At 52.3% G+C, this 143,063-nt stretch overlaps 9 protein-coding genes across 10 annotated transcripts; 7 read left to right on the top strand and 2 right to left on the bottom strand.

Annotated features, from left to right (window-relative positions):
• Nucleotides 1-14,326: 14,326 nt before the first annotated feature.
• LOC119094101 (uncharacterized) lies at nt 14,327-15,275 on the bottom strand. Its single transcript, XM_037217176.1, has 2 exons — nt 15,238-15,275; nt 14,327-14,955 (listed from the first exon to the last, which is right to left on the bottom strand). The coding sequence occupies exons 1-2, from the start codon at nt 15,266-15,268 to the stop codon at nt 14,327-14,329; spliced, it is 660 nt and encodes a 219-aa protein (XP_037073071.1). The 5' UTR covers nt 15,269-15,275.
• A 9,023-nt stretch (nt 15,276-24,298) lies between these two features.
• Nucleotides 24,299-85,421, bottom strand: pug (pug C-1-tetrahydrofolate synthase, cytoplasmic). 2 transcript variants are annotated; one of them, XM_037216707.1, is made up of 20 exons: nt 85,350-85,421; nt 83,158-83,224; nt 82,134-82,332; nt 81,612-81,748; nt 80,736-80,831; nt 80,153-80,294; nt 79,681-79,792; nt 78,421-78,530; nt 76,917-77,032; nt 76,353-76,526; nt 75,107-75,243; nt 74,070-74,402; nt 73,253-73,470; nt 64,983-65,193; nt 64,231-64,379; nt 33,061-33,164; nt 28,767-28,925; nt 26,407-26,533; nt 25,870-26,022; nt 24,299-25,549 (listed from the first exon to the last, which is right to left on the bottom strand). In XM_037216707.1, the coding sequence occupies exons 2-20, from the start codon at nt 83,214-83,216 to the stop codon at nt 25,460-25,462; spliced, it is 2,826 nt and encodes a 941-aa protein (XP_037072602.1). In that variant the 5' UTR covers nt 83,217-83,224; nt 85,350-85,421; the 3' UTR covers nt 24,299-25,459. The 2 variants fall into 2 exon arrangements, with proteins under 2 accessions (XP_037072602.1, XP_037072600.1); XM_037216705.1 differs by lacking the exon at nt 85,350-85,421 and having other exon boundaries at nt 83,158-83,361.
• An 8,778-nt stretch (nt 85,422-94,199) lies between these two features.
• LOC119093704 (uncharacterized) lies at nt 94,200-95,368 on the top strand. Its single transcript, XM_037216704.1, has 2 exons — nt 94,200-94,283; nt 94,570-95,368. The coding sequence occupies exon 2, from the start codon at nt 94,572-94,574 to the stop codon at nt 95,196-95,198; it is 627 nt and encodes a 208-aa protein (XP_037072599.1). The 5' UTR covers nt 94,200-94,283; nt 94,570-94,571; the 3' UTR covers nt 95,199-95,368.
• A 3,674-nt stretch (nt 95,369-99,042) lies between these two features.
• Nucleotides 99,043-100,650, top strand: LOC119093677 (uncharacterized). Its single transcript, XM_037216677.1, has 2 exons — nt 99,043-99,101; nt 99,384-100,650. Exon 2 carries the CDS (start codon nt 99,386-99,388, stop codon nt 100,010-100,012), a length of 627 nt encoding a protein of 208 aa, XP_037072572.1. The 5' UTR covers nt 99,043-99,101; nt 99,384-99,385; the 3' UTR covers nt 100,013-100,650.
• A 4,777-nt stretch (nt 100,651-105,427) lies between these two features.
• LOC119093745 (uncharacterized) lies at nt 105,428-106,443 on the top strand. The gene is made up of 2 exons (XM_037216751.1): nt 105,428-105,504; nt 105,793-106,443. The coding sequence occupies exon 2, from the start codon at nt 105,795-105,797 to the stop codon at nt 106,419-106,421; it is 627 nt and encodes a 208-aa protein (XP_037072646.1). The 5' UTR covers nt 105,428-105,504; nt 105,793-105,794; the 3' UTR covers nt 106,422-106,443.
• A 3,821-nt stretch (nt 106,444-110,264) lies between these two features.
• Nucleotides 110,265-111,445, top strand: LOC119093766 (uncharacterized). Its single transcript, XM_037216774.1, has 2 exons — nt 110,265-110,341; nt 110,624-111,445. The coding sequence occupies exon 2, from the start codon at nt 110,626-110,628 to the stop codon at nt 111,250-111,252; it is 627 nt and encodes a 208-aa protein (XP_037072669.1). The 5' UTR covers nt 110,265-110,341; nt 110,624-110,625; the 3' UTR covers nt 111,253-111,445.
• Nucleotides 111,446-116,691: 5,246 nt separating this feature from the next.
• LOC119093066 (uncharacterized) lies at nt 116,692-117,853 on the top strand. The gene is made up of 2 exons (XM_037215955.1): nt 116,692-116,768; nt 117,057-117,853. Exon 2 carries the CDS (start codon nt 117,059-117,061, stop codon nt 117,683-117,685), a length of 627 nt encoding a protein of 208 aa, XP_037071850.1. The 5' UTR covers nt 116,692-116,768; nt 117,057-117,058; the 3' UTR covers nt 117,686-117,853.
• Nucleotides 117,854-126,086: 8,233 nt separating this feature from the next.
• On the top strand, nt 126,087-127,681 carry LOC119093989 (putative PE-PGRS family protein PE_PGRS3). Its single transcript, XM_037217035.1, has 2 exons — nt 126,087-126,168; nt 126,770-127,681. Exon 2 carries the CDS (start codon nt 126,772-126,774, stop codon nt 127,381-127,383), a length of 612 nt encoding a protein of 203 aa, XP_037072930.1. The 5' UTR covers nt 126,087-126,168; nt 126,770-126,771; the 3' UTR covers nt 127,384-127,681.
• Nucleotides 127,682-136,109: 8,428 nt separating this feature from the next.
• LOC119093934 (uncharacterized) lies at nt 136,110-138,092 on the top strand. The gene is made up of 2 exons (XM_037216954.1): nt 136,110-136,191; nt 136,808-138,092. Exon 2 carries the CDS (start codon nt 136,810-136,812, stop codon nt 137,419-137,421), a length of 612 nt encoding a protein of 203 aa, XP_037072849.1. The 5' UTR covers nt 136,110-136,191; nt 136,808-136,809; the 3' UTR covers nt 137,422-138,092.
• Nucleotides 138,093-143,063: the final 4,971 nt, after the last annotated feature.

The following is a 143,063-nucleotide window of genomic DNA, read 5'->3' as shown; positions in this document are numbered from 1 at the left end:
GTGTTTTCTTCTTTAAGCCTCATCGTGTGCACGTGATATCAAGACCCAACGATGCAGCTGTTTGTTAACATTTTGCCGCGATTTGTATGTATATATATATATATATATATGCACTAAATAAAAGTACTAGTCAAACATCAACCCTGTCACAAAAATGTACCGCAAACATGTTGCAGAGGAGTGCAATCAACACATTTTGTTCGGCGTAATCTTGAGTAAAAAAATTAAGGGATGGTGTTTGTTGTATCGTAGCCTCGACATTATAGTTGTAGTTCATAGGCGCACCGCGAGTGGCGCCACTGTCGGGCGTGGCCAGGCAGTCGGCCCGTAGCCGCCGTGCGGTGTGGTTGTCCGTCCATACTTTGTAAATGGAACTCACGTTAACATCAATAAACAGTTGGGAGACACAACAACTTGGCGACGAGCAAAGGGATTTTAAAGTAGGGACAGGCGCAAGTGACGCGCGGACCGGCAGGACGTGTGGGACTGCGAGGACTGGCAGGGCACGTGGAGCTGAGGACCGGCAGGACACGTGGAGCTGAGGACCGGCAGGACACGTGGAGCTGAGGACCGGCAGGACACGTGGAGCTGAGGACCGGCAGGACACGTGGAGCTGAGGACCGGCAGGACACGTGGAGCTGAGAACCGGCAGGACACGTGGAGCTGAGGACCGGCAGGACACGTGGAGCTGAGGACCGGCAGGACACGTGGAGCTGAGGACCGGCAGGACACGTGGAGCTGAGGACCGGCAGGACACGTGGAGCTGAGGACCGGCAGGACACGTGGAGCTGAGGACCGGCAGGACACGTGGAGCTGAGGACCGGCAGGACACGTGGAGCTGAGAACCGGCAGGACACGTGGAGCTGAGGACCGGCAGGACACGTGGAGCTGAGGACCGGCAGGACACGTGGAGCTGAGGACCGGCAGGACCACGTGGAGCTGAGGACCGGCAGGACACGTGGAGCTGAGGACCGGCAGGACACGTGGAGCTGAGGACCGGCGGGACACGTGGAGCTGAGGACCGGCAGGACACGTGGAGCTGAGGACCGGCAGGACACGTGGAGCTGAGAACCGGCAGGACACGTGGAGCTGAGGACCGGCAGGACACGTGGAGCTGAGGACCGGCAGGACACGTGGAGCTGAGGACCGGCAGGACACGTGGAGCTGAGGACCGGCAGGACGTGTGAGACTGCGAGGACTGGCAGGGCACGTGGAGCTGAGGACCGGCAGGACGTGTGGGACTGTGAGGACTGGCAGGGCACGTGGAGCTGAGGACCGGCAGGACGTGTGGGACTGCGAGGACTGGCAGGGCACGTGGAGCCGATGGCAGCAGTATTTGAAAACGCAGATGATCAGTCGACGGGCTTCGGGAGTTTTCTGACTCGGTCGACGGGACAGGGCAGTGTCGTGTCATCCATTTATTGTCACAGTGTGTCAGGGCAGGACAGTGACGGGGTCGGTAGCCCTGGGACAGGCTCAGGGGCATCAGTTGCCACAAAGGCCCCAGGACTGGCACGTGGTTTTGCCGTCGCGGCGTGCCGCGATTTTGGGCGTTAGTTCAGCGGGGGCCCGGCAGAGGCGCTGCGTCGTCGGGTCAACGACTTCCGGAAGCGCAGTTCGGCAGTTCGTCGACAGAGGCGCCGTGATAGCCAGCGGTGGCGTGACTCGCGAGTCAGCACGGCATCAGCTGATTGGCCAGAGAGGAGTCGGCTGGGCGGCTGGGCGCGAGCCAGCTGATCAGAGCGTGGGAAACGACGGAGCGCCGTGCGCGAGACAGAACAGCTGATCGGACCGTGGGAAAACAGCTGAGATCAGTGCGCCGGATGGAACAGCTGATGGGGACGTGGTAAAGCTGAGGGGATGACGTTGCCGGGAGTGCATCTGCCCGGTGGCACCTTACCATACATGGGAGGATTTTGAAAGGTGGGTGAGAAGCATAGAGCGGTACTTGGTGGCCGTGAACATAACTGACACCAATCGGAGGCGTGCAGTGCTTCTCCATCTGGTTGGGCCGGACGTCGCAGATCTCAGCGAGACGCTGCCGGACGAAGACGCGACGGGAGATAACTTACGGCGTACCTGTCGCCGGCCAAAAGCGCTTGACTGAGCGGGCTGCATACCATCAAATGAAGATGTAAGCGGGTGAGGAATTCGAACAGTTCCTCGGGCGACTCCGGATTCAAGCACAGAAATGCGGCTATACGGCGGCTGAGATGGACAGGGAACTCCGGGACCGGTGTGTCGTCGGAAGCAGCCCCGGGCTGAAAGAAAAGCTACTGCAGGAGGCGGCGACCAAAGGAGACGGGCTGACGCTCGCGAACGTCCGGCAGACAGCGCGGGCGTGCCGAGACATGCGTCAGCTGAGCGCCCATCTGAGCGAGAGTCAGCCGGCAGTCACAGGAGTCGACTGTGAGGGGACGGCCGTGAGCGCAGTGCAGCCGGACCGGCCACAACGGCCACAGCGAGGCCAGTGTTTCCGATGCGGATCCAGGCAGCATTGGAAGAGAGACTGCCCGGTCAGGGTGCAGGAGCGTGGCGCTGCCGACCGGCCATCGTCCGGGGATAATGGACGGCGTGAGGAGCGGCGGCAGCAGGGACAGACCCGCCGTCCCCCGCCCGTCCGACGCTATTTCCGGTGTGGGTCGGACGCCCACCTACAGCGCAGCTGGCCACAGCGCCGCACAGTGGACCATGTGACTGAGACTGAAGGAGGTGTGCCACAGCGCCTCGAGGACATTCGCCTGCAAATCGACATCCCGAGCGAGAGGGATGGCCTGCCACTCATCACAGTGAGGATCAACGGTCAGGTCATCACGATGATGATCGACACCGGCTCGCCGGTAACAATCGTCGGCAGAGATGCCAAGATCCCGGGACTGCGCATGCGGGCATCGGAGCTACGTCTGCAGTCCTACACCGGTCAGACGGTGCCCCTCTGCGGAGAGGCAACGGTGGAGGTGGAACACGCAGGCCAGGCCCGGTCACTGCGACTGGTGATATGTGACCGACAGGGGAGCGCGCCGCTGCTGGGACGAGACTGGCTGCGCCAATTCCGACTGAACTGGCGAGCGGTTAGCATGGTCGGCCAGTCGGGGGACGCTGACGGGAGAGCCACGCCGGAGTCGGGCGCAAAGACGACGCTGGAGTCTGTCGTCAAGGCGCACGGGACAGTGTTCACTGACGGACTGGGGAAGATGTCGATGAAGGCCCATCTCACGCTGAAGCCTGACGCGCGTCCGGTGTACAGGAAGGCCAAGCCTGTGCCGTACGCCCTCACGCCTCTAATTGACAGGGAATTAGAGCGATGGATGACGGAGGGAGTCGCAGAGAAATTGACCCAGAACAGAGACCGTCAGGCTGGGGGACCCCGCTGGTCCCAGTGCTGAAGCCCAACGGTCAGGTCAGGTTGTGCGCAAACTACAGCCTGACAGTGAATCCACAGCTCGGGGTGGATCCGTACCCACTGCCTGCGCCAGAGGACCTATTCGCGAACATACGAGGTCGAGTGTTCGCAAAGCTGGACATCCGGCGGGCATACGAGCACATGGAGCTGGACGAGACGTCACGGGACCTCACCACGGTGACGACGCACCGTGGCTCGTTCCGGATGATCCGTGTACCATACGGCATCGCCAGCTGCGGCTTCCTGTTCCAGCAGGCAATGGACAAGGTGCTGGAGGGACTGCCGGGCTGCGCGTGCTACATTGATGACGTTTTCATCGCAGCGGAAGACGAGGCAGAGCTGTTGACGCGGCTGGACCGGGTCCTGACTCGGCTGGAGCGTCACGGCCTCCGGCTAGAACGCTCAAAATGCACTCTAGGGGCGAGCGAGGTGTCTTACCTGGGATGGCGGATCACCGCATGCCGGACGGCACAGAACGACCGATCATGTTCGCGTCGAGGACGCTGACACCGACAGAAAAACTTTACGCACAGGTCGAGCGGGAACCCACCGCTGTGCAGTTTGGGCTCCGGGGATTCAGCAGGTTCCTGTTCGGCCGGAGGTTCACTCTCACCGTTGACAATCGGGCTCTGTCCCGGATCCTGAGCCCCGAGCGCGACCTCCCCGGTCTGACCGCGGCACGTCTGCGGCGGATCGCCACGGAACTGGCAGCATACCAGTACAGCGTAGAGCTACGCAGAACGGCAGACATGGCGCTCGCGGACAGTCTATCGCGGATGGCGCTGCCGTGCAGCGGAAACGAGCGGGCGGAGGCCGACACAGAGGTGGCGGGAGTCCACTTATTGTTCATGGACGGCGCGGGAGCGCCGCTGACAGCCCGCGAGATCGAAAACGCCACCCGGCGCGACCCGCTGCTGGCGAAGGTGCTTATGTATATAAGACACGGATGGCCGACAGAAACGGAACCGGAGTTGGCGCCGTTCCGACACCGGGAGGCGGAGCTGTCCACAGACCACGGCGTGGTACTGTGGGGAAGCGGAGCGGTAATACCCCAGAGGCTGCGGTCGCGAGTACGGCAGGAGCTGCACACCGGACACCTCGGCAGCGCCAAGATGAAAGGAGTGGCGCGCCGGTACGTGTGGTGGCCGGGAATGGACACAGAACTGGAGGCATTGGCGCGGGATCGTACTGCATGTGTAGAAAAGCGAGGAGCCCCGCCACGGAGCGCGCTGCACACCTGGGAACCGGCTGGCGGCCCGTGGGAGCGAATCCATGGGGATTTTGCCGGGCCGTTTCAGGGCTCCAGCTTCCTCGTGGTACATGACAGTTTCAGCAAATAGCTGGAGGTGTGTCCGATGAGAGACACGGGCACGGAGAGCACGGTTCGGGAGCTGCGAGCCATGTTCGCTCGTTTCGGTATACCACGGCAGCTTGTCTCCGACAACGGACCTCAGTTCACAGCGTCGCAGTTGGCGGAATTCTTGAGTGGGAACGGTGTACGACACGTCAGAGTAGCACCATACCACCCGAGCAGCAATGGGGCTGCCGAACGAGCGGTCCAAACCGTTAAGAATGGCCTCAAGGCGGCGCTGAGGGACGGGGGCTCCCTGTCTCGCCGGCTGTGCACATTTCTGATGGCACACCGCGCGGCGCCACACTCGACGACAGGTCGGACGCCGGCGGAAGTGATGTTCGGGCGCCCGATGCGCACCAGGCTCGGCCTCGTGCACCCAAGCATCACAAGAGACGTACAAGAGAAACAGCAAGACCAGAGGGAGGTGGCGGGAGGAAGGTCGCGCCAGTTCAGGGTAGGCCAGACCGTGTGGGCGCGGACATATGGCGGCCCCCGACGGTGGCGGCGCGGCGAAGTGGTAGGCATCACGGGCCCCGTCTCGTATCAAGTAGACGTCGGCGAGGCCGTCTGGGCCCGCCATGCGGACCAGCTCCTGCCAACAGCAAGACGGGAACAGCAGCAGCCGATCTTGTCAGCTCCGCTTGAGCCGTCGCAGCAGCGTCCGGCCGACGCTGCTCCCGGCTGGCAGCAGCATCAGATCCCGGAGGCTCACAGATCTCTCGGGGAGAGAGAAGAGGAGGAGGAAGAGCGACCGGCACCGGCCAGGGAGGAGGCAGGTGGTCATGACCAGACCAACACCGAGCCGGAATCAGCTCAACAGAACCGGGCTCCGGACGGGCCGGACGCCGACGCCGAGTACCAGCAGACGGGGCAGCCGCGCGCCGTCAGCGCGCCGCCCCCGCGGACGGGGCAGGCGCACACGGCCAGCGCGCCGCGTCACGAGACGCAGCCGCGCCGATCAGCGCGCACCATCCGACCTCCGCTGCGTTTCAGGCTGTAGGGAAGCCCCAGTATGGGGGCGGAGGGTGTTGTATCGTAGCCTCGACATCGTAGTTGTAGTTCATAGGCGCACCGCGAGTGGCGCCACTGTCGGGCGTGGCCAGGCAGTCGGCCCGGAGTCGCCGTGCAGTTCGCTTGCGTGTTCATACTTTGTAACTGGAACTCACGTTAACATCAATGAACAGTTGGGATACACAACAGTGTTCATATATTTTTGCGAAGAAACCTGGCCATGACCACAGCTATCAAACGCGGAGTTTTTTGAATCTAAGCAATCCTTTCTTGACAACGTCATTTAAGCACTATCTCGTGAATACCCATTATTTTAAATATGGCAGTTCAAAGCCTTCATTGCCCATTTGAACTTTAATCACTTATCAAAGCGTTGCTCGAGTTATTTTTCAACATCAGTGACTCGTCCCGTTGCCAGCCTTTACCCACTCTATCTCCCGAGTTATTCAGATGTTTGTTGAGAAGGTGTTCAAGGTCTGTGTCACTTTCACATGGGTGCATCCCAGCAGTACATACGACACATTTTCCATGATCTGCCTGCATGCGTCAGACACTCGCCATTGTGCATTAAGACCGGTCGATTCACTAAGAGGTTTATTGTTTTGTGAAATGCGTCCCATTCTAAGCTGTTCACAAAAATGCAGCTGGATATCGATTTTCTAAAGGGATATTATTTCTCTGCAGGAAAAAATTCTGGAATCAAGCAAATGTTACAAAAATATATTTGGCAATTATACTACGCACTACACTATTCCAGTGCTGACGTCACAGATCAGCGGTGATACAGCGCTTTTCCAATGCCCCTCAGATCAGTGCTTTTCACAGATTTTTCAGCCAAGATTCACTTCTCATACAAAACAGTATAAAATACCAAATAACTGGGTTTATTACTAGTCGTAAGGACTGTGGCTGGCCGCAGCATCTTGCGACGAACGTGATCACTTTGGTACGCAGCGCTTTAAAATGCGTCATTTGAGACAGATGGGCTCGAACGCTCGCTACTCGGTGGTGCTTTGGGTTCAGTGCAAGGCTGTTGGTTGCTGTTGATTGTGTTCATGTCGTGAGAAGCTGACTGGCTAGAAGTGCGTAGCCAATCGTCAGCTGTTTTAAGGTAATAACAAATGCGTTAAATAACGTTAAAAAGCTTTGCCGATCTAGGAGGATTGTTGTTTGTGGTTACATGAGCTGTAGCTCGAGAGGTAAACGGAGGACGTTGGAACGACACATGTCAAAGATTTACCCGAGGCTTTCTGCTGCTGAAAGTAACAGTCCTCTTTGAGGTAAGAGACTGAACATCACTTTTGCAGGCCTATCACATCGCCCGTCGCACATCTGGCTTAGCGCACTGATCGGTGCACAGTCGTGAGATAAAACGCTTTTCATTTTCGTCATATTGCGTACGAAGCTGAATGAAGGTGGTAGACGCGCTCATGTACGTCGGTTGCATCTGTGGATACCAATATTGCATGGGGTTTTGCCCTAAATGATTGGGGCCACTGCATCGGCTAGGAATATTTCAAAAAGTGGGGGGGGGGGCAAGCTCAGGGCGAATTTTAGGAACCTTTCTGGAAAGCAAGCTCGATGACCGGGGGGGGGGGGGGGGGGAGATGGATGCTGCTTATCGCTCTTTATTTAAATGTTATAGCTGCTATGCTAGATATGCATCTAGAGGTGCTTCTCACTGGTGCACAATCCTGCCTAATCGACTCATCTATGTTATTCGGCAAGTAAGGCTATCCAGCTTTCCAAGATTATTCGTTCATTTCAACGTTGTCTTTCCTGCAGAGGCGAAATTCCACGAGCGGGTAGGCAGTTTTGGGTGACTGAGGAGGCGTTTGCCTCCACAGGGTAGATGTCAAAATACGGCCCAGACATGGGCTGGTGAGAATTTTGAAAGTGAATCGATGGCTCATAGTGCGACAGATTTTCCATGTGCCTTTATTTCGCTGGCTGCTTTGCAAAAGATAAGACTTGTCGCAGCATTTTAGGCAGAAACAAATTTGTGAGCTTGAAACACCAGAAACAGTGTGACAAGAGGCATAAAACTGGAGATTCTCCTTTAAAAACCAAACCACAGAATGAAGCCCCTCTGTCATATATTCCTCATCTGGGCCCTGCTCCCGTCCGCCGTCGGCGGCCACTTTCCTGGTCCGGCCGTTTTCCGCATGACTGAAAGCGAACAGATCGTATGACTGCTTGGTTGCATATTTCTGGATCAGCATTGCAACTAATTGGTGTGTAAAACATATGTTGGACACCTGCAACAGTATCTTTTTCTGAATTATCTTCCACATAGACAAGACAGTAGTATAAGCCTTACTCCTCGGAAAAAAAAGGGAATGGAGATATAGTTGGGTTGATATTTCGGCAACATGCCTTTATCGAAATAGTAGCAGAAGTGAATTCAAAATTGCCTGCCGATGATCCAACACGATTTTGCAGGGTTTTTTTTTTAAAGCAAGCCATAGTTGATACAGGACACCAACAATCAGGGGATTAAACAAAGAGCGAGTGCCAGCCATTACCACGGTACAGTGCCTATCTCAGAATTAGAATGCGCGAACATACGCGTGCATGCAAACGAATTCAAGCAAATAGGCATCATGCATCACGCTTCATTCAAACGTGCAAGCGAGTTGAAGTAAACAGGCATCACACGTCGCGCATCAATTATACATGCAAACGATTTCAATTGAACAGGCATCGCACATCATCCGTTAGGTATCACTTACACATGTAAACGATTTTAAGCGAGCACACATCACACATAAAGGCACATATCACGCTCGCACAATCCACCATGATGAGCACTGCATGTTAAGATTTGGTCGCCGACTTTTTACCAGATTAGATGCACTTATTTTCCTGTCTGGGTGGTCCTGTGCTCTGTAGATGACTTTGAGTTCTAAAAGGGGCATAGGGTTCATACCTCCCTCGCTTTCAGCCTAAGCGTGTTTTGCGAGAAAAAAAATCACCGAAAGGGGTATTCCCTATTTTGTTCTTAACGTATCGCAGGTGTTCATTACATCTAAAACGAATGGGGCGCATGTACTCCCCAACATGGACTATGTCTCTCCCGTGTTTTTCACACAGTTCCCAGAACTGCATAAATGACAGCTGATGTCACCCTGCCACTTAGGCTTCGAGATAGAAGATTCCACCAGAGACTTTTTAAGCTTATTGTCGTTTTTCGAAGCTATGCGTACGCGCAGTACTGATTTCTTAACAATATGTTTGATTTTACAAAGCAAATGGTCATCTATGTAAGGTAGCGTTAAGAGTCCGTCTTCCGATAGGACGTGCCCTCGCTTCCTACCACCCGCCCTCCACGCGCTCCAGACTTTTTTTTTACTTCCTCCAACATTCTACCTAAAAGTTGCGGAGAATATCCGTTGTCCAATAGAAAAGCCCATATTCTGGTTATACTCTTTCTCCTTTTCACTACTTGATGAGCTGTTTAGAGCCCTATGGAACATGTTGCGAATTATGTTGTGCTCAGTGGAAGTTGGATGCGCAGATTCACCGTGCAGAATGATACCAGAGTTGGTGGGCTTGATAAAGAGTCCCGTTTCTAACGTTGTGCGGTTGTTCCTTCTTTTCACCGTCACTAGCGTATCCAAATATGGGACCCCCTTTCCGCCCCCTGTATGATTCATCGTAAAAGCGAGATTTGGATGCTGGTTGTTCATGATCTGTAAAAACTCTTCGAGGGCACGCTGTTTGTGCGTCCATACCCCAGCATAATCACCGACGTATCTAGCTAAGAAAGTTGATTTTGATGGGCCGGCGGCAAGGGCCTTCGTTTTAAATTGATCTAGACATATTATCGCCAGAGGAGGAGCGCATGGGTTCGCCATTGCTATTCACAATTTTTGTCGATAGAAGTCATCTCGGAACGAGAAAATGTTTTTCTAAAGCCCTTCTGGTTGTGAGCCCAACCCGCGAAAATCCCCGGATATAGCTTGCTTGTCAACAAGGTACACGGTTGTCTCTCTTTTATTGTTATTCTTACCCTGTAACCAGAACAAAAACCGAAAGGTTCTCGTGAGATCAATTCTGTTTGTATTTTGAAGTCAATGAACTGCAGAAATCAGGCGTTAAACGACCGCATGGAATAAATCAGCGGCGCCCTTGATTTACAACAGTTTAATGGACTCTTCCTAAACCGATAGAGTTCAGAGGCTTTGCCAGGATATTTTGTTTGGGTCCTACAGGCATTAAGGACATCGCGCAGGTGGGTTGAAGATCGATATGTCTCATCGAAATTTGAAGATGAAAATTTGGTCGCATATCGAGTGGTCAACAATGTGTTCTAACATGACCAAGCCATGTTTATCCGGGAATGTTCAACATTCATTCAGAAGCGATTAGTGATACACTTTACGTAACGTGTTTTTTAACATGCGCTTTCGCAAATCTTAGTAACTAAGCCTTGACACCAGGCGTTGCAGTCTCCATAGTCCACTAAGTGGTAAGTGGTAATTAACCACCCAGTGGTTAATTTTTCGCCGTGGCCCATCGGTGGACGAAGATGATAACGGTTCTGAAAGCATTACCTTTAAACACTTAAATCTATTAGTAATAGAATATTAGTTTAATTATTTCATCAATTATCATTTTAAAAATATTGGTAATTTGGTTCCTAGGTCATGGCCTTCGGGTCAAAAAAGGTCAAACAAGGTCAAGTTCCAGGTTAGTCTCCAAAGTACCCCCAGAATCTAGATTACCGTTTTTAAGCAAAAGGTCACGTGCTCACTTACGGTCAGTGACCTGGTTTGACCCTTTGAAAGTTAAGGTGACCAAAATAATACAAGATTGCTTTGAGTTTTCCATTTGACTAAGCGACAAGGATTACACTAGGCAGTACATTCCTAAAACAAAATGTTGACTTCGGTCATTTTAGATCAATGACCTACCCTGACCCCTGAGAAGCCCATGGATGATGTGTAGTGTGGTTCCTGCCATAAATGAGTTCGAAATGAGAGCCAAAAACTATCCCGTACAGGAAGCCCTAGAGCAACAAAACAGGTTGGTTTTGACCTTGGTGTGACCTCCATACCTGATCTTACGTCAATGTAATATGCTCAATCAAACTGTTGTGTTGCCTAAGAAAGCATCTCAGAGATGTATGGTTTCGTCTAGCACTTCGTTGTTGGATCAGATTGAAGGATTCCTTAGAAATTGTCTTCGCTGAAACCATGGCCTGATTTTGACCTGTCATAGGTCAGAGATCTGGCAAGGTACACCTAAATTTGTGATGCCAAACGATCCGCTATTCAATTGTCTACAGCTATGCAAAATTTGGCGCGGCCGCGCCGCGCCGTTCGGAAACCATCCTGGAAAAATCTTCGGGGGTCGATTTGACCCCCACCCGAGCGCGTGTTAAAAGGAGGTGGTGCTTAAACGACGTTCTCAAGAAAGCATTTTTTAGCTTCAGAAAACTCGGCATTTGATAGCTGTGGTCATGGCCAGATTTCCTTGCAAAAATCTATCCACAACACCCCTTATTTATTTCACTCAAGAAGACGCCGCACAAAATGTGTAGATTCCGCGCCTATAGATCATTTTTGACGTGTATTCCTTGAGAGGCATACAGCAAAACTATGCTTCATATATACATGCAAACATGCGCATATATATATGTGTATACATATATATATATGTATACATATGTATATATATACACATACATACATATATATATATATATATATGTATGTATATGTATACATTGTTAAGAAAACATAGGCACTCCATGAAGCTTGAAGAAAAATACCACCCGCGCGTCACAAGCATCGTGCAAAGAACGTAAAAGCACATGCAGTTGCACCCGATTCCCGAGCTACAGATAGGGTAACTTGGTCACAGTTTAAGATTTTTATCAGTTACAATGGGTGTAAGAAGGTATGCTACTTGGCGCTTACACGTTCATACGCAAATTTAGGGAAATTAAGTTTCTGAAATCCAGCGCGGGAGGTGTTCTGCCTAAAGTAATATAATTGAGAGCCAAAACGCGAATATCAACTGCAAATAAATGCTCTCATATAAGGAAGAGGAACAGTCTGGATAAGGCAATGGACAATCTACCTCAACGGGAAGAGTTCCTGCTATACCTAACCCCTACCGTATACCAGAGCACTCATTTGAATGTGATACTCCAGCCTTGACTTTTAATTATTGTATCTTAAGCGGGACATAATCCGCGCTGGAGTTCGGCAGTTTGAATCTCTATACTAAGTAGTTTGAGTCTCTTTATACGTCATATATTCAGGAATAGCGTCCTGTGCTTAAAGTGGGTTCATGGGGATAAGACGTTCATATTGTCCCTGTTTAATAAAGTCAGGAGTCCATAACGTCCACAGTTCACAATATCCAATCAACAATGTTGACAGGTTTCAACGTTAACATCTTATGATGCTTACTGTAAATAATGTTCGCAGTTAACACCGGCCAGAGCTTATAATGTTCACAATAACCGGTTAATAATGCTCCTAGTTAGTCACACGTACGTCCGCGAGGAAGAGACGTGTCTTATGCGAGAGAGGCAACGGGAAGCTTCGTGATGTCACTTCATCGGATTTGGGACACAGTCCATCACCATCGTTGTAAAACAGATGGTTCGCGACCGACTGTAACTCCCGCAGCCCGACTCCGAATCAACCAGATTCGAAAGGGACCAACTCTGAATGAGAGGACTGAAACCAAATCTACTGAAATATACCTAGCTGGCATGGGGTAGACCAAAAATATCCCTACCTGAATCAGGCACGACCCTGCATGAAACCGCCAGCCGTGTCCGCGGCTGTATGTAGGCAGTCACATGACAGGCGGTACTGGGCGGAACTGGCGTGCAACAAGCAAGAGCATCGTGGTGTGGACTCGAGCCGCAATAGCTCGGCGTATATTCACTCGGACATCATGGGAAGGTCTAGGCCATGATAGCTGTGCCATGTATAAGGCGCGACTTTGGAAGGTACAGTTATGCGAACAAAATTGTTTGGCCTAGCTAATGGAGTCGGTGATTTGAACGGCGTGGCACCATGAAACATGCAAGACAAATACGCAGAAACCATTTTCACAGTGGTCGAAAGGTTCGCCAATATTAGTTTGGTCCTCTTGTGCTAATATCTACATTCAATTGGTTGTTTCTTTGCTCCATACCTCCTGCTCCGCAAGCAAGTCTTACTTATGGGGATGTTGCAGCGATGAGATGCCAGGTATATTGGCGGCAAGGTAAGTGGCCCTTCAACAATAGGCTCCCTCAGCCCTTCCTCCATGGCTTAGGGTTGTCTTGATGCTAAGAGACGCAACTCCACAAAAAGATGAAAAGCCGGTGATGGGTTCCTGTCTGCATACAACCCGGCCTTTACCTGAGACCAGCTGCAGTCCTGTTACTGCGCAGGACAAACATGTCGGTGTCTACTAGCAGCAGGACGCTCAAGTCGCTTGGTGCAAGCTCCAACAGAAACTAGCTCGATGTGCGTAATGCTGCTGGGCAACTCTCGTGAAGCGTCTATTTTCAGCGAGCAAAATGCACCAAGCTGGGTATTCCCCTGTCTGTGAAGAAATTCCTTTGGTGGCACCCACCTTAATAGAGGCGTGCCATTTCTACGGTGGATTGAAGGCTCTCACAAGTTCCATCTTGCCACGCGTGCGTGTCGGACATCGATATCAAACTGCATGATTATCATACAGCACGCATCAACAAATCATGCAAGTATCATCAGGTCGTCAGGTCATCATCAGTCCGATAAAACACACAGTACATCGTTTGTAGGTATCTTCAACTTCTCTCTTCGCGTCTGTCTAGATGTTCATCCCCACTCTCTCCGAAAGAGGCATAGTAGCGAAACCAGGATAAAAACAGTGCATCGGAATGCATTGTTTTCGCGTGGAATTGCCATCCTGGGTGCATCAGTGGACCATAAAAGAACCACAGGCGGACGGCACTGCTCGTGCGCTATTTAATACGGCGCCCTCAATAGTAGGGTCTAGGGCCAAGATATCGCTAGCTTTTGAAGATTGTGCACTCCTTCGTCCGATGAAGGTGTCTGTTACACCGAGTCGTTCGACGGACGCCACCAAAACCAGGTGCACACACAAGCGAAGTGAAAGATGTACTTTAGGCCCGTATCCTAAGGCGGCGGCCTATATCGAGACAGAAGGTGCGGGATTTACTCGTTCGTTTGGATGCTAACGTGAACGCAAAAAGGAAATAATGTGCTATATAAAGATACTTTTTTGCTGTCCTGCGCTAACGGAGTACAAAAGGCGTTAGTCACAGTTATGAAGTCAAACGACATGTTTAGCGACGCCGTCTCGAGCGACGTCTTCCTTGGAAACGCCTTGTGACGCACTGTCGAACAGCGTCTTGCAAATGCTCGTCAGTCTCATATCCTCAATTTGTATTGCACGTCGTGTCTTCATCTTTGGGGGTTATACTTCACAGTCAATAACAATACACGGCACCAACAGTAAGCGAGCCATGGAAGTCCATCCCTCTTCTCAAACCGTGACGAACATTAAGCAATGACTCGCGACCATATGATGCAGTGCGTTCAGCGTCCGGTGTTCTGCAACGAGACAGCGCCCGTGTCGGACGTCTCAGAGACGCCATCGACCGTCTCCGTGCGCTGGTTGCTGGCGTTAGCCACGCTCACGCTGCTGCCACTGCCGTGCACGCTGCCGTCGGCGTTGGACGTGACGGACGTGACGCGGGTGAAGCCGTTGACGCCTTCGGACGTGCCGGTCGTCACCGAGCCGTCGGCGGAGCCGGACGCCGCGCCGCCGAGCAGCAGCGCCGGCTTGAACAGCGACGGCCGCTGGAACAGACCGCCGACCGGCAGCAGCACGGCGCCGTTGCTGTCCTGCACCGAGACGGCGTTCGTGTCGGAGGTCCGCTGCACGCCCAGCACGCTCTCAGAGCGGCGCGTGTCGGCGTTGGCCGTGTTGGTGCTGCTGCTGCCCAGACCGTTGGCCTGGCCGCGAACGCTGGAGACGGCCGAGTCGATCTGGTCTCGTCCGAACGCCGTCTCAGAGATGCCGGAGGTGACGGAGCCGTCGGCCTGGCCGGAGGCGTCGCCGCCGACGAACACTGGACGGAACAGCTGCGGCCGCTTGAAGAGGCGCCTGCCGTCGGCCGACGACAGGACGGCGAGCGTGGCCAGCACGGCGAAATAGTTCATGGCTGAGAAAGGAGGGACGCCAGTGTTAGTGGATACTAGGCCGAGGCGTTACGCATACAAGCAATGGGGCTCCGAATTGCAACGTGCACAATTCTGAGGGCAACAAGTTGTGCAACTTGAAACATGCACCAATTAGACCACACCACGTACACGTCGTGCATGAACGAAACATCCAAAGAGGTTGATTTGACGTGATGCAGCTACAATGATCGGAGACCTCACCCTTTAGCTGCATATGTAGGTGTTTGTCTGTTAATCTGTTGGGAACGGGAAGTCCCACATACCTGATATTCTGCAAGCAGGTGCTACCGTCATTGATGCGGCTGGGTGCCGGAGGTGTGTGATGGCTTGGCAGTGCAGACTGCTGTTTTATATGCAGACGGTGGTTGTGTGTAGTTACGCCTGTGACTCAGACGACACCACTGGCTGCAGAAACGCTCGCTCAATGCCTGCCCAGGTGGAAATTCCACGCACGCTCGTTGGCTCCCAGACGTTCGCGACTACCGGAAGTTGACTATTGCCGCCAGCTGCGAACGCTGTTGGAAAACCCCAGGGAAGTCCAAAGTGTCGTCAAGTTCTAAAATCGGCTGGGGGTGGGGAAGTGGGTAGTGAGGGGCATGGATGAGAGTGCGGGGAATGGTGGTGGTGGTGGATATAGTTGGTCCTTTCAACCTCTAAACACTTTCCCCGGATTTCGGCCACGTTGTTCACCGTCAGCGATGTCAAGTATTTTCTAAACAATTAGTTGATTCCAGAATTGTTTTTCTTCAGAGGAATGATACTCCTTTAGAAATCGATATCCAGTTGCATTTTTGTGAACAGCTTAGAATGGAGCGCATTTCGCAGAATAAGAAGCATCTTAGTGAATCAACCAGTCTTGATGCACAATGACCGATGTCTAACGCGTCCAGGTAGGAGGCCATGGTACATGTTTCGTTCGCACTGCTAGGGTGCACTTGGTGAAAGTGACACTGATCTTGTACACCTTTTCAACAGGCACGTCGACGACTCGGGTGACAGAGTAGGTAGAGGCTCACAACTCGACGGGTGACCCATGGCCGTATTTAAATCTAATTCGACCAATGCTTTGACACGCAATGAAACTTGAAATTGGCAAGAAAGGCTTTGAACTCTCATGTCTGAAATAATGAGCGTTAATTACGGTAGGAGGCAGTGGTTAGATGACGTTGCCAAGCAAGGATTGTTTCGCCACAAAACTCGGCGTTTGGTAGCTGTGGCCAAGTCCAGCGTTTTGTTGCAAATATCTTTGAACACCGCCCCTATATTTGTCTCACTCAAGTGTACGCCGCACAAAATGTGTTGATTCCTCCCCCCTATATAATTGTTTGGTACATCCTTGTGACAAGTATGCCTCCAAACTAGCACTTTGTTTAGTACATATGAAAATATGTGCGTCGCGTTTCGATGCTAACAACAGCTGCATCGTTGGGCCTAAAAATCACATGCACAGTTTCCAGCCTAAAAAGAAAAACACACAACACCATCATAATGCAAATACCGCAACTGCGCATGCAATTACACCTTAACCCCAAAGCTATGTAGAAGTTCACTTAGTCACAATTTTAGATGTTTCACACTTTTCTATGAGTATGACAAAGGCATGTTACTTGGCGCTTGCACGTTCATGAGAAAAAATGCATGAAGGCTAAGTATCTCAAATCCATCACAGAACGTGTTCTGCTTAAGATAATGTACTTCACAGTCGAAACTCGAGCATCGCACACAAATGAATGCTCCCGTGTAGAGGACAGGAACAATGCGGATAAGGAAATGGGCAGTCTATCCAAACATTAAGACTTCCTGCTGAACCTAACCCCTCCCGCACACCGGGGCATTCATTTGAATGTGACATTTCAGCTTCGACTTCCAAATATAAAATATTAAACGGGGCATATGCCGCGCTGCAGTTGGGTAGTTTGGATCTCCATATCTTTATAACGTACGTCCTGTGCTAAAAATGGTTCATAGGGATAAAACGCTAATATTGTTGCGTGAGAAAGTCAGAAGCTCATAATGTCAACAGCTCACAATGTTCACAGTTTTCATGCTCACACCTAACGTTTACTGTACCTAATGTTCACGGATCCCGACGTGCACACTTCTTAATGTTCGCAACTCTCGGTTCATAGCGTTCACAGTTGGTCCCGTACACGTCCGCCAGGGAGAGAAGTTCCTGATGCGAGAGAGGCGGTGCGGAGTTCTGTGACGTCATTTCCTCGGATTTGGTAAGCAGTTCATCACCATCGTTGGAAACCAAATGATTCGCGACGGACTGTGACTCCCGCAGCCCGACCCCGAATAAACCCGACTGGAAAGATGCCGATTCTGAATAAGAGGGCTGAAAAAATCTACTGAAATATACCTAGCTGGCATGGGGTAGATCAAAACCATTCCTACATGAATCAGGCACGACCCTGCATGAAACCGCCAGCCGTGTCCGCGGCTGTACGTAGGCAGCCACGTGACAGGCGGTACTGGGCGGAACTGGCATGCAGCAAGTGTCGTGGCGCGGACACGAACCGCAATAGCTCGGCGTTAATTATTCAATCATAAGGGGGGGGGGGGGGGGGCAGGGGAGGGAGGTCTGAGTCGTGGTAGCTGTACCATTTGCACGGTTGCAACTTTGAAAGGCATAGTTATGCGAACAAAGTTTTTTCCGCCTAGCTAGTGAAGTAAGTGGTTCCAGCGGCGTGGAACCATGAAACATGCAAGACAGGTACACAGAAACTATTTTCACAGTGGTTGAAAGGCTCAGCAATATTCATTCGATCCTCTTGTCCGTATATTTGTATTCAATTGCTTTCTTTCTATGCTTCATACACCCTGTTCCATAACGAGTCTTTCTTATGCGTACGTTGTAGAGGTGAGGTACCAGCAATATTTGCGGCAAGGCAGATAGCACTGCCAGCAATAGGTTCCCTCTGCACTTTCCCCGCCCTATGGTGGGGGGTTGCTTTGGTACTAAGAGCCGCAACCCTACAAAAAGATTAAAAGCCGGAGTCGGGTCTCTGCCTGCGTATAATCTGACGTTTGCCTAGGATTAGCTGCAGTCGTGCTAATGCGCAGGACAAATATGAAGGTGAGCGTTTGCAGCATGGCGTTGAAGTCGTTCGATGGAAATTTCAACAGGAACTAGCGTAATATGCGTAATGACGTTGCTCGGGTCCTATGAAGCAACTTTTTTCGGCGGACAAGATGCGCCACGCTGGGCGTTTCCTCTTTCGGTCAACAAATCCCTTTAGCGGCAGCAAGCGTTGTCGTTGAAAGCATGTTGTGTTAAACACATGATTAAAATATGCGACATACCATGACCTAGGCTAAGATAAATGTGTAGGAGCTGTTATATGGAGCATACGTACATAAATCGTGTATCAGGATAAAAAATGGGATAGTCATGGTTGCGTATATTATTATTTCGTTCACCAGCCAGATCTGTGAGAACAGTCGCCCGACTTATCAAGTAACATAGCTGATCGACGAGCGAAGGCCTCGGGCAGCTGCAACCACGAGACACAAAAATAGCTCTTATTCTGCAAAAGGACAGCATAAAGCCTGAGCTCAGTGGTGACCTAGTTCCTCGGTGGTCGGCACGTTACCCGCTTCCGGCTTGGCGGCCGGGCGGCGTCTCCCTTGGAAACGCATTGCGACATGCTGTCGAACAGCACGTTACAAAGGCTCGTGAGTTTCATATTTTCGATTTGTATTGCACGTCGTGCCTTCATCTTTGGGGTAATACTTCACAGTCAATAACAAGACAGAGCACCAACAGTGAGCGAGTCATGGAAGTCCATCCCTCTTCTCAAACCGTGACGAACATTGAACAATGACTCGCGACCATGTGATGCAGTGCGTTTAGCGTTCGGTGTTCTGCACCGAGACGGCGCCCGTGTCGGACGTTTCAGAGACACCATGGACCGTCTCCGTTCGCTGGTTGCTGGCGTTGGCCGCGCTCACGCTACTGCCACTGCCGCGCACGCTGCCGTCAGCGTTGGACGTGACGGACGTGACGCGGGTGAAGCCGTTGACGCATTCGGACGTGCCGGTCGTCACCGAGCCGTCGGCCTGACCGGAAGTGTCGCCGCCGACGAACACTGGACGGAACAGCTGCGGCCGCTTGAAGAGGCGCCTACCATCGGCCGCCGACAGGACGGCGAGCGTGGCCAGCACGGCGAAATACTTCATGGCTGAGAGAGGAGGGACGCCAGTGTTGGTGGATACTAGGCCGAGGCGTTACATATGCAAGCAGTGGGGCTCGGAATGGCCATCTACACAATTCTAACTGCGGACAGCAACTTGTGCAACTTGAACCATGTACCCGTAACACCACACCACGTGCACGTCGTGCATGAACGAAACATCCAGAGGTTGATTGGACATGATGCAACTGCAATGCTCGGAGACCTCACCCTTAAGCTGCATATAAGGCGTTTGTCTGTAAATCTACTGGCCGTGGGAAGTCCCACATACCTGATAGTCTGCGAGCAGCTGCTAACGTCGTTGATGTGGCTGGATGCCAGAAGTGTGTGATGGCTTGGCAGTGCAGACCGCTCTCTCACACGCAGACGGTGGTTGTGTGCGGTGACGCCTTTGACTCACACAGTACTCCCGGGTGCAGAAACGCTCGCTCGACACCTGCCCAGGTGGAAATCCCACGCACGCTCGTTGGTTCCCAGACGTTCGCGACTACTGGAAGTTGACCATTGACGCTAGCTTCGAACGCTGTTGGAAAACCCCAAGGATGCGTAAAGTGGTGTCAAGTTCTAAAATTGGCTGGGGTTTGTAGCAGTGGGTGGTGAGAGGATGGGCGTGTGGTGGAGGTGGTGGGGGAGGGGATGGCAGATGATGACTCGAACTAACCCTAAAACCTTTTTGGCGGGATTTCGGCCGCTTTGCTCAGCGTCAACAAATCGTGATCCGCCGGCCACAACTAGGTAGGTCATGATCATTTACACTATTCTTTTTCAGAATCTCCCAGAATATAGGCTTCGCTTCGTTTTGACGGTTGTGAGTGATTTGTTGCCATCCCATATATTTCCTGACGCGTGGAAAGACATCATCATTATTACGCTTCCAAAACCGGGGAAAGACACCAATCACCCATCGAATTATTACCTCATTGTACTAGCTGGCTGTCTAGGAAAACTTTTTGAGCAGATGGTGGTGAAGCGAATCTCTTGAATTGTAGGACCAGACTGCCTGCCTACAAAAAGTCAATGTGATCTTTGACACGGTCGGAAACACAATAGACCACATCATCTGACTCGAAACTGACATTAGACGTTCCTTTAAACATCGACATCACACGACTGTTGTCGTCTTCCTGGACATTAGCCGAGCCTAGGACATCGTCTTTAATCTCGCACTATTTACGAGCTCCATCAGTAAGGGTTTAAAGGCCATTTAGCACATTAGCTCATCGGACTTGGCCGTCTCTGACGCTCACAAACTAGACAACGGCCTCCCACAGGGAAGCCGCATCTCACCGGTTCTCTATACTTTCATGATAAACGATTTATTTGACTTACTACTACCGGACACTTCTTCACTTTTTGCGGACGAGAGCGCAATCTGGTGCTCGGACGCTGAGTATGACCATTCGCCGCCACGGCTCCAAAGCAGCCGACCTAAACAAGGTGCAACAGTGGGCAGAGCGTTACGCGGTTCGTTTTCCCGCTCAAAAATCTTCAGGTAGGATTTTCAGCAAAATTTTCGTGATAATCCCAATTTTCGGCTCTAATGCGTTTGGACATTACATTTCTTTCGTTTGGTCTTTCAAATTTCTTGGCACTGCTCTTGACCCAAGGCTGCCGATGTGACAGCACGCGCAGCATGTTCGCTCTAAATGCCTAAAGAGACTGATCACCAGGGAATCCGCTTATTACCAGATTCCCATTAACGCTGAGGATCGTGACAAGACCACAGTCACCACTCCTTTTGGAAACCTGGGTTATAGCCGTATGGTTTGGCCTCAGTTTCGCACCTCTCACGTGCGCGAAGCCGCTCGACATTGTGCCGGGTGTTCGCACCTCTCACGTGCGCGAAGCCGCTCGACATTGTGCCGGGTGTTCGCACCTCTCACGTGCGCGAAGCCGCTCGACATTGTGCCGGGTGACCTGAGCCCGGGGTCTCCGGCGAACTATTTCAACATTATTGCGCATGGGTCGCATTTGCAAATGTGCTCGAGAAGCACGATGCTGTTCCGTCACGTCTGTATTAGGCTTGGCTGGCCCTTAATTTAGCTAAGTTCATTTTCTCCGTGACAAAGTGACCTTTCTTGGCAGCGTGGTGTCCGGTGAAGGTTTGACACCTGATTCCGGGAAGGTTGCAAAGATCCGCGCCTGGCCCGAGCCGTGGACGGCGAAGGAGCTCGCCAGCTTCTTGGGTTTGGCGTCTTTTTGCCGTATGTACGTCAAAGATTGCTTTGAAATTGCTGCCCTCCTGTTTGATCTTGCCAGTTCTGATAGCAAGTTACAGTGGTCTGACCAGACTCAGACTGCTTTTGACTGGCTGTAAACGGCTTTGTCAAGAGCCCCGGTAGTTGTCCTGCCCTGCCTCGTTTCTGTCCTGGGTCTGTTTGGTTCGCACTTGGCTGTGCCGCAAGTGGTGAGGGAATATGAGCGGTTTTACTGCAGTAGCAGGGTGGAGTAGACCGCATCACTGCATTTGGTGGTCGACGTCTTTGGAAGTCACAGAAAAAACTATTCTACCACTAAAAAAGAATTGCTGGCTTGTGTTGTGTTTAAACAACATTTTTCTCTTCTTCGCATTACTTGCAAGGGAGAAAGCTCAAGTTTAGAATAGGCCATGGCAGTGTGCAGTGGTTGGTGAATTTCAAGAATTCGTCCAGTGTGCTACCTCGCTGGTTACACGTGCATGGTGGTCTCAAGGTTGACATTGTGTATGGTCCTGCTTCAGAGAACGTGGTTGTTGACGCTCTGAACAGGAAACCGCTGGAGACTGTTGATGCTGGCTGTCAGACGCCAGTAGTACCAGGTGTTACCTGTGACCGCATCACTAGCACCCGCTGGCCCCTGAATTACATTCAACAGGAGCAGAGGGGGAAAAACAAACATTGCTGAGATAACACGCCATCTCTCCGCAGATCACCGGCTGTTGCATCATCGGGTTTCGGAGGGCGCCCGCCCGTTGCTGCGGTAGGGGCCCCGTCTTCGTCTTGTGGAGGGTGTCTTGTCCGTGTTTTCAAAAGGCGTCCGCACGACAGTGAGAGGTTGCAGGTAGTGATGTGTTGCAGTCTTGTGGGCGGTGCTCTGACGTCACTTCACGCCGGAGGCCACTTCGGTCACGATAGGCTGTTTTCCCTGGCTCAGCTGAGGTTTGGGTGGTCAGCTACGACAGCTGCTGTCTACAGCTGTTACCGGAGCTGTGAGCGTCGCAGCTCTCGTGACACACTCGTCCCGCAGCCTCGCGCATCATTGGGAGAGCCGCGATCGTACGAGCCGTGGGAGATAGTCTCCATGGACAACAGCTCGGGGTACTAAACATTTGCTGGTGTGCAGTGACCACTCCACACGCTATTGCGACGTTTTTGCTCTGCCGGACATGTCTGCAACTATGGATGCCACTGCGCCCGTTGATGGCCTGCTTTCCCGCTTTGGCTGTCCCAAGTACCTGCGTCCTGACTCTGCCGCCAACTTTCGAGGTCAGGTGATGTCCGAGGTGTGCAGTTTGATGGGCATAAGAAGACAACACCTCCAGTGGTCATCCTCAGGGTGATGGAAAATGTGATCGCATGATGAGAGCCATTTTGAATGCTCTCTTCAAATACCCAGACGAAAGCCATGACGAGTGGGATGTGCTCTCGCCACTGTTCATGATGGGACATCGTTCGCAGGTGCACAAATCGCTAGGCTACAGCCCCTTGCTCCCCATGTTCGAACGTGAGCCCCGTCTGCCGACTGACACCGAGCTCGATGCTCCTCGTGCTCTGAAGTCTGAATCCATAGCAGCGTATATTAACCGCCTGTGTGCGGGTCTGCGCAAGACGTATCACTTCGCTGCTAGTAGGTCAGACGAGAGCAATGCAACAAACAAACGGTTACACGAGTCTAAGCTGAACGAGTTCACTTACCAGTCAGGTGAAGTAGTGTTTCTGTTTTGGCACGTCGCTACGCGAGACGAGGACTATAAGTTCATTCGGCCATGGAAGCCCGCTGTTGTGGCCAAAGTACGCGAGCTCTCTTACGGGGTCCGGCTTGGGGAGTGGAAAAATGTTGTCCACAAGCTTAAGCCCCGTCCTGTCCCTCACGCCGCCGTGACGCCCAAGTGGAGTGAGCGTGAGCATGCGCTGGTCCCATATCACCTGAGCTGTATAGCCATGAGTCTATGAAGCGTTCGGAGGAATGTGCACCTGCGCATGTTTCCTTACCGCTGGGTGTGAGTGAGATGAGGACCGTGAGATCCACTGACCGCTCCTGTGACCCCGAGTCGACCTCCGAGCAGACGCCTGTCTCGCGGCATGACCAGGTCAGGAATGCCACGGGCGCGGAACCTCCCGTTCCGACGCTGCTGTGCTTACCTTTTAGACAAGGGCAGCACACCGTACAAGTGGTGTGTATACACACCGTACAAGTGGTGTGTATCGCACCTAGAACGCGTGTGCGAACGTGCTTGTCTGACGCGAATGTTGCGGCGCCACGCGGTCACCGCCACCTGTGTGGGGCGGGTCTTGACGGTCATTTGAACTTTCCTTGCAAATCTCACTAAACCTACCGTTCCCCGCTCCGTTCAGCGAGTGTAAGCCCGAATCCCGAAAACGGCACCAATGAAATCTGCTACCGTCGCTGAAGGTGTTTTTAGGGACCCGGGGTCAGCCTCAGGCACTCACGCGCGTCTGCGGTGCGGACTGGCCGGCGTCGGCCGGATACATCGACCAGCGTCGGCCGGGTACATCGACCAGCGTCGGCCGGGTACATCGACCAGCGTCGGTCGCCGCACGTCAGGGTGAGATATGAACACCGCATCGGTCACTGCAAGCCACCAGCTGTGCCTAATTCGTCCGCCCTCGCTGTCGGGTGATCGCGGCTCAGGTGCGGACCGTCAATGTTTTTCTCCCTACGAAGACATATGTAAATGAAGTCAGCGCGGACTAATATGGTCGCGTGCCTACTCATGTGTTCTCCCTAATGAATGCTGCAACACATTACGAGCAGTCATTTACAGTAAAACAACACGTTACGAACGAACAGCGCTGTCACGCCACTCAGCACCATCATCACCAACCCACCAATGTGTTCCCTGTCACCCGCCTGCTGTGTGCCTCCTGTCGTTGATCAGTCCCGGCCGCACCAGACAAAAACCAGGCGCATGTGTGTCGGCCGTATATTAAAAAATCAACTATTTTGGCACCGGCGGCTCGGCCGCTGAGCAGTACCGCCAACACAACGCTTCACAAGTCCGCTCTGAAACATAACATAGCCTCTACCGATTAGACAGACCCACTACACCCCGCGTTACTCAAACATATGTGAGGCACTTTATTTGTACCGTGTGTACGCTGCATTTTTGATCGCTGAGCCACACAGCTGTGCGCGGCGGATCAGGCGGTGAATTAGAGCGCGGGACCACGCCCCGGTACCAGTCCAGACGGGTACGCAGCGGCGGACCAGGCGGACCCAGGCGTCACGCATGGCACGCCGAACGACGAGGTGGCATCGCACCGACGCACCACTGGTCACCGGGCACTTCCGCAGGTCATTGATCTTTTGGCACACAGACGGGCGACTGAGCGGTTGTCAAGTGCTTGAAATCGTTGAGGCACTTACTCCAGTGCCTAAGACGACACAACTGGTGAGCACTGTGACGTGACGGACCGTGCCCAGGGCATGGCGATGGTACCTTCCTCACGGAGCACACTTCAGACCCAGGCTTACGACGGCTGAGGCCTCTCTCAGTGTGGTAACAGATGCAAAATAATCGGGCTCCGTCCATAACGTGCTGAGTACCCCAGAAATTAGTATCCCCTCCGCTTAGCTTATCTGCGACACAGCTTAATGCACCCCATTGTTTACAGATGTCCACGAGACGAAAGTGACGCGATCCGACAATTATCATCCAAACCTGGCACCGGCCCACAAATGCCGCTTAAACATGCTTCGGAAGGTACGTACCACGCCGAGGCACCACGGTCCGGCGTATTCACCAGCTGGCAATGCCCAGCAACCGACCTCCTACTCGCCCCACCTTCTACCAATATCAGCCCACGAGCCCACGGCTTCGCCGTTCCACCACTCCGAATCATCCCCCACCTTCTACCAATCTCAGCCCACGAGCCCACGGCTCCGTCGTTCCACCACTTCGAATCATCCAGCGCTTCGCGCCGGAAGACATCGGCATCAGCCCCGCGCCGCTCGGCGGCGAGCAGCACGAGAGGCAGCTGCCGGCGGGCGGCGGCGCCCGCAGCGACCCGGCGCGGCACCAGCGACTCCGCAGGCCCGGGCCGGCCACAGGTGGCGCCACCGGTCCGGCTTAGAACAGGCCCTGCACGTCGCCGTTGTCCAGGTCCAGGTCGACGTCGTAGATGCAAGGCCGAGTCGGCAGGCCGGGCATGGTGCTCATCTGGCGGGGTCGGAGTCAGGAGTCACAGCGGCACCGGGGCTTCGGCACACGGCGCCCCCTCTCCGGCCTCACAGACAGCACGGACAGGCGCCGTATATCCATAAGATGCCTAACAGATGCAACAGATGCCATCCATGTGAACAGATTGCCTAACGCACGTCATCACAACCCAAAACGGCACACACGCTTGATTTGAATGCGCGTAGTCTTCGTGTCGCCGCAGTCTTCAGCCATAACAATACCAGCATTGTCGAACCTCGTCACACATCCCCACCCGACGCCGTCGTCGGACGACGGCGTCGGTCCGCAGCGGGACGTACCGTGCCCACCAGCGGGTACAGGAAGCCGGCGCCGACGCTGGCGCGCACGTCCCGGATGGGCAGGGTGAAGCCGGTCGGCGCGCCCTTCCAGCTGGGGTCGTGCGACAGCGACAGGTGCGTCTTGGCCATGCAGATAGGCAGCTCGCTGAAGCCCTGGCGGCGCCGTCGGCGAGCGAGGCGGTCAGGCGGGCAAGAGACGGACACCGAGCGCAGCCGCCAGACGCTTTGCCGGGCGTACCACCCATTTACATTGTGCACATTTTGCGTCACGGTCGGCGCGGCACTGGTTAACACAACACGGTCGTGGTCGTAACGTGGTCTAGGTAACTTTGCAGCATTATTTGTATAGAATGTACGATCTGCGCACCGCACGTGGCCGGACGCCGACAATGGCACACGATCACGATGCAGGATACTGAGCAGCAAACATATTAGGCAAAACAGCGCGTCCGCTGTGAGAAAATAACAGTACAACTAGTACTACGTGAGTTACACGTGGTGGCGGACGAGACTATAGTCGAGGCGCAGCAGCCGTACCTGGCGGGTGTAGCGCTCCACCTGCGCCTGCGCCTGCTCCGACAGCTGCACGTCGTCGGCGCCGTAGATCTGGCGCGCGATGATGCGGATCTTGTCGACGATGGGCAGCGTCAGGTCGTAGAGGAACCTGGCGGCCGGAGTAGCGCGCTCAGCGACCCGCCCGCCCGACAGCCCAACTGAACTCACACAAGCGCGCGCGCACGCACGTACGTACGCACGCACGCACGCACGCACGCACGCACGCACGCGCGCGCGCGCGCGCACGTACACACACACACACACACACACACACACCCACACCACACCCACACCCACACACACACACACACACACACACACACACACCCACACCCACACCCACACCCACACCCACACCCACACCCACACCCACACCCACACCCACACCCCACACCACACACACACAGTCGGCGACCAGCACCCTACGTTTTGCGATGGTGAAGTGTTTGACACCGGTAACCATTCGCAACCGTAACGAGTGGGGAGTGCTCTATGATGGTCATGATCATGGTCATGATGAGTGCTCTATGATGGTGATGATCATGACGGTGAGCTCGGCGGAGGTCGGGCTGGAGAACTGATTGGTCGAGAGATTAAAACGACCGGCCACGCCAAGAATCGTTTCTGACAACCACGTCCAAGGGAGAAGCATACCCTCCTAATTGGTTTGATATATTTGTATTTTAAATCGCTCTGATCTTCATGATATATAATCCTTCCAAATGTTGGCATAGTATGGCTGGCAGACACGTAGTCACACTGTCATTGTGTCAGCACATTTTAGTTCGTAGCAATATGACCGAAGACAACCCGAAAAATAATGTCCTTGTATGTTTTCCATTTATCGGGTTGAAAACCTCACTTTGGAATCAGAGCGTCTGCTCGTCCGAGCCCAAATAAAATCAGACGGCATTATTGGTGGGCCCGATCTGTTCCAGGGCCGAGTGAAGCCGCCTCTCCCTGACGGACAATAACGGCCAGCCTTCCAGTTACATGGTTATGCACCAGTCAGTTATCTGACAAGTAAGACAAACGAGCGAGCAGCCGTCCTTCACAGCGGCGCGTCTCACTTCACAGCGAAACCAGGCAAAGGAACGGGAATGGCCGGCTCCATACTTGAACAGGACACTCGTAACAAGCCACACAAAAGCGGTCTGAGCTGTGCGGCTCGTGCTTCGCTGCAAGCCGCGAACGATGCGCGCTGGCACATGCCACATCGGAGCGGCAGGTAACGGTGGCGAGCGTGACTCAGGAGCCCGTGACCGGCGAGCGGCGTGATCCGGCGTGCGGCGGCCCACGTGGGACGGAAGTCGCCGGTCTGGTAACACACCTGAGCTGACACTGCCTATTGACTTTTGATTATTTGTCCCGGGTGACTTTCGCCTTATTACCCCCGACTCACCGCCTATTGACCTTCGACTGGTTTTAGGCCGCGTCGAATGCGATGGTCATTTATTATTTGTTCGGTGAGTCGTAGGCCAAGAGGTTGTAGTGGTTGTGAGGTAAGGTCAAAAGGTTGGGTGAAGCCAAATGGTGGTGAGCCAGAACAGCTGCGACGGCTTTGAACTGATTGTTCTGCTCCAATACAGATGCTGAATGAGGCACGTCACCTAAATTGAAGTCTCTGGACCATCGATGACCTCGCCTCTAGACGTCTAACGGTAACACTAATCTGATCATGACAACTGGGCTTTGACACGCACCCATTTTTTTTTTGCGAGGAGGGTAGCGTTTAACTCGGGCCACGCATCTCCAAAACCGCTGATCTAAAACTACCGTTCGAACATGCTAAGTCAGACATGGGTTTGCTGATTCACACAGGCTTGCCCACAGACCCACGAACTGACCTGAAGCTGCCCGATCGCTGGCCAGCCGGCGATGGGCAGCTGAAGCGCCGGGACTGGCATGCAGCTGCTGGGATGCTGAGCCGCGCAAGCTGAAGCTGCTACGTTGCTGGCACATTGCGACACAACAGGGCTGACCTGAAGCTGCTGGACTGCTGGTAGGCGGAAACTGACCTGAAGCTGCTGGGCTGCTGGTAAGTGGGGACTGGCCTGGAGCTGCTGTGCTGCTGGCAGGCGGGGGCCGGCATGAAGCTGCTGGGCTGCTGGCAGGCGGGGACTGACCTGAAGCTGCTGGGCTGCTGGCAGGCGGGGACTGACCTGAAGCTACTGGACTGCTGGTAGGCGGGGACTGACCTGAAGCTGCTGGGCTGCTGGCAGGCGGGGACTGACCTGAAGCTGCTGGGCGGCTGGCAGGCGGGGACTGACCTGAAGCTGCTGGGCTGCTGGCAGGCGGGGACTGACCTGAAGCTGCTGGGCTGCTGGCAGTCGGGGACTGACCTGAAGCTGCTGGGCTGCTGGCAGGCCAGCTCCACGGCCTCGGCCAGCTGGCGGGCGCCGGCGCCACCTCCGCTGAAGTGGGTGCAGATGACGGCGTCGGCGGCGCCCGCTGCGCGGCTCAAGCGCTGGATCAGCTCCAGCTCGGCGTCAGTGTCAGTGCTGAGCGATGGACATCAGGGCAGGTCAGGTCAGGTCACTTGCTTTGGCAGGGTGACACGTTCAACTGAGAGGGTCACTTGCTCCCTCCCCAGTCGACGTTGAGAACGCGCGCACACTCCCATTCCACTCGATAGTACCCTCCACCCCTCCCCTCCGAAAGTACCCAGAACCCACATACCACACTGATACCCGCAAGCCCGCGGCGTCCTCCAAACACGGTCGGTACGGCGAGAGCTGTGGTGAATTTCATATAAAACCCGAACTATATCCCAGCCCATTTACAAATCGCACTATGTAGACATGTGAACCGCACAAAAGCCAATCGTACCATAGTACCTCATCGTACATCTTACCACAGAATACCACTGTACCTCATTCTTGCCACGCACGTTTGTTACGTCGCTGACTAGCGAGATGAGTCGGTAAAAACTAGAGAAGTCTAGCCCATGCACTCACACGGCTCAAATCAGAGCAGTCTACCCAATCTGCCTCATTTTCTGATGAAACCGGCCAACGGCGGTAACGTCGTCACGTCCAGTCCCACTGCCAGCGCAGGTGGCGGGGCCACCGGATATGGCGGGGGGGGGGGGGAGGGGGAGGCGAGTCGACATGCCGTCACCGGGCGCGCCAGCCGACCCTGGTGGTGGACTCTGGCCGGGGCTGGGCGGCCACACCGCCAGACAGGCCGCACTTGAGGCGGCCAGTGGCGCGCCGCCCGGCAAGAGAGCGCGGCCACGGGCGGGGCCGGCACCAACGGCAGTCCGCCGCCCTCCTGCCGAGACCTGAACACTCTCGCCCCGGGCGACGGGCGCCGCGCTGACCGGCTGGCTGTGGGTCGGAGCCGGCGCAGTCTCCGTCGGGGGCTAGGTCGGGTTTGGGGTCGGGATCTGGGTCGAGGTAGGTCACGGTCGGGGCTGGGGTCGGGGTCGCGGTCAGTGTGGGCAGATAGGCGTTATGACCTGAACTCCCCGGGACACTCTCAGTCTAGGACGTCTCCAAGGCAGGCCAGCCACGCCGGCGGCCGTCCGGGGCTCACGTAGGAAGCGGTGATCCCTTAGTAATCGGCCATGGGGGCCGGGCGCCTGCCCCTGTCAAGAGTGCTGCTCCCACCAACGGACTCTGCTGACCAATGAAATGTCCGGAGAACGCCGCTTTTTGTGGCATAAATCGTGAATCCTTAATTATGGGACGTTCATTTGCGCCTGGACAGGATTTTTAGAGCGATAGAAACCAGACAAAAATTTCGTAACGCAAATTTATTGCGTTACACAACCGTGATGGAACATCGAGTTTACGGGCACGCACGCAGACGGGTGAAAGTGCAGAGCAGGCCGTCTAGTATGTTACACCTTATGTGTTATCCATGGGTGAACATCCAGGGTCGTATAGGGTATCTGACTAACACAGCTTACACAGGCCGCAAGTTTCTGTCAACGGCATGTTAGGGCACACAACTTTCGAATTACTACCGATACATGTCAAGTAAAGCCAAGGATGTCATATTATCGTATTCCTTGAATGTTTCAACGCTCAGATATCTACAGTCAACGCACGGTTCTGTTTAGAGGAACTGAGTACGTTTGATATTTTGCATCCGAATAAATCTGAAGCCCATTGTTTACCACCTGTCCAGAGACAAGCGGAGCTTAGGTCAGAGGCTAGAGCAGATGGTCTTCACGCAGGAGCAACAAACTGTCTTGTATATCGGCAAAATGGCCGGTACTCGCTGGAACGCAAGTTAACTTGAAGACTACGCTTGTCACAGCTCTGGACATCTTTGTTATCACGTCACCTTTCGCTGAGTTCAAAACGTAATGTAACTTGTGCTGTAGGCGTGATTCAAATACATTATCACGGCCGTAGCCCGACCATATTGCACAAAAAGTCTACACCGGGAGCGAGTACCTTGATTTCAGTCGTTGGCCTTCACTGATCTCTAGTTTTTTAGACTCCAGTCCAACATTCGCACGGAGAAGGAGCTCGCCGTGACCAATACGCCCGCTAAGAGATGCTTTCAAATGGCACATTGCCGTACCCAAAATCCTTTCCGGGACTCCCATTCTATAAATCCGTCAACTGCTTCAATCGCATCTAGTTACTAGATTACTCGTGAGTGTCAACCCCGTTCGTCACGACGGCTGAGGGTTCGATTCCATGACCTGTTTTCAGGCGGAACAAAAGTCAAAATATTGTGGAGAAGAACAGATGAATCCTCTCACCCTGGAATAGTATGAGGGTCACCACCTCGGGCAGCACTTTGCAAAGTGCCCAACACAGCCAGCCCAAAACAAACTGACTAACTCCAGCGTGCTCATTCTGGACATCGCAGTGAGCCACCAGGCACAGATCAACACCGTGACTTATGTGCCAACCAATAACTGAAGCCCTCCAAAAAAGCTCACAGCCCTTCACATCAAACCCGACTCGCTTCCGGGTCAGCCGGACGGACAATGTTCTTTTGTGTGCGTGTGTTTAGGGGGGGGGGGGGGACGGACGACCTTTCGGTTCGAATAGCCGCTGTCGTCGTTGCTGGACGCGTCACCACTTATTTGGCTTTTTTGCATACTAAACCCACCGTTGAGATCAGTAAGCTAGGTAAGCCAGATGAGACACCTTGGGACAGCCTGCAACAGTAACAAGAACGGGCACAATATGACAATGCGAACAGAGGGAACGCCAGACGTTAACACACGCGCGCACGCACGCACGCACGCACGCACGCGCGCACGCACGCACGCACGCACGTACGCACCCAAGCCGTTTCGTCGTTGGTAGCAAACTCTCGAGAGTCTTTACCACGAGCGGGCCTCATATCCGGGCCGGCACATGATCAACCCCTTAGTGACCGGGGAAAGGGAGACAAAGCTCGGGAGTTGAATTCCGTCTGAAGCGGAACCACGCTGCGATACATGTCTGCTGAAGAGTGTAATTCCACCGTACGTCGCCTTCCACCTCTGCATGAACTGAACACCAGAAAGCACAGCACCACACGCGATGACCACAGTTCCCAACGATCAGCATTTATGCTCAAAAACATCAAAATAATTTGCGGGAAGTGTCTGATTTCATGTGTCAGAACTTCCCAGGATATAACCTTATAGCCAGGCAACAAAGGCGTTCGTTCGGGCCCGCGCTTAGCAAGCATGAGGAGCCGAACGATAAGCGCGGGTAACCCGGCGCCCAGCCAGGATAGCGTATCAGTGTATTTGCCAGTGACCACCCACCGAGTGAGTGGTCACTTTGGCCCCAGAGGCGGCGTGTTGACACAGCCATCAGCGGCGGCCGGTCCCAGCTCGGGCACAGGTCGGCTGGCCGGGCCGACCGCGGTCCGTCCTCCGGAGGCGGCCGCGCGGCGGGCGCACATCCGGCCGGCGGCGCGTGAGCCTGTGACGTCACAGCGGAAGTGGTCGGCCCGTCCACACGGCCGGCCGATGACGCCATGGTCCGGACACGGCGGTCCGCGGCGCGCGCGGCCGCGCCACGCCACGCCCGGCCACAGGAAGTGCGATAAGCCCTGCGCGCCGGCTGCGAGATGTGCGATTTCGGCGAAGTGACGTGCGTTGTTTGCTGTTGGTTAACCTGAACATGATGTCAGCGTTTGGCCGCGTTTGACACGAATGATTCAACGGCAATGAATAATTCTGTGAAACTTTGACATGGGGGGGGGGGGGGGGGCCGACGGGGAATACCAGCCAATCCCCACATCAGGTTTGCACAGGCCATTAAGGTCTGTTCACACAGGCGTGACGCATCATGAAAGCGTGACGCATCATGCATACTTCAGGGTGTTCAAATTGAGTCCAAACGGCACTAGCTCGGAGACTCTATATCGTGTTAACCCTGTCACATGTGTTCAGCCTTCACACCCTGACCCTGGGTGCCGGTAGTGTAGTGTTTAACGCGTCTGCGTTCACCACTGCGCGTCTGGGAAACCAGAGGTACGGGGTTCGATTCCCCGCGGTGCCCGCCCTTCCTGCCAGGGTGAGAGGCAGGCGACGCCATATAGCCTCAGCAGCTGAGTGTGTCGTAAGGCCCCAATAACACACACAGACACACACACACCCTGACGAGCCTATCAGCAAAGCCATGAAGCACATACCCGCTGCCGTCACCAGCGCCCGCCAGCCGGGCTCACCTGAACTTGTTGATGGCGACCACCACGGGCACGCCAAACTTGAGCGTGTTCTGGATCTGTTTGTTGAGGTTGGCAAAACCCTTCTCCACGAGCGCGGTGTCCTCCTGCGGCGGAGAGCCAGGTCAGAGGTCAGAGACGCGCCGAGCGGCTTCGGTGACTCAGCCCGAGCCTCACTCAGGACACGAGACAAGCATGGTGAACAACGGACAAACGCTCACGCGCACCAGGCTCATGGGCTCGCAGTGCGCCCGCCTAGTCCGCCGCGACTGGGCAGACTTAGGCGCGGAGGTACGGACGGACTATATCCACCAATCAGCGCAGCAGATTGATGGCGAATGTCTGGCCGAATACACACACATATAGAATGAACGCTTCGCAATGTCAACCGACGTACGAAAAAACATCAGACGTTGCTACAGTTACCCGGTCGCATCCTAAAACATATATCATTATAAACCTTAGTATGCTGAGGTATATCGTAATGCTGATCGCCAGGAACTGGACGCTTGTTTTTCCAATATTTCTAACCTGGTAACGCTCTGGCCACTACGCACCACATGACGAAAACTACGCACTGTCCCCTTGCCACTGGTACCCATTCCGCGAAACAGGGATACATCCAGAGGTGTAGATTCGCAAAATGAGCTATTTTTTTATTATTTTTGGGGTTTTGGGCTGGATTTCCAGGGAGTCCACCCAGCCAAGCAGAGCTTGTTGCTGGGAGAGCTATGGGGCTGACCAGTGAAAAAGATGCAACCTGCTCACGAAAAATGCGCCATTACATATATATATATATATATATATATATATATATATATATATATATATATATACATATATATATATAGTATACGCATGACCATCCGCAGTGTACAATATCGACACCAGCGACCTAGGCTAAGTCAAAATTGTCAGATTGTTCGTCTAGCGAATTGCTATATTGAATCCTGTTTTATTCATGAATCCCGTTCATGAATCCTGTTTTATATGGAGGGGGAGGGGAGTTTTGATGAAGCGTAAACGAAGCGTGTCAAGGGAAGAGGGTCAACAGGGTAACAGAAACTTCAGGTGTGGTGCAAACCATGTCACAGCCTCTTAAACAATATATTTAAACCTTCCCGCTCAATTGTAGGCTAAGCAGGCGTTACCTAATGGGACGTGACACTTTACACAGTGTCACCAGCGGAGGAGATTTCTCCCAACATGACCAGTGCCTAGCCATGGGGAATTGCCGAACTGTGTAACGTAACTTATGGCGACAGAGATAAGGAACGATTTGAATTCACGTTACAGGCCATGGCGCGCTGAATCAGCCCCGGCAGCACTGGGATGGTGCCCGATTTTTGCAAACAATAAATTCTGGCCACGATGGCGCGTATCCCAAGCTGGTGCCGCAGCTGACGCCGCGCAGGCCTCGCCTGCAATGAGTCGGCGCCCCTGCACCCAAGCTGGCACAGGAAACGCATTTTCAGAAAATGGAACGCGGCCAGCAAAGGCTTCCCACGGCGTGAAGCTGCTGCTCGGCGAGGCTCCAGTCACTCACTGTCGCCCATGGCGGGTCATTTCGATCAATCCATGGTGTCCCTTTCAGGGTCTTACACATGTGGGGGCGTGACCTGCATCTCCCATACCTATCCCCGCCATCACCACTCATGGGCGAAACCAAAGGGGAAGGACCTGAGCGAGCCCTCCGAGCAGCCCGCGGCGTAAAAAGACGTGTCGTGCGCCTTGCGCCGGCACAATCTGTGCCGTGCGACATCGCGGGACATATCTGAGCCACGACCCCCACTGGCCGGCCTCGCGTTTGACGGCCGTTGGTCTGGGGGCGGCGTCAGCCACTCGGGACGGACAGCCTGCCCGGCAGCCCGAGCAGCCACAGCAGGAGCGCTGCATGCCAGGACATTGATCCAGCCAGCAGCCAGTAACCCAGGCGTATACCGGAGGCGGGGTCGTGTCTCGCTGATTACCGGCGCGCTGGGTTCGAATCTTCAAACGCGCACGTTTTCCGCCCTATCAGGAGTCCAGGGGTTAGCTGCGCAATGATGAACGGTCAGCCTAGCAGAGCACGCCACGCCTACATCACAGCATTGTCCAGCACGGAAACGACCTGAGACGGCGGAGTAAAATTAAAGGGAATGTTCCACATTTACGAGGGGGTTTGGACTGAAATAGACTTATTGAAGACCTAATGCACTTCACGGTCATGCCCTTTTTAAGACCCAAAGCCCTATGGTTCCTGGGTTATACGCTCGCAAGAGTGCGAGAAGTCTTATTGGGGGACTACTTCAAAGTCACCTTGGCATTGATATCGTCATAGAAACGTCATTGTAGGGTTGCCGTTATATTACAGGTTGTTTTCTGCTTATGGTCAAAACAGCATGGCCGCTAACACATTCGTAAGAGCGGTGATGCGGCACGCATGATACAATCAACGGAAGGTGATTGGCTGTTGGTAACAATTTCGCTACTGAATGCGTGTCGCAAACGTAAGCGTGAGCACTTTCGGGTTGCGCAGCACTCGTCGCCAGCGGGGCATTTTCCATATTTCTAAACCATAGGCCAATGTTATAAAAAGAGGATGCCACTGTCCGCAAGAAGTACAGCTCCCAAAAAGAACGGCACTCTCCCAAATGTTATAAAAAAAAGAAGACGCGACGGCACATCTGACTTTTTCTGCTGCTGGCGGTTTTTCTTCTTCTTCTACTGACGTATTTCTTACATACAACTCGATTGCAGCCTTGTGCACCGGAACAAAGCACCTTGCGCGGGTTTATGGGTTAGCAAGGCATTATAACTTTAGGAAAACATTGCAGTAATTATATATATATATATATATATATATATATATATATATATACATATATATATATATACATATATATATATAATATTTAGCACACATTGTGTGACAATGAGTTGTATTACCATGAGCCTACGTTGGGATTTTGTTTTGAAGGGAGCTCACAAGGAAATGCGGTGTTATAGCCGAAAACCTGTACGGATATTGCGAGAAAATCTGCATGTGTCAGTCATTGGGGCTTTACGACGCACTCAGCTGCTGAAGCTATATGGCGTCGCCTGCCTCTCAGCCTGGCAGGAAGGGCGGGCACCGCGGGGGATCGAACCCCGTACCTCTGGTTTCCCAAACTACCGGCGCCCCGAGAAAACCTGCATTTGGTAGTCCCGTGGGTTGCGCAAGTGTGGGGTCACACCTAGTTGATATTGGAGTGTGAATCAGGTGCTTGAAATGGGTGTGACCATTGGTGGTGGGTGCCAGTGGCTCGTATTGATCTTGATGTGATGGAGAGTGTGCGTGCGGGGCTTGTACTTCTGAGAGAGAACATTGTTTAGGCATTCCTTAAATCCAATAACTCGCAGTAAAATGTGACACATTGATACCTGCCTCTATGTTTCGGTTTGTTTGAACATGACAAGGTAGTGATCAGCAAACTGAAAGAAACACTAGCACCCATGCTGCAGGGGTGTTCAAAGGCAATTTTCTACTTCACTATGATCTTGCCAACAATTTGAACCCATTGAGGTATTACAGCATATAATTAAATCATTGTACGCCATTATATTAGCAATTCACTTAGGCAGTAAGGACGTGTCAGTACAGCTCATAAATGCACGTGCTTGGTATAGGTTTGCATGATACAGCTTCGCAAAACTGTCTTCCAATTAAGAATTCTGAAAATATAGTGTTGAATTATTATGGATGCGCAATACAGCTGTCTCAAAAAAATTGTATGCGGGCAAGCATTGCTTGTGAGTCACCATTGTCGTAGTCACTGCAGCTTGTGTAAGATGCTGGGTGCTGAGAAGCATGGAGAAGTATCGCTGTTGGTTGCTTGGATAGCACTTGACAACATTTTTATCATCAGCCTGTGTGCACCGGCAGATTCAACATTTCCTTGCATTCCGCCTCTTTAACCATAACTACATGCACTTGTCATGTCTCTAGCGTTGTGTAAGGTCAGCAGGTTTCCAGTGTCACTCCACTACGTGTAATATTTTCTTGTTACGCATGTGTTATTACCTGTGTGAACGATATTTGTGAGTAAAGCAACCTGATGGTTGAGCATGTTGTCTGGCTGTGGAAGCGGAGGAGGTGTTTGCATCCCTGTCACCTATGTTTTGTGGATTCCCAAAACAGTCTAAGCAAGTGATGTCACTTATTGGTTGTGTGCTTTGCTGAAAGTGATTTGTATATTGCATCATGTGTTTTTGGGCAGTCATATGTCAGATGCGTAGTTAATATAAGAATGCATGCTTTACCCATCTTTTCATGATTAAATTTACTACGAAAGCAGCCGGGATTGCAGTACAAAAAACATATAATTGTTCATTATGCCATACCACAGTACAGCACTGAGGTAGTGCCATGATGACACTGTTGGACAGTGCCATTACACAGTGTACCAAATTGGTTGACTACTCTATGTCAAACAGCTTATAATTCATGAATGACGTAACAACTGATTTAACGACGCCAAAGGACTATCATCAGCGAGAATGCTGTTGCACCACAATGGTTATATCAGGGCTAACTAGTGAGTGTATAAATAGTCCTAAGCAAGAAAAACATGATTGGTAGCTCAAATTTGCCATCTTTACCACCGACATAACAATGCTTTGGCAATCAACTCATAGCAATGTTGCAGATTTATTAATTTTCGCATGCAACTACATTTCCAGTCACCAATAATAAAGAAAGTCATTACCGTGCACATCACGAGACGTCAATGTCAGGAATGCAGCACTGAAGGGAAGCGTGAGTCAAAAATTCAGTATTAACATTCCCAACAGTCCTTGGCAGGTTTCGGTCAGATTCATGACGCTATATGACGGTCTTCACAGGATATCGTGGTTTGATATGAATAACCTGCCCTAAAAGCTGTCGATCACCTCTATTACGACCATTACCAATACAAGAAGTCCACAAACAAGCAATTCACTAATTCGCCATCCAACACGGCGCCCGCGGTGAAAATGGCCGGTTGGCGTCAGCTTTCGTGAGTTTCGAGTTATTCTTTAGGCCTGGCCGCCAGATGCTGCCAAGCATTGCCGTCGTCACAAAACCATTCCATGACGCCATCAAACAATGACGTAAAGGGGCCCATTTTTGCGAACTCTGAAATTTTGCTACTTAGGGTCGTTTTTGAGCCTAGAACGCTTACCAATAGTCACAAGTCAGCTTTTCCCATCATATCTGATGCTTATCTCAATATCTTCAAATGTGGGCCATTCCTTTCAAAACCTTTGATGTGCGTTCCGTTCAAGCCTCGCGGCCTCATAACACATACATCCCGTTTTGAGGGAATGTCCCACCCTTAAGTCAAATTTCAAAGACATATCCTGATGAAACCTAAGAGCCATTTACGTCTACTGACAACACTGGGCAGGGCCGCTGCAGCACCATCAAGAAATACATTTTAACTATTTTCAATTTCAATTATTTTTTGGTTCAAATTACGCTGGCAACGCTTTGTTACACCACTACACTTCTTCCTTTCTCGGCAACCCCGGAGCGCATCCCGAGTCCGCGACAACTACGGTTGTCGCGACCGCCGTGGTCATGACGACGGCAAAATCTGCTAAGGGCCGTTGTGAACTGTGACGGGTTAGAAGTGCCACTTTTGGGCTGTTTTAACCCGCACGTTGAGTGCAGGCATAAATGGGGCACCTCTACTCGTATGAAAGCTGTCAGTGCAAATGAACGTTTATGATTGGCATAACGGGCGGAAACAGTTACCGAGAAGCGCATTGGTTGAAGTTTAACCACTGTGCCCCTATAGACCACGTAATATTCCGTTTCTAAAATCCAAAATGCCCTTCGAAAGAGCAACTTTGCTTGACGCCACTGGGGAGAAATCAAAGTCATGCTAAAATATATAATTAAATTCGCGGCATAGAAGCCCCATGACGTTATATCCTTCTAAAAAAGTGTTTCCAGCTTTCGTGGCATTCATTAAACGACTGTTTTGAAAAATCGCGTGCTGCGATTATTACAGGACACATACATTGCAAAAAGCAAGGCAAATGAAATGAATTCCTTTCGTAGTGGTGAGCAGGGAGCCTATGTTATTTCTCCCGCAGGAGCACCCACTTCAAATAGAAATTTGAGCTGTCCAGCGGGAATTCGGAAAACTCGTATTTCCGATCACATCGGACACGTATGATTTACCGCCAGGCGAAAAGTACAAAAAGGTGGTGTGCTCCCTTCAATGGACTTGCGATGACGGGCAAAAAAACATCATAGCAGTCGTTTGCAACAAGTTTATTGGAAAAACTCAAATCCGCACTCATTCCCTTCACATCTCCAGCGCAGACAACTTTTCGATATTTTGCAGACAGAACATATACGTCATCGAAACATTTTAGCATTGAGAGTCAAATACAGTTGTCAGTTCAATTTATGGCTGCACAATTCAAAGTGCAGGAGACGACTATTGACACTTCTGCTACAAACAACGTCATCTGCTTGGTTGGTCGAGGAGGGAGAGAAGGCACATTCACCGCAACAACACTCCATCTGCAATGGGCGGCATGAACAACAACCCATAGCTTGCCACGCCACGACCAGCAAACGAAAGAACACGCCCATAGCTTGCCACGCCACGACCAGCAAACGAAAGAACACGCCCATAGCTTGTCACGCTACGGCCAGCAAACGAAAGAGCACGCCCATAGCTTGTCACGCCATTGCAATCAAACGAAAGCACTGGCAAGACCGGCTGATGGAGTTCTACGCATGACTTGTTCGACGCAGCACGCCAGACGCCCTGCCCACGGCGGACGGCAGGGCCGGCTGACGCCGCCACCAGCGGCGGCAAGGGTCGACCGACTAGGCGCCGACCAGGCCGGCCAGCAGGGCGGCCGGCAACAGCAGCAGCAGCATAGTCGGCGCAGCCAGGCCGGCTGAGTTGCAGTAGTCACCCTTGCAGAAACATTCCTCCAGCTGGTCCGTCCGCGTGCAGCCCTCGTCTCTATCGCTGATACAGCCCCGGACGGTCCTGTTCATGTAAACCACCTTGGTGCACACCTCATCAAACGGCGCGACGCACTCCTCCACCTTGAAGCGGTCGTCGCTGTCGTCGAACTGGGCGCACGGTGGCAGCGCCCTCGCACCTGTCAGCTCCTTGAGCGTCTGATGGGCGGTTTCCGAAGTCAGCAGGTCCGAGCACTGGTAGCAGCTGAGGGCGCGGCATCCCGGCGCCGCCAGCAGGGCGACCAGCAGCGGCAGCAGCGGGCGCAGCATGGCGGCGTCGACGTCGGCGTCGGCGTCGGAGGGCGGACTGACGGGCCGCCGTCACGCAGCCCGGTCCTCCTCTCGCCGTCCGATACGGCGCTGCCCTATCGCCGCTCGCCGGCGCTCTATCGGCGGCGTGTCTGGGCTGCGGCCTGGTCTGAGCGCGTCAGCCAGCGACGATGGACTGGCTCAGGCTGGCCGGCCCGCCAGGCAGCCGAGTCGAGCACACGGCCGCCCAGGCCGGACGACTCGCGACCCGTTGGCTTACGGTGCCCGCGGACCGCTCCACGCTGCCATCAGCCCCAACGGGCCGCTGGCAGAGCTCTCGTCCTAAGCCGCGGGGACTCAGGCGCTGCTGGCAGCCGGCCAGGACAGGCGCTGTCGATTGACAGGTGCGCTACGGAAACCTCGACCTGACCGTGCAGCGTCTCCGACCGCGCCAGTCACACATCAGCGGGCATGCACGGCCGGCTGGCCCACGCCGGGCTAACAGTGGTGTCGCACTGCACCCGTCGCTGCAGTTTATCAGCCACAAGATAGGCCAGGGGTCCGTTGCCAGGCGGATACATTCGCATTTGGCACGCGCTTCGGAACGTACATGCCTTAAAAAAGCATGGCCCACGCGGCACGTTTTCAGCCACATTAACGTAACGTTTCATCTTGGTTCAAATAAGTACACGATGGTATTTGTGTCGTAAATACCCACATTTCCACATGCTACACGTATGGAGGCAAAGAAAACAACCCTGTTTGCTGAGCAACTTTTTGCATCATTTGTTATCAAAACACTTCAGAATACCTCCACAGTACATTTCGCACTTCCGCTGCAAATTTCGCACTTCCGCCGCAAATTCCGGCATCGTCGACAACTCACGTAAGCGCTTAAGTACGGCGCTCCATGCGGCACATGTCCCATTGTGATGCGTACAAAACATGTCCTTTGCGTGAGTTGGATCTGTCGAAACTTGAGCACCGCACGATTATCAACGCTCCTGTCCCAGCTTACTGAATGCCTGCACGCAAACCATTTTCAACCTTATTGGTGTAGCTTTCCACAGCCTGAATGGAATGCCTCGCCAAATAGCATGTCCGGGACGTGCCCTCTTTATAGGCATGCAGTTGCGCATGCGAAGGGCATATTTATTTTACACATGCCGGCAGACCACTGCTAAGCCCCCACATTTTCTGATAGATTCCCCCGCTCAAGGACGGTTTCCTGTGTTCAGTTGTGCCGCTTCCTGCACAAATCCACCCTCACACGGAGAGCCGGCGCACTAAGTCTGGGGAAATTTGGAGACAGCTCACACCAAAGCCCCAGTCAATAACCACTTTGGGTACTGTATGTGGTGGCACGTAAGCCAGTTCAAACTCCCAATTGTTGTATCGTACGCTCCTCTACTAAGGAGAGGCCAGGATGCGTTTGAGAACCTCCAGGAGTCTTGAAATATGATTTCCTTCGCGGCACTTGACACAGGGCCTCGGATAACATGTTAACTAGGGGGGGGGGGGGGCAAATGCCCCGTGGTGACCGAAATTGTCCCCCCCCTCAGTGAATTCATTTTGCCCCGTGGAAGATAAAATAAAGATAAGCAAAAACGGTAATGCACTGTCTGGGTACAGAAATCAGCAATGGTGGAACATGCCTGAAGCTCACAATTACGAACGACGACGCTAGTATCTTTCTTTGTAGTTTTTCACCACGACTTTTTCCTAGTATGGCAGCTTCTTGGCAGCCGGTTTTTTAACTGAAGCATTTAGCAGCGCAGCATTTGTAAAATTCGTTGCTAGGTAACGGCGGCAAACCCGCGGTTGTTAGAACCCGAGGCCCTAGGGTAGAAGCAAGGCCCTATAAGCGTTAATTCAGCTGCCTGTGGCCGACCCATTTTTGATTGGTGTTCTCGTTCTGGTCGCTGTGTTCTGCAATGGACATACGACAGTTCTTTGCGAAAAAGGTAGCTTTTTGATGCTTTTTCACCCTCACTTCGATGTGCACTGTGCAGTTGTTACTTTTGGGTCCGGGGGGTCACAAGACAGGGCAAGAATGCAGGAAAGGCCTGTCGCATTCTGAAGGTCTGAATGGCCTGGCTCACTATAACTACTGGGATGCACGATCAATAAATAGAAGCAAACTGAAATTTTGCATGCAGTTTGCAAAATATATAAATAATCAGAGATCCACAGGCGTGGAAAGGTGTCAAGGAAAACGTGAGGAGTGTGCGAGGATTGGCGGGGCGGGGAGGGGTGGAGAGGCTAAGTTGTTTACTGCGAAATGTAAGTAAAGACACATGTTCCAATCATCACCTAGCCCGAATTTCATTTAGTATAACCGATAAAAATATACCATTTCCTTCAAAACGACATTCAGCCAGCTTTGGAAGGCCTGTGCCAATATATTTGATTTCACTCATTCCCTTGTCAAGGCTTACTGATCCTGTTCCTTTGTTGAACCCCTTTAGTTTTTACTGCCAGAAAGAGCTGGCACCTGACATAAGGGGAATGTTCACCGTTTAGCACGGCCACGGAGAGGCAGGGGGCTGTGAATAGAATAAATAGCCCGAAAACAACTCCCGATTCTCATTACCCCCTTCCCCCCGGTAGTGGGCATCATAGGACCAGTTGTGAGGGGCCCTGGAAGACACAAGTCCCACCAAAATCTTAGTGGGTGCTGACATTACAGAAAAAGACTGTCTTCCAAGGCTGAAGTTACATGAAACTCAGGATAACACCGTAGTATTAGCCTCATTCCTCGGAAAAACCAGGAGAATGGAGAAATAGCTAGGTTGATATTTTTGCGACATGCCTTTCTCGAAACAACAGCAGAAGTCGAAGTTTCGAGAAAGACATGTTGCCGAAATATCAACCGAACTAATCTCCATTCTCCTGGTTTTTCCGAGGAATAAGGCTAATACTACTGTCGTATCTATGTGACTAATGTTCCTCACTAAAGCATTGAACAACTTACGAAACTTAGGATTTTTCAACGCAACACCGGCGGTAGCAACCTGAATAATGTACAATGGACCATCACTGAACTTGTTTAGACTTACAATGGCACTTTGTCCTTACCAGACAAGGTACGATTTGAATGGGGGTGGGGTGGATGGAAGGAGGAAGGTCCTCCCCTTCCCTGCTTTTTTCGTGGTGGAGCATTGCAGAGTAGTTGTACACGGGAAGACTGAAGTAAAAGGAGGTACCGCCCCCACCCCACCCTACCCCACAACACACACGCCCATTTGGTCGTACATACATCTTTGCCATTGTATGGTGGCTTGCACCGGGTGTTTTGAGATCAGGTGATGATAAATACCAGTTCGGGTGAAATATGCCGATTCCGGTTAACATTACACGTGAATTTTAGGATGGCGCCGGTGTCGGGCCGGCATCACTTTTGGAACGTTTGCAGTACCTCTCAGCACGGTTTGAGTTAACTCCTGCATCTATGTTTCCAGCCTCCATCCGAGCCCATTCCCGCTCCCGATTCCCGCGCGACTGCTGCTGATGGTGACAAAGGGGACGTTGACGAAGGACAACCTGCTGCAAAAAGGATGGCTATGCTCGGTTAACTAGGACAACATATTGTTATTATTGTTTTCGTTTCTACCCATCAAAGTATTTTAGACCAAAACGGCTGGGCATTTGCTGCGAACCATCTTTTCCTGGTATGTGATCACCATCCATTGTTTGTTCCCGCATAAACGTCACGTTCCCGATCAAATCATCAAGTAAACCAGCCGCAAAGCGATACAGAAATTTGATTCCGGTGATCATTAACAAGCCCCCGCCGGGCCTCAGATGGCCCTTCGCCCGGCCGGAGAAAAGGTGGATTCCTGCCTCCTCCCCATGATTTCGGCCCCCCACGATGGCATGCAAAGAGGCCTTTCGACGATATAAGTCGAACGATATAACGATATAAGCAGAAACCACGTTGGGATTCAATGAACATGTGCCATATTCTGACCGGGAGAAACTGAGGTTTAACGGTAAATACTGAATCTCGAGACTATGAGAAGCGAAATCCAACATTTCTAACTCCTCACATGGGTCAGGTCAAGTATGTGATTATTCCAAAATGGCCCACACGGACAAGGATAACACATTTTCTTTCGTTTTGGTTGTGACCAAGCATTTACGGGTGAACTTCATTTATGACTATGTGAGGTAAAAAAGCACCGAGGTGAGCAGGTAACAAAGCACCAAGTGCCGTTTTAGGTGACGCAAGGGTCAAGCTCAAGGCCAACTGAGGCCACATTTTAAAAAGCTCAGAATCGAAGAATTCAGTGTTTTAACAGGGCATTGTTAACAGAATGTTTTTTTTCAGATAAGAGCGCGTCCAGTGGTGGCTGTGAGAGGTCAAGGAATGCATTGTACTTAACGTGCGCTTCGACCACCTCCGGTCTCCAGAGCTACTTTTGCCGCCCGCGGCATGCATAAGGAAGGTTCTATGTTCATCTAGCATATAATTTAGTATCTTACTTTGTTTTTTAAAGTCGTTTTTTACCACAACGGGCTATTTACGACAAAAAGATATTTCGCGCACCCCTGAGGCCAAAACAGGTCATTGACCTTGGATGATCTCTGGTGACCTTTAGTTGCTCTTCACTGCCACTGAATGCTATTTTGTGCACTGCCACCGTGAATTCGAATTTTGCGTCCATTTTACCTTGCAGGCTGACAAACTGCCGATTTTGGACGAACGGGCTGTGTTTTACAGCACGTACCCATATCGTTGGGTTGTGACCTTACCTAAGGTCACGGTGCTCTGACCACATGATGGCGGCAAATGTTCGGGGTCATACTGTTGATAATATATCAGCATCAGCAGGCCGCATGAATTTAACGGTGACCTGTTGAAGCTTGAGCGGCTGTATTTTTAGTTTGCTCTCACTGGTGTTAGGTGCATTGCAGAACAAGTCAATAGCTCATAAAGTTGCACTTCGTGTCGTTTTGCTGTAACCTGCCATCAAATGCAACTTTTGAATTAACGTAGTAAAAAACATCTCCCACTGATCTGAGACTAAAGATGGCGTACAGGACGCGTAATCATGTTTAGTGACTCGTGTGGTGATAACCCTGGTATAATTGGCCCGCAGCGATATGTTTATGCCCTGAAAACCCGACGCTTATGTAGAATGTATACCGGCGTTATCATGCTATTTCATCAGGATGTTCGTCTAAACATGACGCGACACACAATTGGATCTCAAACTCTCCACAAAGGACACCACTTGCTCAGCACTTGCATTACTGCCAGTACCATGATATCTCCGAAAATAATATCTGAGTCTTCATCAACAGAAGCCAAAAGTTGGTAACTTTATACATGCAGTCAGAAAATTTCTGTCTTAATATCCCTGTGCCCTTTGGTGAGAATTCTCTCCTGTTAGGTGGTCCCTTCTAATCTTAGCAGCTTCCCTGCTCCCAGATTCCACCCGGTATACTCAACCCGCCTCTTTTGGAACGCTTCTCGTCGCTTCGACGACCTACCCTACTGCTTCAGAGACGCACCCTGCCACTCCAGCGGAACGGGGCCAGAACAGTGTGACAACTGACGAGTGGTACAAGGGAGCCAAACTGCATGTTCAGAGGTTGTTGAACGCCTTCGACTGCCTTCTCCAAGAAAACCGGCAGATCAGCGGCAGGAAGCGAGCTGTGCTGGTGTGCACCATCTGCACGAGAGTGCACGAGGTGGAGGCAGCCAAGGCTTCGGTGAACGGGTGCGTTGACATGGTCAGCGGCGTCAGAGCGGACAGCAGGGAGAAACTCGCTGCTGTGGATACGAACAACCTGGAGCCGCAGTGGAATAGCGCAAACTCGAAACACCCGTGGATGTCACTCCTCAAGAGAACTGCCGCTGGTATGACCAAGACGCCTCTGGAGCTCGTCGCTGCTGTTTACAATGATAGCCAAGCTGGCCACGGCCGCTTGGTCGTGGCCAGCCCGCTCCCTCGCAGCGCTGCACGAGCAGCGAGTCTGCACAGATATAAGCGAGGGTGGATGGGAAGTGGACCTGGAGTCAACAGCCCCCTCCTGCAGCTCTTCATTACAGAGATCCGGATGTGTACCGGGAGTTGCTCAGCATCGTCGCCAAGCTAGAACGGGCCACGATCGGCGCCAAGATTGCCGCTGGAGTTGTGTACAGCCTACAGGTTGCGGAAGTATGGACCGTCAGCAGCAAGACAACGAATTCGTCACTGCCAGAGTAATCGATGCTGACGCTGAGCTGCAGACCTACATTTTAAGCGTGGTGGAACCGGAAGGAGATGGCACAAAAGGTCTACTAGAGGCTGTTGGTCAAAGGTCAAAACTGCTGTTGAAGGGCTGGATCTGCCTCTCGACGAGCTGGTTGGCTCGACCACGGACGGAGGAGAGAGCGCCAACACGGGTCGCAGCAGTGGTCTCTGGAAAAGGCTCAATGACCTGTTGGGACGTGACCTGATTACCAACTGGTGCGTGTGTCACAGGTGTGACCTAGCTCTCGAGAGTGTGGAGAAGACGGCATCGGAGATCCTGCACTGGAAGACGGACCTGTGTGCTCTAATAAAGCACTTCCGAACATCGAAGTCCAGGAACAAAAAGCTCCGTGAGAGCAGCGAGAAGGTGGTCACCTTCCCCAGCACTTCGAGGTCCGTTTCGCCGAGCACCTGCTGACGTCAATCAGCGCTGTCCTGACGGACCTAGCGGCGGTATGTAGAGAAGTAAGGCAGGAGACAGCAGCAACAGGCAGCAAACAAGAGAAGGCTGAAGCCGAGGGCTTATCAAGAAATGTGCCGCGGGTGGCCGCGCAGCGCGTGTGACGAGCGTCACGACCGACATCTGCGGAATTTTCTGCCACCTGCAGAAAAAATTCCAGCGCGGGGACCTCGTGCTACCACATGTACTGGAGGCCCGCAATGCTGCGCTGCTGCAGCTGGAGTTAATGAAAGAGGAGCCTCTGCCTGGTGGACAGGAGGAAAAGCTCGTCCCAGCTGCAGAGGAACCAGCCGCCAGATCGCACAACAGCCTCGTTTTGACGAAGAGGACATTTGAAGCTGTGCGTAATGAGATCTTTCAGGCCGAGACGAACTTCCTGGGCGACAGGCTCGATGTCGAGCAGGAGCAAGTTGTGCAGGACATGGTGGCTGTGGTTGGGTCCAGGTCAGCGAAACGGTTCATCGCTGCCGGCCCCAGCTTGGCACCCGGGCTGTTCGGCAAACAGCGTGGCCCTGTTCACAAGTGACGCCTGTGACCAGTGGCGCAAGATGAGCGACGCCAGAGACCGGCATCCTGGCATGAATGGCAAACTGGTGGCGATGACGAAAAACGCTTCAAGTGTCTGCAAGCAACTCTTGCCGTCGCTCCTACGAGTCACTCCGCACAGCATGGGCACCGAGCGTGCCGTGTCGCACTATAACACTGCGCAGCAGCCATCGCTTGGACATGCGTCTGTCAACGGTGAACGACCGACTTGTCATCAGTGTCAACTGCTTGGGCACCGCGAGGTTTGACCCGCGTCCGGCGATGGCGGGCTTCCTGACAAAGACAGGCGCAACCGTCTGTCGGACCCGGAGAAGTACAAGCAGCGTGAATTCGCCAAGAAGTTCTTCCGCTCCGGTGGATCGTCGCTGGGTCTGGGTGTACTGGGAAAGTGTACTGGGTCATGTTGGGAGCGCGCGGGTCAGCGAACTGTGGCGTCATAGAAGCTGTTTGGTTCCAGTCTGACCATGGCCGCCTGCAATGCATGTGAATGACCTACTTTTGACTTTTCCTTTTAATGTTTCTAGCTTTGAAGCCACTCTTGGCGTGATTTGCTTCATTGTCATCCAATTGTCAACAGTTCAAATGCAATTATGCACTGTCATGCGCATGACACAGGATGTACATAAAGCAAAGCCGTCCTGGGTAAAATTACCTGTTGTTTAGCCATTAGGCTCAGCTCGAGCCCATACAGGTCATAAGTCAATTGCGATGAGGTTGTAAAACAGCTTGGAAATATTGGAACTATTGTTGAAGTAAAACAAAGGTCTATCGTGGAGCTAATTGAAACTCAGCAAACATATCTCATCTGTGTTTAGCTGACGGTTGCGGGTAAAATAACCTGAGTGGAGATAGCTTCGAAGTTATTTCACATCATCATTGATATGGACGATCTTTCTAAGGGCGGAATCTGCTGTGATGCTTTTGGCGGGGAATGGGCTCCACCAACATTATTGGAGAAGCTCCACCCATTGATGTTGCACTGACTTTCCCGTCGGTGCCACTTTATAAATTTGCGAAATCGACTGAGAGGTTTGCTCGATGAGGGGTGGGGCAATGATAATTTTTGGAATGCCCCCCCCCCCCCCCCCCCCCAGTGACAATTCCTTATATGAGGCCCTGACTTGCTAAAAAGGATTTAAAGGCGTTGAGACCCGTCCCTCAGACGTACGAAAACATTTCGAAAGACGTGGGCTCGGCTTGAGGACCACACAAAAGTTCATTCGCTCAGCGCAGACTGTGCGAAAATGCACGTGTTTGTGGGCGCCGCGCAATATGGCGTGCCACACAATATAAGCTGGCACTTCTCCAGAACACCAAGAGCTAATGCACTGTTCTGAAAAAAGCATTTGCGTCCGCGTATAAATATGGGATCGCGTCATCATTCTTGCTGAATACTTGGAATCTTCATCCATCAATCTTCAGTCTCACCCTGGCTCACATTCGGAAGCTTCCGCAATCGCCAACGGTCTCGTTCGATGTCATTTTGGTCCCCTCTTTTGTGGTGTCTTCAGTATTCAGAAATAGGTAAAACAAATAGCCGGCATTCTCGTCAACGGGTGTGTGCGGAAGTGAGCTATGCGGAACGAGACTGCCCGACACCGCACCTGGCCGGGGGTAGGGGGAGGGGATGATGGAGGCTATCTGATCCACCGCGCAGCGATAGCGCCGACAACCACATCCCTCCACTCCACGTGCCACCGATAACGGCGCGGCAGGCGTCTTAGCTGGCCACCGCCCGCCGCAGCGCCGGAGCGGCGGCGGCGGCGGCGGCGGCAGTCACCAGTGCCAGCCTTCGACGCCACAGCAGGGCCAGCTGACGGTGCGCGGGGACGGGGGCGGCGCGGGGCGACGTACTGCTCTCACGCCATGCAGCCATGCAGAAACGCACGTTTGGACCGAGAGTTTATTTGACACTCGCTAAAACACCACATGCCGTCACCGCCATACATCACGCGTCAGGGAGTTCACGCACTCGCACCCGTGCCTGCTGTAATGACGCGGCACAGACATCACGAGGCCGCCTGGTGAGTGATGGAGGGACTGACTGACGGCGGTTAGTGGCCGTCAGAAAAATCAACACAGCCACCATATCAACGTCCTCACGTTCTCTGATAAAGCCGATTTATCACGCAAACACGAACTGACTAATATTCGGCGATAATCATGAGACAAAACGGCTGTAAACAACGATTTAGCAGTTACCACGCATGCAATGAATCAAACTACCGCTCCCCCGCGCGGGCGCCGGCGGCCGACTAGGCGCCGGCCAGGCCGGCCAGCAGGGCGGCCGGGAGCAGCAGCAGCAGCATGGTCGGCGCCGCCAGGCCGGCCGAGTTGCAGTAGTCGCCCGTGCAGAAGCATTGTGTCAGGGTATCCACTTCGCTGCAGCCCACGTCCATCTCGCCGAAGCACCCGCGCACGGTATTGCCGTTAATAACCACCTTTGAGCACGTCCGGTCCAGGCCGGGCATGCAGTCCTTGCTCTTGAACCTGTCGTCGTCGGCGTCGAAGTCGGAGCACAGCGGTATATCGACTGCGCCGGACACCGTCCGCAGCAGCGGATGGTCGGCGTCAGAGCCCGTCGCGTCCGAGCACAGGTAGCAGTGGAGGGCGCGGCAGCCGGGCGCCGCCAGCAGGGCGGCCAGCAGCGGCAGCGGAGGACGGAGCATGGCGACGGCGGCGGCGGCGGCGGGGGTCCGACTGACGGGATGCCGTCGCCCGGCCCCGTCCTCGTCTTGCCGTCCGATACGGCGCCGCCCTATCGCCGTTCACCGCCAGAGCTCGGCGAGCACGACGTCACACACACGGCCATCAGATGTTTGCTCAGCACGGCAGTCCGCGGCTTCTCGATGGGCGCTCTTCCGCCGGCAGGCTTTTCATAGAGGTGGCTACGTACTCTCATGCCGTATTAAGGCACTGATCTCGCATTAAGGCTTGCCGAGGCGCTTGATTTTCTGACCCTTATTAGGTGTGAAAGTGTAATACTTTGGCGAAGCGTACCTGGGTCTGTTACAAGAAATACATAAAGTCTGGGAGTTTGCAGAGTAAGTGGTGAACTTGCAAGCTCTCTAACCTACAAAAGAGCTCATGAATTCCTTTTGAACTTGCACACTTCCTAAGGAAGCCGCGAAATCCCTAGGGTTTGGGTAAAAGAATAATTCAATTTGATTCGCTACTGAAATAGCCATAACCAGTGAGACATTCAAGACAAAACATAAATTGCTACTAAAATGAAATAGATCGAAAACATGCGGCATCGCACACCAGGCACACTCCACACGATTTTTCCATGAACCTACAGATGTTACATGTCCTGCAGTTGTGCCACAAACACAACGTTCGCCACTAATTATTCATGCGACACAATTAAATCGTGCCCCGTCTTACTGTTTGTCACTGGGTGTTTGCTGCATCGCAAGTCTTTGCAGTATAGTGTCTATGGTGGACCCTTCATCATGTTGCACACAACGAAGTTTACCTTGCTCCTCAGCTATTCATCGTGCATGCCCCTCTGGAGATACTGGAAAGCATTTTGTGTTTTAATTTACCCAGTCACTCGGCATAGCTGCTATGCTGCCCCAATAATGGTTCATTTGATAAATATACAAACTTTAAACAAAACAAATAAAAAATCTAAAACTTGTCACTCGACGACATAGAGTGCACTACATCCGTTAAGAAACACATTCGCAGGTTGGCTTGTCAAGGTCAATTCGCCCACCCCAAACATTTAAAAGAAATGCTTTACCTTTTAAGATATTAAAGCAAGCATCAGATATGATAAAACAAGCTCGCCCATAACTATTGGTATACTTTTTAAGTGGAAAAGACTGCTCTAGATAGCACAATTCTCTGTTTAGTAAATATGGTCCTCAATGCGTGATGGTTTGATTACGTCATCGTACCTTGCACAACATTGATTGAGAGCCAATTGACGGCCGTTGTATCTGGAAATCGCGCTCTTGAATGCCAGGTATGAACGCCTCATTTGTTATATTTTGGCTTTAATAGTATCATGGCTCATGGAACGACATAATGCGAATGACGTTATTTGAATGACGTCATGAATGTCAAGACGGCTTTGAAATATTCTCACTGATACACCTTTCCTCATTTTCGTGGGCGTGTAGTTAAGGAACTAGAGGGGCTTACGTCTTAAGAAGGGCAGGATTGTGGACGGCACCGAACGTTCTTCAAGATGGCTATTTCAATTTAAAACCCTATGTAAATGTGGAACACCCCCTTTCACTGGAACGACGCGACTGAACCGCCCTGACCATGGGATCGTCAGGTGAGGACATGCCGCTGCCGCGCAAGCCTCCGCGAACACACCCTTTCACTGGAAGGACGCGACTGAGCCGCCCTGACTATGGGATCGCCAGGTGAGGACATGCCGCTGCCGCGCAAGCCTCCGCGAACACACCCTTTCACTGGAACGACGCGACTGAGCCGCCCTGACCATGGGATCGCCAGGTGAGGACATGCCGCTGCCGCGCAAGCCTCCGCGAACCCCACCAATGTTCGCTGACGCTCGCCGCCGGTCGACACACGGGTGAGGGAAGTCATGGAGGGAAGCAGACAGCGCTGGCACACGAGGGACGCCACGTATCGATCCCGGTTACAGCCCGACCCCGAGCTGCTCAACTGTTGAACAGCGCTGCTCAACTGCTGGGCAGAGCTGCTCAACTGCTGAACGGAAAGAACGGCTTTGGTGGCTGGCCTCAACTGAACACTGGGCGCTGATATCAGACTATCCGTGATGCATGAGGTTGATTATTTGTGGAACGTTTCCTTCCAATCCGAGACGTCATAGCACCTAGGAGATATCGGCAATGCTTATGACCGTCGTAGGTGATGACAATGAAGATGATGGTGATGATGACCATGACGGCATGTTCTGATGGCTGTTAACATGGCGCAGAGAGCGGTGGGAAGACCGCCATGACCAGGCACTGAACGGCGGAAATAACAATGGGATTCACATCAATCACGAGTTACCTTCCCATGCGCATTGCCTAAACCAGTACCGGCATCAGCGTTTGTTGGGCCCATTATTTGTCTCGAAGATGTTCCGTACACCCTATCCAGAATATTACGAACAATACTGTGCTTCTGGTTTCCTGTTCCTTAACATGCGCGCATACGAGGAGGCCAACTCCAGCACAATGCATGTGATTTACGCCGTCGCTGCCGGGAAGAAGTACGCAAGAGCCTAGGAAGGTCGCCCCCTCCCCCCCCCCCCCCCGCCGCCCCACTGTCGTCCATTAAGGATGTGGTGCATAGATCCAGGCAGGAAAGCGATTCGTAACTTAAAAAAGAGAATTCTGTCCACGGACGACTATGCGATTCCCCGGGTCTTTGATTTGTGTGCTTGGTTGGAAGTGGGCGAGCCGGGGCCCGACGAACTAACCTCCTGCAAATGCGTTTCTGATGATGATAATGATTCGGGGTCTCAATAGATATATGCCATCCACCTTACGGTGATGAACGGCCATTTCGTATGGATTAGCTTGAGTGTAAGTTAAATTTTGCTGTGTACAACACGACACGGCTCCCCCACAGACTTGGTGGCAAAGAACCAAACCATCAAGCGACGAACAGGTCACTTGATTGCGATGCGCGAATTAATTGCGCCGTTTGAATAACCAGCGACGAATGCTGTGCCTGCAGCAACAACACAGGACTACTGACCTCTGTAAGGTTACGGTGAAATGTTATGCATGGCGTATGTTGCGCCTGTTTCAGTCACCTATTTTTATGTGTTTTGCTCTGTTTTTCGATGCCGACACTTGTCTACATGGACATCATGCACGCAAACATGTTTTGTGACCGGCAGCAGGCGTCCCCTGTGCCCCTCCTTGAATGTGCTTTTGGTTATCGTTATTTCGAGGAAGTGCAGCTGGTGTCTACATTTCCACATACTCTTAGAGATTTTATGAGATCCCCAGAAAGTTTGGAACTCCGAAGTTAGTTCGCAAGCTTACTGGGTTATATATATATATATATATATATATATATATATATATATATATATATACCTTGGTGTGCCATAAGATGTCATGCATCTCTTCATCAAAATCCATGAGTCACAGTCAGTCTTGAATCGCACTGTACGTGTCAGAGATCACCGGCCGGTCAATGGTATAGTTGCAAGCCAATACAGCAAGCCGCATTTAAGGCTGTAGTGAATCGACATGTATTGAATCCGCAGACGACATAGTGCCTTAAAACAATATTTTTGAAACTAGAAACACCAGGCTACACCTATTGGCAGCATGACTCAAATGACATGTTTTAAGACATTTCGAACTATTAAGAAAAAACATTGCAAACCGTCAACATAAACAGAACCCGGCTACTATCGACAACATCGTGTCGAAAATGCATGAAGTGGACGAGTCAAGCAGCTCCACGAGGACTAGTGTGCGAAGAGGACAAATTTAGCAGGTGCAGAGAAATGCTGTTAACAAATCTGACCCTAACACGCCTTTGCGAGAGATACCACGCCCAGCAAAGATTACATGCTGGGATTAACAGCACAACAGAACTATGTGTGTGGCCAATACGCCACCCCATTTCCCCAAACGGGTATTTTGCCCCATCTTCTTTTGCCGGTAAAGTGAACGTTTTTTAAGTTTTCCCATGCCAACTGTCATTTTCAGGTCAAGTTGCGCCTAGAGATTCTAGTATCACCCCTCCAATCCCAGTTTCGGACACGAGGTTACACCCATGCAAGAAATCGCGCCACATACGATTTCGAGCTTTTAATTTGGGGGGTCGACGAGCCTCTGGAGCTTGCTCGCCCGGCGGACCGTCGGAACGCCCGTGGATTCCCGGGCGCGACCAAGCACGCACCCATAACAAAATCACCACAGCTGGGAGGTCGCCGTGTGCGTTTGTGTGCGTGTGCGTGTACTACCCAGCACAGCCACAGGTAGTGTCTGGGAACCAAACCATCGTCTTGAAACCTGATGTTAGCAAAGACCTGCCGAAAGTTGACGGAATCCCTGCTGTATTCATCAGACTTCGCCCCATGACGGCCACCTCTTGCGACTTAGTAAACCATATCGCGCAAAAACTGGCGTATAAACCTGACCGGCATATAGCTTGAAGACAACAAAAAAGGAGACCGATAGCAATTATTAAATGCCAACTTTCGGGCTCAGGCCATGTTTGGATCGAGATGGTACGAGTGGGAGCGACCGAGCAGGTCCACTAGTGGGAGCGACAGAGCAGGTCCACTAGCAGCAATGGCCCGATTCCTGTCGCGTTCAAACCCGGTGTTTGGCGGAGAGGTCCCGGCCTCGCGGACAAGTGATCAAACGCGATGATACTCGCGAGGGTTGCCTCGCTAACATCCAAACTCCCACCAGATCCTTACCTGGCATACCCCCCAGATAGCAGACTTACCCCCAGGCCTCTCACGGCCAGACCCCAAAAATATCCCACTAAACAATCTCAGTCACCTTCTTCTCTTCTCACCTCTAGGATGGTCAGGCGTCTTTATGTTTGAGTTTTCGCACGTCAAGCCTTACAGCTGACAGCTGATTCGCTACCAAAATGCGGAGACGAGATTGCTGTCAGCTTCCCCCTCCCACCCGAAAAACACGGAAAGTGGCTCCGTTCGGCGGCGGAGAATGGCCGACGGTAAGCCGGGGGTTAAGACGATCCTACACATATCCTGGGACTCGACTCTGGGGGAATTTCACGTGGTCTGGTGACTCGTCTGACCCAAGCCCTACAGGACATATCGCTGAGTTTAGCACTTCTGTCGCACAAACGTCTACCGGCCGCAGGAACCGAAACTGAACGGGGGAGTTAACACGTCCGTCTCCATACGTCGCAACAGTTTGATGTATGGTAAACCATTCCGGGCATCAGAGTGCAAAGCGGTCCACAGCGGATACCACAACGAGCAATTACAAGTAAAATTCATCGGCTCGGTCTTTAAAATAACTATCCTGCCGTGTCATCGAGCGTGTGATGCACCAGCACGCGCGTGCCGTCTGACGCGGCGGCCGGCCGCGTGACAGTCTCCCGCGTCACGGCGCCAGGTTCGCAGCACTCCGGGCAGTCTGCTCTGCCAGCCGGCCACCGAGCACCACCAGAAGCATGCTGGGCTGAGCCCACAGCCGGCGAGACCCTAAGCCACGCATGGCGAGCAGGCGGCGGCTGCCAGCATCGGGAGGCGTGCGCCGCCAAGCAGCAGCTCCGGTTCGGGACGGAGCAGGCGGCGGCTGCCAGGATCGGGAGGCGTGCGCCGCCACGGAGTAGCTCCGGTTCGGGACGGAGCAGGCGGCGGCTGCCAGGATCGGGAGGCGTGCGCCGCCACGCGGCAACTCCGGTTCGGGACGGAGCGCGAGGCGGAGTGTCCGGCCCGAGGGCGCGGGCACAGTGTTCGGGCCGAGTGCCCGGGCTGACGCCATCCGCACGGAGCGGCCACCAACAGCAGTCGCCATGGGTCCAGCGGCCGGCTCGGTAGCGCGGTGGCCATCTGCTGCAACTGCTTCAGCAGCTGCTTCCGCCACAACAATCCCCGCCGGAGTCAACCTTGGACCACGCCGCACCAGCACGCTTGACGTTTGTTCATATCGTTTACATTTTAGCCTGTCAGCGAGGCGACCCTGGAAGCGGTCAAGCCCCCTCCCCCCTCCCCCATTTACAAGGTGCATTGCACTAGCATACGTAGGATTGTTAGCTACTGCCCGATCTGTCTCTCACTCTCGAACCTGCACCCATCTGTGACGTGACCCTCTCCTTGGTTCAGACACTCGGGGCTGCTCTGCCTCATCATGGTAGCACGTGCTACACCGCGGTCTCCGGCCATGTTGTTCGCGCTGATCTCCCAGCGTTGTTCGCAAATGGCATTTTGTCCCACGCGCATTGTCTAACATGTCTCCGAACGGCCATATGTCTGACAGGCATATCACACAAATGAGACGCATGTCGGCCACTCATGCTGTTCTTTCTTTACACAACCGTTTTGCGACCTCGTCTCAATGGGGCTGGAAGAGGGGAGTCATCTCGGTGGAGCCTGAATGTGCCGTGAGCCAACACTGGCGACCCCCTTCTGGACAGAAGCTTGTTGGTCAGGCCAGGTTCAACATTACGGAATTCTCAATTCTAATTCAACAAGTAATTCATCCTTCGTGTTCCAGAGCTTGATGTGTGCGGACGTGCCTCGTTGTGACGAACGCGACGCACCTCGTCCAGATCGAACGAAACTCAGTGATCTAGGCAGGGTTTGTACTAGGGAGCTAACGTGTATCTTCAGGTAAATTCTTTCCTTTCTTTGCATGTAATCAAGTAGGTGTACTTTGCCACTTTTTCATGTGAAATAGTTAAATCTAACGTAACTTAACCAAACCAGTTCATTCCGGGGTTCAGAGGGGAGATGGAACAAATCAAGGATCTCGTAGCTGAGGCGGTGGGAAAAGAAATGGAGCTATTTAAACGTGAGATAGCTTCCCTGAGAGATGAAACTCAGAAACTGAAACGGGAAAACTCTGAGCTTCGTGAAATGGTTAAACATCTGGAGGCTGCCGTCGATGAGACGGAGCAATACTCGCGTAAGTCTTCCCTCATTCTGAGTGGAGATGGCATCCCTGAGCCAAAGGCAGATGAGACAACTGAGGAGACCAGAAGTGTTGCCCTCAAGGTCATCAAAGAAAAACTCAAGGTAGACGTAAAGGGTGAAGTGGTGGCGTGCCACCGTCTGAAAAACAAAAAAAAGGGTGCTGGTGAAATTCCAGGACATGGATGACCGGAACAATGTTTACCAGGCTAAATTCCGGCAGACTGATGGCCCAGGCATCATCATTCATGAAAACCTGACTGATAAGCGAGCTCGACAAGTCGAGGTTCTTGCCGATATGAAGCGTGAAAATGACCAGGTCATGGACTTCCACACTAAAAACGGCATCATTCTGGCAAGGAACTCGCGTGACAAAAGATATGCACGCATACAGCCATGGTTCACACGTGAGCAGATTATTAAAGCCATGACAGACTCACCAATACTATCCTCTTTGGCGAACAGAAGTGTAGCTGGCCAGAATAGGTTTATATACTCTCAGACCCTGAACCGCATTCCTGCCGGTCATGTGCTAAACAGAGCTGCTAATCTTGAAGAGTTTGTAACAGTTGAAGGCAGGTGGGCTGGGCCTGAGACCAGGCTCTCAAGTTCTAAAAAGTAGTGAGTCCATTGGTTAGTGATGTCACCTGGCTGACTACCGCTGGCACATTCCTCAATTAACTATCCATACATTTATGATTTTCTTGAAAACTTGCATATGACACCACGGCTGTGGTGTACATACAACTTACTGTATTGTAATGCCTTATTTCTAGTAAGGAGGAATTTGCCAGTGGTGCCTGGCTTGGTGGCTTACGTTGCTCATGATAATGTGCTTGTCTATTCTAAGTACTTCTCACGCTCATTGCCCATGTTCACCATGTTCATTGCCCCCACTAATGAACAGGAATTAATTCTTGTTATCGATGGACTAAACAACGTCGGAGCTGGAGTCGACAATATTAACTCAAAAATATTCAAGTCATCTTATAAGGTTATACTCAAAGCAATTCTTCATCTTTTCAACAGCTGTTTGTCCTCGGGATATTTCCAGGCATTTTCAAAAAAGCCGTGATTAAACCCGTCTTTAAAAGTGGGGACTCGCAACTTCTAAATAACTACAGACCTATCAGTATTTTGCCGTTTATGTCCAAAATTCTGGAAAAACTTATATATAATAGACTCGTCCTTCATCTAAACCAAAACCACCTAATTCACCAAAATCAATTCGGATTTCAGAAGAATAAAAGTACTTACATGCCAATTATTCTTCTGCACGAAACTATCACTAAGGCTTTTGAAAACGGGGAATATGTGTTAGGTTTGTATTTAGATTTGAAAAAAGCCTTTGACACTGTAAACATTAGCCTTCTTCTACGTAAACTTACTAAATATGGTATTCGACGAAAATCTCATGAAATCATTTCTTCATATTTGTCTGGCAGAACTCAATGTGTAAAAATCAGGAATTATCTATCAACAATCAAAAACGTGACAATGGGGGTACCCCAAGGATCCATTCTCAGCCCAATCCTCTTTTTAATGAACATAAATGACTTGCCTAAATTAAGCAGTGACATGATTTGTCTGTCTTACGCTGATGATACTGCGATTGTTTTCAAAAATAAAAGTATTGTCGAACTTCAAAACAATGTCAATACGCTTTTGCTTCTAATAACTTCTTGGTTTGCTGCTAATTTTCTCTCCCTGAACGTATCAAAAACATTCACACAGCATCACACAACCCTTTCTTCGCATTTCCGACTAAATGTGCAAATTAATAATTCACCGATTGAAGAAAAAAAAGAAATTAAATACCTTGGTGTAATCATTGACACGTCTCTTAAGTTTACAAGCCACACTAATTTTGTTGCAAGCATAGTAAGTAGAAATATTGGAATAATAAGCAGGGTTAGGTACTTTATTGATAAAATAACGTCACATCTACTCTATGACACTTTGATTCTTCCTTATCTAAATTACTGCTGCTTGGTTTGGGGCATAAATTATGCTTCTCAACTAGATCGGTTGGTAATTTTGCAAAAAAGGGCTGTGCGTCTTATAGAAAATGTGTATCCTCCACAAAGCTCAGAGCCAATCTTTAAACGACACAAAATTTTGAAACTATCGAATATTGCTAAATCTTAAATGTTAATTGTGATGCACAGATTTTTAACTTCACAGCTCCCTGCATCATTCGATTTAATTTACAATCTCTACGAATCCAATGACATGGATATGAGGCGGGCAAAACATTTAGACCAACCTTTCCCTTATCGTAATTATAGACTATTTACAGCATCTTGCCTTGGCCCTAAGCTGTGGAACGACAATATGGTTTCATATTTTCCAAGAATAGCTGATATCCCTGTATCAAAAACCATCGTTAAGAACATTATCCGCAAGCATTTCGTGAACACATATTAACGTAACCAATATATTTGAAGACATTGCCATCCTTGTGCTGTACATATCCAACACACTTCATATTTGACCGCCTTCATGTTTCATAATCAATTTCTGATATAAAGTCATGCACATATACCCAAACTCACGGCGCTGGCTCCGGGAGTTCTCCCAGCAACAAGCTCTGCTTAGCTGGGTGGACTCCCTGGACATCCAGCCCAAAGCCCAGCACAAAAATGACCAGGTAATTGCCCCCCCCCCCCCCCCCGGCTTGTGTGACTGTATAGCCCTTACTAACACGGTAAATTGAGTGGTTGTAGATCATTGGGCGGTTATAACGGGCTGTCATTAGCTGACTTTGGCTAATGACTGCTTTAAGCCTTTTCACCTATGATTTTTCCCTACCTATCACATAACACAATTCTTTCGGGTCTGCTCCACCTCTACCTTTTTTTTTACGTTTATTTCATCTTCCTAGCTGGGAGTGCCGCGACTTGATTTTATGTTTTCTGGTGTTAACGTACGGTTTACTGCGTCGCTGGGACTGAGGGAGGGGCACTCCTGGTTACCTGTTCTTGGGTAACGGCGTAAAAAGTACCCATGCGATACATCAGGACAGAAGCGCCGATACCGCCAACGATGATGTATCTGCCCACGTACATCAATGGACTTCAACTGTGGATTGTTCTTTTTCGTTTAGAGATGGTGTGCCTTTCCGGACAAAGGTGATTTTCAGTGGCCAACCAGCATCCCTTAAATCACGTACCTGTCTTTTTAACGAAACCTACGACGGGCCCCAGCCTATGCTGGCTCCCGACAACTGCCGCGCGCCTTAAGTAACTCCAAAACGTACTTTAGAATATCCCAGTACAAAAACCGATGTCATGACTTGTTGATGTGCTATAGTTTATAGCTAACAAATTATATAAATGGAAAAGTGCTTTGATCATTGCTTACGCCTACCACAATATTGTAGTGTTGCAACAGCTCCTTTGAGTCTGCGACATGTATAACCATCTGCACAAATTACTCCACAACGGTTCTCCAACCGGCCACGGTATCTCACTCCCTATCCCGGTTCAGAAACAACGCGATTCACCCGTCAGAAACCGAGTGCGTGTGACCCCGAAATCGGCACTGAGAAACCGAGTCAGAACCGGATCGGGCGCCAGCGAGCACGGGGGCCACTCGGCCGTGACCCGTCGACCCGGCAGCTGCGCAAGCGCGCTCCACCGCCGGCACGCCGACAGATCAGACGGCACCGGGCTGCCGGCGTCGCGGTCCGTCGGGGAGTTGGGCTGCCGCGCACCGGCCGCGTCAGGCCAGCCGGGCCACACCGGCCGTATCAGGCCAGCCGGGTCACACCGGCCGCGTCAGGCCAGCCGGGCCACACCGACCGTATCAGGCCAGCCGGGTCACACCGGCCGTGTCAGGCCAGCCGGGTCACACCGGCCGTGTCGGGTCACACCGGCCGTGTCAGGCCAGCCGGGCCGCACCGGCCGCCCGCACTGGCCGCGTCAGGCCGACCGGGCCACACCGGCCGCGTCAGGCCAGCCGGGTCACACCGGCCGCGTCAGGCCAGCCGGGCCACACCGACCGTATCAGGCCAGCCGGGTCACACCGGCCGTGTCAGGCCAGCCGGGTCACACCGGCCGTGTCAGGCCAGCCGGGCCGCACCGGCCGCCCGCACCGGCTGCGTCAGGCCGACCGGGCCACACCGGTCGCCCGCGCTGGCCGCGTCAGGTCGGCCGCCCGCACCGGCCGCGTCAGGTCGGCCGCCCGCACCGGCCGCGTCAGGTCGGCCGCCCGCACCGGCCGCGTCAGGTCGGCCGCCCGCACCGGCCGCGTCAGGTCGGCCGCCCGCACCGGCCGCGGCCGATCACCACACGCATCCGACCCAGGCGGCGAGCTCGGCATACCGTGTTTTACCGGAACAAGCGAGGAAAGCGCCCGCGTGTCAGACCAGTGCAGCGGGTTCAATACGCAATGTGGGCGGGGCAGGCGTGTTACGTAAACGCAACGCTTGAGGTCTAGCTGACACATTTATTTCTGAAGCCTGCCTCCTATAATCAGCTCACTGCATTCGAACATCACACACCAGGATTGGCCCCCACATGTTCGAAAACGAGTAAGCAACTGAAGGACGTGATTGTCACAAATGACGATGATTGGGGCTTAACGGCATTCAATGTCCTAACAGGACATACAATAAGCTGCTATTGAATAATGACCCATCACACAATTCTCGGATGTCAGTTGCCAAAATATTTCTGGTAACCACAATTGGTAAAATTTGATGTCAATCATTATCGGGCGTGTTCAGCACGACTCTTCAGACGCGCCTTTTATGGAGTCGAATGAGACCTTATGCACATGTACTCCAAGGGCAACAGGTCCGCCCCATCCAATTTCGCAGCGGCCACGGCTCAGCCACAGGCGTTGCACCGCAGCCTGACCACCCTAATCGCGTTCAGCTGCCTGTCCGACCGACGGCGGTCGGCGAGCCGTCTCAACGGCGGGCGTCCAGCGCGGCACGGCGCCGGCGGCCGACTAGGCGCAGACCAGGCCGGCCAGCAGGGCGGCCGGCAGTAGCAACAGCAGCATGGTCGGCGCCGCCAGGCCGGCCGAGTTGCAGTAGTCGCCCGTACAGACGCACATCGTCAGCCGGTCCGTGACGGTGCAGCCCTCCTGCCTGGACCGGTCGAAACAGCCGCGGATCTCCTTCCCATCCAGGGAAGCCTTGGCGCAGGTGCTGTCGTAGCTGCCCGTGCAGCGCTCGACCTTGAAGCGGTCGTCGTCCTTGTCGAATTCGGCGCAGGACGGGACGACGGCGCCGGCCCCGAACGACTGCTGCAGCGGCAGACCGGCGGCCGACCGGAGGCCCGCCAGGTCCGAGCATTGGAAGCAGCTGAGGGCTCGGCAGCCGGGCGCCGCCAGCAGGGCGGCCAGCAGCGGCAGCAGCGGGCGGAACATGGCGGCGGCGGCGGCGGCGGCGGCGGTGGCAGCGGCAGCGGCAGCGGCAGCAGCGGTGGCGGAGCACGGACTGACGGGCCGCCGTCGTCCGGTCCGCTCCTCACCTCGCCGCCAGCTATCGCCGCCGCCGACGATCGTGGCGATCGCGGCGCAGCGCGCGGCGGAAGTGCGCCACAAAGACGACGTGAGCGGCGATAGGGACCGGCGTCGCGCGACGGTCCGGGCTCAACCGCGTGGGCATTCGACCAGCCGCGCCTCCGGGCGCGCCACCTTGATAGTGCCGGCCGCCGCGGAAGCCGGTCGCTCGGCACCGGTGTGTGACGGTACCGCTCCTGGCAGAGCCTCGAGCGCCAGCTCAGCGGGCCAGACGGCGCGACACGGCCGCTCCCCAGCGGAGAGCCGGCGGGGCGGCGGCGACATCAAGCGACGGCGATGACGCATGCCTTGTATCGGACATCAAAGACGGCGCGCCGTCATCAACAGATGATGAAAGTCGCTGGAAGTTGCTAGTCACGCATGTCCTGCGTGTCCGGAATGGAATCCAGACCGCAGAAGATGATAAAAGTCGAGGAAGTTAGTCCCCATGCATTTTCTGCGTGTCGGGAATTGAACCCAGACTACTCAAAACGCGCGATCCAAATTCCCCAACCCCTTTTAACTTCGGTCCCTAGAACATCGCCCTTGCACTTACGCCCCTTATAAGATGTTGTCTACCGTCATTAGGCAAGTTTATGATTGCATTTGAATTGACACATCTACTCGGTGCACGTGCGACTATCGCTGTGCCCGTGATCATGTATGGTGAATTAGGTCCTGAATGGCGAGAAAATAACAAAATATAGGAGCGTGGTTCCGGGCTTAAATGCACGAACGTTCATATAAGGTAGAGGGTGCATTTCGGAAAAGTTTACGATCATACAGCCTGGAGAGCGTGCTGAAAGAAATGATGCCGCCGCACTCGACAAAGGGCATTTTCTAAGCAAAAAGCAAAATCAAGCGCGTTTGGTGCGCATTTCCATTTCTTTTGGTACGTTGTTGACATTAGTTGGCCTCAGTTTTGAACCATGAAAGTCTGAAAATTGACGGCGATTTCATCCATGTCATGCCTTTATCGTTCAGACGCGCACGTATGTCACGTGGTGGCGGGTACCTTATCTCCATATTCGATTACCCGTTACGAATCTAGCCATCTCAAAGCCAGCCGTGTTTTCCCGCAATATAACTTCAATGTCGTTCCTGCTACGCAGACTGTTCCGAGGAGCTACACCTCAGTGGTGTGACCGCAGTTTGAAGTAATCTAAAAACATCTTGTACACACTTACGGACGCCACCGCGGCGGTCCATAAGACGCGGTTTATTTTATCCTTCAGCGGGCTGGGCTTTGAAAGCCATGGCTTCAAAAGCAAGGCGAAATTTCATTATCACGACAGATTAAAAACAGCACTCAGTTCGACCTGATCGGCAATGTTGAAGCCGACATGAAGCCGACTGCTTTCTGTTCGTCACACCGTCTCCCCGTACGAAAGACTCCCTCTACACAGCCTGTGGGTCCGCTTTTGAGCTCCGATGGTCCAACGGGAGACCCATCGCTTGCAGTGCACCCGTCCCTGTCCCAATGCGGCTGCTTTGTGTGCAAACTCTGCCGGAAATCACAGCAATTACGCCACTTGTACTGAGACTGCCCTAGACTTGGCGCTTTGTGCGCAGTGTCGGCTCCCTTCAGACTGACCTGGGTGTAGGCGGGAGCGAGCGGCACGCCGGCAGTGACGGCCGGTCCGCCGCCGTGCATCTTGAGCGCGCGCACCGTGGCGACCAGCACGGCGGCGTCCGGCGCCAGGCCCGACGCCCTGCACTTGATGTTGAAGAACTTCTCCATGCCTGGAACGAACGCACGGTCGGCTCACGCAGCCGCGCCGGACGGCTGCGTGAGCCCGGCCCCCGGAGCCTGGATTTGTAGGGGGGCTTCCAGTCCTCACCTGGGGCCCGACAAGCAAGGCGACTGGCGGTTTCTTCCAAGGGTTTTACAACAAGTCTCGCGATTTCTTCGATAACAGCATAACAATTATGCGTGCGCGGAGAAAGGAAGCATACATGCATTTTACCACACGCTTCCATTTTTTTCAGGCGCAATTGAGTACCACTTATACCGTTCCTGCCCGCCTCTGCCTCCATCTCCAATCGTCGCCTGCACACACGTAATCGCACAAGCACGCACGCACGCACGCACGCACGCACACACGCACACACGCACGCACGCACACATACACGCTCACCATTTACTATTCTACTCCTCCATTCCCAGCACAACCCAACACCTTCCCGTCTTACGCATCACCAACTCAAGCCCCGGAGCCGACCTTTCGCCCCAGCCTACTGTTCTCCCATTTTCTCGGCGCTGTCGCTCGGTGTCCCACCCCACCGCCGTCGTCTCACCGTGCACGCTCCACTGCCGCCTCGCCACCGCCCCGTCGCCACCCTCACCAATGTCGGCGCCGAAGCCGGCCTCCGTCACCACGTAGCCCTTCTCGCCGACCAGCTTGAGCGCGATCTTGTCGGCCAGCACGCTGGAGTTGCCGTGCGCGATGTTGGCGAACGGGCCGGCGTGGACGAACACGGGCGTGCCCTGCAGGCTCTGCATCAGCGTCGGGCGAATGGCGTCCCGCATCAGCACCGTCATGGCGCCGCCGGCACCCTGCGGCACAGCGGCGACACTGTGACGGCACCCCACGGCACAGCGGCGACACTGTGACGGCACCCCACGGCACAGCGGCGACACTGTGACGGCGCCCTGCGGCACAGCGCCGACACTGTGACGGCACCCTGCGGCACAGCGGAGACACTGTGACGGCACCCTGCGGCACAGCGGAAACACTGTGACGGTACCCTGCGGCACAGCGGCGACACTGTGACGGCACCCTGCGGCACAGCGGCGACACTGTGACGGCACCCTACGGCACAGCGGAGACACTGTGACGGCACCCCACGGCACAGCGGCGACACTGTGACGGCACCCTACGGCACAGCGGAGACACTGTGACGGCACCCCACGGCACAGCGGCGACACTGTGACGGCACCCTACGGCACAGCGGCGACACTGTGACGGCACCCCACGACACAGCGGCGACACTGTGACGGCACCCTGCGGCACAGCGCCGACACTGTGACGGCACCCTACGGCACAGCGGCGACACTGTGACGGCACCCCACGGCACAGCGGCGACACTGTGACGGCACCCTGCGGCACAGCGGAGACACTGTGACGGCACCCTGCGGCACAGCGGCGACACTGTGACGGCACCCTACGGCACAGCGGCGACACTGTGACGGCACCCTGCGGCACAGCGGCGACACTGTGACGGCACCGTGCGGCACAGCGGAGACACTGTGACGGCACCCTACGGCACAGCGGCGACGCTGTGACGGCACCCTGCGGCACAGCGGCGACGCTGTGACGGCACCCTGCGGCACAGCGGAGACACTGTGACGGTACCCTGCGGCACAGCGGCGACACTGTGACGGCACCCTGCGGCAGTGGCGACACTGTGACGGCACCCTGCGGCACAGCAGAGACGCGGTGACTGCACCCTGCGGCACAGCGGCGGCACTGTGACGGCACCCTGCCGCATCGCCAACCGCGTCATGGCACCCAGGCGCAACATGATGTGTTCGTCGCCACCAACATGTGTCGTACTCGGAAAGGTGCTGCAACAACGCCTTGGCGTTAAACCACAGCGCTGTCCGCAAGCCGGGGGGAAGGGGGATGGGGGGGGGGGGGCACGTGGCGTCCGCGGGACGCGAGGCAGCGCGGTCCACAGAGCCCAGGCTGTTGCTGCACCAACTGCACACGGGACGAACGCTAGGCCTAGCTAGCTAGGCTAGGCTAGGTTAGGCTAGTGCCAACAGGACGTGCTCACCACCGAAGCGCTTTGGATTACCTGCAGGCCAGAAGTGGCAGCGACATTCGTTGAGTGCTGCGTCCACACAATGGGTCCATCGCGAGACCCCATACTGGGAGTCCAATGGTCCAATGGCGAGGACACGATTCCGATTGCTGGGACGTGTGCGGTGCTGACATCATGAACTCGACCCTGCGAGCACGGTTCTGATGCTGCAACCATCAGTCCAATGCCGAGAGTGCGAGCTCGATTCTGCGAGAACGAATAGATGCCGAAAGGACGAACTCGATGCCGAGGGTGCAGATCCTACGGTGAGAATCGCGTGATGGGGGGAGGGTCGCCAGTCCGACCGCAGGTCCACCGACCTGTCCACCGGTCAGTACACCCGGTGGGGGGCCGACGTCGGCGCTTCCGGCGGCGCCGGCCGGCCGTCCACCGGCCTGACGAGGCCTGGGGGGGCCGCCGCCTATCTCCGGCGCTTCCGGCGTCCGGCCGCACCGCGCGCCAGTGTGCTCGATGGGGGCTGCGCCGCCACTGCTGCCGGCGCTGGCGCTGGTGCCGGCGCTGGTGCTGGCGCTGGCGCCCGACTGCCAGCGCTGCACGTGCTCGCAGCAGGGCGACATCGACCACCTGCAGTGCCAGTTCTCCGGCGAGGAGGTCGGTGCCGTGGTGGGACGGCCGCCGGCCGACTGGCCGGCGGCCCACGCTCAGGGAGGGCAGAGGGGTCACCAGTCCCAGACACAGCTCGGCAGTGACTCGGCAGTCCCGGGCGTACCCCAGCGACATTGCTGACCGCACAGCGGTGGGGCCCCAGTTCAGGTGCCGTCTGTGTTGAGCGAGGTAGCGTATTTTGACCGGGAGTGTCCGCCGCGGTCCACTGCAGCGCGTGCCGGCCGGCGCCATGCCTGCCAAACGTCACGCCGTCGTGTGGCGGCCAGTGAGCCCCACAGCGCAATGACCGGCCAGACGCAGCCAGTGCGCATCCCGCGCGTGACTGCCGACGGCGCCGTCCGGGCGCACGTGCCGCAGGAGGTGGAGCTGAGCGGTCCTGGCGTGCTGCCCTTCACCAGCTCCACCCTCTACCTGCTGCTGGAGGGCGCCCGCGCTCTGGACGTGCGGCCCGGCTTCCTCCGCGCCTTGCGCCGCTACCGCTCGGTGGCCGTCGACCTCTGGGGCATCGGCAACATCACGTTCGCCGCCGAGTTCCTGCCCGCCAGCCGGCTGAGCTTCATGGGTGAGGGCTCGGCCGACGTCACTGCTTTCATGCATGTTTCCATGGGGAACCTGTTCACGGTCCCACACGTTTCGCGGTGATGTGAGGCGCAATCTCTAGCACGCGCGCGCGGCATTAGAGTAGTGTCAATTCCAATATGGAGCCAAGTTTTGTTACTGACGATGGCATAGACCAAAGCCTTCTTACTGCGATTCGGTCACATATCATTCGCTGTTTTCCTCTGTTCCGGAGTTTCAACGCCAAAAATAGTTGAGGTTGTTGCGACAGATCACGATGAAACGCAGCGCGCGGTGCAGCTATTGTACAGCAGATTTCTGGCAGGTACATAACTGCTGGGAAACTCGTAGAACAAGGCAGAATGATTGTGCGCTGAGCAAGCACACTCGATGGCGCATGCTCTGTCATGATCGTGAACCAGTGTACCGATAGCCGCCATGTTTGGACAGCGACAACTTCACCTTGCGATACCGTATCTACCACTTCTGAATGACAAATGCCGACGAGAAAGTCCGCGCCGCTTATCAGCGCGGGTGTCCTGATACCGACAAGGCGTGATTGCTGGCGGAGCGCGCTGTGCATTGCACTGGCGAGCAAGCGCAAATATGACACCACGCTGCCATATTCACGCCATGATGCCAGCATACCCCCACAGCATATCAGCAGAGCATACTCCCACGCTGGGCTGGCTCAGGAACCACCGCGCGCACCACGTGGACGGGTCAGCGCCGAGCGGGCTCGGCTCGAGCAACATACTTCACAGAAGCTGTATCCATAGAAAAACATCCATGGCGACCAGGCCACGCCTGCCACTCTAGCTGTCGCCCTGGAAGCATGCTGAGTTCGACTGACGCGCGTGTTCATCACAACGCCTCTCTAACCCTTGCATGTTCGCAGCGAGTGTTACACATCTGCTCAGTTCCAGGCAGCATGATATATCTATATATACATGCAGAGCAATGTGCAAAACACCGTGCAGAATAACACTAAGGAAGCATTGCCAGGATGCTTGCTTGAGTGCCTGACTAAGAAAAGGTCGGTAAGACCCATAGTCACAATTCTTCCCGGAATGTTGCAACACTGACTTGCTGCAACACATGAGAAGCATTCTGCGTTATGTAAACATGCCACACCATACAACACACTCCGGATTCAACTTTGCCTTTCTTCCGCGCCATGCCAATGACCGAGTGTCTGGCTACAGGCAATAGGCAACAGACATCTACCAGTCTGGGAACCGCCCGTCTGGGAAACCAGAGCTGCGGGTCCGATCGCCCGCGGTATCCGCCCTTCCCGCCAGGGTGAGAGGCAGGCGACACCACACTGCCCCAGCAGCTGCGTGTGTCGTGAAGCTCCAATGTTGATGACGCAGAAAGCCGCGGCGGACCGGCGTTGACAAATACTACTCTGTCCACGCAAACGCGAGGAACGCGTGCACTGAGTGCGCGGCCAGACGGCAGACACATCCCGAGAGCCTTCAATGTGCCGTGCGTAACTGAACGGTTTTGTCACAGCACACCAGTAGAGTCCAGAACGCTTGCAGAATTGCCAAAGGCGAGAACCGCATTCACTGAGGCATACTGCACTGGAAATCTGGTACCTTTGTGTTGTGGGTCTGACGTCACACGGCTGGTCCGTGTCCTGCTGGACTTCGCCTATCTTACCGCTTGCAGCCTTCGACCTTTGAAAGCATGTTATACCGTTTGCGTGAGGCTACCAGGCATACCACACGGATATTCAGCACTCAGCGTCACACAATGAACACAGCGTTACGGTGTCGCAGTGCCTCATTGCCGGGTGTTGTCATCTGTAAGGATATGTACAACACATGCATGGAATAATCTATATCAAGACCTGTAACGTTGCAATGGCGTGCGTGCCGTGCAATAACGGTTTGCAATTTTGCAACGAATCCTCCTTAGGGTGCTCTTCATCCTCCTGAAAATAATGGTAGCGATTTTACGGCTCCACTTTACTTAGTTCCGTTCGCAATCTGCTTTTGCAACATTCTGCAACCTTTTGCAAGACAACAGATCAACGCAGTTTGTCAGCATTCTTTATGCGCCCCGTTTTCCACTTGCCATCACCGTGTGAACTGGCCCCGCGCGCCCGGGTCCGCGTCGGCCGAGCGGGCCCGGCGCGACTGCCGCCAGCGCCGGCCGCCCACAGGCCTGGGGATCGTCAACAGCAGCGTGGCCGAGCTGCCGCACGGCGTGCTCTCGCACACCGCCGCTGTTGGCCTCCGACTGACCGGCTGCCGGCTCGGCACCGTCCGGCGCGGCGCCTTCGCAGACGTCGGCAAGGTGAGCGCACGGCCGGCCGCGGCCCTACCGGTGCGGCGGCACCGTGACGTCACGGGTGTCCTCACCACCTGGTATGTCCATCTCCGCGTACCGGTGAAACGATCGCCCTCCGCCTCGACACAGACGACAGACGGGGGCACCGTCGCAATGTTGAAACGATCCCTCTCCGCCCCGACAGACGACAGACGGGGGCACCGTCCTACTGGTGAAACGATCGCCCTCCGCCCCAACACAGACCACGGATGGGGGCACCGTTGCAATGGCGAAACGATCGCCCTCCGCCCCGACACAGACCGCGGACGGTGGCACCGTCGCGCACTTGCGCACGAACATCGAACTCGGTTGGCGCTCAGCCATGTGACGGCGTCCGATCAGAGTCCACCAACAGAAGCGGCCAGCGCCCACCCGGTCAGAGCGCCGCGCACCCGCAGCTCAGCCATGTGGCGGCGTCCGATCAGAGTCCACCAACGGGAGCGTGCCAGCGTCCGCCCGGTCAGAGCGCCGCGCACCCGCAGCCCGTCCCCCCTCCTCCCCCCCCCCCCCCCGGCAGGTAGCACCGGCCGTGCTGCCGCAGGTCCGCTACGTGGAGCTGACGCGCTGCGTGGTGGACACGTTCGAGGGGCCGCAGATCGGCCGCCTGCTGCTCAGTCACCGCGAGGACGTGCACCACGGCAGCCGCGGCTTCCAGCTGCAGCACTGCCACGTGGGCGCCGTGCAGGAGGGCGCGCTGCATGTCAGCATGGCCACCGACGACGAGTTCGTGAAGGTCGGTGCTCCCGGGGGTCCCGGGCGCACATGTGGCGGTCAGTGTCACACGGCATCAAGTGGGAACACCAGATGGTGTGTTTGGAGTTGTTATGCTCACATCAATCGACCTATGCGTGGAGGGTTGGTAAAACAACGTTGTCAAGCAAATATTGGTTATATCTTCAAAACTCAAACTACGATCGAAGATCTTTGACAATATATACCACGTTTGATTGATAACGTCGTTTTGCCAGCACAGCCTGATACAGTGTGGATTGATAATCATCAGCAAAAGAATTTCCAACTAATAATGCCAAAAAGCGAGGAGCTCACTGTCTTTCTTCCTTACAACACGTCAGCAGAGGATGTCTGCGCGCACGCAGCGGTTCAGCAATAGCCCGTGCTCCCTGTTCTAGTCCAGTTCACCCTGACCAGTTGACAAAGGGACACAAAACAAACGCAGCACTCTATCTAACGCTCGCGGCCGCCGCTAGATGTCACGTCTGATGCCCGCCCTGCCACCAGACGTCCCGTCTCGCGCCCGCCGCCGCGCCCGTCACTACAGCTGCCCAACGCACGCTCGCGCCGTCAAACCCGGCCCCAGACATGCCGTCCGGCGCAGTGGCGCCCACCCCCTCCCCTCCAGTCCGCCTGACGCCCGGTCGCGCCGCCAGGTGGCGTCCTCCACCGTGGACGAGATCGGCCACAGCGGGCTGACCGTCCGCGGCTCCGGCTCCTTCCTCGTCAACGACACCACGTTCGGCCGGCTCAGCACAGACGCGCTGGACGTGGACGTGCGCGGTGCCGTCGACCTGCTGCACACCACTGTGCGCGCCGCCGCCGCCTTCCCGCTGGCGGCCGTCCGCGGCGGCAACGGCACGCGGCTGGCGCACGTCACGTTCGAGCAGGCGGCGCGGCCCGGCCTGCTGGCGCTGCGCGGGCCGACTGGCGCCGAGCGGCTGACGGCGCTGCACTTCCGCTGCGCCGCCGGGACGCCCGACTGGCGACGCGCGCTGGAGGCGCCCGTCGCCGCGCCCGACGGCCAGCAGCGCTACCTGCAGCGCGCGGCAGCGGCGGCCGGCTGTGCAGCCGACGTCGCGGCGCCGACGGCGCAGGAGGCGGCGAGAGCGGAGCCGCAGCGACTGGACCTGGTGCCGCTGGTGGCGGTGGCGGCTGCGGCGACGGTGGTCGGGTTTGTGGCGGGGGCGGCGGTGGGGGTGGCGCTGCAGCGCCGGTGCACCCGCCGCCGGGGCCGGTACGACACGTTTCCCCTCATGCGCGTCGAAGGCGCGCACTGAGACCGCGAGGACTCCTGCGCGGCGTGCGTCACGCCTGCCCGCTGGGTCGCACACAGGGAGCGCGGCTTTCACCGCGGTTATGAGAAGTGTTTAGCGCAGCGTGCCGCTAACGGGATACGGAATTGTCCGGGATTGGCGGGATCAGCCGCCTGTGCCGGCAACTCTCAAGCCATGAGGGTCGCCATTTCACGACGGGTGCCGTGAGAGCGCCGGTGACACGCGCCGCGTGCGTGATTTCAGTCGGGAGCTCGCGTGTGACGAGTCCGGTGATCTGGCGAGCACCCCTCGTACGCTGGGTGTTTTAGGGCGTCGTACAGTTCACTGAGATCATTTGTCACAGAACAGTTGCCCTTGAAAATGGTGTGCGGGTGGCGAAAGCCGGGCTGCAGATGGAGAGCGAGGCGTTTATCTGCACACTCCGCCACACTGTGTAATATTGCCATGATATTCAGCGGGAATGACGAAGGTGTAATAAGGATATTAAGAAGCCGGGTCCGCTGACACGATACATGTGTCTCGTGTGTGTCTCATTCACTCTCGCAGGTTTTCTCCTGAGATCTTGAGCAAAGTGCATACAGAGCTTTCTCCCCGTGCACGTGTACCAACGTGAGCCATTTCGCGGTTTCGCTTTCGTGATCTGCCTTAATTGCGAGCTTGTCTCAATACAACAGAGAAACACCAAACAAGCACATTGTTTCTGGTCGGCATGACATGATACACGTTACACCTAGTTCATCACGCGATATCGTCAGTGCTACCTCGGGACCACAGACCGTCCCCTAACCTGACCTGACCCGGGCACTCACCAGGCCACCAGCGGTGACGGGCAGCCGTCCCCAGACCTGGCCTGGCCCGGTAACTCACCAGGCCACCAGCGGTGACGGGCAGCCGTCCCCAGACCTGAACTGGCCCGGAAACTCACCAGGCCATCAGCGGTGACGGGCAGCCGTCCCCAGACCTGGCCTGACCTGGACACTCACCAGACCACCAGCGGTGACGGGAAAACCGTCCCCAGACCTGACCTGACCCGGACACTGACCAGGCCACCAGCGGTGACGGGATGGCCATTCCCCGACCTGACCTGACCTGGACACTCACTAGATCACCAGCATTGAAGAGAAAGCCGTCACCAGACCTGACCTGGCCCGGAAACTCACCAGGTCGTCAGCGGTAACGGGACGGCCATTCCCCGACCTGACCTGACGCGGATGCTGACCAGGTCACCGGTAGTGACGAGAAAGCCGTCCCCTAACCTGGCCTGACCCGGACACTCACCAGGTCGTCGGCGGTGACGGGATGGCCGGCGCGGTCGGACGCCACCACGCAGCGGCCCAGTCGGTCACGCATGTCTCGCAGGCTGGTGGTCAGCGCCAGCACGGCCATCACCTCGCTGGCCACGGTGATGTCGAACTGGCAGACGCGAGTGCGCCCTTTCTCCGTGTCCGACTGGCCGACGGTGATGCGGCGCAGGAACCGGTCGTTGGTGTCGATCACTGCCGAGGAGGAGCGGTCGCAGTGACCAGGAAGTGATCCGGCAGTGACCCGGCAGTGACCCGGCAGTGACCCGGCAGCGACCCGGCAGTGATCCCGCAGTGATCTGGCAGTAATCCGGTAGTGACCCGGCAGTGACCCGGCAGTGACCCGGCAGTGACCCGGCAGCGACCCGGCAGTGATCCGGCAGTGACCCGGCAGTGATCTGACAGTGACCCGGCAGTGACCCGGCAGCGACCCAGCAGGGGTTAGCGGCAGGTCAGTGCGCCGGGAGACCGCGAACGGGCTGCAAGCGCCAGCCGCTTTGTGGAAACGGCGTCGGCGCTTTGGCTTTGTCGCCTGTTCACAGACGGCGAGGCGCAGCGCTGCTTCAGCATGGCAGTAAATTTTGGCCCAAGACGTTCACTGTATGGTACATGACAACGGCCGTCAAAGAACGTCATCGCGCATCACATCGTTTGACCTAATGACTCCATCGCAGCGGAGCACGCGCTGGGGGTGGCAGGTCATGGCCACGCGGGACAGACCCTCTCACCGGGGAGGCTGCGGCGGCGGCCCCGGCTGGCGGGCTCCCAGCCGAGCCAGACCGCCCGCCACCCACCTCTCTGCCAGGTGATGGTCTCCGGGTCGATGTCAAGCCGGACGAAGCGGCGCACCTCCTCCTCGGTCAGCGCGTCCGGCTCTGTCTTCTCGATGCCGAGGCGCCGCAGCCGGCCCAGCTGGATGGGCGAGAAGGCGCGCGCGCCGTTGCGCGCCGGCACAAGCCGCCCGAACAGCGCCGCGTCCGTCTGCGTCGACTCGTGGAACATGCGCGCCTCAAGCTGCGCCGCCAGCAGGTTGTTGGCCGCCGTGATGGCGTGGATGTCGCCCGTCATGTGCAGGTTGAACTCCTCCATCGGGATCACCTGCGAGTAGCCGCCGCCGGCAGCGCCGCCTGTCGGCAGCGGTCAGGACTGTCGGCCGACGCGGGGTCTGCGTGCGCGTCACAGTGACTCTTTCCCGCCATGTCTGTCAAATACGAGATCCTGTCTGTCAAATACGCCATCCCGTCCTGCATATGCAAGCAGGAGCGTATCCGCTTCTGGCTCCAAGCCGTCGAAATTGGCCGGTGCTTCTTTTTTTAAAGACGTCCAATTTTGACAAATGAAGCTGCTTGGAACGTGCCCAAGCTGCTGAGAACAGTTTGGGAGACAACCAGACGAGTGCACATAGCTGGCGAAGCCCACGTACAAACTCAGGATGCATCTCCCTCGAAGCCCCACGCGCGTGCGCACTACGCAGAGCCGCCCACATTCACAACGCACGCTGCATTCTTCTGGGCAGACACTCTGAGGAAGTCGGAGACGCCGCTAGTCCGCGTCCCTGTCCCACACAGCACCATCCCGTCCCGTCAGCGTCCCCCTCCCACACGGCACCATCCCGTCCCGTCAGCGTCCCTGTCCCACACGGCACCATCACGTCCCGTCAGTGTCCCTGTCCCACACGGCACCATCACGTCCCGTCAGCGTCCCTGTCCCACACGGCACCATCACGTCCCGTCAGCGTCCCTGTCCCACACGGCACCATCACGTCCCGTCAGTGTCCCTGTCCCACACGGCACCATCCCGTCCCGTCACCGTCGCCCCCACGCCCAGTCACCTTTGATGCCGAACGTGGGTCCCTGCGAAGGCTGACGCACGCACGCGAACACGTTGCGGCCCAGCTCGGCGCCCAGCGCCTGCGACAGCCCGATGGTGGTCGTGCTCTTCCCTTCGCCAAGCGGAGTCGGCGTGATACTGCAAGTTCAGCCGGCAGTCATTAGATGGCTCTGCTCCATCTTCCGTCACAGCTATTTCCAGCAGCAAGGCCATTTGCCCCAGATGCAGTCGGATTCCCGGGCTCTTGCAAGGCCTCTTGCTAGACACTATCATGGACGCGGATCTAGGATCGCATGAAAACGCCGAACACATACGTGCCTAAGCTAGAGGTCACACGAAAAAAACGCGATGTCCGCTCTTTCTGCCCGGATGAGAGGCAGGTAACACCGCATGGCCTTAGCTGCAGCAGAGTACGTCATAAAGCACCAATGACAACACAAAAAAACAACAGTGGAATGGATTGTACCACAAAATGTTCGACATCAAACGGAAACGGAAGACTAAGTGGAGAGGACAAGGAGGCCACTTCAACGACAGGTTGAGCCGACGGTTCACCGTCGCGGCAGCCGTACCCACGACATCTCCGCATGACGATGTATTTTTCACAAGGTCTACCTGGTGTGGTGACTTTTCACTTAGGCACATCATGTTAAACAAGATAGGCAGCATTCGATCCGCCACAGCCCTGCCCACCGTCTCAAAAAGCCCCGCCCACCGTCTCTCCAAGCCCCGCCCGATCCGCCACAACCCTGCCCAACATCTCTTCAAGCCCCGCCCGATCCGTCACAACCCTGCCCACCGTCTCTCCGAGCCCCGCCAAATCCGTCACAGCCCCGCCCAACGTCTCTCCAAGCCCTGCCCGACCCGTCACAACCCTGCCCACCGTCTCTCCAAGCCCCGCCCGCGCCGCCAGAACCCTGTCCAACGTCTCTCTAACCCCGCCCGCGCCGCCACAACCCTGCCCAACGTCTCTCCAATTCCGCCCGAGCCGCCACAACCCTGCCCACCGTATCTCCAACCCCGCCCGAGCCGCCACAACCCTGCCCACCGTCTCTCCAAGCCCCGCCCGATCCGTCACAACCCTGCCCAAGGTTTCTCCAACCCCGCCCGAGCCGCCACAACCCCGTCCAACGTCTCTCCAACCCCGCCCGAGCCGCCACAACCCTGCCCAGGGTCTCTCCAACCCCGCCCGAGCCGCCACAACCTTGTCCACCGTCTCTCCAAGCCCCGCCCGAGCCGCTACCTACCCGCCGACCACCACGTATCGTCCGTTGGCACGGTGCTGCAGCCGGTTCAGCACCGAGAGCGCCACCTTGGCCTTGGTCTGACCGAACAGGTCGAGCTCGGAGCGCAGCAGGCCGACGGCGGCGCCCAGCTCCGAAATGGGCCGCGGGGTCTGCGCCCGACTCACATCAATGTCACTGCGGGAGGGGGGACACAGGTCAGACAGGTCATACGCCGGGCCGGGGGAGGCGCGTGCCGCCTGGTGGCCGGCACACAGCTTTTAAACTGTACAGCTCCCTCTGACAAGATTAATGATAAAAAGACAAGCTGCACTTGCTTCACTTCCTCCACTGACAACACGGCCACCCAAAGATTCACGGACTTAAACAGCTTGGTTCTTCCATTGATATTGACCAACATGTCCATCGATACACTATTGATGAGCTGAACCATTGTGCAACCGAGCCATGAGTCAATTACTTTGTTGTTACATCCCTTGACTGCCTGCCTGCTCAGCCTACTGTTCACCAGTACACGCACGTGGTCTCCTCACTCGGTACCCCCTCCCCACCAGCTAGTCCGCTCACCTGGGCACGGGCGAGAGCGGTGTCAGTGTCAGCGGCTCGAGGCCCCAGGACTGCCGGTGCTCGCGCTCCACGGCCAGCGCGGCCGCGCGCACCGTGTTCTGCATCAGCATCGCCACCTGGCGGGGGGTCGTCACGGTCACCACTCGGACCCGCGCGCGCGGCCTGGCCCGCCCGGACTGTGACGGGCCCTGCAGTGACCACAACAGGTTCGTTCCGGACCCGCCACGGGGTGCCAGTGACTGGAGCCGGCTCTGACCCGCCCCATGGCGACAGTGACTGGGTTCGGCTCTGACCCGCCCCAGGGCGACAGTGACTGGGTTCGGCTCGGACCCGCCCCAGGGCGACAGTGACTGGGTTCGGCTCGGACCCGCCCCAGGGCGACAGCGACTGGGTTCGGCTCGGACCCGCCCCATGGCGACAGTGACAGGGATCGGTTCGGACCCGCCCCAGGGCGACAGTGACTGGGTTCGGCTCGGACCCGCCCCAGGGCGACAGTGACTGGGTTCGGCTCGGACCCGCCCCAGGGCGACAGCGACTGGGTTCGGCTCGGACCCGCCCCATGGCGACAGTGACAGGGATCGGTTCGGACCCGCCCCAGGGCGACAGTGACTGGGTTCGGCTCGGACCCGCCCCACGGCGACAGTGACAGGGATCGGCTCGGACCCACCCCAGGGCGACAGTGACTGGGTTCGGTTCGGACCCGCCCCACGGCGACAGTGACAGGGATCGGCTCGGACCCGCCCCAGGGCGACAGTGACTGGGTTTGGCCCGAACCCGCCCCAGGGCGACAGTGACTGGGTTTGGCCCGAACCCGCCCCAGGGCGACAGTGACTGGGATCGGCTCGGACCCGCCCCACGGCGACAGTGACAGGGATCGGTTCGGACCCGCCCCAGGGCGACAGTGACTGGGTTTGGCCCGAACCCGCCCCAGGGCGACAGTGACTGGGACCCGACCCAGGACCCAGTCTGGCCCGGACCCGCCCCAGAGTGCAAGCGACTGGGGTCGGCTATGGCCCGCCCAGGGCGAGAGTGACTGGAGCCGGCTCGAACCCGCCCGAACCGGCACAGGTTACCACATCGACCGCGGCAGCGTGCGGCGCGAGCCACCCGGCTGCAGTGGCTGACGGCCGGTCACGGCACCACTTCGCCACAGCCAGCCCACTGGGAAGACGAGCCACGTCCGGGCTCGACGCTCCATGTAAATACAGGGCAGCCCACACGGGGAGCAGCCTCCTCGCACTCCCTCGCCCCCGGGCCAGCCTCCAACGCTGCTCAGATGGCGACACAGACCGGCGAGGCGGCTCAGGCAATAGAGACGGTCTGAGTGCGATAAAGACGGCCTGAGCGCAGTAAAGACGGCCTGAGCGCAATAAAGACAGCTTGAACACGATAAAGACGGCCTGAGCGCGATAGAGACGGGCTGAGTGCGACAAAGACAGCCTGAGCGCGATAAAGACGAACTGAGAGCGACAGGATGGCCGGATGTGACGTTGGCGTGACGTACCGTCATCGGCCCGACGCCGCCCGGCACCGGTGTGATGTGTGAGGCCACCTTGGACACCTCCTCCGTGTCGACGTCGCCCAGCAGCCGGTGGCCCGACTTCTTGGTGGCGTCTGCGAACGGCGGACAGGTGACGTCATCCTCTGGCGGCGGCGACGACGGGAGGCGAGCCAGGCGGGCACGCTTGCGGCCAGGGACGGCAGTGAACGATGCGTGCAGACATCCTCGTGCATGCGACACAGGCGAACAGCACGACCAGCAGTCATGAAAGAAACCATTCACAAAAAGGTGAGCAAAAACAAAACCAAAAACAAAAATGAAAGAAAACTTATCGGGCTCTATTACACGTTGAGTTTGACGTTTTCGACTGGAGAGGCGTCTGATAAGTCCCGTGTTTCTCGTTCACTGCTGTTGTTTCATTTCTTCAAAACCGCACACCAAACATTGACGGCAATATGTTGACAGCATGACATTTCAGGCGCTGTGAGCAAAACCACTGGCAGAACGCTGCAGGACATTTCACGTTGCCCCAAAATTTCCGACCCACCCAGGAATGTGACGCCCAAAACACAAGTCGTCAGTAAAGACGCATCAAAATATCCTGATGGGTGCAATTTGGCAATTTATCGCTACTGTAACTGGAGACAGGACAGCTTAGTCACCATTCTGCGCACAACTTGCTCTGGCTCGCGCCGCGCACTGAGATCCGTGGCGCGACGTCCAGCGACGGCGCCAGAGTGCCAACGACACACACGCCACTGCGCGTCGGCCGACAATAACTTTGTCTCATTTACGCAGGCGCCAAAAAGGTCGGACGATACGTCAAGTTCGACGCCAGTAAGCATAAACACGGACCGAGCCTAGACGGCGTCTAGCGCGACGCCTCGCTCGAGCGCGATCACGCGGGTGGGGAGCAGGCGACCATGAAAGGAAGAGACATCGGCTGGCACGACATGAGTCGCGTCACTGTTGATGCCCCGCTGACGGGTTAGAAGTCACATGCTGCACGCTTCCATCAAACGCGCACAACTCAACCCACCTGACATTCACCAGCATCACTGCGACATGGACCCTGGAGCACGCCAAGGGCCAACGCCAGCGCCCGAGACGCGCCGCCGCTTCAACCACACACATACACGCGCACACGCACACACTGACCGCACTGAACCCGCGCCGGCCCCGGTCCCGGCAGTCACCCCGACCACAGCGTGCACACCCCAGTCCGCGCCTTCGCCTCATCACACAGCTGAGGCGAGCACTCGCCTGGAATAGCGTTGATGCCGCAGTCGATGACGACGGCGCCCGGCTTGACCCAGTCGCCCTTGACGAAGTGCGGCCTGCCGATGCCCACCACCAGAATGTCGGCCCGCCGCACCTGCCGCGCGGCTGGGCGTCAGGCTGAGCGCGCGCCCACCCGCTTGGCGTGTGTCAGGCCAAGTCATTCCACAATAACGCAGCGATTATGAGCGTACAGTGAGCACGCGCACAGAGCGTCGTCGCTGACAACACGTCACGCCTTGTTTTTCGGCGACCCTGATCAACGGAATGGTTGCAGACACTGGGCGAACGGAGTCTGGCAACACGGTACAACGGGTCCCGCAGCACCCCGCCGGGTACGGCCGGGCGGGGGGGGGGGGGAGGGGAGCTCGACACTGGACGTCAGCCGTGGTCGGGGAGCTCCCGCGTGCCTGCCGGCGCCTCCCCGACTCGGGAGGAGATCCCGCAGCCGCCTCACGTGTTCCTCGATGTCCTTGGTGCGCGAGTGACAGGTGGAGACGGTGGCGTGGTGCCACTTGAGCAGCTCGGCCATCGGCGAGCCGACGATCTTGCTGCGGCCCAGCACCACCGCGTCAGCGCCCTTGATCTCGACGCCGCTCCTGCCGGACGACCGGGGGGGGGGGGGGGGGGCGTCACAGCCGGGCTCTCGCACCTAGCCGGTCTAAGGCACAGCGAGTCACGGCAGCACGGCCGCGCGGGACCAACACTCGGAGTCACGGCCGGACGACGTCGACTCCACAGGACGCCAAGTCAGGGCCGGGCACTCGGAGTTCGCGGGACCGCCGCTCGGAGTCAGAGTTTGGCGGCTCCTAATCCATTCGGCCGAGAAGAGCGGCGGCAGTGTGACGACTACGCATTGGTCAGGATCGGGGAGGGGCGACCACCTGCCGGCGTGCAGAACAGCCACCAACACACCAGCACCTCAGCATGCGGTGCTGAACGCTGCCGCGCGCATGCGGAGGCGGGACTCGAGAGCGTGTTTGAGGCAGGAATCAGACCCAGACACCTGGAGCCGGCAGCGGCGCGCCCCAGCCGCCCACCTCTGGATCAGCTGAATGCAGCCCCAGGGCGTACAGGGCAGGTGGCCGTGCCGCATCTGGCCGTGCGACAGGCAGCCGGCGTTGATCGGGTGCAGCCTGTCGGCGGCCAGACGATGGCCCGCGTCAGCGCAGCCCCCACGAGTCACAGCAGGCGACGACAAGCTGAAAAACTTCACAACCGCCGCGTAGCGCGCGCAGCATTTGATTCTGTATTTTCGTACCCAGCCGACAGCTGTGCAGCACGACGCTGAACAAATGTCAATGTAACGGTCCGCTGAGTTGTGATGGTCTTTTGCCAGTTTTTTTTTTTTGTCCCAGTACATCCTACTTCAGTTGCAGTGATATGAAAGCCGATCGAGTGCAAGGCCATCAGCAGTCTCACTCCCCGCTCTGTTGTGAGCGTGGAGCCTTATGTTTCAGCGCCCTCTTTTCATCTACAATGTCGTCAGCATTCTCTGGGACATCATGTGACCTACGACATTCCTTAGCGCCCCGCAAGATGTGACATACCACAGCACCCTTACCGTGACCTGTGGCGTCCTCAGGTAATCCTTCCGTGACCCGAAATGTGATCCGTTATATCAAAGTGTTCCGTGACCTCCCGCGACCTGTGACATCCTCCCGCGCTCTCATGTGACCTGTCATACTCTCCAGCGCTGTCCCGCGACATTTCGTGGCCTGCCATATTCTCCATCACTTTCCCGTCACATGTCATATTTTTAAGCACTCTTCAGTCAACTCCTGAGACCTGCTATATTCTCCAGGCCTATAGTGTAACCTGCCATGACCTGGCATATTATCCGGCGCTGACCTGTGACCTCTCGTGACCTGTAACCCCAGCACAGTCCCGCGCCGCACCGACGCCGGCGCGCTCACCCATCGACGTCCTTGTCGGGGTCAATGGCCTCGATGACCTTGTCCTCGTCGATGGTGTGCTCAGAGTCCAGCGGCAGCTGCACGATCATGCCATGCACGGTCGGGTCCTCGTTCAGTCCCTGGATGGTCTGCAGCAGCTGACGGCGGCACGGATACCGCGGTCGGGCGACGACAGAAGACGGGCACGAGCGCAACACAACACCCATGACGACCACCGGTGGGGGGGGGGGGGGGGGCGTGACATCGGACGCCGCCAACTAGGCGCGTGAAGACTGAGGGTCGACACGAGTTCGGACATGTGGAGGATGCGTATGGTTTCCCCCCTCGAGTCTGCCACCCTGTTATCAGACATGACCTGTGGCCTGATAGCCCTGCTGTCGGACCTAAACTGACCTCACCCGCCAACAGGCCTTCTGTATGCTGCGTTATCACACCGTACCTGTTGGATGTTTGAGATTGGATATTGGATACTGGAGCGCTGGCAGCAGCTCGGTGCCGGGAGCTCGTCGGCTGGTGACATACCTGCATCTGGGTGGTGTGGCGCGGCAGCTGGACGTGCCGGGCGCCGATGCCGATGTCGCTGGCCGCCTTCACCTTGGCCCTGATGTAGACGTTGGAGTCCTCACGGCCGCCCACCTGCACGATGGCCAGGCCGGGCTGGAAGCCGGGATACTTCGTCTGCAGCTGGCGCACCTCGTCCTGCAGGCCGGTCCGCACCTCCCTGGCCGCGCGGTGGGCCACGTCAGGTCAGGTCGGGTCACGTATGTCGGTAGTTATCGCCACACAAACCCACTCCCAAACACGCCAGGTAGCCGAGCTGCGCTATGGGGTCAGTATCCAAAGGGCCGTCACGTCACCAGAGGTCAGGCTCGGTTAAACCAGTCGGCGTTCACCAGCACACAGCCATCAGAAGTCAGGCAACCGGGGGAAAGGTCGACCTCGGGCGTCGCCAGAACAGCAGCCACGCCGCGCGACACCGACGGACAGTCAGCATAAAAAACACTGCAGGCAGCCAACTTCAGGCCGGGTCAACGAGAAGTGTTGACCAGTCTCCACCGTCAATCAGAGCTGTCAGAAACCGGGCCAAGGGGGAGGGGGGGGGGGGGGGCAATAGAAATCCAACGCCACCTGGAGCCATCAGAAGTCCATCTATATATCACTGGGCAGAAAATTCCATAATCGCAACCGAAAAAGTTGTGCCGAGGATCATGTCACCACCCTTCCCGCAATGTCCGCAACTTAAAAAAACGAACAACATCGAGACTGGCTATTCCCGCCCACCTAGACACCTAGAGCACCAGCGTACAACACCTAGAGCGCCAGGGTAACAACTCGACCACAAACCACAAACCAAAACTCGGCCTGCCACACCTCGGACAGGCGCCTGCGCTACACCTCGGACAGATGCGTGCACCACATCTCGGACACGTGCGTGCACCACACCTCGGACAGGTGCCTGCACCACACCTCCAGCCAGCGGCCCGGCAGTCACGGCCGTGTCTGGGGCATCGCGCGCGGCCGGCGGCTCGCGCCGGCCGCCACTCACTTGGCCAGCTCGGTGCCGGACAGCCGGACAGCCTGGTGCTGCGCGTCGCCGGATGCCATGCTCGATCCTGCGGCGGAGACGGAGCGGTACTGGAGGAGCACGCGCCGCGGCAGCCCGCACCCCGGTCTGGACGGCCACGCGGCGCGCACCAGAGACGCGGCCAGGCGACGGCCGAGAGCCATAGACATACAAGCGACCCCAAACCCACACGTAAACAGGCGAGACACTGGGCGGCCTGGCGGCGGCCGCCGGGTGGGCGGTGGCTGGAAGGGGAGCCCGTCCAGCGCCCACTCGCCAATGTAAATAAACAGCCACAGCCAGGCCGGGGGCACTGGACACGTGGCTCCCATGACCCCTGCAGCGGTGCTGCCCCCCCCCCCCCCCACCCCGGCTCGCTTGAATTGCTGGGAAGTGGAAGATTGAAAATATGCCGCGGAGATGGAATACATACGTCGTTAATCCTTTCGTAGGGCGTCGGTGACACTGCCTGTGATGGCGACGGTCATGTTAGTGTGCAACAGCACTCCAAAATTTATTCAGTGTGGTGTGTAAGATGTAAACAGAGCCTCACGCGATCAGTCTTCGGGCTCCCTGGCCGCCTCCATGTGCATGTTTCGATGGCTGCTACTTTGCTGTCCTTTGACCCCCAACCCTGACATCTGACTGCCCCAGCAAGGCAGGGCAGCAAACAGTGAACTCTGAACCTGGGTTGTGACAGCATGAAAACTATTGACACTCTGACCACTTGAGTCATCAATATTGTGGCACTGGTACTCCAGGGCTATTGGATAACTCTAATTTAAAGCATGTTGCCCTGTGTGAGACCCAGGGCCCCTAACCAGCTAATGATTATGTTGCAAACTTTGTCATGAGGTTATCTGCAAATACATAATATAAACACTGTCAATACCATAAGGGTTGTTTGGCTCATTTCAGTCCAGCCAACAACCTTGGCTGGATGGGGTTAATGACCTTGTTTTGATGTCCAAGCGAGGTCAGTGCGTTAGTATGAACTTCAACTACTATCAACAGGTTGTATTATTAATCTGCACTAAATCTCATTCACACAAAAATTATGCATCTGCTTCACTCTTAAAATCAATTAAATTTTAGTCCTGTCATTTGCCCACAACCATAAATGTTGGCCTGGCCTAAATCATCAAAGGCTGAGTTATAGAAGTCAAATCAAATATAATGGATAGCCTGCAATATCTAGATGCCCAATATGTATTTCTGACCTTTGCTCAGCATTGCCAAATGGTAATTGAATGCATTCATCTGACAACCTACCTGGCTGGTGGAAAACTTGAAATTACATGGTCACGGCATTGCTGCGATCATACAAGCTTTAAATCCTACAGATGATTAAGGCTTTACATGGCTTAAATAACTCAAATAAATCAAATGGGTCACAAATGACATAAGAGTGTGGATCACAACTGAGGTAAAAATGTGGCTACAAATTATGAACTTGTCTTTACTCCTGTGGAAAATGACTAATTTTGTGAAATTCTACCTGGAAGGCTAACCTGGCACCAGCTCAATGTAAAAAAATCATTTCAGGGAATGTTTTGATCAATGCTAAATGTGGCTGTTCAAAATACATGTACTGGTTTGCATCAGTAGCACTATTTGCTGAATTTCCAAAATTGCATTGAATTACATGAAACAAACATTCATTCCATAACTCAAAATCATAACTATACTTGCTTGATGAGCCAATAAATGACTAAAGGTGTAATCAGGTTTAACAGTCAATACTTTCATGTTCACTCCTTTTGCATTCCTTCATAACTATATGATCATCACACATGCACACATGCACACACACAAAATTGTGCACATATACATGCATAAATATATACATACATGTATATATATATATATATATATATATATATATATATATATATATATATATATATATATATATATATATATATATTATATACGGGGTTGCACATGCACACGTCATTCTGTGCACCGAAAACTGCAAGACACATGAAGACAAAAGCTACCCGGCCCTAGCTGGTGTCATACCTAACCACGGCACTCAACAATCCTAGGCACGGCATCAGCCGAAGCCGACAGCGCTTTGAATGGAAGCAAGATTAGGCACACCATTAAGATACATGAGTACATTTAGCAAAATATATTACGTGCCGGCTCGGCGCCAGGTCACAACAAATTACCGATTGGGCACCCTCCCCACGTGTCAGCAACCTTCTCCACGCAACAACAGTGCAGACAGCTCAAGGTCAACTGGTCAGACGGTATCGAGGGGCCGTATCTGTTGTATCTCAACGGGCGACACTAGCGCCGTCTACCTCACCAGACATGAAACGCAAGCCTTACTGGCGGCAGTAGTGTCCTCTATTTTACTCCACCTATGATGCAGGCGGCGCTACCATCAATGCTTAGCTTCTCCAGCTGAGCTCAGCTGGTGTGCTTGTCTTAAGCAAGAAAATTGTTGAGCTCCTGGGCTTGGCCCTTATGATAGCTTGTGCTGAGAATAACCGCTTTTTGTTTTCCAGGTTATGACTATCAACGCTTCCAGGCAACGTGCAAGGTCACGAGTGGTTGGTATCACATGATTTGCATTCGCTTGCCCATCTCACCCTACTGATCGTTGAGTGGCACCACAAAGATTCACTGGGTCACTGTTTCACAAATCATTGTGGGCATCACGATATCTTTTCATGACCCTGCGCTTCCATGCATCTGTTTGTCACTTTCCTTGCATTGTTGGCTCGTGTAGCGACCAGCAGACACCTGGCGGTCACGAAGAAGCGCGCGCAGAAGGTCATCGGTGGTCGTGACCTGGTGCAGTGACTGAGTATCGCCAAATGGTGTCATCTGAGTGAAAGAACTTAGTCTGTGCCCGCAGTGGATAGCAGATGTTGCAGCATCTCAGTTAGCTCGAACTATGTTGCGATAATTCAAGCGACAATGAACTCAGGATACTCCCTGCTAAGGAGGCAATTTACGCCTGTCGAATGGGAAAATTGCATGACGTAAGGTCAAAGGGCAAAGTATTATGCAGAGGCATGCAATGTGCATGGTTGCACCTGCCTCGGGGAGGATACAAAGTGCTTTTATTCTGAGGCTCGTTTCCGAATAAGCTTCACCGCAGCTCAAATGGTGACGCAGCACCGCATGACGCTGACGCCACGCTGCGACAGGCAGCACCATACTGCCCGTTTCAACCAATCAAAATACTTGCGCACCTCTTGTTCATAAAGTATCATCACTGCGGACGACTCGTTGGCGATTTTTACTTGAATAACCTGAGATGTTAAGAAACAAAACCTTTTGTTACGTTTATGACATTACGCCCACGCCAACTTGAAATGTATGTGTTTGCTGGAGCATCTCTCACTGACCCATAGTTTCAACTATTGTGAATTTAATGTTTCACTTCCACACCGTCTTTTTGCGACGGATTTTTTACTCTCACCTTAGTTCAAAAGCGATCCTAGCTCACTGTAGTTTTATGATATTATACGAATATATGGCGCACGAATGAAACTTTAATTTGTGAACCGTCTAGATCGTCTTACCAGGCAGATCTCGAAGTGAGTCCCATTGCACGCAGCGGATTTCTCTGTCTCGGTCACGATTTGTACTCGAGGATGGATCAAAGGTTGCATTTGCGGTATATAAAGGTTATAATTCATAAAAGCTGTGACCGTTGCAACAGCCTATCGTGTACAGCACATATTGAGCCACAGCTTGTTAACACGCGCTCGGGTGGCTGTCAGTTGGAACTCTCTACGTTTTTTTGTTTACAGAAAGCTCCCGGCAGGTGTGTTGGCGCCACATCAAACTTTTAAAGCCGTAAGCAATTGAGGAGTGAATGTCTTTGCATAAAAGATTGCATCTCATAACGTCCGTGACCGTCAGTGACCGGCAGGCCAAAGTCAAGCCATAGCTGCCAGCGAGAGGAATTTCAAAGGGAACCTTTCAAGCTGATCGGACATGGGAGTGATAGACGAGGTCTTGCAGCTTTGAGATGTATTTTTAGACAAATGGACGAATGATATTATGATTACGACAAATGCAATCGACCTTTGGTTAAACATAAAGATTGAACCATTGTAAAAACTAACTGCATTTTACCGGAAAACTTACTATATTGGAAGTTTTTGAACTTCAGTTCGATTTCCTTGATAGTTAATCAACATTTTCTCATTACGACTTCATGGAGGTCATTGGAGGTCACTGATATCAAGGGACATCAGTAAACCACTTACTTTGAGCAACATGCTTCCTAGCGCAGCTTTTGAAGCTCACTGGCATTTAAATGTCGAAATACCCTCGAAGGGCTTTCGTCATTCCGACGCTCTTAAAGTCACACAAGGTAACAGACCTGATATGATCACGAGCGACCTTTTACTAGGACAGGTCAACACGGTTTAAGTTGGTCACATGAGAGCCTGACGACACGGCTCAAGCTCTTGAACCGCGCTGTCAGGTCACGCTTGAGGATGCTCCAAAACTCATCAAAAGCGAGAGAAAACAAATATGCAGCCACCCTAACGTGCAGACCGTTTAGGGAGCTCCATCCCTTCAACTGATATGATCTCAACGCCATCGCTGGATAACCCAAAACGGCATTAAAAATCGAGATATCAAAAAACCACTACAGAAAATAAAATTCTAATTCGTTGTGACCACGTTCTCATTTGAAGAAGCGTGACAACTTCATTCCACAACCTTGTCGTGTTAGACCGTGCGGCGGACTTCCTTTGAACAACTCAGCGTTTTGTGTCGAAGGCAAGCTTTGACGGCTGCGTCTGGGCAAATTTTCTGACGGCCTGAAACATCAGAGGGCGAAATCTTCCGATCGACGCAACCGCCACAGCTTGAAAGGCATGCAGCGCTTGGTGGAATTCGTTCCTGGTGATATGTGCTGATGATGAAGGGAACGGCAGCCTGGGATGGCCTACAACGCAGCACGGCCCACTCTGATACGATGACGCATGTTTCTGAACTCGTTACAAGTCAGAAAGGCCTGGGCGGGCGTTTATGGTGATTGGATGACCATTATGTGTTGGGCGAATAATTCCCTTGATTTGGCTGTGCGAACGGTGTTTCCGTACTGGTCAAAATGATGTTGCGCAGACGTTGTTCTTCATTCAGGTTTCCTTATGCTCACTTTTATCATGCTACGCAAACATTTGCCTTAGTTCGTCTCAAAGTTGTCGTTTAACCCTGCGTTTTAGTCATGCAATGCTTTTATCCGGGAGAACAATATCTTGGACGCGTTTGGCCGGTAGATAATTTGAGTTTTATCCTAAATGCTGGAAAATTTTCTTGAGTGATGTTCGGCACTGTCAACACGGAAAATTATCCCAGATAATTTTCCGTAGCAAGCGAAAATCCCGGAGATTTTTGGGGCATGGTCAAGTCGGATCATCTGTTTTCGCTCTGCATAGCTATGACCGTTGGCTGTGGATGGCTCGTGGGAGACTAACCGGGGGTAATTTTCAGACCGGCCGAGTGTAAATGGAGAATCTCCGCGGATGATTATCGGAGAGATAGTTATTCGGTGAATGATTTTCCCTCGACCGAACGCACTATGCCATGCCATCAGCTGTCTTCATCGACCAATTCCTATACTCTAGAGAAGGAGAACTGTAGAGAGGGGAAGGGGAAAGAGAGTTCGTTTTCATCAATGTAGTTCATTGTCCTCGTGACCCCCAATACGGGATCCCATGCGCACTTTAAAGCCGCGGCCACCTGCGCGATTCCGCATGGACACGTCATTAGCAAGCCCGTGCTTTCCACAGCCTCGCTTGCGCAACAGCAACAAGGGTCGTGACTGGCTGCTGGTGTTTAAGGCAGATTACTTGCATTTTTGTTAAGCTACGGAAATCCACGCCACGACTTGCGCACATGATTTCAAGTACTAACATCAACCACGAAGTAGTACTAATATCAACCAATACTCTTTTGAGATAGCTCTGTTTACCAGCACTAGACTTGCAAAGATGATCTGTGCATGCTGTTGACACCCGATCCAAGGCTCGTTGTGGCACCACCACGTAGCACTCCTTCAACGCCATTGAGCTCTGACGGAATCCCCTGGTGGCTTACCGGAATTCCACCTCGGCTTAAAATACGTTACCGCCGGAATCCCCCACCGGCTTATGCCGACCTCACCCATCTGGAGTTGCTGGAACGAAGAGATCAACGACGCCCTCAATAATCAAATTCACTGCCAGTTCTGAGTGTTTGTGACTCATGGCCATCATGCCAAGTCTCGGTCACAGGATTCAGTGATCGCAGGATATTCTACCAACGAAAGGATCAATCACCACGAGTCGTGCTGCGTTCGGTGAATGTAGCGCAGTTGTAAACGACAGCCCAAGAATTTTCAACATCCACCTTCTGGAAAGCGTGGAAAGCCAGCAGAGAAGGGAACCTCACGTTTTATGAGTCGGGGATCCATCAACGGTTCCCCTGCACGCGTTGTCGCCAGTCACGCTAGCGGCCTGCGACAAGCGGGAAGTGCATTCGATTTCACCATTTCTGCGAGTTGCGGAGAGATTGACCTACAGACAACCCTCTACGTTACGTAAGCAGTGGGTCATGCAAGGCATAATGTAGCAGTTGCCTACGTTCCGCGTAGAGTTTTCTGCTTTGCTACCTGCCAGGATCCCAGCGCTCATGAGACACCTGTGACGAATTTAGCACAGACAGAACCATCTGCTCGCTCCAGTGGACAAAATATCAGGCGCTCCCATCACACCACGGAGGGGTAAACCACGGGGAGACAGGGGAAGAGGGGCAGTGGCTCACTCTGCCTGCCTACAGCGGGAAGAAGTGTGCCCCCCCCCCCCCCCTCTGAGAGAAAAAAAATATGTGAGTTCTCTTTTTCCCGCAACTGAAGCGGGCAAACTTCGCGTGGTTTCAAAAAAAGCTTCGCGTAGAGCACTAACATTCAGATCAATAAGGCCCATTACTGAGCTAAAGAGTAATAAACTGAGCCCAGAAAACCCTTTGCTACGTCAAGATTCCGTTTTTTAATCTTATAGTCACCTATCTGAACAAGGTAACCAATGCTTTAGATCAGGAGGCCCAATGTTGTGTTAAGGAGACCCCTTTGCTAGCTCGGGAGGCCCCCGATGCAAACTAGGAGGCTATTGTTCTGGTTTAGGAAGCATCTTCTATATTCAGGAGGCTCCGTTTTTGTAAGAGGAGGCGATTGTCATGCGTCAGATGGCCGCGAGTACGGATTAGAGTGTGTCCTGTCTTGGGATAGGGAGGTGCCTTGGCTAGATTTGGAGGTCCCGCTCTTGGATCTTTAGCACCCTCTTTTGGATTAGGAGGCTCCTTCTAGCGTCGGAAGGCCTTTTCAGTAACAGGAGGCCTTGTTGCATGCAAAAGAGGGTGCTGAGAAGGCCCTTTCTGGATGATTAGAAGGCCCTATTCCAGAATTGTTAATTGTCAACATTTAGGGCCTTCGATCAGATGTATGTAACATTTTATAAGCGGGTACATGCCCCAGGTGCCCATCCCTACTTAATACAACTATGCACAGGAGCCCCCCCCCCCTCCCCCCTCCCCGCTGTGAGGAGACCCTATTTTGTCTAGGAAGGCCCATGGGAAATTCTGCCTCCCTTACTCAAAATACGTGACGCCACCCCTGGTGAGGCATACCAATGTGGACCCATCGGTCTGAATACGACACGTTTTGCCTTGCAGAACAAAACTGAGGCCGCATACCAGCCACCGATTTGCCTCTGCGGCACTTCACTCAGCTTGGGAGCAGTCCCTGGCGCAATCCACCGCCCACGCTACCTTTCTGCCTATTTATACCTATTTACGGCGCAGCTCCACAGGACGATCCAAAGGCGCGTCGTGACCAATTGACGCTTATCGGGCCTAACAGACGAAAGTTGTGAGACAAGCGGAATATTTAATACTGCAAGGGACACTGCATTTGCTTTCACGGTTGTGCAAAGGCTACGGGCACTATCCTCCCGGCAGGGTGTCGCTACCCTTAACTGCTTGTTTTTAAGGTGAGAAAACCCTGAGCATATTGGTACTAAAAAGGCCACAAGACCACGGGTGCAAACACGGCTCTGAGGCTAGGGTGACGAAACAAGATTAAGGAGGTCAAACTGGAATCAGGAAGGTCAACGACTGGAAATGGCGTTTTGAATGGAAAAAAACGCGAAAACGCGCAATTTCCCACGTCGTGAAATGAGAGCAAACATTTTTCGGCACTATGAGCTTTAAGTTCTTCTGATGAGTTAACGACCTTCAGGGGATTATACCGGGAGAAACTAGTTCAACAACCTTGTTGAGCTAACTAGCGATTTTACTGAGAACCATCAATATCATCGTCATTCAGCACGACAGTGTCGTTTAACTGGCATGCCTGATATTTTGAAGGTCCTTTCATCTACAGAAGAACTTTGAACTCACAAAGACAACGTGCTGACGGAATAAATGCCTGCACGCAGTGTCAAAAGGTTGTATATGATATACGGTCAACTTCGGTAGAACGCTGAAATGTGCCGACCACATTCGTGGTGCGGCGAACCTCGTGATGGTACTTTCGCCTTCCAGAATAAATGTGCGTTTATGCCTTGTCAAAGGGGTCATTTGGCCATTCGTTTGGTAGTGCCAGCAGGGCAGTCGGGAGTCGCTTTGTGGCACCGCACGGTATCGGTCCTTTCGAGCTATTAGTATAGGGGCTCGAGGTGAAGCGGGTGCGCTGAACTATTCTTACAATGCTGGAATGGTGGCTCTCAGTGCTTGCAATCAAATCTGTTTTGCATGGAATCTATAAAAGCTAATAGGGCCAATTATGCTAGGACAATTATGCTATGCTATGAAACTATGGCTATGCGTTTATCTATAAACACACACACACACACACACACACACACACACACACACACACACACACACACACACACACACACACACACACACACACACACACACACACACACACACACACACACACACACACACACACACACACACACACACACCACACACACACCACACACACACACACACACACACACACACACATATATATATATATATATATATATATATATATATATATATATATATATATATATATATATATATATCTCTCTCTCTCTCTCTCTCTCTCTCTCTCTCTCTCTCTCTCTCTCTCTCTCTCTCTCTCTCTCTCTCTCTCTCTCTCTCTCTCTCTCTCTCTCTCTCTCTCTCTCTCTCTCTCTCTCTCCATGTACATGCAGCTTATTTACTAGTCGTGATTCATATCGACGTATGTCGGTTCGCTTAAACTTCTTATATCAACTCGCGAAGCCTTTTACAACTAACAATGGCTACTTGGCTAGGGACACGATGGAGGTTTGACATAAACACACATATTACGAACACAACGAATGACATAAAAATCGCTAACTTTCTTACCATCGATCTACCCTCAGATGTATGAATACGTTTTGCTTCACCGCAAATGGGAATGAATGTAGCATAGCTATATTATTTAACGCTGATCCCTTCTTAAGATGGACAAAGATCAAAATTGTTTATAACTTGGCGAAACACGCGCTATCCATCTTAGTACAATGGGAAGCCAAAACTGGCGTATGTTATCCAAATAAATGCCTTCGTTTCATCTTTGGGGATTTGTCAGACTTAACCATAACTTTTTTCCCGCACGTATTGCTTATCCCGATTCCTTGTTCCTTGTTCCGATTCCCGATTGGCAGGTGATTGTCCCGCTTGTTTGTTTCTTTATTCGAGGCCACTCACCTCTACATATGTTTTATCGTTCAGGTCCTTTGATCTCCCAAAGCTCAAAGAGCGTTTCGTTCTACTGCATTTCGGCTCTGACTCTGACAACTTTGGACGCAAGCAGGTCTGCCTCCTACATTAGTTCACTTCAGATGCTAGGATTATTCTGGTGAATTCCGTTTCAGCAGGCTCATTTTTCGATTACGACGACAGGTTATCTCAATGCTGCCAACCGACGTGTTACATGTTGAAAACTTCGAAAATTCCGCAACCACGCTCAGCAGCATTTAGGCAAATCCATTCTGACGGCAAATGCGCTAGCTAATCCTGACCACTTGCGTATGCGAACATTCGTTTGCTTGAGATCCTCTGGTTTGGGCTTTAAATTGTCTTACCTTTGTGGTGTGCAGGCCGGACATATTTCGAGGTGGATTCCATCATTCTAGTCTTTTAGCGACCATTCAACGCTTAAAGCATGCTTTCATCATACCCATTGAAAATAATGATATATATTTTTAAGTCTGGGTGTAAGTGGTGTGTTAATGCATGTGCCATTCAGTATGTTTGTATGGTATATGGTGTAAGGTGTGCGTAATCTTCATGGCGTACATGTCTTTGTTTCCGGGATAATGTAGCTGTAGTAAGCAATGAAACGCGTCCCAAATTAAGAAAAGAAGCGTAGGCATCCAAACAGATATATCTGCATCTAATAGTATATCTGTTAATCTCTATGATAGCTCATCTAGCTGGGCTCTCTCTCTCTCTCTCTCTCTCTCTCTCTCTCTCTCTCTCTCTCTCTCGTCTCTCTCTCTCTCTCTCTCTCTCTCTCTCTCCCTCTCTCTCTCTCTCTCTCTCTCTCTCTCTCTCTCTCTCTCTCTCTCTCTCTCTCTCTCTCTCTCTCTCTCTCTCTCTCTCTCTCTCTCTCTCTCTCTCTCTCTCTCTCTCTCTCTCTCTCTCTCTCTCTCTCTCTCTCTCTCTCTCTCTCTCTCGTCGAGGGCTATACGTTCGTTGGGGGAGGAGCGTTTGTTAGCACCATAAATACAGTCCAGTCCATCGGCATACCGCCTCTGCATGTTCTACAACCTGCTCACAGTCTTCAGGCCGCGCATCGCTGGGGTTTTCCAACAGCGGTCGCAGCTGGCGTCGATGGTCAACTTCCAACGTCTGGGAACCAACGAGCGTGCGTGGGATTTCCACCTGGACAGGCATCGAGCGAGCGTTTCTGCAGCCAGTGGTGTCGTCTGAGTCACAGGCGTAACTACACACAACCACCGTCTGCATATAAAACAGCAGTCTGCGCTGCCAAGCCATCACACACCTCTGGCATCCAGCCGCATCAACGACGCTAGCAGCTGCTTGCAGAATATCAGGTATGTATGACTCCCCTTCCCAACAGATTTACGGACAAACACCTACATATGCAGCTAAAGGGTGAAGTCTCCGATCATTGCAGTTGCATCACGTCAAATCAACCTCTTTGAAGGTTTCGTTCATGAACGACGTGTACGTGGTGTGGTATTATGGGTGCATGTTTGAAGTTGCACAGCTTGCTGCCCGCAGTTAGAATTGTGTACATCGCCATTCGGAGCTCCATTGCTTGCATACGTAACGCCTCTGCCTGGCTATCCAGTAACACTGGCGTCCCTTCTCTCTCAGCCATGAAGTATTTCGCCGTGCTGGCCACGCTCGCCGTCCTGTCGGCGGCCGATGGTAGGCGCCTCTTCAAGCGGCCGCAGCTGTTCCGTCCAGTGTTCGTCGGCGGCGACGCCTCCGGCCAGGCCGACGGCTCCGTCACCTCCGGTGTCTCGGAGACGGCGTTCGGACGAGACCAGATCGACTCGGCCGTCTCCAGCGTTCGCGGCCAGGCCAACGGTCTGGGCAGCAGCAGCACCAACACGGCCAACGCCGACACGCGTCACTCCGAGAGCGCGCTGGGCGTGCAGCGGACCTCCGACACGAATGCCGTCTCGGTGCAGGACAGCAACGGCGCCGTGCTGCTGCCGGTCGGCGGTCTGTTCCAGCGGCCGTCGCTGTTCAAGCCGGCGCTGCTGCTCGGCGGCGCGGCGTCCGGCTCCGCCGACGGCTCGGTGACGACCGGCACGTCCGATGGCGTCAACGGCTTTACCCGCGTCACGTCCGTCACGTCCAATGCCGACGGCAGCGTGCACGGCAGTGGCAGCAGCGTGAGCGTGGCCAACGCCAGCAACCAGCGCACGGAGACGGTCGATGGCGTCTCTGAGACGTCCGACACGGGCGCTGTCTCGGTGCAGAACACCGGACGCTGAACGCACTGCATCATATGGTCGCGAGTCATTGCTCAATGTTCGTCGCGGTTTGAGAAGAGGGATGAACTCTCATGGCTTGTTTACTGTTGGTGCCGTGTATTGTTAATGGCTGTCAAGTATTACCCCCAAAGATGAAGACACGACGTGCAATACAAATCGATGATATGAGACTGACGAGCATTTGCAAGGCGCTGTTCGACAGTGCGTCACAAGGCGTTTCCAAGGAAGACGTCGCTCGAGATGGCGTCGCCAAACATGTGGTATGACTTCATAACACTGACTTACCTTTTGTACTCTGCCAGCGCAAGACAGTACAAAAGTATCTTCATATAGCACACTATTTCTTTTTTGCGTTCACGTTAGCATCCAAACGAACTAGTAAATCCCGCGCCTTCAGTCTGGACATAGGTCGCCGCCTCAAGGTACGGGTCTGAAGTATCTTTTTCACTTCACTTGTGTGTACACCTGTGTTTGATGGCGTGCGTCGTGCGACTCGGTGTAGCAGACACCGTCATGGGACGAAGAAGTACACAATCTTCAAAAACTAGCGATATCTGGGCCCTAGATCGACCCTACTCTTGAGGGCGCCGTATTAAATAGCGCACGGGCAGTGCCGTCCGCCTGTGGTTCTTTCATGGTCCATTAATGCACCCACAATGGTAATTCCACGCGAAAACAATGCATTCCCATGCATTGTATTCATCCTGGTTCTGTTTCTACGCCTTTTTCAGAGAGGCTGGGATGAACATCTAGACAGAAGAGAGAAGCTGAAGACACCTAGAAGTATTGTGCGTTTTACCGGATTATACTTGCATGATTTGTTGATGTGTGCTGCATGATAATCATGCAGTTCAAAATGGATGTCCGATACCCACACGTGGCCAACATAGAGCTTGTCGAGAGGTTCTTCGATCCACTGTGGAAATGGCCTGCCTTTGTTAAGGTAGGTGCCACCAAAGGAATTTCTTGACAGACAGGGGAATACCCAGCTTGGTGCATTTTGCTCGCCGAAAATTGTCGCTTCATGAGAGTTGCCCAGCGGCATTACGCACATTGAGCTAGTTTCTGTTGGAGCTTGCACCAAGCGACTTTAACGTCATGCTGCTAATAGACACCGACATATTTGTCCTGCGCAGTAACAGGACTGCAGCTGGTCTCAGGTAAAGGCCAGGATGCTATGCAGACAGGGACCCATCACCGGCTTTTCATCTTTTTGTAGAGTTGCGTCTCTTAGCATCAAGACAACTCCAAACAATGGAGCTGGGAAAGGGAAGAAGGAGCCTATTGCTGGAGGACCTTGCCGCCAATATTCCTGGCATCTCACCTCTCCAACATCCGCATAAGTAATGCAGAGCAGGGGATGTGGAGCAAAGAAACTACCAATTAAATATAGATGTAAGTACAAGAGGACCAAGTTAACATGGCTGAACCTTTCAACCACTGTGAAAATGGTTTCTGCGTAGCTGTCTTGCATGTTTCATGGTTCCACACCGTTCGAATTACCGCTTCACTAGCTAGGCCAAACAATTTTGTTCGCATAACTGCACCTTCCAAAGCCGCCGTACACATGGCACAGCTATCATGACCCAGACCTTCCCATGATGTCCTGAGTGAATACACGCCGAGCTATTACGGCTCGGGTCCACGCCACGATGCTCTTGCTTGATGCACACCAGTTCCGGCCAATACCGCCTGTCACGTGGCTGCCTACGTACAGCCGCGGACACGGCAGGCGGTTTCATGCAGGGTCGTGCCTGATTCAGGTAGGACTGGTTTTGATCTACCCCATGCCAGCTACGTATATTTCACTAGATTTTTCAGCCCTCTTATTCAGAATCGGTCTCTTTCCAGTCGGCTTTATTCGGAGCCGGGCTTCGGGAGTCACAGTCGGTCGCGAACCATTTGGTTTCCAACGATGGTGATAAACTGCTTACCAAATCCGAGGAAATGACGTCACAGAACTCCGCGCCGCCTCTCTCGCATCAGGAACTTCTCTCCCTGGCGGACGTGTACGGGACCAACTGTGAACGCTATGAACCGAGAGTTGCGAACATTAAGAACTGTACACGTCGGGATCCGTGAACATTAGGTACAGTAAACATTAGGTGTGAGCATGAAAACTGCGAACATTGTGAGCTGTTGACATTATGAGCTTCTGACTTTCTCACGCAACAACAATATTAGCATCTTATCCCCATGAACCATCTTTAGCACAGGACGTTAGTTATAAATATATGGAGATCCAGACTACCCAACGGAAACGTGGCATATACCCCGTTTAATATTTTATATTTGGAAGTCAAAGCTGGAGTGTCACATTCAAATGAATGCCCCGGTGTGCGGGAGGGGATAGGTTCAGCAGGAAATCTTCCTGTTTGGATAGACTGCCCATTTCCTTACCCGCATTGTTCATGTCCTCTATACGAGAGCGTTCTTTTGTATGTGATACTCGAGTTTTGACTGTCAATTATATCGTCTTAAGCAAAACACATTCTGTGCTGGTTTTTGGATGCTAAGTCTTCATGCATTTTTTCATGAACGCGCAAACACCAGGTAACATGCCTTTGTCACAGTCATCGAAAAGTGTGAAACATCGAAAATTGTGACTAAATGAACTTCTACATAGCTTTGGGGTTAAAGTTTAATTGCATGCGCAGTTACGGTATTTGCATGATGATGGTGTTGTGTGTTTTTCTTTTCAAGCTGAAAACTGTGCGTGTGACTTTTAGGCCCAACGATGCAGCTGTTGTCAGCATTGAAACGCGGTGTATATATTTTCACATGTACTAAACAAAGTGCTAGTTTGGCCGTATGCTTGCCACAAGGATGCACCACAAGAATTGTATAGAGGAGAGGAATCAACACATTTTGTGCGGCGTACTCTTCAGTGAGACAAATACAAGGGTGGTGTTCATAGATATTTGCAACAACAAAAAAACTCTTGACTTGGCCATAGCTCCCAAACGACAGGTGTTCTGAGTGAACAATCCTTTCTTGGCAATGTCATCTAACCATTACCCCCTACCGTACTGAATACTCACTATTTCGGACATAAGAGTCAAAGACTTTCTTGCCTATTTCAACTTTTATTGCGTGTCAAAGCACTGGTCGAATTAAATTTGAATACGGCCATCGGCCATCCGTCGAGTTGCTAGCCTCTACGTACTCTGTCTCCCAAGTTATCGACCCGTTTGTTGAGAAGGTGTGCAAGATCAGTGTCACTTTCACCAAGTGCATCCTAGCAGTGAAAACGAAACATGTACCATGGTCTCCTGCCCGTACGCGTCAGACATCTGCCATTGTGCATCAAGACTGGTTGATTTACTGAGAGGTTTCCTTTTTGGTAAAATGCGCCCCATTCTAAGCTGTTCACAAAAATGCAACTGGATATTGATTTCTAAAGGAGTATTATTTCTCTCAAAGAAAACAATTCTGGAATCAACCGATTGTTTAGAAGATAGTTGACATTGCTGGCGGTGAACAACGTGGTCGAAATCTGGGGAAAGTGTTTAGAGGTTGAACGGGCCAATTTTATCCATCACCACCGCCATCCCCCGCACCCTCATCCATACCCCTCACCACCCACTCCCCCACCCTCAGCCGATTTTAGAACTTGACGACACTTTGGGCTTCCCTGGGGTTTTCCAACAGCGTTCGCAGCTGGCGACAATGGTCAACTTCCAGTAGTCGCGAACGTCTGGGAACCAACGAGCGTGCGTGGGATTTCCACCTGGGCAGGCACTGAGCGAGCGTTTCTGCAGCCAGTGGTGTCGTCTGAGTCACAGGCGTAACTACACACAACCACCGTCTGCATATAAAACAGCAGTCTGCGCTGCCAAGCCATCACACACCTCTGGCATCCAGCCGCATCAACGACGCTAGCAGCTGCTTGCAGAATATCAGGTATGTATGACTCCCCGTTCCCAACAGATTAACAAACACCTGCATACGCAGCTGAAGGGTGAAGTCTCCGATCATTGCAGCTGCATCACGTCAAATCAACCTCTTTGAATGCTTCGTTCATACACGATGTGTACGTAGTGTGGTATAACGGGTGCATGTTTGAAATTGTGCAAGTTGCTGCCCTCAGTTACAATTGTGCACATCGCCATTCGGAGTTCCACTTTTTGTATCCGTAACGCCTCTGCCTGGTATCCAGTAACACTGGCGTCCCTTCTCTCTCAGCCATGAAGTATTTCGCCGTGCTGGCCACGCTCGCCGTCCTGTCGGCGGCCGACGGTAGGCGCCTCTTCAAGCGGCCGCAGCTGTTCCGTCCAGTGTTCGTCGGCGGCGACGCCTCCGGCCAGGCCGACGGCTCCGTCACCTCCGGTGTCTCGGAGACGGCGTTCGGACGAGACCAGATCGACTCGGCCGTCTCCAGCGTTCGCGGCCAGGCCAACGGTCTGGGCAGCAGCAGCACCAACACGGCCAACGCCGACACGCGTCGCTCCGAGAGCGCGCTGGGCGTGCAGCGGACCTCCGACACGAATGCCGTCTCGGTGCAGGACAGCAACGGCGCCGTGCTGCTGCCGGTCGGCGGTCTGTTCCAGCGGCCGTCGCTGTTCAAGCCGGCGCTGCTGCTCGGCGGCGCGGCGTCCGGCTCCGCCGACGGCTCGGTGACGACCGGCACGTCCGATGGCGTCAACGGCTTCACCCGCGTCACGTCCGTCACGTCCAACGCCGACGGCAGCGTGCACGGCAGTGGCAGCAGCGTGAGCGTGGCCAACGCTAGCAACCAGCGCACGGAGACGGTCGATGGCGTCTCTGAGACGTCCGACACGGGCGCTGTCTCGGTGCAGAACACCGGACGCTAAACCCACTGCATCATATGGTCGTGAGTCATTGCTCAATGTTCGTCGCGGTTTGAGAAGAGGGATGGACTCCCATGGCTCGTTTGCTGTTGATAATGTGTGTTGTTAATGGCTGTCAAGTATTACCCCCAAAGATGAAGACACGACGTGCAATACAAATTGAGGATATGAGACTGACGAGCCTTTGCAAGGCGCTGTTCGACAGTGCGTCACAAGGTGTTTCCAAGGAGGACGTCGCTCGAGATGGCGTCGCCAAACATGTGGTATGACTTCATAACACTGACTACCTTTTGTACTCTGCCAGCGCAAGACCGTACAAAAGTATCTTCATATAGCACACTATTTCTTTGTTGCGTTCACGTTAGCATCCAAACGAACTAGTAAATCCCGCGCCTTCAGTCTGGACATAGGTCGCCGCCTCAAGGTACGGGTCTGAAGTACCCTTTTCACTTCACTTGTGTGTACACCTGGTTTTGATGGCGTGCGTCGTACGACTCGGTGTAGCAGACACCGTCATGGGACGAAGAAGTACACAATCTTCAAAAGCTAGCGATATCTGGGCCCTAGACCCTACTCTTGAGGGCGCCGTATTAAATAGCGCACGGGCAGTGCCGTCCGCCTGTGGTTCTTTCATGGTCCATTAATGCACCCACAATGGTAATTCCACGCGAAAACAATGCATTCCCATGCATCGTATTTATCCTGGTTCTGTTTCTATGCCTTTTTCGGAGGGGCTGGGGATGAACGTCTAGACAGAAGAGAGAAGCTGAAGACACCTAGAAGTATTGTGCGTTTTACCGGATTATATTTGCATGATTTGTTGATGTGTGCTGCATGATAATCATGCAGTTCGAAATGGATGTCCGACACGCACATGTGGCCAACATAGAGCTTGTCGAGAAGTTCTTCAATCCACTGTGGAGATGGCCTGCCTTTGTTAAGGTAGGTGCCACCGAAGGAATTTCTTGGCAGACAGGGGAGTACCCAGCTTGGTGCGGTTTGCTCGCCGAAAATTGTCGCTTCATGAGAGTTGCCCAGCGGCATTACGCACATTGAGCTAGTTTCTGTTGGAGCTTGCACCAAGCGACTTCAGCGTCCTGCTGCTAATAGACACCTAAATATTTTTCCTGTGCGATAACAGGACTGCAGCTGGTCTCAGGTAAAGGCCAGGTTGTATGCAGACAGGGACCCATCACCGGCTTTTCATATTTTTGTAGAGTTGCGTCTCTTAGCATCAAGACAACCCAAGCCATGGAGCTGGGAAAGGGCAGAGGGAACCTATTGTTGGACGGCCACTTACCTTGCCGCCAATATTCCTGACATCTTACCTCTACAACATCCGCATAAGTAAGACTTGCTTACGGAAGCAGGAGGTATGGAGCAAAGAAACAACCAATTGTATATAGATATAAGTATAAGATGACCAAATAATATGGCTGAACATTTCAACTGCTGTGAAAATAGTTTCCGCGTAGTTGTCTTGCATGTTTCAAATAGAAATCGAGAATATGAAACTGACGAGCCTTTGTTGTGCGTTGTTTGACAGCGTGTCACAAGGCGTTTTCAAGGAAGACGTCGCCCGGTTGCCAAGACGGAAGCGGGTAGCGTGCCGACCACCGAGGAACTAGGTCACCACTGAGCTCAGGCTTTATGCTGTTCTTTTGCAGAATAAGAGCTATTTTTGTGTCTTGTGGATGCAGCTGCCCGAGACCTTCGCTCGTCAGTCAGCTATGTTAACTAATGAGTCGAGCAACTGTTCTCGCAGATCTGGCTGGTTAACGAAATAAAAATATACCCAACCATTGCTATCCCATTTTATATCATGATGTACTATTTATGTATGCATCTTCCATATAACAGCTGCTACGAATTTATATTAACATAGGTCACTGTATGTCGCATGTTTTAAGCATCTGTTTAACACAATATGCTTTCAACGACAAAGCGCGTAGGGGAGATGCAGCGCCTTCTGCCGGGATATAGGCCGCCGCCCCCGAGCACGGGTATGAGGTATCCCTTTCACTTCACTGCCGCGCACCAGCCTGCCTGGTGTGTGTGACGTTCGACGTACGACTCGGTGTAACAGAGGCCCCTTAATCGGACGACAAGTGCAAAATCTTCGGGAGCTTGAGAGTCTGGACCCGAGACCCTACTCTTGCGAGCACTATTCTAAATAGCGCATGGACAACGCCGTCGGTCTGTGGTTTACACACATTCCGCTAATGCACCTACTAGGGTAATTCCATGTGAAAACGATACATTCCGGCGCATTGCTTCTATGCTGGTTTCGTTGCCATGCTTTTCAGGGGGACGGATGTCTAGGCAGACGCGAGGAGGCAACTAAGAAATACCTAGTGGCGAGATACTGCATATTTTCCCGGAGTATATTTGCGCGGTTTGTTCCTGTGAGCCGTATGGCAAACATGCTGTCCGACATTGATGTGCGACACGAACGTGTGGCCAGCATAAACTCGTCCTGAGGCCTTTCCACCCGCCGCGGAAATGGCCTGCTTTTGTTGAGGTAGCTGCCACCAAAGGGAATTGATGGCAGAGAGAACACACCCGGCGTGGCACGTCTTGTCCGCCGAAACTAGTCTCTTGATAGGAACCAACCAACGTCACTACGCACATTGGTCTAGTTTCTGTTGAAACTTCCATCGAACGACTTCAGCGCCATGTTGCTAATGCGCACCTGCATATTTGTCCTGTGCATTAGCACGACCGCAGCTGATCTTAGGCAAAGGTCAGATGATATGCATGCAGGCACCCGACCCTGGCTTTTAATCCTCTCGTAGAGTGGCGGCTCCTACTACCAAGACAACCCTCTGCCATGGGGTGGGGAAAGTGCACAGGGAACCTAGTGCTGGCAGTGCTATCTGCCTTGCCGCAGATATTGCTGGTACCTCACCTCTACAACATGCGCATAAGTAAGACTCGTTATGGAACAGGATGTATGGAGCATAGAAAGAAAGCAATTGAATATAGATATACGGCCAACAGGATCGAATGAGTATTACTGAGCATTTCAACCACTGTGAAAATGGTTTCTGCGTATCTGTCTTGCATGTTTCATGGTTCCACGCCGTTCGAACCACTTACTTCACTACTTAGGCGGAAAAATTCTGTTCGCATTGTTATGCCTTTCAAAGTCGCAGCCGTATACATGGCACAGCTATCATGACCCAGACCTTCCCATGATGTCCGAGTGAATACACGCCGAGCTATTGCGGCTCGGGTCCACGCCACGATGCTCTTGCTTGATGCACGCCAGTTCCGCCCAGTACCGCCTGTCACGTGGCTGCCTACGTGCAGCCGCGGACACGACTGGCGGTTTCATGCAGGGTCGTGCCTGATTCAGGTAGGACTGGTTTTGATCTACCCCATGCCAGCTACGTATATTTCACTAGATTTTATCAGCCCTCCTATTCAGAATCGGCCTCTTTCCAGTTGGCTTTATTCGGAGCCGGGCTTCGGGAGTCACAGTCGGTCGCGAACCATTTGGTTTCCAACGATGGTGATGAACTGCTTACCAAATCCGAGGAAATGACGTCACAGAACTTCGCGCCGCCTCTCTCGCATCAGGAACTTCTCTCCCTGGCGGACGTGTACGGGACCAACTGTGAACGTTATGAACCGAGAGCTTCGAACATTAAGAACTGTACACGTCGGGATCTGTGAACATTATGTACAGTAAACATTAGGTGTGAGCATGAAAACTGCGAACATTGTGAGCTGTTGACATTATGAGCTTCTGACTTTCTCACGCAACAATATTAGCGTTTTATCCCTATGAACCATTTTTAGCACAGGACGTTAGTTATCAAGATATGGAGATCCAGACTACCCAACTGCAGCGCGGCATATGCCCCGTTTAATATTTTATATTTGGAAGTCAAAGCTGGAGTATCACATTCAAATGAATGCCCCGGTGTGCGGGAGGGGTTAGGTTCAGCAGGAAGTCTTCCTGTTTGGATAGACTGCCCATTTCCTTATCCGCACTGTTCCTGTCCTCTATACGAGAGCATTCATTTGTATGCGATACTCGAGTTTTGACTGTCAATTATATCGTCTTAAGCAAAACACATTCTGTGCTGGTTTTTGGATACTAAGTCTTCATGCATTTTTTTATGAACGCGCAAACACCAGGTAACATGCCTTTGTCGCAGTCATCGAAAAGTGCGAAACATCGAAAATTGTGACTAAATGAACTTCTACATAGCTTTGGGGTTAAAGTGTAATTGCATGCGCAGTTACGGTATTTGCATGATGATGGTGCTGTGTGTTTTTCTTTTCAAGCTGGAACCTGTGCGTTTGATTCTTAGGCCCAACGATGCAGCTGTTGTCAGCATTGAAACGCGACGTACATATTTTCACATGTACTAAACAAAGTGCCAGTTTGACCGTATGCTTGCCACAAGGATGCACCACGACAATTGTATAAAGGAGAGGAATCAACACATTTTGTGCGGCGTACTCTTCAGTTAGACAAATACAATGGTGGTGTCCATAGATATTTGCAACAACAAAAAAACTCTGGACTTGACCATAGCTCCCAAACGCCAGGTTTTCTGAGTTAACAATCCTTTCTTGGCAATGTCATCTAACCATTACCCCCTACCGTACTGAATACTCACTATTTCAGACATAAGAGTCAAAGACTTTCTTGCCTATTTCAACTTGTATTGCGTGTCAAAGCACTGGTCGAATTAAATTTGAATACGGCCATCGGTCACCCGTCGAGTTGCTAGCCTCTACGTACTCTGTCTCCCAAGTTATCGACCCGTTTGTTGAGAAGGTGTGCAAGATCAGTGTCACTTTCACCAAGTGCATCCTAGCAGTGAAAACGAAACATGTACCATGGTCTCCTGCCCGTACGCGTCAGACATCTGCCATTGTGCATCAAGACTGGTTGATTTACTGAGATGTTTCTTATTTGGTAAAATGCGCCCCATTCTAAGCTGTTAACAAAAATGCAACTGGATATTGATTTCTAAAGGAGTATTATTTCTCTCAAAGAACACAATTCTGGAATCAACCAATTGTTTAGAAGATAGTTGACATTGCTGGCGGTGAACAACGTGGTCGAAATCTGGGGAAAGTGTTTAGAGGTTGAACGGGCCAATTTTATCCATCACCACCGCCATCCCCCGCACCCTCATCCATACCCCTCACCACCCACTCCCCCACCCCCAGTTGATTTTAGAACTTGACGACACTTTGGGCTTCCCTGGGGTTTTCCAACAGCGTTCGCAGCTGGCGGCAATGGTCAACTTCCAGTAGTCGCGAACGTCTGGGAACCAACGAGCGTGCGTGGGATTTCCACCTGGCAGGCATTGAGCGAGCGTTTCTGCAGCCAGGAGTACTGTCTGAGTCACAGGCGTAACTACACACAACCACCGTCTGCATATAAAACAGCAGTCTGCACTGCCAAGCCATCACACACCTCTGGCATCCAGCCGCATCAACGACGCTAGCAGCTGCTTGCAGAATATCAGGTATGTATGACTCCCCGTTCCCAACAGATTAACAGACAAACACCTGCATACGCAGCTGAAGGGTGAAGTCTCCGATCATTGCAGCTGCATCACGTCATATCGACCTCTTTGAATGCTTCGTTCATACACGATGTGTACGCAGTATGCGTTATTACGGGTCCATGTTTGAAATTGTGCAAGTTGCTGCCCTCAGTTACAATTGTGCACATCGCCATTCGGAATTCCACTTTTTGTATCCGTAACGCCTCTGCCTGGTATCCAATAACACTGGCGTCCCTCCTTTCTCAGCCATGAAGTATTTCGCCGTGCTGGCCACGCTCGCCGTCCTGTCGGCGGCCGACGGTAGGCGCCTCTTCAAGCGGCCGCAGCTGTTCCGTCCAGTGTTCGTCGGCGGCGACGCCTCCGGCCAGGCCGACGGCTCCGTCACCTCCGGTGTCTCGGAGACGGCGTTCGGACGAGACCAGATCGACTCGGCCGTCTCCAGCGTTCGCGGCCAGGCCAACGGTCTGGGCAGCAGCAGCACCAACACGGCCAACGCCGACACGCGTCGCTCCGAGAGCGCGCTGGGCGTGCAGCGGACCTCCGACACGAATGCCGTCTCGGTGCAGGACAGCAACGGCGCCGTGCTGCTGCCGGTCGGCGGTCTGTTCCAGCGGCCGTCGCTGTTCAAGCCGGCGCTGCTGCTCGGCGGCGCGGCGTCCGGCTCCGCCGACGGCTCGGTGACGACCGGCACGTCCGATGGCGTCAACGGCTTCACCCGCGTCACGTCCGTCACGTCCAACGCCGACGGCAGCGTGCACGGCAGTGGCAGCAGCGTGAGCGTGGCCAACGCCAACAACCAGCGAACGGAGACGGTCGATGGCGTCTCTGAGACGTCCGACACGGGCGCTGTCTCGGTGCAGAACACCGGACGCTGAAGGCACCGCATCATAAGGTCGTGAGTCATACCTCAATGTTCGTCACGGTTTGAGAACAGGGATGGACTTCCATGGCTCGCTTAATGTCGATAATGTGTGTTGTTAATGGCTGTCAAGTATTACCCCCAAAGATGAAGACACGACGTGCAATACAAATTGAGGATGTGACATGACAAATGATGATGAGGACTGACAAGCCTTTGCAAGGCGCTGTTCGACAGTGCGTCACAAGGCGTTTCCAAGGAAGACGTCGCTCGAGATGGCGTCGCCAAACATGTGGTATGACTTCATAACACTGACTTACCTTTTGTACTCTGCCAGCGCAAGACAGTACAAAAGTATCTTCATATAGCACACTATTTCTTTGTTGCGTTCACGTTAGCATCCAAGCGAACTAGTAAATCCCGCGCCTTCAGTCTGGACGTAGGTCGCCGCCTCAAGGTACGGGTCTGAAGTACCCTTTTCACTTCACTTGTGTGCACACCTGGTTTTGATGGCGTGCGTCGTGCGACTCGGTGTAGCAGACACCGTCATGGGACGAAGAAGTACACAATCTTCAAAAGCTAGCGATATCTGGGCCCTAGACCCTACTCTTGAGGGCGCCGTATTAAATAGCGCACGGGCAGTGCCGTCCGCCTGTGGTTCTTTCATGGTCCATTAATGCACCCGGGATGGTAAATCCATGCGGAAACAATGCATTCCGATGCACTGTTTTCATCCTGGTTCTGTTTCTACGCCTTTTTCAGAGAGGCTGGGGATGAACATCTAGACAGAAGAGAGAAGCTGAAGACACCTAGAAGTATTGTGCGTTTTACCGGATTATATTTGCATGATTTGTTGATGTGTGCTGCATGATAATCATGCAGTTCGAAATGGATGTCCGACACACACACGTGGCCAACATAGAGCTTGTCGAGAGGTTCTTCGATCCACTGTAGAAATGGCCTGCCTTTGTTAAGGTAGGTGCCACCAAAGGAATTTCTTGACAGACAGGGGAATACCCAGCTTGGTGCATTTTGCTCGCCGAAAATTGTCGCTTCATGAGGGTTGCCCAGCGGCATTACGCACATTGAGCTAGTTTCTGTTGGAGCTTGCACCAAGCGACTTTAACGTCATGCTGCTAACAGACACCGACATATTTGTCCTGCGCAGTAACAGGACTGCAGCTGGTCTCAGGTAAAGGCCAGGATGCATGCAGACAGGGACCCATCACCGGCTTTTCATCTTTTTGTAGAGTTGCGTCTCTTAGCATCAAGACAACTCCAAACAATGGAGCTGGGAAAGGGAAGAGGGAGCCTATTGCTGGAGGACCTTGCCGCCAATATTCCTGGCATCTCACCTCTCCAACATCCGCATAAGTAATGCAGAGCAGGGGATGTGGAGCAAAGAAACTACCAATTAAATATAGATGTAAGTACAAGAGGACCAAGTTAACATGGCTGAACCTTTCAACCACTGTGAAAATGGCTTCTGCGTAGCTGTCTTGCATGTTTCATGGTTCCACACCGTTCGAATTACCGCTTCACTAGCTAGGCCAAACAATTTTGTTCGCATGACTGCACCTTCCAAAGTCGCGCCCCATACATGGCACAGCTATCATGACCCAGACCTTCCCCTGATGTCCGAGTGAATACACGCCGAGCTATTACGGCTCGAGTCCACGCCACGATGCTCTTGCTTGTTGCACACCAGTTCCGGCCAATACCGCCTGTCACGTGGCTGCCTACGTGCAGCCGCGGACACGGCAGGCGGTTTCATGCAAGGTCGTGCTTGATTCATGTAGGACTGGTTTTGATCTACCCCATGCCAGCTACGTATATTTCACTAGATTTTTCAGCCCTCTTATTCAGAATCGGTCTCTTTCCAGTCGGCTTTATTCGGAGCCGGGCTTCGGGAGTCACAGTCGGTCGCGAACCATTTGGTTTCCAACGATGGTGATGAACTGCTTACCAAATCCGAGGAAATGACGTCACAGAACTCCGCGCCGCCTCTCTCGCATCAGGAACTTCTCTCCCTGGCGGACGTGTACGGGACCAACTGTGAACGCTATGAACCGAGAGTTGCGAACATTAAGAAGTGTGCACGTCGGGATCCGTGAACATTAGGTACAATAAACGTTAGGTGTGAGCATAAAAACTGTGAACATTGTGAGCTGTTGACATTATGAGCTTCTGACTTCATCACGCAACGACAATATTAGCATCTTATCCCTATGAACCATTTCTAGCACAGGACGTTAGTTATCAAGATATGGAGATCCAGACTACCCAACTGCAGCGCGGCATATGCCCCGTTCAATATTTTATATTTGGAAGTCAAAGCTGGAGTATCACATTCAAATGAATGCCCCGGTGTGCGGGAGGGGTTAGGTTCAGCAGGAAGTCTTCATGTTTGGATAGACTGCCCATTTCCTTATCCGCACTGTTCATGTCCTCTATACGGGAGCATTCATTTGTATGCGATGCTCGAGTGAGACTGTCAATTATATCGTCTTAAGCAAAACACATTCTGTGCTGGTTTTTGGATGCTAAGTCTTCATGCATTTTTTTCATGAACGCGCAAGCACCCGGTAACATGCCTTTGTCACAGTCATCGAAAAGTGCGAAACATCGAAAATGGTGACTAAATGAACTTCTACATAGCTTTGGGGTTAAAGTGTAATTGCATGCGCAGTTACGGTATTTGCATGATGATGGTGTTGTGTGTTTTTCTTTTCAAGCTGAAAACTGTGCGTGTGATTTTTAGGCCCAACGATGCAGCTGTTGTCAGCATTGAAACGCGGTGTATATATTTTCACATGTACTAAAAAAAAGTGCTAGTTTGGCCGTATGCTTGCCACAAGGATGCACCACAAGAATTGTATAGAGGAGAGGAATCAACACATTTTGTGCGGCGTACTCTTCAGTGAGACAAATACAAGGGTGGTGTTCATAGATATTTGCAACAACAAAAAAACTCTGGACTTGGCCATAGCTCCCAAACGCCAGGTGTTCTGAGTGAACAATCCTTTCTTGGCAATGTCATCTAACCATTACCCCCTACCGTACTGAATACTCACTATTTCAGACATAAGAGTCAAAGACTTTCTTGCCTATTTCAACTTTTATTGCGTGTTAAAGCACTGGTCGAATTAAATTTGAATACGGCCATCGGTCACCCGTCGAGTTGCTAGCCTCTACGTACTCTGTCTCCCAAGTTATCGACCCGTTTGTTGAGAAGGTGTGCAAGATCAGTGTCACTTTCACCAAGTGCATCCTAGCAGTGCAAACGAAACATGTACCATGGTCTCCTGCCCGTTCGCGTCAGACATCTGCCATTGTGCATCAAGACTGGTTGATTTACTGAGAGGTTTCTTATTTGGTAAAATGCGCCCCATTCTAAGCTGTTCACAAAAATGCAACTGGATATTGATTTCTAAAGGAGTATTATTTCTCTGAAAGAAAATAATTCTGGAATCAACCAATTGTTTAGAAGATATTTGACATTGCTGGCGGTGAACAACGTGGTCGAAATCTGGGGAAAGTGTTTAGAGGTTGAACGGGCCAATTTTATCCATCACCACCGCCATCCCCCGCACCCCCATCCATACCCCTCACCACCCACTCCCCCACCCCCAGCCGATTTTAGAACTTGACGACACTTTGGGCTTCCCTGGGGTTTTCCAACAGCGTTCGCAGCTGGCGTTAACTGTCAACTTCCAGTAGTCGCGAACGTCTGGGAACCAACGAGCGTGCGTGGGATTTCCACCTAGGCAGGCATTGAGCGAGCGTTTCTGCAGCCAGAGGTGTCGTCTGAGTCACAGGCGTAACTACACACAACCACCGTCTGCATATAAAACAGCAGTCTGCACTGCCAAGCCATCACACACCTCTGGCATCCAGCCGCATCAACGACGCTAGCAGCTGCTTGCAGAATATCAGGTATGTATGACTCCCCGTTCCCAACAGATTAACAAACACCTGCATACGCAGCTGAAGGGTGAAGTCTCCGATCATTGCAGCTGCATCACGTCAAATCAACCTCTTTGAATGCTTCGTTCATACACGATGTGTACGTAGTGTGGTATAACGGGTGCATGTTTGAAATTGTGCAAGTTGCTGCCCTCAGTTACAATTGTGCACATCGCCATTCGGAGTTCCACTTTTTGTATCCGTAACGCCTCTGCCTGGTATCCAGTAACACTGGCGTCCCTCCTTTCTCAGCCATGAAGTATTTCGCCGTGCTGGCCACGCTCGCCGTCCTGTCGGCGGCCGACGGTAGGCGCCTCTTCAAGCGGCCGCAGCTGTTCCGTCCAGTGTTCGTCGGCGGCGACGCCTCCGGCCAGGCCGACGGCTCCGTCACCTCCGGTGTCTCGGAGACGGCGTTCGGACGAGACCAGATCGACTCGGCCGTCTCCAGCGTTCGCGGCCAGGCCAACGGTCTGGGCAGCAGCAGCACCAACACGGCCAACGCCGACACGCGTCGCTCCGAGAGCGCGCTGGGCGTGCAGCGGACCTCCGACACGAATGCCGTCTCGGTGCAGGACAGCAACGGCGCCGTGCTGCTGCCGGTCGGCGGTCTGTTCCAGCGGCCGTCGCTGTTCAAGCCGGCGCTGCTGCCCGGCGGCGCGGCGTCCGGCTCCGCCGACGGCTCGGTGACGACCGGCACGTCCGATGGCGTCAACGGCTTCACCCGCGTCACGTCCGTCACGTCCAACGCCGACGGCAGCGTGCACGGCAGTGGCAGCAGCGTGAGCGTGGCCAACGCCAGCAACCAGCGCACGGAGACGGTCGATGGCGTCTCTGAGACGTCCGACACGGGCGCTGTCTCGGTGCAGAACACCGGACGCTAAACGCACTGCATCATATGGTCGTGAGTCATTGCTCAATGTTCGTCGCGGTTTGAGAAGAGGGATGGACTCCCATGGCTCGTTTGCTGTTGATAATGTGTGTTGTTAATGGCTTTCAAGTATTACCCCCAAAGATGAAGACACGACGTGCAATACAAATTGAGGATGTGAGACTGACAAGCCTTTGCAAGGCGTTGTTCGACAGTGCGTCACAAGGTGTTTCCAAGGAAGACGTCGCTCGAGATGGCGTCGCCAAACATGTGGTATGACTTCATAACACTGACTTTCCTTTTGTACTCTGCCAGCGCAAGACAGTACAAAAGTATCTTCATATAGCACACTATTTCTTTGTTGCGTTCACGTTAGCATCCAAGCGAACTAGTAAATCCCGCGCCTTCAGTCTGGACGTAGGTCGCCGCCTCAAGGTACGGGTCTGAAGTACCCTTTTCACTTCACTTGTGTGCACACCTGGTTTTGATGGCGTGCGTCGTGCGACTCGGTGTAGCAGACACCGTCATGGGACGAAGAAGTACACAATCTTCAAAAGCTAGCGATATCTGGGCCCTAGACCCTACTCTTGAGGGCGCCGTATTAAACAGCGCACGGGCAGTGCCGTCCGCCTGTGGTTCTTTCATGGTCCATTAATGCACCCACAATGGTAATTCCACGCGAAAACAATGCATTCCCATGCATCGTATTTATCCTGGTTCTGTTTCTATGCCTTTTTCGGAGGGGCTGGGGATGAACATCTAGACAGAAGAGAGAAGCTGAAGACACCTAGAAGTATTGTGCGTTTTACCGGATTATACTTGCATGATTTGTTGATGTGTGCTGCATGATAATCATGCAGTTCGAAATGGATGTCCGACACGCACATGTGGCCAACATAGAGCTTGTCGAGAAGTTCTTCAATCCACTGTGGAGATGGCCTGCCTTTGTTAAGGTAGGTGCCACCGAAGGAATTTCTTGGCAGACAGGGGAGTACCCAGCTTGGTGCGGTTTGCTCGCCGAAAATTGTCGCTTCATGAGAGTTGCCCAGCGGCATTACGCACATTGAGCTAGTTTCTGTTGGAGCTTGCACCAAGCGACTTCAGCGTCCTGCTGCTAATAGACACCTTATTTTTCCTGTGCGATAACAGGACTGCAGCTGGTCTCAGGTAAAGGCCAGGTTGTATGCAGACAGGGACCCATCACCGGCTTTTCATATTTTTGTAGAGTTGCGTCTCTTAGCATCAAGACAACCCAAGCCATGGAGCTGGGAAAGGGCAGAGGGAACCTATTGTTGGACGGCCACTTACCTTGCCGCCAATATTCCTGACATCTTACCTCTACAACATCCGCATAAGTAAGACTTGCTTACGGAGCAGGAGGTATGGAGCAAAGAAACAACCAATTGAATATAGATATAAGTATAAGATGACCAAATAATATGGCTGAACATGTCAACTGCTGTGAAAATAGTTTCTGCGTAGTTGTCTTGCATGTTTCAAATAGAAATCGAGAATATGAAACTGACGAGCCTTTGTTGTGCGTTGTTTGACAGCGTGTCACAAGGCGTTTTCAAGGAAGACGTCGCCCGGTTGCTAAGACGGAAGCGGGTAACGTGCCGACCACCGAGGAACTAGGTCACCACTGAGCTCAGGCTTTATGCTGTTCTTTTGCGGAATAAGAGCTATTTTTGTGTCTCGTGGTTGCAGCTGTCAGAGACCTTCGCTCGTCAGTCAGCTATGTTAACTAATGAGTCGAGCAACTGTTCTCGCAGATCTGGCTGGTTAACGAAATAAAAATATACCCAACCATTGCTATCCCATTTTATATCATGATGTACTATTTATGTATGCATCTTCCATATAACAGCTGCTACGAATTTATATTAACATAGGTCACTGTATGTCGCATGTTTTAAGCATCTGTTTAACACAATATGCTTTCAACGACAAAGCGCGTAGGGGAGATGCAGCGCCTTCCGCCGGGATATAGGCCGCCGCCCCCGAGCACGGGTATGAGGTATCCCTTTCACTTCACTGCCGCGCACCAGCCTGCCTGGCGTGTGTGACGTTCGACGTACGACTCGGTGTAACAGAGTCGTAAGTCGTAAGGGTAACTCGGTGTAACCCTTAATCGGACGACAAGTGCAAAATCTTCGGGAGCTTGAGAGTCTGGGCCCGAGACCCTACTCTTGCGAGCACTATTCTAAATAGCGCATGGACAACGCCGTCGGTCTGTGGTTTACACACATTCCGCTAATGCACCTACTAGGGTAATTCCATGTGAAAACGATACATTCCGGCGCATTGCTTCTATGCTGGTTTCGTTGCCATGCTTTTCAGGGGGACGGATGTCTAGGCAGACGCGAGGAGGCAACTAAGAAATACCTAGTGGCGAGATACTGCATATTTTCCCGGAGTATATTTGCGCGGTTTGTTCCTGTGAGCCGTATGGCAAACATGCTGTCCGACATTGATGTGCGACACGAACGTGTGGCCAGCATAAACTCGTCCTGAGGCCTTTCCACCCGCCGCGGAAATGGCCTGCTTTTGTTGAGGTAGCTGCCACCAAAGGGAATTGATGGCAGAGAGAACACACCCGGCGTGGCACGTCTTGTCCGCCGAAACTAGTCTCTTGATAGGAACCAACCAACGTCACTACGCACATTGGTCTAGTTTCTGTTGAAACTTCCATCGAACGACTTCAGCGCCATGTTGCTAATGCGCACCTGCATATTTGTCCTGTGCATTAGCACGACCGCAGCTGATCTTAGGCAAAGGTCAGATGATATGCATGCAGCCACCCGACCCTGGCTTTTAATCCTCTCGTAGAGTGGCGGCTCCTACTACCAAGACAACCCTCTGCCATGGGGTGGGGAAAGTGCACAGGGAACCTAGTGCTGGCAGTGCTATCTGCCTTGCCGCAGATATTGCTGGTACCTCACCTCTACAACATGCGCATAAGTAAGACTCGTTATGGAACAGGATGTATGGAGCATAGAAAGAAAGCAATTGAATATAGATATACGGCCAACAGGATCGAATGAGTATTACTGAGCATTTCAACCACTGTGAAAATGGTTTCTGCGTATCTGTCTTGCATGTTTCATGGTTCCACGCCGTTCGAACCACTTACTTCACTACTTAGGCGGAAAAATTCTGTTCGCATTGTTATGCCTTTCAAAGTCGCAGCCGTATACATGGCACAGCTATCATGACCCAGACCTTCCCATGATGTCCGAGTGAATACACGCCGAGCTATTGCGGCTCGGGTCCACGCCACGATGCTCTTGCTTGATGCACGCCAGTTCCGCCCAGTACCGCCTGTCACGTGACTGCCTACGTACAGCCACGGACACGACTGGCGGTTTCATGCAGGGTCGTGCCTGATTCAGGTAGGACTGGTTTTGATCTACCTCATGCCAGCTACGTATATTTCACTAGATTTTATCAGCCCTCCTATTCAGAATCGGCCTCTTTCCAGTCGGCTTTATTCGGAGCCGGGCTTCGGGAGTCACAGTCGGTCGCGAACCATTTGGTTTCCAACGATGGTGATGAACTGCTTACCAAATCCGAGGAAATGACGTCACAGAACTTCGCGCCGCCTCTCTCGCATCAGGAACTTCTCTCCCTGGCGGACGTGTACGGGACCAACTGTGAACGTTATGAACCGAGAGCTTCGAACATTAAGAACTGTACACGTCGGGATCTGTGAACATTATGTACAGTAAACATTAGGTGTGAGCATGAAAACTGCGAACATTGTGAGCTGTTGACATTATGAGCTTCTGACTTTCTCACGCAACAATATTAGCGTTTTATCCCTATGAACCATTTTTAGCACAGGACGTTAGTTATCAAGATATGGAGATCCAGACTACCCAACTGCAGCGCGGCATATGCCCCGTTTAATATTTTATATTTGGAAGTCAAAGCTGGAGTATCACATTCAAATGAATGCCCCGGTGTGCGGGAGGGGTTAGGTTCAGCAGGAAGTCTTCCTGTTTGGATAGACTGCCCATTTCCTTATCCGCACTGTTCCTGTCCTCTATACGAGAGCATTCATTTGTATGCGATACTCGAGTTTTGACTGTCAATTATATCGTCTTAAGCAAAACACATTCTGTGCTGGTTTTTGGATACTAAGTCTTCATGCATTTTTTTATGAACGCGCAAACACCAGGTAACATGCCTTTGTCGCAGTCATCGAAAAGTGCGAAACATCGAAAATTGTGACTAAATGAACTTCTACATAGCTTTGGGGTTAAAGTGTAATTGCATGCGCAGTTACGGTATTTGCATGATGATGGTGCTGTGTGTTTTTCTTTTCAAGCTGGAACCTGTGCGTTTGATTCTTAGGCCCAACGATGCAGCTGTTGTCAGCATTGAAACGCGACGTACATATTTTCACATGTACTAAACAAAGTGCCAGTTTGACCGTATGCTTGCCACAAGGATGCACCACGACAATTGTATAAAGGAGAGGAATCAACACATTTTGTGCGGCGTACTCTTCAGTTAGACAAATACAATGGTGGTGTTCATAGATATTTGCAACAACAAAAAAACTCTGGACTTGACCATAGCTCCCAAACGCCAGGTTTTCTGAGTTAACAATCCTTTCTTGGCAATGTCATCTAACCATTACCCCCTACCGTACTGAATACTCACTATTTCAGACATAAGAGTCAAAGACTTTCTTGCCTATTTCAACTTGTATTGCGTGTCAAAGCACTGGTCGAATTAAATTTGAATACGGCCATCGGTCACCCGTCGAGTTGCTAGCCTCTACGTACTCTGTCTCCCAAGTTATCGACCCGTTTGTTGAGAAGGTGTGCAAGATCAGTGTCACTTTCACCAAGTGCATCCTAGCAGTGAAAACGAAACATGTACCATGGTCTCCTGCCCGTACGCGTCAGACATCTGCCATTGTGCATCAAGACTGGTTGATTTACTGAGAGGTTTCTTATTTGGTAAAATGCGCCCCATTCTAAGCTGTTCACAAAAATGCAACTGGATATTGATTTCTAAAGGAGTATTATTTCTCTCAAAGAAAACAATTCTGGAATCAACCAATTGTTTAGAAGATAGTTGACATTGCTGGCGGTGAACAACGTGGTCGAAATCTGGGGAAAGTGTTTAGAGGTTAAACGGGCCAATTTTATCCATCACCACCGCCATCCCCCGCACCCTCATCCATACCCCTCACCACCCACTCCCCCACCCCCAGCCGATTTTAGAACTTGACGACACTTTGGGCTTCCCTGGGGTTTTCCAACAGCGTTCGCAGCTGGCGGCAATGGTCAACTTCCAGTAGTCGCGAACGTCTGGGAACCAACGAGCGTGCGTGGGATTTCCACCTGGCAGGCATTGAGCGAGCGTTTCTGCAGCCAGGAGTACTGTCTGAGTCACAGGCGTAACTACACACAACCACCGTCTGCATATAAAACAGCAGTCTGCACTGCCAAGCCATCACACACCTCTGGCATCCAGCCGCATCAACGACGCTAGCAGCTGCTTGCAGAATATCAGGTATGTATGACTCCCCGTTCCCAACAGATTAACAGACAAACACCTGCATACGCAGCTGAAGGGTGAAGTCTCCGATCATTGCAGCTGCATCACGTCATATCGACCTCTTTGAATGCTTCGTTCATACACGATGTGTACGCAGTATGCGTTATTACGGGTCCATGTTTGAAATTGTGCAAGTTGCTGCCCTCAGTTACAATTGTGCACATCGCCATTCGGAATTCCACTTTTTGTATCCGTAACGCCTCTGCCTGGTATCCAATAACACTGGCGTCCCTCCTTTCTCAGCCATGAAGTATTTCGCCGTGCTGGCCACGCTCGCCGTCCTGTCGGCGGCCGACGGTAGGCGCCTCTTCAAGCGGCCGCAGCTGTTCCGTCCAGTGTTCGTCGGCGGCGACGCCTCCGGCCAGGCCGACGGCTCCGTCACCTCCGGTGTCTCGGAGACGGCGTTCGGACGAGACCAGATCGACTCGGCCGTCTCCAGCGTTCGCGGCCAGGCCAACGGTCTGGGCAGCAGCAGCACCAACACGGCCAACGCCGACACGCGTCGCTCCGAGAGCGCGCTGGGCGTGCAGCGGACCTCCGACACGAATGCCGTCTCGGTGCAGGACAGCAACGGCGCCGTGCTGCTGCCGGTCGGCGGTCTGTTCCAGCGGCCGTCGCTGTTCAAGCCGGCGCTGCTGCTCGGCGGCGCGGCGTCCGGCTCCGCCGACGGCTCGGTGACGACCGGCACGTCCGATGGCGTCAACGGCTTCACCCGCGTCACGTCCGTCACGTCCAACGCCGACGGCAGCGTGCACGGCAGTGGCAGCAGCGTGAGCGTGGCCAACGCCAACAACCAGCGAACGGAGACGGTCGATGGCGTCTCTGAGACGTCCGACACGGGCGCTGTCTCGGTGCAGAACACCGGACGCTGAAGGCACCGCATCATAAGGTCGTGAGTCATAGCTCAATGTTCGTCACGGTTTGAGAACAGGGATGGACTTCCATGGCTCGCTTAATGTCGATAATGTGTGTTGTTAATGGCTGTCAAGTATTACCCCCAAAGATGAAGACACGACGTGCAATACAAATTGAGGATGTGACATGACAAATGATGATGAGGACTGACAAGCCTTTGCAAGGCGCTGTTCGACAGTGCGTCACAAGGCGTTTCCAAGGAGGACGTCGCTCGAGATGGCGTCGCCAAACATGTGGTATGACTTCATAACACTGACTTACCTTTTGTACTCTGCCAGCGCAAGACCGTACAAAAGTATCTTCATATAGCACACTATTTCTTTTTTGCGTTCACGTTAGCATCCAAACGAACGAGTAAATCCCGCGCCTTCAGTCTGGACATAGGTCGCCGCCTCAAGGTACGGGTCTGAAGTATCCTTTTCACTTTACTTGTGTGTACACCTGGTTTTGATGGCGTGCGTCGTACGACTCGGTGTAGCAGACACCGTCATGGGACGAAGAAGTACACAATCTTCAAAAGCTAGCGATATCTGGGCCCTAGACCCTACTCTTGAGGGCGCCGTATTAAATAGCGCACGGGCAGTGCCGTCCGCCTGTGGTTCTTTCATGGTCCATTAATGCACCCACGATGGTAATTGAAGTCATGCTGGAGTATCACATGTATATGAGTGCTCCGGTATACAGAACGGGTCAGGTTCAGCAAGAAATCTTCCTGTTTGGATAGATTGTTCATTTGTTTATCCGTGTTCTTTCTCTCCCTTTTTGAGAGCATTTATTTGCATGTGATGCTCCAGTGTTGGCTGTCAGGTACAGTTTCTCAGGCAAAGCACATATCGATCTAGATTTGAGAACCTTTGAGTTTCCACCCATTTTTAGGAATGTGTATACGGTAATACGACTTCGCCATAACCATTGGAAATTGTGCTAAAAATTGTAAATTGGGACTAATATACTTTATGAGTTACTTTATGTCGCCTCCGTGGTCAAGGGGAAGGATGCTGGACTCGTAATCCAGCGGCACTGGGCAGGAGTCCCAGAGTGGGCGCATTGCTTGATCCGACTGAAATGGAAAGGCAACTGGCCGAAGAGGCCCGGGGCGGCTGTGCCGCAGCATTGTGCGGCACGTAAAACCCTCCGCATTCCTGTCTGGCGAAAGGGCGGCGGCAAACTTATCTGTTGAACTGGACTGCACGCTTGGGTAGTGGGTTCGGGGTACACGAAACAAGCTATGCTTAGCAGGTACTCTGAATCTGAGGTCACCCATGCAAACCATTCTGAATACATTTATCAAAAAATAAACAACAAAAAATGAGTAGCTCTAGGGGTGGAGGATTGCGTGTAACTGCGCGCACTTTTATGGCATTTGCATTATGACTGTGTCGCGTGCAGTGAGGGTAAAAATACCCTTATGTCCGCAAAGCAATTAATCGCTGATGGGTAATGCATTATTCACTCGCCTGCTAACGATTTTCAATATAGTTTACTACTCAGTCAGGGGAATTTAATAATGACAATAATTTTTTTCGGGGTTACAATTTGGCTACTCCACAGGCACATCGATCTTAGAAGAGTAAGGCGCTTGTGCCTTTCGGCGAAGCCGTTTCACTGCCGCCTTACTGCAGGACCGTGAGTACGTCTCTAATTTACTCCTCCCGGGAGAGTATCGGTGTCCGAGACACGTGAGGATGAGGGTAAGCAACGGTTACTTTGTCACCATCAACAATAGTCACTCGATCTATTATCCGCGCTATCTTAAACCTATCCGCGGCTCGGAGGTAAGCTTCCCGCGCCAATGTTGCGTCATCCTGCTTAAGGTCGCCACTTTGTGTATTGTGCGGGTGGTTCTTAAACGGAGCAGGTGCTTTCAGAGTATGTTTTATGAGTTACGGTTACTGTTATCATTATGCGCAACGCACATTCTGAAGTGCGCAAGAAACAGCCTCTCAGGCAAGCGCCAGTTTTCTCTTGGTTTGATGGACAGATACTGGTGGCAATATATCCTGCATGCACCGCCTTTGTGGCTGGTGGGGTGTTTGTTTGGGATGTTTCCTCCCAGAACCTGCAGTTGGCGTGTTTACCCGCTAGCGTGGAGTAAATCTGCTTTCAGTGAAAGTGTCAAAAACTTCATAGTGTACTTGCTTTTTGCCTGATGATGCTCGCGTTGTGTTGGCAAACGTGCTGTCTTGCATGCGCAGTTATTGTGTTGAATGCTACGAAAGTGCAAACGGAATACGGGCGACACTGCCAACACGTTTGGCGAAGATTGTATATGGCGTCACTTGGAACAAAGTATGTACGGTGTGCTGTGAACACACCCTTTGATGCGTGATTAAAAAATACTGAATATATGCAGTAACTATTATTGGAAGACATCAAAGTGATGAGCACCTCGAATTCGCACATCCTGTCGCTCGATACTCGATCATGCGCTGGGGGCTGCACGAAATACAAGCGTCTAAGCCGGAAAGTTACGATAGGTTTACCGAGTATCAGGCTGGAAAATTACTTACCACGAGCACCAGGTGCCGCAAGCATCGCACGAAAGCCATAATCATACCGAGTATATTGGTTCTCATGTGTTGCACCCAATGCACGGGTCTACTAAAGGCTGCCTGAAACAAGGTTTTGATTACCAGCACCGAGAATAAGGACAAAAAACTGCCAACAGTTTGTTGTTTTGTACGCTCATCACAGCAAACAAATGATAACATTTAAAGGGAATGTTCCACATTTGAAGATAATGAAGCAAGCACCAGATATGATTTGATAACCTCACCCCAACTATGAGCATACTTTTAAGCGGAAAAGACTGCTCAGTACAAAACATTATATATTTAGTAGATATGCTCCTCAATGCGTCAGTGTTCGATCGCGTCATGAAACGTTTGTATGGCGTTGAGGTACAGTCAAACCAGACGTGTGGAATTGCCAATTATTTATCGCGCTTTTGTATTTGCACAGCGAAGAAGCCACGTCCAGCTTCTTATATTGTATAACGTATCATAGCGCAGCCTATTATGTTTCATGTAATAGTGCGGTTTATTGTATATATATATATATATATATATATATATATATATATATATATATATAGCATACCACATCATGTAGCTCAAAACGTGCTACATGCTTACAGCTCGCACAGCTCGCTCAAAATCGTTTGAGAGTCAACTGACATCATTTATATTTGGAAATTGCGCTCACGGGAGCCAGATCTCAACGACTGGACAATACCATTGTTTCTGACCTTAAACGCCCCCTGGCCCGTGGGGTGGCAGTGTTTGAACGGCGTTGGTATGACGAAATGCATGTCTGAATAGCCTTTAAATAATTCGCACGAAATAGCTTGCACATCTTTGCGGGCGTGATGCTAAAAAATAGAGCGCTTCAGGTCTTGGGAACGTCAGGACTTTGAAATGCACTGAATGATCTTCAGAATGCCTATTTCAGGCCTAAGCCCCGTGCAAATGTGGAATAGTTTCTCAGGGAATGTTCCACACTCGAAGATACTGAAGCAGGCATCAGACATGATTGAAAATAACCTCATAACTATTGGTATATTTTGAAGTAGAAAAGGTTGCTCTAGACAACACAATTTCCGTACTGAGTAAATAAGCTTCTCAATACGTCATTGTTCGATTACGTCATCGTACCTTGCACAATATTTATTGAGGACCAATAGATGGCACTCATATCTGGAAAGTATGCTTATGAACGCCAGATATCGACGACTCGAAAGAGTTATATTCTGATTGGCATTGATCGCCGTGCGGCTAACTAAATGGCAGGATTTGAATGACGCTATTATGGCGTCAGGAGTGCTTGGGTGACCTTGAAACAGTATTTCCAAAATCCAAACATAGTGTGCACACCTTCACGGGCGTGTAAGTCAGAAGCTCCGAGGGGTTTAGGTGTTAAAAGGACAGGGTTATGAACCGCACCGAATGATCTCCAAGATGGCTATTTCGGTTCAAAACGCGATACAAATGTGAAGCACTTTCTTTGATATTTTTGGATGACGTTTTCCGTACACAAAAACAAACCACAATATACGAAACTCAAATTGCGAACTTCGACAGAAGTTGCCGTGGTTTGTGGCGGAGCCGTCCCGTCCCGATGTGGCGACTTGTGACCGCGTCCGGCTCAGCTGTGGCAAACAGACAGGCAAGAAGCCCATCGGCTTTGAACGAATTGTGGGAGAAGGTTAGATAAAACAGCCTTTCAGAAGCATCTTGGTAATTGCAAATGCACCTAGCATTGTTAGTTGAACTGATATAGGAGCAATTAGACTCATTCGATGCGAAATATTATCCGGTGTCTGTGGTCAGTTGCGACCCATTGCGAAAAGCATGAATTAAGTCTACTTTGTGGATCGGGCCGCAGAATGCACTGATGCCGGTAATGGAGTCTCGTGAAAATGGCTTAGGAGGTCAAACTTATCTTAAGAGGATAAAGGACATCTGAATTTTTCCGGAATACCTCTCCAATGTTTTCAGCAATGGGTCTCACGTGCTATTGGCGAAGGTATCTTAAGATTAACGGAGGAGGGCATGACCCCTTAAAGAGACGCGAAGTGGCGCCGATGATTGATCAATCATGAATGCATATAAGACCGCGTGGTGCTACACTTGAACTGTACCTCAGATGTTTCCGAAACCGCGAGCCGCCACTTGTGTCTGTGGGGAGGGGCAGGGGTTGGAGGGGAAAGTGACAGGTGATGGTACGCCTTAACACGGGGAGGGCCAGGACCAATTCACCCCATAGGACCAATGTCCTCCCCTATTCCGCTTAGTTTCACCGCCTGTTTCCATACATAATGCAATATGTTCACCCTTTGGACTACATTATTCGTATGTAATGTATTGCTGTCATTGTCCAACGATTAACAATGAAAGAGGAGAGTGACCAAGACCCCAAGTCGCATGAGCTCTAAGTGTTACACCCCAAGGGGGATCCGGGATGTCGTTAAGAAGAGGGGGAGGGACACACAACATTGCAGGCCCCCTGGAGTTTGGGACCCCCTCCAAAATACCTTATTCTGGGCATTCAATTTAAAGATTCTTATGTATGCTAATCGGAATATAGGAGCTTATCTCACTGTGCATGGCTCTAGAAAACTAGGCGTGCTACGTATGTACATACATGGAGCAATTTTTCTCCAGGTCACGGTGAATCATGCCATTTGGAGGTTAAGTGTCGCGGAGAAAATCTGATAAAATGAACAAATTTTGGCTGGTAAATGCCATCAAAATCAAGCAAAACACCTGATACTGAGGTTATTTACGGTTAGCTGGCTAGTTGATGTGATCAGCTGATGACTGATGTCTAATGCAGAGCCTTGGTTTGGGCTGTTATGAGAGTGTACAAAACATCCTGGCATTCACCATGTGTTAAGGGCGTGATGCGCGTGCATCACAAGCGTCACGAGTTCAATAACCAACGGAAGTTACGCATACCACGTCGACAGCGCGTAGAACCATATTCGACAATTGCGCGTACAAATTTTAGGCGTATATCCAATTGCTGCTCTAAAGCCAAGGCGCCAAGGGAAAGTGCCATCGTGTAGATCTTGGACTTGTGTGCCTGAAGTGATTTGTCCGGGCCCATACAGGCGTACACAAGAGCAGGCGAAACGCACTGGCGCCCGCAAGCAATGGTGTGGCTCTCGGCAGCAGAGTAACATCTTGCTGACTTCATCAGCGGAGCTCACGACTATGTGGAGTGCCCCGGAGCGCTGGAGCGTGCTCCGTTCGATGAACATTCAGGTCCCCGTCAAAGGGCTAGGCCCTCCGATAAAATGGGAAAACGCAAGATCAATGGGGACAGCAATTGAGCTATCGAGCGTACCGCGGCAGGCCGACAAAGAGGCTCCCGTCAATAGTAGAGGGCCCTTAGAGCGAGCGAGCTCTGGAGCAAATCAGTGTGGAGGGTTCCTGAGCCATGAGTGAAAAAAGCTTCTGATTTACCGGATATAATCAGTGACAAATGCTAACATTTTTGCAGATCGATTGGCGACAAAGTTGCGAAAATGAGGACAAATTTCGACAGAGCAGAACATATAACAACAGGACATCCTAGCTAGCCGAAACCCAAAGCTTAATGTTGGTCTGTACTCGCTAACGCTTTCAACGTTAGCTTGTGTAGAGCACATGTCGAAGCGTTAACGTTTCGCTGTATGAGCAAGTTGAGTCATAAAATGCTGCCAAGCAGAGTAGCTTCAGTCGGGAAAGTTTGTAGCAAGTGACGGAAACACCACAAACTATATATGCGCTGATGTCATAGATAAGTGGTGTCAGAGTGCTTTTCCAAGAGCCCTCAGATCAGTGTTTTTCACGGATTTTTCATCCAAAGATTCTATCACACACTAAACAGCAAAGAATACCAAATAACTAGGTTGATTACTAGTCACAAGAATCTTGGCTGGCCACAGCATCTTGCGGCGAACATGATCAGTTTGCCGTGCAGCGTTTTAAATCGTCGCGCCACTTAAGACAGATGGGCTCGGTTGCTCACCATACGGTGTTGCGTTGGGTTCAGCGCAAGGCTGTGGGCTGCTGTTGGTTGCGCTCATGTCATGAGAAGCTGACTGGCTGGAAGAACGCAGCTAATCGTCAGTTTTTAAGGTAATGGCGTTAAAAAGCCCTGCCGATCTAGGAGGATTGTTGTTTGTGGATACTTGAGCTGTAGCTTCAAAAGTAGACGGACGTCGTCGGAGCGGAACATGTCAGGGATTAATCCGGAGCTTCCTGCTGCTGAAAGAAATGGCGGCTTTGAGGTAAAAGGCCGAGCATCGCTGGTGTAGACCTGTCGCATTGTCCATTGCACCTCAGCCTTAGCGTACTGATCGGTGGACAGGCGTGAGGTAAACGTTTTAATTGTCCCCATATTGCATACAAAACTAAATGAGGGTGCGAGAGATGTTTAAAACAAAATTTCAACCGTTGATGCCAATAGTGTATGCCTTTCGCTCTACGTAATTGGGGCAATGCCAGTAAGTGCGAGCTCTGCACCGGCCATGATAATGCGAAATGATAACACGGAAATAATAAAGGTCACCAACGCTTCCAGCTGATTGCGCGATGACGTTACAAAACCCGAAGTGATATTGTTTCAGATGCTTGTAGAACCATGTTATCTGTGAATGTAGGGCTACAGGGATGTATTTTTGCAAAATACGTGAGGATGGGAAAGGGAGGGGAAGGGGCATGAAGTGCAGGAAGAAAAATGGCTGAGCCTGCCTCCAAAATGCACTTAGAACAGTTTCTCCCCAGGTTTGACGCGCTTTTTTCACAGCCGGGAGCAGGGATGTGATTTTTCAAAATTAATTGCGGGGGTAGGCTGAATCCACACAAATTATTATAACTAAAAAATAATGTATAAAAAGTGATAACTTGACTTGGAAACAACTACATCCCTGGTTAGGAGGCACAATCCAACCTCCCCTCCCCCCAAACCGACAAGCAAAACACTCCTTTAGGTGGTTATGTTAAGCACGTCTTTATCAGATAATTCTATTAATTTCGTCTCAATTATCATTCAGTGCTTGCTGCCCGGCAAATGGGATAAACCACCAAAAACGAAGACAAATTAAATGCAACGAGGTATATGAACATCAAACACTTGGGTTTTGGGAGCTCATTTGCACTAAATTAAGAATTATTTTGAAGCAATTTCTGAAAGATTTGGTTCCAGGTGACAACTTAGACAGTTCCAAATTTCGTCGTTGACAGGAAAGGCAGTTTTTCACCCCTGTCAAGAGTATCGAGTGTCTCAGTGCGTTATTTGTGTGGGCCCCAGCAACAGCTCGGGCTGCTCTACCCACTTAGCGAGCCGCAAAACAGCATAAAATATGTGAGCCTCTGAAAACCGGAAGGTGCTGTGCAGGCTGCTACGCTTAAAAGTGACCCCAGAAAGAAACTGACGGTCACGTCAAGGCTTCGGACTTATGTAATATCTTCGATAGTGTGCTCTCCCTTAAGCAAACCGATAAATCTGACAGGCGATAAATCAAAACCCCATAGACGCTGCATGTGACAGATGGGTGATTGCTGACCTGACAAAGTTGATAGACACAACTGGAAGTCAGTTGTAATGTCACTGAGACCGTTGTTAACCTATTTGACCATTCAACAGAAAAGAGGAATACTCGCAAAGTCCCTGGCTACTTCCAAGTATCAATTGCTCCTTACACGGCCGGCACGCGATGCACGCCCGCGACACGGATGGCGTCATCTAGCGCAGCGCCCCTTCCGTGCAGAAGACACCGCTGTGGAACCTCCAATCCGGAGATTCCTCCGAAACTGAGACGGCGGCTGACCGGTCCGGGGGTTTTGCGCTGTGACGCGGCGGCCAGGCGGATATAAGGTAGCGCCGAACGGACCAGCCACGTCAGTGATCGGCTCTCGCTCCGCTCCGCCGCCCGCCAGCTCCGCAGACACAGGTGAGACGAGCCACGGCACACGGCGCCGTCCGCCAACAAACAGAATGCAACGAATTGCTGTCTTACGGACTCGCTGGCCAAGTGCATTGCATGGCGTACGTGATGCACGACCAATTTCTCGGCGGCATGGACCATCGACGAATCCGAGTTCCGGAACGAGTGGCTGCTTTAGCCGTTGAGCACCATAGCACCTCAGACTCTTCAGCATACCATTTATGGTCTCTCGGTCGCCTGTGATGAAGACCCCTCTCCTGCTTGGGGAAATAGGATCTACGGTCTCTTATATCCCTTTACCGCCCATGTTGCAATTTGGATGACCCGATGTGCAGGTTGAACCACGAACACCGTGTCCCGCGGCCTCCCACGTTTAATCACCCTGGCCTCGTCTTTGAAAGACGGCGTCACCCCACCCACTTTGGCGTATTGGCCCCCTACTATTGTCAGCACTTGTTGACCTAACCCTTAAAGCTATCATCACGTATCTAATACCATCGCGTGGTTGGAGTCAACACAGGGCATTCTGGAGGTATCGGCAGCTAGCCCAGATGTCTCAGAGCTGAACTCAACTGAACTGCAGCTAAACAGCGCCTCTCCGTTGCAGACATGCTTCGCTCCGGTATGCTGACGCTGGCCTGTCTGGCCGTGGCGCACGCGCTACCCTTCGACCCGTTCTCCTTCTTCCCGCCCAGCACCGCGACCGGCACGTCTTCGGGCACCATCACCTCGGGCGAGACGGTAGGGCAATCCGGTGCGTCCAGAGTCGAGCAACTGCAGGCTGGGACCGGAGGTCGCACGGAGGGCGGCGGCTTCAACTTCGGCAACGCCTTCGCTACTCAGCAGCGCGAGGCGGGGCTCCTCGGGAATGCGAACGCTGCTGATACGGGCGCCACGTCGGTGCAGGAAACCTCCCCAATTGGCGGCGGCTTCCCCGTTGGCTTCCCCGGCGGCTTCCCCGACGGCTTCCCCGCTTTCAAAAATCCGTTCGGCACGGCTGAAGGCAAGGCGAACGCCGCTCTCACCACGGGCGAGACCGTCAACATCGACGGCTCCCGGAGCAAGATCACCAGTCTGGGCTCCAGCGCCGGCGGCAGTGCTGAGAATGGCGGCATATCCATTAGCGGAGCCTCTGGCAAGACGTCCAGCACCGATGGCATCTTCGGCAGCACCGATAGTTCGGAGGTCAAAGCTGAATCGGTGCAGGCAGGCGGGAGGTAGGCCCCCTCCCCTCCCCCCGATGTGATATGCCTGGCGCCGCCTCTGCACGGCCGCCGCGCACCGCTGGCGGCGCTCGTCAGCCGCAGACAGTCGTGCGCAGGCGCGTCAGAGCTTTTGTTTCGGCGGACCGGAACAACGACACTGTCGGAACGCCTCGGACCGGCTGTCCTTGAGGAGGTCACGACCGGGTCCACGACAGAAACCGTGTCACGCCGTCGCTTGCACGAGCTCTGCGTTTGAGGCGTCATGTAAAATTGTACGACACAGCAGGGTGTAGCGAAATATAAGAGGAATAGTACCCGGATGATTTGCCGAACGATGATGTGAAGTCTGATGACACGCAATGTATGCGTGTACTGAAAGGTAGAATTAGGCTGGGCTTCGCAAGATTCGTTTACGTAATCTAATGCTTTGAATAAGTCCATAATACTAAAGCTTTTTTGCTTGAAGTCTCAGCCGAAGGGTAAAAATCGAAGGTTTTGTCAAGACCAAAAATGGGCTCAAACGATGCTAACTCATCGGGTTCAAAAGCTTGGAGCGAATTTATTAGTTCATGAATGGTAGTAATAGAATTGTGATAGATTCCCATGACATATAGTAGGCGTTTAGTCATCTATACCTTAAATGGGTGCATTTCATCCAGCATGTGTCCCATTTACAGCAAGCATAGATCATTCTAAGCTTGCAAGCCATTCAAAAGATATTGGCGAGACTTTTGCAAAATATGCCGAACACACGCACATAACGAGTGTTTTCAATGTTAAGCTGCGCTCATTTGTTGTTGTTGACATATAAGAGTATAATTGGCGACAATGTGACTTGGAAATATTTTTTGTAAACGTGTCTCTGTCGCATATATCGTACGTCATACACAAATGTGGTCACGGCTCAGTGACGGTGTCAGCTGCTTTTGGCAGTCTGCCAAATCCGCAAGTCGAAAAATAACCGAAACGCCGGCAGAAGTCAGGTTCACGGCTGATGTAGTCTCCACTCAGCGAAGCACGACAGCACGAGCGCGAAGGCTATGTCGTGAAAGCCAAGGCCAAGCACGAAGGCCATGTCACGAAGGCCAAGGCCAAGCACGAAGACCATGTCACGAAGGCCAAGACCAAGCACGAAGGCCACGTCTAAGATGTCCCAGAAATGTATTGCTTGATTATCGGATGCGTGAAATCTATCTGACACAATATTTGGTCCGCTGACCTAGGGGTCATGCTTTCAATAATGTTACGAAATCAGCTTCGGTTGATACCGCAGTGTTACAATGTTGTACCAGCAACGAGCCTCGAGCGCTAGCTCCGCGCAACGCTGGTCGTTACTGTCGTCGCATACTTGGTGTCCAGTGTCAAATCCTCGTGAGGTGCGCATGCATCGGCTTCAGTGGGCCTCAGGGCAGCCTGGGAATTGAAGTACGATCAGCTGAATAGTGGGTTACACGAGTGTGGTTCCAGTGTGGAACAACGCATTTCACGGCGATTGACCTCAATATCACTTCTTCCGTTCAACAGATTACGACATATGCCTGGATATTACGACTAGTCTAAGCATTGTATATGTTCTTAGTGCTGCAGAACGAAGAAATTACGCAAGACAACATCCCCATCCCTCCGTAACGCCAATGGGTGTCAACACACCGCTGCGGACTTACTGCAGTAATTGAACATGTCGACGATTTTGCAGCGGCATTCAGCAGTACCACAGAAAAACTCACTCGCTATCATGATTTCGCTGAGGAACAAACGCGGCTGTTGGGAACAAAAGCCTTTATTGTGCTTCATGCAGTTGTTGCTGTCGCCGACTTTGCCGAAAATCATTGTTATATTGCGCTGGATGCCGCCCAGGAAGAAACTTGGGGAAATGTGAGCGCGCTGTTTGAGCATTCAATGACTGCCAGGCCGGTCAACGTGGAAGGACGCAACACCAAAGTTTGTGCATGCTATCTGGCTGCACCACATATAACGCTGCACGTGTTTATAAAACATTTCTTCATCCGCTTCATCCGATTTACCTCCGTATTAAGAGATCAGGAATTTCTCTGTTGTCTGTGCGGAGCAAAACAAGGGTATTGTCATAACACACGCCAGGGTGGGAGGTTCAATGCCGCACGCTTTTGTGAGGAAGCAAAGTCGGCCTCCTGAGATCTCAATAGCTAAGAAGTATATACACACCAAACCCTCAGTGTCGATAGAGGTCTCTGAAATGGCATTTGTTTCTAGTTTTGTACATCGCTCGCTTATGGCCGGCGGGTCTAATAAGGTGAAAAAGGTCAACTCCACATCAGTGTCCAAAGTGTCCTCAGACCGCCTCACGCAACCATTTTCGACAGATGCTTTTTACAAGCTAGAGGTCACTAAGTTTCATATCACTTCAGTAACGTTGTTTGGCCTTTGGAAGGAAAAATACTGAAAATTGATGAAGATAATCTTAATATTTGTATACACCATCGGTGCTAGGTACTTCCCATCGCGGCATAATCCTCAAAGCACAAGATTGGTCCGGGTCACTTAAGGTATTGACCTCCCCTGGCTTTCATGAAGTCAAAACAAGTAATCTTTTCACGTCCTTGTAATTCAAGAACGCGAAATGATCGTCCAAAAATGTTCCATAAGGCAAATTGTCCAGTTGTAAAGCTGTTTGGTTTTAACCTTGATCTGACCTTCATGTCTGACACAAAAGCCAATGTAATCAGTTGTAACCATAACTGAAATTATATCATTGTCTAAGAAACTATCTCAAGGTGGTATAACTACGTATAACAATCCCTTGTCGCAACATCTTGAGCGATTTCCTATGAGCTCTCTTCGCTGACAGCAATGGCCGACTTTGACCTGTTGTAGGCCAGCGGCCGCACGAGGTGTGCCTAGTTTTGGCACCAAACGATCGGTTATTCAATTGCGTACAGATAAACACAGTTTGGCGCATCTGCGCCGCGGCGTTCCGAAATCATTATGGGAAAAACCCGCGGGTTGGGTCCATTTGATTCCCGATCTGAGCACGGCTTAACCTGACTCTTCGTTATACACTATTGCGTAATGCTACACATATTGTGACCACCTAAGCGGATTTTCGGCGCACCTCATGAAAAACGGCAAATGGCGTCATTGGGGGACGGTGAAGCTGTGGCCCGTGCTGTTGCGTGTCACATTCTCCGGGCTGCAAAGATGTACGAATTTGAAAGACAGAAAATGACCACGGGTGTCTGGTTATTTATCATCAAAAGAATCAGACACGCAGCCATGACCGAGAAGCTTGCTGCACGATTATCTGCAGCCTGACAATTGCAGGCACTCAACAACAACACCGGTTTGTTCAGTGGGAAGGAGGGCAAGTGATCGATGGCCATACATCACCAACCCAGTGACGATGGGTGAGTTCTTCTGTTCATAACTGGAAAAGGCAGGGCCCGGTCTTAAGACACTGGAGCAGTGGTGAAATCGAAATTATCAATCATTTTCAATACTGCATCCTGAACATTAGCAGGCCCTGGGAAAAACTTAGCGTGTTCCTTAGCATTGTTTAGTGCTGTTTTGCTCACAGACGTAAAAACGTTTACAACACAGTGGGCGGGGGGGAGGCAGGATCAGGGCATACTTAGCAACGTCTCCCGAGAGGCAAGCCAGTGCGACCTGGACAGGGGGGGGGGGGGGGAGGGCGGGATGGAGGACTTTGTCCACTCTATCCATTCACCGAAGCACATTTTTCAGATAATTAAATGTCCTGTTTCTATGCTATATATACACACCTGCAGCTTTTTTGCTGGTATACAATCTTGTCTTCTTAACTCATCTATGCCGTTCGGCAAACAAGGATACCCAGTTTCCTAAAATGACGCATCTGTTTCAGCATTGTTTTCACTGGGAAGTCAAAGATTCCTTTTTCTATTATCCATTTTCAAAACTGTACCATGAACATCCGCAAGGCTTGGATAAAACTGAGCGTTTCCTTTATCAGCACTGTTTTACCCACAGACATAGAAGCGTTTCAAACAGTGGAGGGAGGAGGATGGGGACAGGATCAGGGCACACCTAAGAACGTCTCCTGAGAGGCAAGCCGATGCGACCGGTGCGGAGGGGGGCGAAAAGGAGGACTTTGCTCGCGCGCATAATTCATCCAAACAAATTTTTTAGGAAAGTAAATGCTCTGTTGCTATGCTACATATGCACCTGTAGCTCTTTTTGCTGGTACACACCCTTGCCTTCTCGACTCCTCGATGCCGTTCGGCAAGCAAGAATGCCCAGTTTCCTAGAATTACGCACCCGTTTTAGCACTGTTTTCACTGGGAAGTCAAAATCCTTCAGCGGGGAGGCACTTTCGGTCCGTCGGGAGTCATCTGCCTTCAGCATTTGCATGCCAAAATAAACCGTAGCACAGAATGGGCCGGAGTTTTCACTCAAACCTATTTGAAAATCCTATCACGTTTTATAAATCTCGACTTCGCCAACTTCTTTTCAAGAGGTGAGCATCAAATCGGTTTGCTTGCCCAGCACCGACAATGGGTGATAAAAAGGCGTTTAATCCCTTACAAACGGTTTAATTGCAGCTACCATTCTAACGAGTACGACAGTACCTGCAAACGGAAAAGTTAGTCTCTGCATGCGCGGTTATTGTCACTACAGTTACGCAGATGTAAACAGAAATCATGCCATGCTGCGAACACGTCCGCCCAAGATTCCATGTGACAGCACGGATAATATGACACCCTTCGTGCACTGCGACGAACGAGTCACCCTTTATCTATTGAAAATGCTTACTGTACTAACTTATTTCAGGAAGAGTTGGCGTTTCATCTGCTTTCCATTGCCAATTTTTCATGCGGCTCCGTAAGGTTACCATGATCACGCGATGTGACTAAACATTTTAGTCGCTGTTTGAAATGACGAATACTGTTGCGTATATCTACTGTGTGATCACCATTCCTATCTTCGTTTCTTGACAAGGACATCTGATGTTTAGATATTTCATGGCATGGCCCGAAAAAAGATGACTTAACTGCTAACAGAATGTTTTCGATTGATATTTGATGTGTGATATTTCATGCAATGAGAAATATTGTTCATCTAGTGTTTGTCTCACAGGTCACTATCTCCTAGGACGGCATCCGTTTGGTTTTCAGTCGTTGCGAGCTTGCGATGAAGGAGGCGTTGGGAATCACCAATGTATTTATATTTGTTATTGGGAATCACCAACGCATTTATATTTATTGCCGTTCTCTCAGTCGCATGAGAGTGGTTGAGACTACCGACTCCACCACGTGGTGAGTGCCTGGCGTTTAGTGCAAGAGCTGATCAATTATTTGACCCGGAAGATGCCAAACGGCGGGAGGCGAAAAGATCCCCACAGCCATGTTAGTGGACGAGAAAAATTACATTTTTACGACCATGCGGCGCGGCATGTGAATGCACGGAAAATGTCTGCTGACGGTTTCCGGCAAGACATGGGGTATTGTAGTCCAAAGCAGTTGTGCCTACAAACTGTTCGGACTTAAATCAGAAACAAATGGCCAATGTGTTTTCGAATAAACGACATGGATGATGTGGCCAATACTAGCAGCACTCAGACCATAATGAGAGGCGACATCGCTCTTCTCCAAAAGCTTTGTTAGGGTCCTTGCCCTTGCCTTGCTTCGGAAAGAGCCTGCTAGGGCCTAGACCGGCACGGAATTGACTGTTTGGTATTGGTGGTCTCAGTCAGCTGATATAGGACTCTCACTGTCTCGAGGGCCTGCGAGCGGTGCAACATGTCATTTTACTGATATTTGAGGGTCAGGACTGGGTTACCTTGGATATGACCTTCGGCCAGCCCATCTGACCTTCCGATCGGGTGTTTCGTCGTGTGCCCCGTGGGCGTTGATATATGGCTTCTCCTCAAAAATCAAGACCTTGGGCCACTGGTGGTGCCTGGAATTTGTCGTCACTTCAAAATGAAGGTTTTGCTGCCCTTTGTGATGTGCTCTGGAATTGGGTGCGTCTTGCAAATAAAGATTATGATGACCGAAAGGGAAAGCTTTCTGTGTCCTGCGCCGAAAGGGGCTGATCCAGGATTTCGTCAGGGTGGGGGGGGGGGGGGGGCAAGGAAATTGTGGTGTACCTTTATTTGGTGCCACCTGAAATAAAGCCTTCGTCGCCCATTGAATGGCCCGCTTGAAGCTGCTGCCTTTGGAGAACAATGTTAAGGCATCCCGGATTCAATGTTTTGGTGCTCGTTCCTCGAATGCCTGTCCAAGGATTCAGTCAATAGAAAGGCACGGGTATAGTATGGTGTACCTTGAAATTTGCTACCTCTTCAAAATAGAGCTTTCGGGGCCCCGTCGTTTTGGTGCCAAACTGGAATAAGGCGGCTCTGGATAATAAAGTTGATGATGTCTCGAAACGAAGATTTTGAGGCTCCTCCACCAACCGGACAAATCCAGCATTTTGTCAGGACGAACGGTAAAGCAACTGTGGTCTCACCGGATTTCAGCCTACTTCAAAATAGGCGTTTTGGGCTCTTTAAATGGCCCGCCTTGGTTTAGTTCCCGATGAAAATAAAGATTGCAGTGCCCAAAATGTCTCATTCAGAAATCCGAGGGTAAGAAAGCTTTGGTGCCTCCTCTCGCAAGCGGCCGGTCCTGGAATTCGTCAGGGTGGGAGACGGAACATTGTTCTGCCCATGGAATCCCGTACCTTTTAATAATAAAGCTTTGGAGCCTTTGTGGTGCCACCTGGATGGAGGTACACCCGAAAAATGAATGTTGCGGTGCACTGGAATGCAAGTTTTGGTGCCCCGTCAAACTGTGATTTTAGTGCTCCCTCGAGGCAGTTAAACCTTATTGTGCCCCAAGGGGCAGGGCATGGCCCCATGCACCCTTCCCATGCAGATTATTAATCATTGCCATTGTGCAGGGTACTTAATGACGCAAAATAAATCTTGATACGGGGAAATGACAAGATGGGACTGACTGAGAAAACAAGAGAATATTCACCGCTCACCTGGTGGTCCCTGTCGTAGTACTTCTTCGTTTGGCGAGAGCCCCAGGATAGCTCCGTGTCCGCTGTCCCTGATCCTCGAGCTGTGAACTCCGCAGGAATCTTGGGCATAAAACAAAAAGCGGAAGCTTTGGAAACCGTGGCCATAAACCTAGTTCCAACAAGAATCGAAGAAAGAGTTTTGAGAGAAGGTAAGATCAAATACACGATTGGACAGCGTGTTGGCAAAGCGCAAAACTCTTAGCCGTAACCTAATGTAAAGGATTACTATTGCTATTTGACATGAACATGTTCGATGTTATGTTAAGTATTGTGAACTTATTTTGAAAAACATGCATGAAATGCAACACATGAACTATGTCGTAAATCCACTGTAGTCCTAGTCCTTTCCAAACAGGGGCATGGTCGGGGGACCAGGTCTCTGCTCCCAAATATAGCAATATGTGCGACTGGGCTTAAATGGTTTCACCAATTAAATCGTGGAGACCGACCCTCCGTGCATTCAGATCCAGCCCCGCTCTGAAGCAAAGAAGCTGTCCCCCCCCCCCCCCCCACTTGGGTCATGATCGGCGCATCACCGGGCATCTCCTCGTCCGGTCTGACACGTCGTGCAAACTGGGTCAGCCATATTAGTTGACCTCCATCCGATTTTGGAGCGACACCCCGATCATCAGTTAACCATCCTAATGCGCCACATTTTTAACACATTAGTAAAAGTGCACAGCACAGCTTAAGTACGGCAAATGTTGACTTACTATCAAATACCCTCCACCTCCACCTCCCGAAACGCTCTGCCGCAAGCGATGCACGTTGACGGAAATTCAGGGTGTTCGAGAATGTTCATGTGCGACGAAAAGATGAATCCATCAAAGCTTAATTCACGCTGCTTTTATGGAACAAAATTGCTCCAATATGCAGTACTTAACCATAGTGACGTTGTTGTCTGGCACCTGCAAAGTGCACGAAAACAGCATTGTTCGTGTCATCATTTAATTGAAAGAAACATAATTATTTCGCAGCATGTTTCAGGAATACTTTGTAATACTTAGTATCGCTTTTTCAAACGTTGCAATAATCTCATGCAGAAATTACTTTTCCTAATAATATTATCAACACATCACATGAGATTCAACAAGACTTTACTGTTACTACTAGAAGTCAGTTGTAATGTCACTGGGACCGTTGTTTTAAAGTTTTAAATTAGCGGAGAGTCCCAAAGTCTCCGCAAGAGGGCCGTCCCTCCTCACGGTCTCCTGAAATGACAAACTGGTCTCAGATGAAACCATATAGCAAGAGGTCTCATTGTGGAGACTGTGAAGCATCTTCCAAGAGGACTTACGGTGTAGGTTCTCAAAATCAGCTTTCAGTGTATGCAAACAAATGAATCCGCCAGGCATTTGCCAAACGTTTCAAAACCCAATACGCGTCCCATTTAGTAGATGGGTGATTGCTGGTCTGACAAAGTTGATAAACACAGCTAGAAGTCAGTTGTAACTGTCACTGGGACCGTTGTTAACCTATTTCACCATTCAACAGAAAAGAGGAATACTCGCAAAGTCCCTGGCTACTTCCAAGTATCAATTGCTCCTTACACGGCCGCCACGCGATGCACGCCCGCGACACGGATGGCATCATCTAGCGCAGCGCCCCTTCCGTGCAGAAGACACCGCTGTGGAACCTCCAATCCGGAGATTCCTCCGAAAATGACACGGCGGCTGACCGGTTCGGAGCCTTTGCGCTGTGACGCGGCGGCCAGGCGGATATAAGGTAGCGCCGAACGGACCAGCCACGTCAGTGATCGGCTCTCGCTCCGCTCCGCCGCCCGCCAGCTCCGCAGACACAGGTGAGACGAGCCACGGCACGCGCCGGGGCTACCACACGGCGCCGTCCGCCAACAAACAGAATGCAACGAATAACTGTCTTACGGACTCGCTGGCCAAGTGCATTGCATGGCGTACGTGATGCACGACCAATTTCTGGACGGCATGGACCATCGACGAATCTGAGTTCCGGAACGAGTAACTTCTTTAGCCGTTGAGCACTATAGCACCTCAGACTCTTCAGCATACCATTTATGGTCTCTCGGTCGCCTGTGATGAAGACCCCTCTCCTGCTTGGGGAAATAGGATCTACGGTCTCTTATATCCCTTTACCGCCCATGTTGCAATTTGGATGACCCGATGTGCAGGTTGAACCACGAACACCGTGTCCCGCGGCCTCCCACGTTTAATCACCCTGGCCTCGTCTTTGAAAGACGGCGTCACCCCACCCACTTTGGCGTATTGGCCCCCACTATTGTCAGCACTTGTTGACCTAACCCTTAAAGCTATCATCACGTATCTAATACCATCGCGTGGTTGGAGTCAACACAGGGCATTCTGGAGGTATCGGCAGCTAGCCCAGATGTCTCAGAGCTGAACTCAACTGAACTGCAGCTAAACAGCGCCTCTCCGTTGCAGACATGCTTCGCTCCGGTATGCTGACGCTGGCCTGTCTGGCCGTGGCGCACGCGCTACCCTTCGACCCGTTCTCCTTCTTCCCGCCCAGCACCGCGACCGGCACGTCTTCGGGCACCATCACCTCGGGCGAGACGGTAGGGCAATCCGGTGCGTCCAGAGTCGAGCAACTGCAGGCTGGGACCGGAGGTCGCACGGAGGGCGGCGGCCTCAACTTCGGCAACGCCTTCGCTACTCAGCAGCGCGAGGCGGGGCTCCTCGGGAATGCGAACTTTGCTGATACGGGCGCCACGTCGGTGCAGGAAACCTCCCCAATTGGCGGCGGCTTCCCCGTTGGCTTCCCCGGCGGCTTCCCCGACGGCTTCCCCGCTTTCAAAAATCCGTTCGGCACGGCTGAAGGCAAGGCGAACGCCGCTCTCACCACGGGCGAGACCGTCAACATCGACGGCTCCCGGAGCAAGATCACCAGTCTGGGCTCCAGCGCCGGCGGCAGTGCTGAGAATGGCGGCATATCCATAAGCGGAGCCTCTGGCAAGACGTCCAGCACCGATGGCATCTTCGGCAGCACCGATAGTTCGGAGGTCAAAGCTGAATCGGTGCAGGCAGGCGGGAGGTAGGCCCCCTCCCCTCCCCCCGATGTGATATGCCTGGCGCCGCCTCTGCACGGCCGCCGCGCACCGCTGGCGGCGCTCGTCAGCCGCAGACAGTCGTGCGCAGGCGCGTCAGACCTTTTGTTTCGGCGGACCGGAACAAAGACACTGTCGGAACGCCTCGGACCGGCCGTCCTTGAGGAGGTCACGACCGGGTCCATGACAGAAACCGTGTCACGCCGTCGCTTGCACGAGCTCTGCGTTTGAGGCGTCCTGTAAAATTGTGCGACGCAGCAGGGTGTAGCGAAATATAAGAGGAATAAACCTGTGATGATTTACCAAACGATTATTTGAACTCTGATGACACACAAGGTATGCGTGTATTGAAATGCAATGTTCTGAGTGCTGCAGCACCAAGAAATTACGCACGACAGCATCCCCACCTCTCCGTTAATGCAGTGGGTGTCAACAGACCGTTGCAGGCTTGTGAAGGTGATTGAACATGTCAATTTGATAGCGTCGGCCAGCAGGATCGCAGATAATCCCTCTCGTTATCATGATTTTCCCAAGGAACAAGCGCTGTTGTTGGAAACAAAGGCCTTGATCGTGCTTCATGCAGCTGTTGTTGCCACCGAATTTGCCGAAAATCATCTGAAAATATGCTAACATCATCGTGAAAAATATAATATCTATTCGTTGCCAGCGTGGAAGACCTTAAGAATGTCGTCATACCCGCACCAGGGCGGCAGGTTGAACGCCACGTGATTGGGTGAGGAAGCGAAGTCGCTCTCCTGAGACCGCAATAGCTTAGAAGTATAGGCACCAGACCATCAGGGTGGACAGAAGTTCATGAAATCTCATTTGTTTCCAATTTTGTATATTCCTGGCTTGTCGCCGTCGGGCCAAATAAGGTTAAATACTTCACATCACTGTCCGAAGTACCCTCAGACCTCCTCACACAATCATCTTCAACATGGATGCTTCTTGTGAGCCAAGGGGCACTGGTGTTTATATCAGTTCAGCGACGTTATTTGACCACTTAAATGAAGAATATCCAAAACCGATTCGGACAGTTTTGATATTTCTCTGTGCGATTAGTGCCAACTACTATCCAAATTGGCGTGCTTCTCAAAACAAGATTGTACGGGGTCACTTAATGTCACTGACCTCCTCTGGCTTTCATGAAGTAAAAACAAGTAATCTTTTGACGTCCTCGTGATCCAAGAATTTGAAATGAGCGTCCAAAAATGTCCCATAAGGCAAATTGTTCCGTTTTAAAGCAGTTTGGTTTTAGCCTTGATCTGCCCTTCATATTTGACCCAAAAGCCAATGTGACTAGCTGTAGTCACAACTGTAATTGTAGCATTGTCTAACAAACTATCTCAAAGTGGCATGGCAACGTGTAACAATCCCTTGTCGCAACATATTGAGCGATTCCCTATCAGCTCTCTTCGCTGACAGCAATGGCCGACTTTGACCTGTTATAGGCCAGCGGCCGCACGAGGTGTGCCTAGCTTTGGCATCAAACGATCGGTTATTCAATTGCGTATAGATAAACACAGTTTGGCGCATCTGCGCCGCGGCGTTCCGAAATCATTCTGGGAAAAACCCGTGGGGTTGGGTCCATCTGATTCCCGATCTAAGCACGGCTTAACCTCACTCATTTATGCACATATTTTGCGACGCTAGCTGAGTAGATTTTTCGGCACGCCTCACCAAAAAGGGCATGTGGCGTCATTGGTGAACGGTGAAGCAGGCCGTGGCGCGCGAAACCCGGGCTCGCCCTGTCACGAATCACATTCTCCGAGCCACAAGGATATGCACGAATGTGAAAGACATGAAATGGCCGAAAGTCGTGATGATATTGAAATTATTATCCATTTTCAACACTGCAACCTTGACATCCACAGACCTTGGGTAAAACTTGGCGTGTACTTATGAGTACCGTTTTGCCCACAGGCACAGAACGTTTCAAAATGTAGAGGGGGAGGGGAGGAACGGTCAGGGCACACTTGGGAACGGCCCCCGAGAGGCAAAAAGGAGTGCTTTGCAAAAAGGAACGGCCCCAGTGCGAGAGAAAGGCGAAAAGGAGTGCTTCGTCCGCGCTCTTAATTCATCATGACACATTTTTGAGGTAAGTAAATGTCCTGTTGCTATGCTGAATATACACCCGTAGCTATTTTGTTTACAGGTGCACAATCTTGCCTTCTCGTCCCATACATGCTGTTCAGCAAACAAGAATACCCAGTTTCTTAAAATTACGTTTTTGTTTCAGCACTGTTTTCACTGGGAAGTTCAAATTACATTAGCGGGGAGGCATTTTGGGTCCGTCGGAAGTCATCTGCCTCTAGAATTTGCATGCCAGAATGAAGGTAGTAAAGCACGGAATAGTCAGAATGTTTAGCTCAAACCCATCCCAAAATCCTAATATGTTTTATGAGCCTCGACTTCACCGACTTATTTTCAAGAGATGAGCTTTTGTTATGACATTTTCGGCAGAACGAATTTGACAAATTCAAACAAGGCCTGCCAAAAGCAATGCGTAGCGGTGGTAAAGCCTGCCAACTTGGTGGATAAGGCCGGCGACAAAAATGCATATATTCACGCAAAGCTTGGTGTCAAAAACGTTTTTGGAAAGCAAAGTTTGGTGACGGCCAAGACGAAAAATGCCGCACACTATGCAAAACATAACATGAGGTCTCCATACATAGATATCATGCCTGCATGGTTAAAAATTTCGTCACACACGAGCAAACGTTTCTGTAAAGACTATCGCACTCTACGGCACCATGGTATCTTTTCTAAATTTCATTCCAACCCGGCGACAAAGATGTCCTGTGATTTTTCGTTGGTCGGCCGGCTCAATGATAGGTCAGCGACAAAGCAGGGTATTTCCTGTGGCCCGTTTTTAACAGCCGACTCTTAGAGTCCCAAACTAGACAGTATGAAGTACTGAAAAAGTACTGAAAAATCTAGATATGGAGATTCATCTGGCCGCAAGGGCGTGTTTCAATCGTTGCGAAGGGACTGATATGAGGTGGGCGGTGCCTTTCAGTGTGCCGCAACCTTGCAAGTGGCATGCGCATTGCAGTTTTATGAATGCCTGCCCAGGGTTTAATTTCTGGCCTTGTTTACTTCGTTGGCTGTGCCGTGATTCAGCATCCTGTCTTCAGCGACGAGAGGCATTGACGGTGTAGGGTCGGCAGAATGATCCGATCAAGTTAGAAATTGATCTGTGATTTTTGAAACCACCTTTTCAAGACACCAAAAGGGCTGTTGACTCACTGAAGCATTCACAAGCGACCAGCCCTCTTCCCTTTCAAAGAACCGTGGCTTCGATGTTGAAGTCTAATGGCACTCCTCATGAAGGATAATAACAAGAGATGATAGTAGTTCTAAAATGCCTTTTTACCGTTTTGACATTTACCGCGCCAAAATGCCTTTTTTGATCTTGTCCTGATTGGGAATGATTGGCTGTCACATACATCTTCAAATCAGGGGAGTTCCTACTGTTTATTTAGTTCAGGGTTCCAGCCCTCCCGCTCTAAGTTGGTGAGGACGTGTGCTTGTCTGGGAGACATCCATATTTTGGGGTACATTGCATAAGTTTTTATTGCTCCCAAACCTATTTTTAAAATGTATGCTCCTGCATAAAATGCAATTATTTCATCAATATTTTGATGGCATTTAAATGATTATTCATAGCTCAAAACGCTAACATAAATATTGGTTGCTGTTAGCTTATACGATACCTAATGATGTAGGCCATGGAAAGGCAATGAAAGTGAGGAATGAAGTGATGTAGGAAGTGTAGGCAATGAGGAGGGGGGTAGGTTCAGGTTTCATTGCCATCTTACCCTTTACTAGGAATTTTACTTCAAATAGCGGTTGGTTGTGTGGTATTGTGGTTTAACTGTCCTATGAGGTCGGTGAAAAGCTGGCGTCCGGTTGTCTCTGAAAACAGTGTTGACTTTTTCCTGACGACAGCAGCCCTGCTGTAACAGGATAGCTTTGGAAGTCATTCAGTCGGCAATGCTCACTCATGTGCATATTTTCTTTGTACTTGTGAGCATGACATTGTATGGATGCAAATATGGTATGTTTCAGTACAGCTTTTGCTAACAATGAACTGTGGGGCATACAATTATTTACTACCGTAAACATTTTTTTGATAACGATTGAATGTATCTATACACTCAAGTACAGACTGTGCAGGCAGACAGGTTACATTGGTAGAAGAAATCAAGCTAGTTTGTGTGGTTACGTAAGTTGTTCAGCGCATAAGCGAGGAACGTTATTCACATAGCTAAGACAGCAGAATTATACTTATTTCTCGGAAAAAACAGGAGAATGGAAATATGATTAGGTTGATATTTTGGCAGCATGCCTTTATCGAAACCATAGCAGAAGTCTGTTTTTCCGAGAACTAAGGCTAATACTACTGTCTTATCTAGTTTGTGTGGTGATAGGATAATGACAGGAGTGCCAATTTTTGTGCATGATTTGGGGGAGATAGCAACCCATGGATTATGATCAATAAGTTAAGTCCTGAGAATATAGTTCTGTGTTATAGTTAGTTTTCTTCTCATGCCTTTTGGTAATTTTCCAGCTAGAAATGCTTCATCGGAGGAGGAATCAGCACTGAGGGGCCCAACCCAACCTAAATAATCAGTAGTGCCCCAGAAATTAATTTGAATAGATACTCCTGCATTATACATGACAAACATCATGGATAACCTTAGATTTGCATGCTACTTGCATCCAAAGGGCACTTTTGGCTTGCTGATTGAATTTCTACCAATGTTTGGGCGTCGATAATGACATGTGCCATTCTGCTGTAGCAGGAAATGTTTTCATGATCTGAAATGCAGATTTTTACACCAGCATATATGAAATGAATAAAAAAGGACGGCGCCAACAATTTCAACCCTCAGTCTGCTTCGCTGGTTTTCGTAGTGCTGACTGGCGGACCTCAGGGAGGTTCCTTGACGTTTGCAAACTAAGAATGGTAAGGCCTCACAAAAACAGTGACCTGTCTTTAGCGAGATCTCGTGATTGGTGAGAAGTCTCCGGTTGTTGACTGACCTCACTAGACCAAGTCGAAGGTAAAATTTTCTTGAAAACCAATCAGCTTTGCATGCTCATATATACGAAGCCATGCAGTGAAATGACATGGAACATAAAGAGGCGTGTCCATTGTTTAATTATGAGTACTATGGCATGTGGTTTTATCTGTTTGGAGCCCATATTTACAATGTAGGGTTTCGTTCATGTAAAAGTGCCAACCCTCCGTGCGCGGTCCGCAAAATTGTCGCTCGCTCCCGCCGCACCCGCCGGCCATGAACCGTCTTGCACTGGTCGTAAAAATGTCGCTACATTGAAACCAGAATTGGTAAGGGGCACTTTTTGGTGTCAACACCCGTACAATGGATGCCCCAGAGGCTACCAAAGCTTTGAGCAAGATTGCATTATATACCGCATTGGTATCCTCAGAAAACGTAAGGGGGGGGGGCGTCGCATCGTAGGGGGGGGGGGTATCCTCGTAGGTGGGAGGTGTCGCATTGCCCACCCTCCCCCTCCTGTAAGGGCGAGTAACTTGTTCAGAACGAGTGATGTGTCCGCCTGATGTGAAGTTATTAACATATTTTGACTCAATTTACTTGTGGGGC

The sequence above is a fragment of the Pollicipes pollicipes genome, unplaced genomic scaffold (genome assembly GCF_011947565.3).
Source record: "Pollicipes pollicipes isolate AB1234 unplaced genomic scaffold, Ppol_2.1 Scaffold_4002;HRSCAF=4701_pilon_pilon_pilon, whole genome shotgun sequence".
NCBI classification, from domain to species: Eukaryota; Metazoa; Arthropoda; class Thecostraca; order Pollicipedomorpha; family Pollicipedidae; genus Pollicipes; species Pollicipes pollicipes.
This window is presented reverse-complemented; position numbering and strand designations above follow the sequence as displayed.

Coding starts and splice junctions, on each gene's coding strand:
- LOC119093066 (XM_037215955.1), top strand. CDS start 117,059: ATGAAGTATTTCGCCGTGCTGGCCACGCTCGCCGTCCTGTCGGCGGCC.
- LOC119093677 (XM_037216677.1), top strand. CDS start 99,386: ATGAAGTATTTCGCCGTGCTGGCCACGCTCGCCGTCCTGTCGGCGGCC.
- pug (XM_037216705.1), bottom strand. CDS start 83,345: ATGTCTATGGCTCTCGGCCGTCGCCTGGCCGCGTCTCTGGTGCGCGCC. Junction 26,023..26,406: donor TGGAGCGCTACACCCGCCAG/GTACGGCTGCTG, acceptor CGGCGCCGCCAG/GGCTTCAGCGAGCTGCCTAT. Junction 25,550..25,869: donor TGTACCCGCTGGTGGGCACG/GTACGTCCCGCT, acceptor CGACCCCGCCAG/ATGAGCACCATGCCCGGCCT.
- LOC119094101 (XM_037217176.1), bottom strand. CDS start 15,268: ATGACGGTAGCACCTGCTTGCAGAATATCAG. Junction 14,956..15,237: donor ACCTGCTTGCAGAATATCAG/GTATGTGGGACT, acceptor CTCCTTTCTCAG/CCATGAACTATTTCGCCGTG.
- LOC119093704 (XM_037216704.1), top strand. CDS start 94,572: ATGAAGTATTTCGCCGTGCTGGCCACGCTCGCCGTCCTGTCGGCGGCC.
- LOC119093745 (XM_037216751.1), top strand. CDS start 105,795: ATGAAGTATTTCGCCGTGCTGGCCACGCTCGCCGTCCTGTCGGCGGCC.
- LOC119093934 (XM_037216954.1), top strand. CDS start 136,810: ATGCTTCGCTCCGGTATGCTGACGCTGGCCTGTCTGGCCGTGGCGCAC.
- LOC119093766 (XM_037216774.1), top strand. CDS start 110,626: ATGAAGTATTTCGCCGTGCTGGCCACGCTCGCCGTCCTGTCGGCGGCC.
- LOC119093989 (XM_037217035.1), top strand. CDS start 126,772: ATGCTTCGCTCCGGTATGCTGACGCTGGCCTGTCTGGCCGTGGCGCAC.